The 138979-nt window shown below is 39.7% G+C and overlaps 4 protein-coding genes and 1 pseudogene across 14 annotated transcripts in view; 2 read left to right on the top strand and 3 right to left on the bottom strand.

Annotated features, from left to right (window-relative positions):
- Positions 1–23587: 23587 nt before the first annotated feature.
- LOC124278880 (monocarboxylate transporter 3-like) lies at positions 23588–27865 on the bottom strand. 4 transcript variants are annotated; one of them, XR_006899206.1, is made up of 7 exons: positions 27575–27865; positions 27230–27373; positions 26471–26713; positions 25972–26056; positions 25316–25441; positions 24776–24860; positions 23588–23938 (listed from the first exon to the last, which is right to left on the bottom strand). XR_006899206.1 is itself a non-coding variant. In XM_046714661.1 (6 exons), the coding sequence occupies exons 3-6, from the start codon at positions 26531–26533 to the stop codon at positions 23745–23747; spliced, it is 468 nt and encodes a 155-aa protein (XP_046570617.1). In that variant the 5' UTR covers positions 26534–26713; positions 27230–27373; positions 27575–27865; the 3' UTR covers positions 23588–23744. The 4 variants fall into 4 exon arrangements, 2 of the variants coding, with proteins under 2 accessions (XP_046570617.1, XP_046570616.1); XR_006899207.1 differs by lacking the exon at positions 24776–24860 and having other exon boundaries at positions 25316–25493; XM_046714661.1 differs by lacking the exon at positions 24776–24860.
- A 16223-nt stretch (positions 27866–44088) lies between these two features.
- LOC124278904 (monocarboxylate transporter 4-like) lies at positions 44089–47781 on the bottom strand. Its single transcript, XM_046714713.1, has 4 exons — positions 47572–47781; positions 46680–47084; positions 44721–44846; positions 44089–44423 (listed from the first exon to the last, which is right to left on the bottom strand). Exons 1-4 carry the CDS (start codon positions 47693–47695, stop codon positions 44206–44208), a joined length of 873 nt encoding a protein of 290 aa, XP_046570669.1. The 5' UTR covers positions 47696–47781; the 3' UTR covers positions 44089–44205.
- A 9319-nt stretch (positions 47782–57100) lies between these two features.
- LOC124278903 lies at positions 57101–90884 on the bottom strand (annotated as a pseudogene).
- A 4585-nt stretch (positions 90885–95469) lies between these two features.
- Positions 95470–120734, top strand: LOC124278905 (excitatory amino acid transporter-like). Of its 7 annotated transcripts, XM_046714719.1 has the most exons (16): positions 95470–95579; positions 96257–96484; positions 107060–107259; positions 109391–109465; positions 109713–109835; positions 110127–110205; positions 110816–110858; positions 111754–111877; positions 112746–112872; positions 113054–113287; positions 113999–114193; positions 116753–116887; positions 117238–119452; positions 119517–119740; positions 119805–119932; positions 120122–120734. In XM_046714719.1, the coding sequence occupies exons 3-13, from the start codon at positions 107064–107066 to the stop codon at positions 117383–117385; spliced, it is 1479 nt and encodes a 492-aa protein (XP_046570675.1). In that variant the 5' UTR covers positions 95470–95579; positions 96257–96484; positions 107060–107063; the 3' UTR covers positions 117386–119452; positions 119517–119740; positions 119805–119932; positions 120122–120734. The 7 variants fall into 7 exon arrangements, with proteins under 7 accessions (XP_046570675.1, XP_046570670.1, XP_046570672.1 ...); XM_046714714.1 differs by having other exon boundaries at positions 117238–119740; XM_046714716.1 differs by having other exon boundaries at positions 117238–119740; positions 120154–120734.
- A 10758-nt stretch (positions 120735–131492) lies between these two features.
- Positions 131493–138979, top strand: part of LOC124278907 — a 39427-nt gene continuing 31940 nt past the window's right edge. The window contains exons 1-2 of one of the 2 annotated variants that reach the window (XM_046714721.1): positions 131493–131804; positions 138446–138591. In XM_046714721.1, coding sequence (XP_046570677.1) covers positions 138536–138591 — 56 coding nt within the window. In that variant the 5' untranslated portion in view covers positions 131493–131804; positions 138446–138535. Of the gene's footprint in view, positions 131805–138213; positions 138349–138445; positions 138592–138979 lie in introns of those variants that run through there. The other variant, XM_046714722.1, reaches the window with a different exon arrangement.

Raw genomic sequence — 138979 nt, forward strand, 5'->3', positions numbered from 1 at the left:
AACGTTGTTGTATTATTAAGGTATCAGGAAACGACCCTGTACCAACCCTTGATGGGGTTCGTCTCTTTAATGGACGTAGAGCTAAGACCCGCTTTTACGCCACGTTAATCTAAGTATTATCGGCTTTAAGTACATTAATCGAAGGTTAAATGAAACCCAATTAAAATATATTATGGGATTGAGCTATATCCCTGAATTAGTACCAGAACACTAGTTGGAAATTATATCGTAATAGTATTATAGAAATGTCTTGGCTTCACCCCAACACTACGCTTAACGATCTAGGGACACGGAGAGATTTGATAAGCCTGGTCATAAAAACACCTCATACGTCCTATTATTTAACAACGGTGTGTACATACGGCAGGACCTGGCAGTCTTTAAAGAACCTAAATGGGTGATCAACGTGACCACCACCGCACCTTATATATCTCACTAGACAAAGATGGTTATGTCTCTGAAATTAGGAACAACGGTACCTTGCTCACGTCTTTCATTCCAACTGAAAGGATGATAGTTTCTAACTCTGAATATTGGCCTAAAGGGACACCCTGTTAATTTCAGCCAGGAAGTCTCAGTTAATAGCCACCCACCACCATCATTCCATAATAGGGGTTAGGGGTATGGAAACAAACTCCACACACTCATCGTAGAAGTCGGTTACAAGGATAAGTTTGATTTGGATGACCTTGACCCATCCCCAAACTTGGAACTTTTACCTGGTGTAACAATACGTTGGGGGTAACGACCCCTTAACATCAGGTTTTATCTTGCATATTCGTGATACGATTTGGGGACTCCCAACAGGGATTACTACCCCATAATAAACTGCAATGATGTTGAGATAGACCAAAAGTTACCTATTGACCCTTCCATTATCTACACATATGAGAATCTAAGTTTTATAAGCCTCAGGTACGTTGGCCAACTATTAAATGAAACCCAATTAAAATATCTTTGTAATATATATTATAGGATGGGACTGTATCCAGGCATAGATGAAGTAGCAAGACCCTGGAAACCGTGAAAGGCGGGTTTAAGCAGAGACAATTATGTGATGTAAGGCGCCAACTAGAACAAGATCGTGATAAGCGGAAAGCACTGTGTAAGAAGTACCATAGAGCTTTCAACATCGTGGATGGGGCCGATACTACCCTGATGGCAACTAGCATGGGACTAGGGGTGGCAGGTGTTGGGTTGCTGACTTAACCATCGTGGTAAAGCACCCATAGTGTTGGGGTATTGAAATAACGGCTGGGGTGTCAGGGTTGGCTGGATTGGTATTTAAGTTTGTTTCTCGCAGACTGCAACGTAAGGCATTGAAGCATGATGAGATCAGAGTTCTGGCTGAAGCAAAGCTTAACACAATAGATGATCATATTTCCACGGCACTCACTGATAACAAAATCTCGGAGGAGGAGTTTTCGTTTAGTCCTGGTGAACAGTTAGTATTTTGTCAAGTCACCATGGGCAGCAATGCAGGCTTCAATGCGGCGGGGCATACTACTGATCAAAGAAGTTAGAAAGTCGTGGTCCATGCTGTCCCAATATCGGACCACCTCTTCTTTCATTTCAGCAATATTTGTCAGATTTTTCTTATTGACACTTTCCTTCATAAGTCCCAAAACATTTTCTATTGGATTTAGGTCAGGGCTATAGCTTGGCCAATCTAATAATATCATATTTTGGGTCCGAAACCAGACCTGTGAATGCTTTGAACGATGTTTTAGGTCGTTGTCCTGATGGAAAATCCAAACATTTCCATAGAACACGTGAGCAGATGAAGTAAATGTCCCTCGAGAATATCTGTGTACCGCTCACTATTCATATTCCCTTCAAATAGACAGAGGAGCGTTGCCCCTAACACAGATATGCCACCCCACACGTTAACTTTCGGACTGTACTTTGGGCGCTGATACAAAGGTTTTTCAGTTTGTTTGGTCCAGAATTTCAGTGTATTAGGAAACAGCCACACAGAACTTTCATCTGAGAAAATCACATTGTCCCAGTTAAAATTTCTATGCTGTAAGCACCAGTTCAACCTTCGCTCCTTTTGTTCAGGTTTCATGATCGGTGATGGAATTCCTCGACTTTTCTGCCAACCCATTGCATGCAGCGCAGTTCTATTTGTCTCCTTACAGACAGCCACAGTTCCTCTATCAATCATATCCAGCCTTAAGTTTTCTAAACTCCTTCGTTTGCTTTTTAGAAACAAGAATACCAAGCCGCCTCCTGTCACCGACAGTCAATTTTCTGGGCCTACCTGCGCCTCCCTGGTGCTCAGTGCCATATCCATTTGCAATATTTTTCAAAACACGATAAACAGTGGACGAAGGGATGCCTGTTCTATTTGAAATCACTTAAGCTGATCTGATGTCCTTGTTATAATACTCTAAAATCAACTTCCTCTTCTCTAAATCATCCATACTGAGGATCACTGAAAATGTCGTCTGCTAGCAAGTAAACAAAGCGGGATAACTCTTCACAAACTAATGAAAAAGAATTGACGGAGTTGTCTCTCTTGAATGAATCCAAGCACTTGATAGCTGGTCAAAGTTGTTTAAACTAGAAATCCAATTAAACATATTCCTAAAATTCTCAATAGTTTCTGGTCATACTATATAACTACACTCGACCATGGGTCCGGTCTTCATTACGCAAACGTTTATGCGACGTTATACACCAGTTTCAGTTTGTCGTGACGACGCATATTTTAATGAACAGTGTTTTGTTGTAATGCTGCGAAAGGTTGATGAGTCCAGCTTGTCCTGGTCGTAGCCGGTTTCTACCGGGCTATCTCAAGATATGTACATGTTAATAAGGAAGGTGTAACTAAAAGAAAGATAGTTGGCAGGGGATAAGCTGGTCTCTGTTGTTTTCCGAACAGGTATCGAAATCGCGTTTGGCAAGACCCATGTCAGGTTGTAAGGGCTTTCAATCTCCCCTGGTCGCTCTTATTTAAGTACAGTTAGCTGTTGAGAGAGGGACACTGAAACACTGTGTACCGGCAGAATGCTGCCTGGCTTACGTTTTCCTTCTTATTAATGTATGTATTTTGATATAATATCCTGAAAGACTTGTTACTCATGGTAAAGTCAATTTTTTTCATCGACTGGTGTATTTGTAATAATATACTAAACTGTGCCGTTTATTACATACACACACACAATGGTCTACTTTACCTTTGAATCACTGGTAAGATGTTACTCGTTATGTTGTATGTATTTAAAGCATCGAGATGTGTTCTTTTTGTTAGAAACTTTAGAAAAAGGGTACTGAGCAAGACACTCCTTTTTCACCGAAATGGACGATCCTCTAGTTGAATTGTCACAGCAGAATAACAGCTGTATGAATGATACTGTCTTGAACTGATTTATATTTGGATTTTTACATATGTTTCTAGCAAACTTAAGTCTTGAACATAATCATTATATTGAATTGAATATCATTATTGTTTCTGTGCTCTCTACTGTTCCACTGTACGATGCGTGGGTACGTAAGTTCCAAAATTTTCAAAATAAATTTTATACTTACTAAATATTTTTAAACGTAGTATTTGTGTTTAAACCTACCACGCTATTTAATCGTAGGATATATGTTATTTTAAATTATGGCGAAATTTTCCTACAATCGCCAGCGGCTGAAGGGACGGTGTAAATCCAACTAGGGTCCATGCAGGTAGCAAAGGTACTGTAAGTCCCCATGGTCCCTAGTATGGTGATCTACCTTCCGTTGTTGGCGATCTATAGCCTGTTTTTATATTGTATCGTCCTCCATAGTTACCCTGTTTTAGATTTAATTACTTGTTTTAAATATATATTTGTGATAGTCAAGTTGTTTTACTTTCCTTCGTTAACAGCTTGTTATAATCTACCTTTACTTATTATCAATCTATAACTTGATTTAGTCACGATATGGCTGAAATATTGACAAAGTGACTTTAAATTTTAACTCATCCACTAGTTATTTTACTGTCCTTCGTTGACAGGTTTTATTATGAATTCATAACTTTTTACAGTCACGATATGGCTGAAATGTTGCCGATGTGACTATAAATCTTAACTCACTCACTCAGTCACTGTACGATACGCGAAGACACAGCCTGTCGCTCGGAACACCTCATGATAATGTTTCTTTATGATAAGAAATATATATTTTCTCTGTCATTTTCATCTGATATGCGACACTCTGCTTGGCTGGACGTAAGGGATTTCTGTGTGAATAAGGTCAATAGCTTAATCAATTTCATTTAACCGGTCGTCAGTTCTTCCTATGGGAGTGGCAAAATGGGCCGCCAACATATTTTGAGCCACACGATCACTCACATTGTGTTTTGTTTTTTAAACAATTTACTAATTTCCAAAAGGTGAGATGTTTCGTATCCGTGCATTATTCAATGCAAAGTTCTTGAATACACGATTCCTGCTTTCAGGCAGTAACAGAAGGTTTATTAAAATACTTGTCTTCGCAATCTAACAATGTTACACAAGGTAATCACGCAAGTTGTCGTTTTACTTTTCAGTACATTTATTTCTGTATTCGTATTTGTATGCACTTTAAATGAGTTATGCTTAGTTTCAAAATGAATATGCGTATTTCAAACAATTGCAAATACGCAACTTATCTGGAGGTTAAAGTGTCAAAAGTGAAAAAGTACAGCTTCATCCCAAGAACAGGATTGGAAATGTCAAGAGTGCTCCCAGAACAGTATTTGTCTTGAAGAATAAATAAACATAATCACATGGTACACTCACAGATGACATGTAACGTTGTCGCTTCATTACTCAATGTTACGGTTCAACATGATTTCCCGCAACGTTCCCACAACGTTGTGTGTTTGTTGCGAAGTACCATCAGAGGAAGCTGTTACACAGAACACAGAACGACACCAAACAGTTTCCTTGCGCCTAAACGAATCAAGCAAATTTGCACCAGACACGGAGTAAACACAGAGATAAATCTCGCAGATCACATAGCACCAAACAGGGGTATCGTCGAGCAGTTTACAAACCTCCAGGTCGGCAGTCGCCGTACTCAGGAACTAATCCTTCGTCAGTTTAGTACTTAGATTTATCTGCACTGAAACCCTTGTTATCAACACCGACAACCCCTGTTGCTAGCGCACGAGCAGTGCGAGATGCCTTTTTCCTTTGCCAATAAGAAACCATAACCAGCATTGTTGTTACGAGAAAGGCAGTTCCAGCGCTGTAGAAAATTATGTCCTTCCAAAGTATCGTTGCAAGGTAACCTGAAAAATATCAAACAAATCAGACCAATATCATATGAAGTGTCGTTCTTCAGTTACCATAGCCATGGATAGACTCAGTCTCTGACACATATGGTGTCATAGCTCATCTTTATGTCATCCTTAGTTTGTCTGGACTCGAGCTTAGAGAGAGTGCAGTAATCCAGCAGAATATTCTTGAAGGCTGCGTTGTACAACACTTAATAACTAATATAACTCATTTGGTGAGACAGTTTACAAGGATCTATTAATTAAAACTTACTTTGAATTGGTGGTCCGGCCAATGCCCCAAATCCTTGACACACCATGTTCATACCAAAAGTTTTTGATAGATTTTCAAGACCAAACAGCTCCACAATCACAACTGACAAAACGCCCATCCAACCTCCTGAAATATGAAAGCAAAGTAATTACATCAGATGATTGAATTGAGAACTTTGGCAAAAAGCTTGTTAAACGTTCATCGGTACTGACTTTCTTATAATCTGTTGGAAGCCATCTCACCTATAGCCAGTCCATTTACAGCGCTGTTGATGTGGTGGGTTGTGGGACCATCACAGACTGGTACGATCATGTTCGAGATACCACACATGCAGGACGAAAACAACAATATGTAGCTTGTTCCATTCTTATTCACCATGGCAATTGCACAGAATAAAACACGCCCAAATATGCTGCCATATCCAGAAGATGACACAATGAGCGCAGCGTCCGATGACGTCATGCTGAATGATGTTGTAAGGTAGTCAGGAAGAAAGGTTGCAAAAGTGTAGTAGCTAAAGCCAAAGGTAACTTGAGCAATGGAGAAAGCAAATGATCCCGGTAACCGGTATATTTTGAAACAGTTGAACATAATCTCCCTCAAGGAGACCTTTGGACAATGAACATCTCCTGAAAAGAAATTTAAAAAAATTAGATTGGTTTGTTGGGTTAGTTTTCAGCAATATTTCAGACATATGGCGGCGGTCTGTAAATAATCGAGACAAAACAAGACAATCCATTTTAATTTACGATTGAAAAAAATGGGAGATATATAGGAGTCTATCAATGCTGAAATGATAATGACGGTTTTGGAAGTGCATCACCACTGGAGTCAATCAATGTTGAAATGATAATGATTGTTTTGAGAGTGCATCACCACTTGAGTCAATCAATGTTGAAAGATAATGATTGTTTTGAGGGTGCATCACCACTTGAGTCAATCAATGTTGAAATGATAATGATTGTTTTGAGAGTGCATCACCACTGGAGTCAATGTTGAAATGATAATGATTGTTTTGAGAGTGCATCACCACTGGAGTCAATCAATGTTGAAATGATAATGATTGTTTTGAGGGTGCATCACCACTTGAGTCAATCAATGTTGAAATGATAATGATTGTTTTGAGAGTGCATCACCACAGGAGTCAATCAATGTTGAAAGATAATGATTGTTTTGAGAGTGCATCACCACTTGAGTCAATCAATGTTGAAATGACAATGATTGTTTTGGGAGTGCATCACCACTTGAACTTTCTGATGACTATAGTTGTTTGTACAGTAATCCCTCTTGAAAGATGACTGGCGTATAACGTGTGCACGAATTGTATTTGAAACAAAACCAAACAAAAAACGGCTTGAAACAAACACTAACAATCGCGTGATGCTGGATGATTATCAAAACTAATGGTCTACAATGAGTTATCGACCTTCTTGAAAGCCGTCAAAATCAAGAATGGCACCCCATGCACGTGTATGAGGCTAGGGCGTTGTGCACGTACATCACATGCATTGCATCACATGTTTAGGGGTGGTGCCAAAGAGAAATGGTGGTACGTTATTAAGATGCATGTCTGTGAAAAGTTTGTTAATGTTTATACTTCCTATGCAATTTGAAGTTCAGGTTCCCCTACTGTTTTTGAATAGTATATTTACAGTGTTCTGACTTTGACTCCTTCTTAGCAATTGACCTTAGCCTCACGCTTTCGCTCTCAGTTGGGTGTGCTTATGATGATACTGATAAAACTGGCAATGTTTTACATAATTGCAAAGGAATTGACATATTGCGGTGTCACCTCTCAGGTTCCTCGCAGGTATCAAGAGAGCACATGGTAGGAAATGCATCGTCAGAGCACCATTGATGAGATATGTACCCCTCCATCCCATATTCTCGGCAACAGCAGCAGAGAGTGGCGGCCAAGTCAGCATTCCCACAGCTATTCCTGTTACTGCTATTCCAACGGCTACTGGCCGCCATTTTGAAAACTGTCTGTTGACGTGCACCATACCGGCGGTGTAGGCGATGGACACACCAATTCCTGTCAGGAAATAAGTGCTCGGTATACTTATATGTTGACTTGATTTGTCTGACAGCAATTCACTTCACAGTCAACACCTTGCTTCAACAATGATGCAGTATTATGGATACAAGACTTGGCATTCACCATTGCAACTTGAACTGCAACATTAACTTAGAGACCCACTAAGCATGAGCTTACGCATATTTAACGAAGATTATACAAATCACAATGGGACATTTACTGAATATATTCAAACTTTATTTCCACAAACTTGAAAAGTCACATTTCTTTAAATGTACAAAAGCAAAATAAACCCATGTTATTCAATGCAGTAGTAGGAGCAGATAATGTTATTTCTTACACACCCGTTTATGAGAAACCAATGTAAGAAAACTGGTATCAAACATGTGTGAAACCGATTTCCAAGCCTATGATTGGCTACTCCGTGGTAATGACAGAGGGTCAGATTACGACGGACTAATGTCCTGCTTAGAATTCATTGATAAGTTACTCTTGCTTCAATCGAACGCCGAAATGTTACAGATGCCAAACTCTTTATACCAACCTGTTATTTTCGCGATTGTATGGTAAACAGGTATTAGAATAGATAACAACATGAAACTTTTGTTTCTAATTCCCTATCGTTAGTCATGAATCTATGCCTTCAGCAATCCGTGATACCTGTGTAACAATAATGTGCATATAGCCGTTAGAGACAAAGGGCATGGTTCCCTTTGAACTTACAGAATGTACTTTACTAGTGATACGCGAAAAGATTCATGTATTGCCTTGCAAAAAATACCTGACACAATAACATCAAATGTAAACGTTTACTCATGCGTAGATCCTCTATGAACAAAGACATACAAACAATCTTCCGATGACGACAGTTGTAGCAACAGGCGACACAGGAGAATTCCCTAAAAGATTACAACGATGTCACTCAATAATGTTATGCTTGCAAAATGTAACATCATCTACATATTCGTCGCAATATCGTCGTTTTAGATCGTGTTTAATCAAATTTCTTTGATCGTATCTAGTTTAAAATAGTGAAGAAATAGTGAACGGTTTTAAAGTTGTGCTGCAGAATAGAGCACTACCACCAAATTCAGTCGAAGTCGAACTTGTTGATATGGAAACGCAAAAAATATTTTATTCAGAGATCCAAAACTAGCCAAAGGCACCAGTACACCATCATATCTATCTGTGTGCCAAGTTTGGTGAAGAAATAGTGAACGGTGTTCAAGTTCTGCTCCGGAAAAGACGAATGTGCACGGACGGACGACGGACGAAGCGCATTGCAAAACGCGTTGCGGGGGGATAAAAAGTCGTGGACACAACTGGTATATCCAAACAATAACTTAAAACAATAAATAGTTTCACGAGATAACCGTAAGGCCAATTACATGAAAGTATTTTCATAGCAGCTTTGTCACAAAGCCATCATCATATAACGGGAGGTCAAGTTACACGTTTTTACATACCTGGAAGAATGCCGAGGGTAAAATACAGCACGTATATGTTGTTCATCTGACTGCCGATGGCATAACCGATTGCAGTAAGTACTCCTCCAATTACAGTGGTGAGGCGACTCCCGAGAGTATCGACGCATAATGTTCCAAGAATACCTGGAAAACATGAGCGAACATTCCTTTGTATGAATGGTGCAGTTTAGAATGAGGATAGGTGCATGTACGTACGATAAAATTTAAATCTCCAGTAACTGAATATATCAATAAACATGATTTATCAATGCACGGCAATGCATTTATACTTATCGTACAGGCAAAACCGGTACATCCACCCATGAGAGATCCTATCCAAGACAGTTCCCACTCCGTGGTGCCAAGAGGTTCCTTCATGTATGTGTACATTACTCCGTAAGAGTTTGCGAGTCCACCAGCGAACACATTAGCAATAAAACAACTGATAACTGACCCAATTTGCCAATATCTTTCGTTTTGTTTCCCCATTGATTTCTCAGATGATCTGTTGGGAGGCCCCTCCTCAATACTGTTGTCATGATAAATGCCGTTGATATTTTCATTGTTGCATCCAGAGACGCTTCCACTTTCAGCATCAACATGTTTGATGCCATAGTTCTCATGTATGTGGTTACCATCTACAGTGAGTGGCATCGTGTGAATTCAAGCTTATAACAGATAATATTTGCTATCTTGCACACAGCAGCACCCAAACTGCAGACTATCCAAAGCTCACCATTTTTATATCCAATCTTCCGCTGACCAGGCACGTACAACGACTACATCAACTGGATCAAACTGGAGTTTCCTTGCAATGCTGAATTCTTGTCACGGTCTCTAACGGTTCTTCACAAAGGGTTTAAGTATTTGAATAAGGTAGTCTTTCTTTATAAAAACTGTTTTCCTAAGATAAATACAAAGTGTCAATACATTTCAGATTTGAAACTATTTTGTACAGTATTATCATACTTTCTGTATTTTCCGGTTATAATAACAAACAATGAATGGGGATACTTGGAAATAACATAAAATATAGAAAAAAGGATTGTAAGCAAAAATGTGTTTACGTGTGTTATTATGTCACTATTTGTGAAACATTCATTTAAACGAGCTTTCTATGTAAGAACATCCGAATGGCGAATTTTGTAAATCTGTTCCAGTCCTCTGGAAGCGCCTCACCTAGTTCAGCCAACGTCGTCGGCGGTCCATGATGTTGACACGCCTCATGATGTTATAGACGTGTCCAATCTGAAAAAGGTTTGGACTCAATGCAAGGCAATTGGAGGTGATCATGAGCATTGACGATGCGACCACAACAAAAAAATGTCCGCATTTTGTCCCCAAAGTTCTGGACAGTGATCATCAAAATAAAAGTTTGATGTACATAGTTGTTTCCTATAAATTGGTAGTGTATAACAGTTAACTGAGATTATTGGTGGCTGTGGCGTAGACAGGGTTGACGTATTGTAAAATTATTGTCTTCCCGAGAGGGTACCTTATGACCATTTTTGAGAAAAGAAATTTTTCATCAACGACTCTTTGGCTGAACCATAGATTGGTTATGATCCATAAACAATTTTTTGAAAAAGGGACGGAGGCGGACTTATATAGAGCATGTATTTTGACTAAACTATGTATTTTTATCTCACACAAAATGATCAACATGGATCAGGTAACCACATTCAATCAGAACGAGAAGCATGACCTAAGTGAAAAGACGAATACATGGTATCTACAAGTTTCACAAGAGTATCACTTATGTTCCTTTGAAAACAATGCTTCAATTTAGATTCTTTTGGTACAAAATTACAGATACATGGCGAAAAGACCTAGGCCAGCTCAGAACGAATGTTACTATTTGTTCTGGCATATCATTTAAAGCTCCTTTCCCACACACTTGGCAAAACGTGCCTTGATGAGGCAAGAATAAAGCTTGAAAGTAAGTGTGCTTCTCGACTCGCCCGTTCCATTAGCACAAAGGTGAGAGAGTGAGTGAGTTAAAATGTATCGTCACATCGAGAACAATTAATTTTATACTGAGTAATTAATGGTAAATTGTAAAAAGATGTCAACGAAGGACAGTAAAATAACTAGATTATCACAGATTCGAAGTTAAAACTAGCAATTAAATCTAAAACAGTTGAACTATAGATGACAATACAAGGTAAAAACAGGCTATATATTTGCCAACAACTGAAGGTAGATCACCATACTAGGGACCATGGGGACTTTTGCTTCCTGCATGGACCCCAGCTTGATTTACACCATCCCTTCAGCTATTAGCAATTTTAGATAATCTAGCCACAAAACGAACATATATTCTACGATTAAAAAAGGGGAGAGTTTAAATTTACGTTGAATGTTTTGGGACTTATGTTTCCTAAGGTGAGAGAAGCTGTACCATGCAACAGGCAGGATCAACTCAAATACATCATAAAACAGGGAAGTATATGTTTTCAAACAGTTTAGAAACGAACGTAAAGAATCAATGATTTTAGCTAGGTATATTTTCACATATCATTTACACGTGGAAAAGAAGTTTCGCAACACCGTTTAATCCCATAAAGGCATTTATATTCATATTATAATTTGTTTCTTTTGTATGATTATTTTGACCCGTCGGGCGCACCATACATGATAAAAGGCGAGCATCATGTGCAATACGTGTTACCGTCATTGAGCAAATACCAAGTTTCAGTAAACTGTTCTTACAGCAGGGTAGCTTTGAACTTAAATTGATTTCGTTGTTGCTTAGTAAATACGGGGCCTCCTCAGATGACAAAGATGGCAAGTTATTAGTATGCGGAATGCTGGCATGTCACAGAGGGCGATTGCAACATTATTATAGGATATTTATATAGCGCACATATCCACGCACTAGTGCATGCTCAAGGCGCTGGTATTTTTCCCTCGATCATTGGATGTCAATCTCAACGGCACATCGCATTATCAATCTAAACTCCCTGGGGAGTATACAACTCTTGCAGCCACTAGGCGCACCGAGTTATTGTGGCTTTCTCATCCTAACGAGATACCCATTCACAGCTGGGTGGACTGGGACACATAGTCACAGTACTTTGTCCATGTTCACTGCACGTTGCTGTACCCGCAACTAGGTGTTTGCACGTATTCATGTGGCCACCATCTGGTCAAATACCAACGGATTCGTGGGTTCTTTTAAGTGCACAGGGTTGTGTACTGTACACTAGGGCCTGTGACAACACTGAAAGAGTCTGCACACAAAGTTGACTCCAAGGTTTTTACACAGCATAGCAAGGTAGCATAGCTATCTTGGCCCGTCAGGGGTCCAGGTCTTAATTCCATAGAGCATGTTTGGGACATTATAGGTCTCAAAATACTCCAGAGAGATCATTCTGTACAAAATCCTGATGTATTGGAACAAGCCCTTCATTATCCATCAAGAATGGAACGCAATACCACAAAGTCAAATTCAATCAAGGAGAACGTTAGGGATGTTAATGCAGTTTGCGGATATTGTAATCGGTTATTTATACTTATATGTTTACTTTAGGATTGTATGCCAGAATCTCGCAGTTGTTAAGGTTAATGAGAACCCGTTTTAAAAAACACAAAAATACTTAAAAACATGAACGTAATGCTTGTATCAAAGCAAATTATACCACGTCCCCCCTCAGAAAATCAGGCACATCGTTTATCAATGAGACCAAAGTCAACCATGTCTGATGTATTCCAACATTTATAAGACCTACTTATGCATACAAATAGACCAGTTTTCAACGCAATTCAAAAGTGTGAAGTAAGTACACGTCTATTTGTATCATGATGAAGTATCGTTTTATTTTGCCACTAGTGAATCTTTCCCTAAGCAGGTGGAAGTTTATGCGTGTTTATTCAGGGGGTCAACCATCAGGCGTGAGGACGCATTTGTTTTAAACAGTATTTCTATTTTAATGCTATGAAATCTTGATGTATTCCGCTCGATCTAGTCAAAACCAGTCTTTTCAGGTTTGTATCAGTATCTTCTCATTATTTCCTGTCAGTATGAAAGGCATAACGGACTAGGAATTAGTATTCATATACCTAGATTTAAGCTTTCTTTAAAGCTGGACATGCATTACTCCAGATTTTGGCAAATTGGCTATGAACATGGTGTTATAGAAATGGATATAGGGTGGTCATATTACACATGCGTCTAACAAACAACTGATGAATGGTACATGTTTGGTTTAGCTTAGTTGGAAACACACCACTAAATGATTTAGATATAAGTTTCTGCTCATTTAAGCTATCAGGGTTTAGGGTTTTGAATACTATCACTATTCATTGTAAGTTATAACAGGCCTGTCTCCATGCTTGAATACAGAGAAGTGTTTGAACCTGCTAAGACTTGGCAAGCACCTTAGAAAGAATTCAGGTCGTAAATGTCATGGCATGTAAGGGTAAACGTCACCATCACTGAGGCTGAATGCTGACCACCGAATGATACAGAACCACTGGACCAACAACTTTTGTTAGTATTCTTGTACTTGAAGATATTAATAATATATTGCAACTTTCGTTAGTCACTTTTTTTGTTAACAATTCTATTCCTAATCAATATTGAATTACACCATCTCTCTGGCTACTGGCGATTGTCAGATAGTTAGGACAAATAGTTAAACTTAACAAGATGCTACAATTATGATCTCCGCATTTAACTTTCAACGAAGTCTTACTCGTAAACCGGATTGGTTTCAGAGAAGGAATATATTTTATCGCTATATTGTAGAAAACAAATAAGGTTTTGCCCAGTGATGACATGCGTTTACGCACTTGGGGTGTCCCACGACTTTTGTGTTAGATCTCGGATGAAAAATATAATCAGTATATACTCACTGTATGTTTCGATTGAGCATGAATATTTTAATATTATATATTTCAGATATTATATATTTTAATATAGATTTTGATTCAGATGTGATAACCGTGATATGGTTCTGATGGCGCTTGCAACTGCGACACCATCCTTAGATCCATCTGTAAGTATAGACCGGCAAGTATTTACTTCAAAATATATACTATTCTTCTTGTTGATACATCAGTTGACTAGTTTAACATTTCTTTAGATTTCTTAATGAAAAATATCTCTGTGACTTTACCAGTTGCCATTGAGAAGAGGAACGAATTCTGATGGGAAAATGTGATTGAGGTCAATCTTTGCTGGAGAAATTTCAGGATATATTCTTACTTCAAGAGGTGGAATAATTGATTGTTTTTCATGATACAAATATAACTGAAAATAACTTAAGCTGGATTACATGTGCTTGAATAAAGTTTTATGATGCATTGTAGATATAGTACATGTATTATGCGACGTTGTTTAGGGATGGGTCATCAGCCTTCATGTACAGAATATTAATTGGATACGTTATAAAGACGCCAGGGCCTTATGCTTTAATTATGAAGGGTATCCAATAATGCTTGATTACTTTTACAGGCTCCACCGTGGAGCTGTATGTTTCATGGATACATAATGCTAAAAGTTTAATATGAAATTGTTTATCAATAAAAGTATTTCGTAGTCCTCTGCAATTCCACTGATATGTAATTTCACCTGAGCATGGAGGCTCGGCGCATGTGTACTTGAGATTTCGGATGTTCATCTGGTAGCTGATTTTGTCTCTGGGTAGATCTCGAGTAAAAATTGTTCTCTGCCAATGATAAACTGGTCACCCGTGGTCCAAGAGATTGAAGTTTGAGACTGAAGAGGCACCAGAGCGAGGTGAAATTGGGTTTAATGTCGTACTTGAGAATATTTCGCTCATATGACGACGTGCATGCGTGTGTATGTGCATGCGCGGTTGCTTGTACGAGCCCAGACGTAAGCCGGGTTTATAGTGCTAGCCCACTGAGATACCATGCCGCAGTTAAGCAGGAATACCCTACTCAGACACATTATACTGACTCCGAGCCGACCAGTCCTTGTTATACCCATTAATGCCGAGCGCCAGGCAAGGACCAACAAGTACCATATTTCAACGTCTTTTGGTATGAACGGTCTCGGATCGAACCTGCACTCTTCCGATCTCCGATCGGACCCAAATTTGGCAGGAAATAGAGTGGGTGAGTGAGTTAAAATTTTACGTACAAGGGCAATATTTCAGCCATACCGTGACGAGTGCAGGAAATAGAGACAGTACTGATTTTGCAGTACCGATTTTGACAACTGAATTGGGGTAGGAGACTGCAACTGAAAGCATTTGCTCGTAGAAGTTGGGGATTGAATTTGGACCACATATTCCCCGTTCTCATTTGTGCAGTCTGAATTCCCAAGAGTTTCCCAGTGCAACATAAGACGCTTGCCTTGTAAGTTAAAGTTTTGACACACAAGTAGGAGAGAGTTTGATGCTTAAGCAACATACTTTGATAACCTTTGTAGGCTTTCGAATATTTATAAGATAAAACGTGTACAGTTTTGTATGAATTCTGATAATATGTTAATCTTGAATACCTGGTTGAACTTAGTGTCCGGTTTACTGGAGACACAAACGGGGTGTTATGACACTGCTGTTACACTCATGCCGTCTCCGATCACGTTCGGAAAGAATGGAACCAGAACGAAGCATGTAATATTTGTAACATATTCAAGGGCATGTTGAATGTTTTTTTCAAATACCTAAACGATTCTATCTTAGATTATTGCCACCCAGAGATTGTGGCCACGAATCTGCAATCTAACTTGTTCCATCTTCATCACAGACTACAATGCATTAAATGTCACATCTTTAATCACAAAACAAACTATTTACAAAGTCGATATAAATTAAGATCACATTTCAAGCAGATTCAATATGACATTGTTAAACACTAACAAGCAGCTGAAATAGGCACAGTCCTGTACCATCTGGTTATGCCTCCATGCACTGTGTAAGTATACTAATACTACTGTTTAGCAAATTCTAAATATCACCCATAATAGGAAATATGAAAACGTTACCTAGTCCCAAGATATACATGTATGTAACACTGAGGATAGAAAAGCCAAAACAAGTATCAATATACTTGTCATGTTGCTTCAAAATAGTCTATTCTCTTCTAGCATGTCCTGATTATATAGAGAATTACAAAATGTGCACACAAATGGGAATTAGAAATTGAAAAATAAGCCTTGTTCTGGACAGGCAATTTAATGGGCAACTCCCAAATACACAAGATGCTTCCTGACCACTGATCTATGAAAGACATTACAACCCATCCATCAAATGGCACTGCCGAGGACCAAGGTGCAGTCAATACACGGAGAGGAGCATTATATGGGATAGAAGATACAGGAAAGGAGTTAATGAGTTGAAGAGAGCAAGAGACCACGAGGCAAACGTCACTGGCTGCACTCAGTGGAAAGGTCCTGAGTGAGAGCCAGATCCAGAGCCATTAACATGAGATTTAACTACTAACATATCAGTACACTGTAATGACATCAAAATCAGCTTATGAAGGACTGCGAGATATACCCCTGTTATCAATTCAGAACATGGAGGTGTTTTCGGGTATGATTAATTTTCCTCCAGTATCATTTCATGGTCCTCAGAAATGGTGCTGACATGCACAAGAACCCAACCTTGCTCCCTTCATTTAAAGAACAGTACGGTTTTTAAAAACACCTCGTTTATTTGTGTTGAGGTGTGTAATTGGGCGGAAGTTTTCTTTTGTGTTCAGTCTGAAGACCTTTTGGGGGGGAGTACAGTATGTCCTTTGCATAACCATGGAACCTTCCGTTGTGTTCAGGGGGCGGTGGGGTAGCCTAATGGTTAAAGCGTTGGCTCGTCATGCCGAAGCCCCGGGTTCGAATCCCCACATGGGCACAATGTGTGAAGCCCATTTCTGGTGTTCCCCGCCGTGATGTTGCTGGAATATTGCTAAAAGCGGCGTAAAACCAAACTCAGTCAGTCAGTCCGTTGTGTTTTAGGTCAGGTTAACCCATTCGTGGATAAACCCGTTTCCAATACGAACATGGAATACAATCAGGCATTAGATGCAACAATAGGTTCGATAACCATTTTCAGGCCATCGGAGACAATCAGGTACATTATTGAATTGCATTGATCAGCTAAAAAAGGAAAAGTTTACTGAACGAGATAAAAAATGTATATTTTTAAAAATCACTTAAGTAGCCCCAGATTCTGAAAGGGAATCACTTAGAAATATATTAGCTTGCATGGCAATGGAGTGTTCAGAAGAAATATTATTTGGAGGCCAAGAACACAGACATCGATTTGCAATAATTTTAGAGCTGCTTATGCAGAAAGGTAAAGGAACCTCTATGGAAAGGAACTTCACAGTGACAAGCACTTAGTTCATGTGCATCAAGCTGCCATTCACGAAGATTTTGCTCCGTCAGATTAGCAAACATGGGCATGACTCAGACCAAATGTTTCAGCTTGTTTGATACTCACACTCAGGAAGTGTCATTTTAATATGTAGAAGCGACAATTTTCGTATACCTATATTTCTATCTGGATAACAACAACGCCCAACTGGGGCAACTGTAGCCAGGGCTGTAGAAATAGACGAGCAATTAATCATCCTGATGTCACACAACGTTATATGATGGTGGACTGGTATATGTATACGTCTTATACATCAATAGAAGGATGTTGAAGAGCGTCGCGAAACGTTCAAACACACATTGATGCCTTGTCAGGACCCTCCTTATAGAGTCGCATGACTGTATCCATTCAGCGTACTTCATCCAGATATCAGATCAAACCACGGCATCGGCAGTGTCTGTGTTGAAACCACTGTTGTCAACACCTACAACGTCCTGATGGTCTGCCTTTCTTGTGTTTGTACAGAACACCATTTGTTTCCTCATCAGCACAGACAGCATCAACATCATCGTCACGATGAACGACCCCCCGGCAAGGTAGAATGGGGTAGCCTTGTCATATATCGTTGATAGGTAACCTATAACAGTTAAATTCATTGCAATTTGTTAAGATGTTTTCAAAGAAACATTCATCGCGTACGTTTACAGCTACGACATGTTTCAATCACAATGGTGAGAACATTAAGATTAAGAACGCTGTGTTTCTTATTAATCAACACAGTACATTTCAGTATAACATCTAAATATACAAAATTTCTGTGGAAGTCACAAAGGGTGGTTTTGCATGCCGTTGTACGTGACGATGTATGTACTAGATCATAAACGGGTCGCTTCTTGTTTGCGATTAGATATTTCCTCAGAGTAATCTAATCGGGGAGAGAGAGAGACATTACATTGCATTTTACACTGACCCAGTCTGATTCGTCGTTTCTGAGTATGTTCCTATCATTATAGTTCATTACAAACCATCACGCAGTTCTTTTCTGTCTTACTTTGTATCGGTGATCCTCCAAATGCCCCAAATCCTATGCACATCATAAAAATGCCAAATGTATTTGACAAATTGTGAAGTCCGAACAGTTGAACTAACACAAGAGTAAGGACACCAAAAAAGCCACCTGAAATGCCAATTCAACACTTTTACAAAATAGTATTAGTCGGAGAAGTTAGTCGTCAGACAAAAGACAAAAGTAAATCATTGTAGTCAGTATAGTTCCAAATTACATTTCGATGTTCTGAATTAAAGGTACATAAAATAAAATAAAAATAAAGTGCATTTTCAAAACCTTACCTATGCCAAGTCCATAAATCGCCCCGGTTATGTAAAACGCAGTGGCATTGTCACAAAGCGGAATTAAGAGGTTGGTGACACCCATCCCACAGATGGAAAGAAGAAATATGTAGTATGCTGCCTTTTCAGTTGCCATGGAAATGCCGGCAAATATAATACGACCAACCATGCTGCCATAGCCGGGGGCGGTCACGATGAAAGCAGCTTGTGATGGCGTCAGTCGGGACATTGTGGAAGTGAGGTATCCAGGAACGAAGGTGTTGAATGTGTAGTAGCTAAATCCGAGGGTGATGTGAGCGATCGAGGCTGTGATTGTTCCTGGAATCCTGAATATCTCGAGACAGTTGACCATCGTCTGACGCAGCGAGACAGTTTGCTCATGAGAAGAACCTTAAAGAATGGCAAAGGACATTTTGAAAATATTTCTAAATATGATACAAAAACACCAATGATTCCCTCTTTTGAAATGAGCTGAGACTGAATTAAAATATATTACTGTATGATATACTTACTTGTTCTGGCCTTTGGAGTAATCAGCATAGCGCAAGGTATAAAGTGTAGTGTCAGTGCACCATTGATCAGACATGCACCCCGCCAACCAGTCGTGTCCGCAGTAACATCTGATAACGGTGGCCACATCAACATTCCAACGGCTAACCCAGTTACAGATATTCCAACGGCTACAGGTCTCCATTTTGAGAACTGTTTGGTGACATGTATCATGGTTGCTGTATAAGCCAAGCAAGCACCAGTACCTGAGGTAAACAATACCAAACATGATATGTTTCCTTTACAAAGATGCCACTTACATAATTTAAGTATAGTTGGATAAGTATTGATTTTATAGAAACCTATTCTATTTGTCCAATACGTAGTAATCAAGTTCCATGTGTAATGTTTTTGAAACATTACTAGGCTTTCACCACATAAAAATATGTGTACTTGATTAAAATGTTCTGTATGTCCTATTCGTATTCAAAGTCAGTAAATTATTTTCTCAAATTACTTATCATTTGACAAAGGCTCATAAACATATGCAATTGTAGGATAATATATTAAATTTTCCCGTCAAGTAGGGATGATGTTAATATGAAACCTTCCTAGGAATTACTAGCCTTTAGTATTTACCCACATAAACTCAATACGAACTGATGCAGTACAGACCTGGAAACACACCAAGTGCGAAGTACAACACGTTCAGGTCGTTCACCTGGCTGCCGATGATAAAGCCAGCGACAGCCAGCAAACCTCCAAACAACGTGGTCCAGCGACCCCCGAGGCGATCCACACAAACCACCCCAAGTAAAGCTGGAATAAAAATAATCTGAGTTCATTATTATTGGTACATACCTCTGTTTTCAGTTGTGATGGAATGGATGATCAAATGTCCAGTTTTTACATTTGTAACAACATATTTAGTTTTAAAATTTTAAAAAGAATCAAGACCTAAAGCAGATCGACATTCTGATTTGCTAGTCTGTTGTTGGCTTTTACTTCTACTTCAATATATTCTGGTATCTATTTCTACTGCATATCAATAGATTGTAATTAGTGCCGTGTGTGCAACTAAAACATTATACCGACATAAAAATGGGTAAATCTTTATGTTTTGATCCACATAATAATGTTTGAGTTGGCCTAAGAAGTAATGCTTGAATGCCTTGAAACAAACTTGCTGTAACTGACAGTTTCTTCAGGAATTACTTAACTTTTACAACTATATCTTCAGAAACCTGAACGCTTACATGCAATCCCACAAAATCCGCCGTAGAGAGATCCTATCCAAGTCACCTCCTCCTCTGAGACGCCAAGAGAGTCCTTCATGTATGTATACATTACTCCATACGAAGTTGCCAGACCGCCATAAAACATGTTGGCAACGAAACAGCTCACCACCGACCCAATCTGCCAGTATGTACTTGTGGTAACTCGAGGGGTTTCATCAGGAGAGCTAGCCACAGAGATGCTGTCTTTAGTTGCTTGCCTGTGATGAAGTCTTCCAACATTGTCACCATCTGGACGACGACTGGGACACTTCTCGACTCGACATGTCCCCATCCTGAAGTCACCAGGAACATCCAACACATCGCCGGAAAGCATTATAACAAGCTGAAACACACAGCAACGCTGCTAATGAGAACACCTACTGGAAAGCAGCAGGGTGAATGTGATGTGATGATGTAGCCTCTCTCGTTCACCCAGTGTGGAAAATATGTGTCATCCATGAGAAGTCATACCCTAATAATGTAATGCCGAGACAAATTACACCTATTTATTCTGGCTCTGTCCAGACTTGTGCTACGTGAGCTGGAGGTACTGTCCTCATGTGGGGCAAAAACACTAGGCAGCTGGACTTGTTTCACTGTGAGTTCCTTTGGTGTTTTTGAGCAAGACTAGCTGTGTGTAACATTATACTTAAAAAATATCAATGTATTTATGATAGCATAACATGAAACTAATATTGACCTAAATGATGGTACCCTAAGACAGTCTCAATCTGTTGACGAAAGCAATGTATTTTATAACAGAGTATTTACGGTAAGTTCGCAGTATCATTACACAAATAATGTTCCACGAAATTAATTAACTGACAACTGAGTAGAATATGTTCAGAGAAGCACCCACGACAATCCTATGCATAGTACCCCGTGCCTATTCCGTTAACTACGACCGTTGTTCAGTAAAAAAAATACATACGTAGAGCATTTTCGGTACCCCGCAGAGAGTGTTTACATGAGAAACATAACATTTTACTTAGGTAAAGCAGGTACACATTTTGGTTACTTTGGTGACTACGGTAATGTGACTCAACGGCGATACTGCTATTGAAATTTCCAGTATATAAGGATTCATGCTATAACATATATAAGAGAGAATACAGTACTATTTTTACTTAAACAATACGGACAACGTGAAAAACAAGAACACATTGATGCGAAACATCAACACAGTGGCAACAGATTAGCATCTCTTCATTTAAACAGCAAACAAATAAATTTTACCTCAAAATATTATTAACAGTGGCATGTTAAGAACAGAAATGGGTAGTACTGGGTTCAGTTCATCTACGGAAACTCAATGGTGCTACTTGTGATAACATAAATGTAACCTTGTTACTGAAAACCATTGTTATTTCAGTTATTCATTCATATATAATTTTTAGAAATTTAGAAATTTGTTTACGTCACGTAGATTATATTTTAGCTAATTCAAGTTCGTGTAAGAAACTCAAATTTTCGAAAAAAATCCGGTTGCTCTTATGATTTTCTGGTTGATGCGATTATAATCTAGTCATTAAAATATTTCCTTGGGATTTCAATTACCAAATAACGATTTCTTTTTTGTTAGATAAATTAGTTTGTTATTACTTCTCGTGTATACATTTTTATTTCAAATACTCGAAATTTTGATCTTTTGTTGTTGCTTCGATTATTTTTCGTTGCTTTGAATTTGTTTCGTAAGTTCTAATATTTTCTCAAGATGTTCAGTTTTTAATTAAAACTTGAAGAAACAAGTAAATAGTCGATGTAATAAGAAACTAATCTAGGTTTCTAAAAAAACAGCCCATAAAACAATTGAGATCACGAAAATATTATCGGAGTGACGAGAACGATTTAGAGCTTCAGTTGTTTCGTGACATCAACACACACTTAGATTATTTAATAATATAAGTACAAGTGATGTGTAAGGTAACAAATGCAGGTACCATCCAATCACTTGAGGCCTGGGATGCTGCGTCAATGCTTGGATGTACTCCTCGGATAATCTGAACCGATAATTCGTTTCAGTGATTTCTTGCAGATCGTTATGATTGTTCTTACTACCATCTTATGAAAATATTTGTGGGTTTTAAAAGTTCTCCTCTCAACATGATGAAAACAAGATGTTCCGATTTCCACCAAAAAAAACGGTTTGATATGACATATGGTAGTATGTTTAGTATTGTGTAGTATTAGTTCGATATATAAATCCTGGGAGCGGGTTGTCAGTAACTGTGTTGATGTCACCCTATGACAGTTGATGTCACCCTATGACAGTTGATGTCACCCTATGACAGCTGTGTAGACTGATGCGCAGAAGGTCAATCACTGTGAAGGTCCGGGGTAGAATTGATCTTCAGTAATCCATGCTTGTCGTAAGAGGCGATTAACGGGATCGGGTTGTCAAGCTCGCTGACTTGGTTGACACATGTCATCGTATCGCAATTGCGTAGATCGATGCTCATGCTGTTGATCACTGGATTGTCTGGTCCAGACTCGATTATTTACAGACCACCGTCATATTTGGAATATATATAACACCGTTGGAATTTTGCTGAGTCCGGCGTTAAACAACAACCCAACCCAATCGCTGTATTGTTTGGTCCAGATTTTACAACAAACAATATATACACTCGTCGTTTATGACTCGTTAGCCTTTTGTGTGTCTCCAAATCTGATTACAGTGAACGTGTCTTCAAAATGGCTCTGTTACGTCCATGTCACAGCACATGTTATATGAACAGCAAATTATTCTAATGAAGATTTGAGTATACAATATGGAATAATGTTTAGCATAGCCTGTTTACACTGGACAAATAGTAGTTCTTCGCTCTCTGGAATAATAATGTATAAATCACTGCAGGTGTGGAGAGAAGGTTGTTGTAGTCGTCCAAACCATCTTGAGTGAGGGAGTGAGTATGTGAGTGCGATTTTACGCCGTTTTCTAGCAATATCACTGCGGGGGACACCAGAAATGGGCTTCACACATTGTGCATGTGGGGAATCGAACCCGGGTCTTCGGCGTGACGAGCGAACGCCTTATCCACTAGGCTACCCCATCGCCCGTCTTCATTGTTTGTGAAGAGTTACGTCTCTTGTCTGCCTCACTTAGCACAGGTAATGAAACGTGTTACGTGGCATTAGAAATCTATTATCAGATATTACGACAATGCATATGTCTGAGAAAAGTGGTTTATTCACATTTACATGTACAATCATTAACCGCGAAGATTGATGTTCTTCCTATAATCGTTTGTGGTTTGTTCATTTGTTATCCACTGATATGGAAACACGGCCGTAATTCAAACGACATGCCAGGTATACCTCAGTGGATGTCATACAGGACTGTCGATGGAATCTAGTTCCACTGCCTGGTTGGTTACTCCCGTAACGGCGGGGTCGTCTCTGTGTCGGGATCCACGTTGTCGTCTGAGCAGGAAGGGAAGGACGACCAGGATACTACTGATGAATGAAGCTCCGGTGATGTAGAAGATGACCTCCTTGTGACCAAACACATCGGCCAGGTAACCTGAATGAAACAAACTGATATTGACAGGACAAGAGTCTGAGCATCCTGCACGAGAACACATTCTGGATTGTTTCTAAGCCCCAGTAAGTATTGTCAAGTTGATTAACCAGATGCATCAAGCTGGTAAGGAATAGAGCTATGGGCATGGCAGACCACCTGTATATGTAGTCACAGGTTTGTGGGTCATCACAGACAGATACTTGAAACATTGCTAAAATATAATATACTACTGAAAAACATAAAATATACTCCTAAAAATCAGAACAAATCCCATATGTTTAGACCCTCTACTAATGACACATGTACCAAGTTCTATTGAAAGAGTGATCAATGCCTGGAGTGGAGAAGGTCGGTGACTCGATACTCGACCACCGTATACCAAAAGACGTTAAGATATGGGACTGAATACATCCGTTTCTGGCACCATGTATACGTATTTATTGGATGAAACATTAATGGAGTAGACGGATAGACAGTAATCGTGATCTTTTTTCATGTCACCTCGTTCCACTTAACCCCTTTGAGCCAACACTGAGAAAAGAATATAATTTCAAGTTTCAAAGGGGTCGAAATGCCAAGGTAAAATTCGGGCTGAGTAATTGCCATAAATGGGTTTGTAGAAATAGCTACACATGGCAGCTTATTTGAATCCGGATTCGGACCTTGTGAACAAATCAGGGTTTCTTCGTTGGTAGAAACAAGCATGTGAAGCTTCAGCTTGTTTGCTGCAGTGCTTCTCGGAAGACGATGCTTGTGACACAGACGGACGACAAACTGGCCCCGGCATTAGCTCGCCTTCCCTAAGTACATACATCTCCGTCCACGTATAGTATCTACCTTCCACATGAAAGTATTCTTCCATATCCACAAATAGCTCAATTGAGGTCGATGGACGGAGATGGGAATTTTAACCTTGGCTACTCTGCAAAAGGAGTGTGCACATAATCAGCAAGGGAGGCTACTCTGCAAAAGGAGCGTGCACATGGTCAACACGTTAGGCTACTCTAGTTCTAACACTGGGTGGTGCGTTAAGTTTTCTGACATTTGAAACAAATTAAATCATGGCCTCACTTTATTGACTGTGTTTGAACTCGATATAATAATATCATCTAAAAATGTTACCGCTGACATTGTATGAATATCAAACAAAGATTATTGTTCTTTTGGAAGTGATAAAATAGATATGCTTTGTCATCATATGTAGGGATCCATGTTTTAACAAAGTGTAAACGTCTTAAGGCCTGATTAAGCTTTTCTGGTACATTAAGTTGATATACTATGATGAGACTGAATCACAGTTGAAAACTGACTCATTCATTCACTTAATCCCTCAAAGATTTAAAGTTTAAGATACGACATTGAGATACAAGTACTTACTCTGCAATGGCGGGCCGCACAGTGATCCAATACCTTGCATCAGCAACTGGCCTCCAAGGAACTTAGGAAGATTCTCAAGGCCGAACAATCTGACCAACATGGGACACCATACCACAGAGAAGCCTCCTAAATCGAGGACAGTCATAGAATAATGAACAAACATTGTTCATAGGTACATCTGAAATGCAATTGTGCTTAGATAATTGGAAACCGATGTTACAAGGACTTTTACTCAATAATAATAAGTTACATCTAAAATATATAGAACAATTTCTTTGTATAAACAGCTTCATATAAAGCAATGGAAAGAAAACTTCTGATAGCGTGACCGAAACTCACCGCAGGCCAATCCATAAAATCCTCCAGTAATGTAGAAGTCGTTCATATTCTGACATAGTGCCACTATAATATTTATCAACCCACAAGCAGTCGTAGCTGTAATGGATATATGGAGTGGAAAATTTTGATTGAGCATAGCTACTACGCTGAAAAGACATCTGCCAAATATATTTCCCGCTCCAGAAATGGAGACAATCAGCGCAACTTCTGATGACGTATGGCCCGGAAGTGACGTCATCACATAGTCCGGGATGAATGTGGGGAAAGACATTATACCAAGTCCTAAGAAAAAGTAAGAGAGGCAGAAGGTGTTGTACCCAGGAACTTTAGTTGTAACCTGTTCTCTGAATCGTTTCCATAGAGACCCCTTTTGAACCTTGCGGCTGTCCCAGGTAACCGGAACTGCAATATGACATTGAAATTACATGGGTGTCGTTTCGTGTGTAATGTTATAAGCAAAGCAATACAAATCTGGCCCGGGAAGACCACTGACTATAAACATTTTGAGGAGGTGACCCACACAAGCGAGTCACGAGGACACGACATCTGACACGTCACACAGCTTGACCTACTGATATGATTTTAGTTTCCTCTTAGAGCTATGGCAGACCCTATTCAGAGGCGGAACCAGAGGGGGGTGCGCAACCCCCTTCCCCGAAAGAAATTCCCTGAGGAGCATTTCCCCCTAACTTTGGTCTTCATGATTTATGTGCACCCCTTTTCTCCAAAATCCTGGATCCGCCCCTGCTTTTGTAAATACATCTATGGAATCCTATGTAAAGAGCACTAACAGGAATGATAGAGAGAATCGCCTACCTTTCGTGAGATTGGGTTTGATCCACAGCGCACATGGAAGCATGTGTAACACCAATGCACCATTAATAAGAAGAGCGCCCCGCCAGTGAAACGTGTCAGCTAGACTGGACATCAATTGCGGCCATACAAGACCAGCAACTGCCCCTCCAATGGTTGCACCACCGGCAGCAAGTGGCCGCCATCTTGAAAACAACCGGTTAAGATGAACGGTGGAGGAGATGAAAACGAGCGATGAACCTACGCCTAGTGACAAAACAAAACAATTGACTGAAAAGAAATAATATTTCCATGCTCATTGAAATGTGACTAAATCTATCTTGACAGTAGAATTATGCAAAGTCCTAATATTCTATATGTATGGGTTTTTACAAAAAAGAAGTGCGTTATGGCTGAAATACTGCCAACGTGATGATACATTTTAACTCACTCACTCAAAGAGAAGGGGATCACAAAGTATAAAGTCTGTAATGTAATGACCAGTACGATGAGCGTTTCACAGTCTGTGTTTCACTGCTCTATCGCAGCTCTACTATGCACCACCTATCAAAACACGTCAAGTTTGAAATTTCCCATGTAACACTTTCCCAGATCTCCCGTTATTGTCCTTCCAAACTGATATCTCTTACAATTCTGGAAATTTGGAGTTATTTCCGAGTATCCCTAACTCTTTTCAAGAGTATGTATGTGTATTTCTGATGAAGAGTTACGTTGTGGTTAATCATTTTTCTTAAATCTATAAAGCTACTTTCAAAAACAAACCTGGCAAAACTCCAAGTGTTAGATAAAGGACATAAATACTACTTGTCTGACTGCTGACTATCACAGAGGAGGCAAGTACAAGGCCTCCAAGCAGGTGGGTATAACGACTACCCACTCTCTCCACTAACACTGACGTCAGCACAGCTGAAACAAGCAACACATACATTATTCTACTGTAAAATAGATAGCAAGCCTTTTAAAAATACAGTTGAGCAACGAAGGCTGAAAATATTTAATATTTACTTTGTACATGAATGTGCAACCGATACATTTTATGTTATTTCAGTATCAAAGATTTATATGTAAACGTATCAAAGTGTGAGCACATATTACAGGCAGGCTTACACGTGAGACCATAGAAGCCACTCATGAGAGAGCCGATCCACGCCAGCTGGTACTCGGTCACCTCGAGGGGCTCCCTCATATAGGTGTAGAGGACACCGTAGGTCTCTGTAAACGAGTTAAAAATCATAATGGACATGAAACAACTGATGAAAGCTACAGTTTTCCAGTATCGATCATGATCGCGTTTTGTATGTTCCATTACGTTGTCCGAGCGGGATAGATGTTCAATGGCCATTGTCTTTGTGTTTGGTGTCATCACTACTGTTGCCCGGCACCTTACAGCAGACAACGCACGTCAGTCGTCAAGTTCTCAGTCGTGAGAATGAATCTGTTGTATTAACAGTGTTGCTATTTTATAGCTGTAAAACGGGGTTGTGTCCAGCCCACTCTGGTCGTAACCGGTATTTTCAGATTTCCCCCCACTAACGTGCATGACTTTCAATGTAAAGGGCGTTACTAATTGGAAAATGTTATTCGTAGAAATTGTTAGTCAGTAGAAACACGTCACTAGAAAAAATGCTGACGTTCACTTACACTAATGTAGCGAAACTATTTGGTAGTCCAAACTGAACCAACGCCTATACATTTCATATAGAAAGGAAAGATTTGCCACTGTGGCAACAGCAATGCTCCGTTCTCTATCCAAATGCTTGTTCGAGAGGTTCGGGCTTCTTTTTTATCTTTTTTTGTATGTAATGAAAGCGCATGTGTGTGTGTGTGTGCGTGCGTGCGTATGTGTGTGAATAAGGAGGATGCTTCACGAGACAGCTGGAATATTGCTGAGTGCGACGTAAAAGAAAACTCACTCACTCGAGTCAGCTGTCTCCACTTACACACTACAACTGTGGTTATACGCTTGACACATGTCACCATTATCCCAATTGTGTAGATCGATGCACATGATGTTGGTCACTGGATTGTCTTGTCCAGAACCGATTATTTACAGACCGCTGCTATATAGCTTGAATATTGCTGAAAAAAACCCCAACTTCAATCCCGTTCTCAGATGAGGAATAATTGTTTTTGCTACGTTCTGCAAGCGATACTCTTAATGGAATATTCAGTTTAACTCACAAAATTCAGACAAAAATACCGGCAAGAACCTTGTCTGAGTGTTCTACAACCACAGGCCTATGACGAATAACAATTTAGACAAACAGAAGGGACACAAAACAGCACTCCACCAGGAATAACCCTACAACGAATTTTTTTCATCTTTAGCAGAAGCAGTTGATTGTCAGGCGGAAAAGTGTGTGTGAATGTAAGTGAGTGTTTGTGTGTGTGTGTGTGTGTGTGTGCGTGCGCGCGCGTGTGTGTGCGGGAAAGCGCTCGTGCGTGCGTGTGTTTGTGTGTGTGTAGTGATACAGATGTGTTGGTAGACTAACGGTTAGTCTCTGACTTTACATGATTTTCATAGAATCAAATAATTCCTATTAAATTGAAAATTAGCCCCAGTGAGATGGGAGATGTTAAGCAAGTCTAGACGTGCTTCTCATCCAGTATAAGAATAATTCTGGACAACTCATCATGGCCGACTCGATCCAGTGCCACAATAACACACGTCACGCTCAGGGTAGATAGATGTTGGCGTCAAGTGGAGCTACTTTAACACAGTGTTTGTAGGTAGGAAATTAAGAATATGCCAAACAGCTCTGGCCTTCATACATTATACAAAGTCAGTTTAATCTCTCCACTCTCTTTAATCGTAGAATATGGGTCATTTTAATGTATGGCCTGATTTGTCTGAATTGCTAACAGCTGAAGGGAAGGTGTAAATCCAGCTGGTGTCCATGCAAGAAGCAAATGTACTGTAAGTCCCCATGGTCTTTTTTTAGTATCGTGATTTACCTTCAGGTGTTGGCAATCTATGGTCTGTTTTCATATTGTATTGTACACTTTCATAATATCGTTTTATGATAACATGCTAGTTTTACTTTAATATATGTGATACACTGGTGGTTTTACTGTTCTTCGTCAAAACAGACTTTTTAATTCTAATTGTATTGAACTATAATATAATATGGCTGAAATATTGCCGTTGTGACGATATATATTAACTCACACACTCACTCACTTATACAGTTATAACCCAGCTAACACAAAACGTTTCTAAAACGTTTTCTAGTGATTTTTCATGGAAATGTTTCATGAAAACGTTTTTTTGAACGTTATTTTGAAACGTTATAAAAACGTTTCGAGTAACGTTGTTAAAACGTTATCAAGAAACAAAATGCCAACTTCTACACACCAACGTTTTAGAAACGTTATTGAAACATTGGCGAAGGTTTCCCAAAAGTTTGATTGAAACCTAATTACAACGTTATAAGATCGTTAGTGGAACATTTTGAGGTTAAATATTCCTGATAACAATGTCTCCGTCCACTACAGGAATGTACATTAACTTGAAAATAATAGTCATGAAATAACACCTGTACAAAAATATTTGTGAGAAAACTCGAAAAGTGTTGTGAACATTTTGTCAAGTGGAATAGTATGTCATGTGTTTCATTAATATCATTTATTTTTGTACTGTACTATTTACTACAGATCCAACATTGTATTGTAAATATAATCCCCGTTTACTGCTGTGCGTTTAAGTTTTCCGCTTGGACAGCTCGCTATCTCTTGTATGGTGTCAGCTTACAAGAATGTTCCCAGATACTTTGTCAGGTCAGAGCAGGAACCCGTGCATTCAAAATCGGACTCAGTACATAGCAGGCGGGAAGTTCCATCACATTGCTGGATGTAGAAGACGGTACATTTTACTTTAGTGACAAGAAGACAGGTTTCTAACAGGAAGTATGTATATTCACATTATTGTTCTTCAGTCAAATTCTATATCTTGCCTTGGGAACGTTCATCCTTTGTAACTGTACGTATTCCTGTGATGTTTTCTGAACATATGTGTGATAGCTTGTGGCATAAAATCTTTGTGACGTAGTGTTAGAATGAGTGTTTACTACATGAGCATCAATGTTCACATGATCAAAATCAATACTACAAGCAAAATGAGACAGTCTGTTTATATATGTTTGCAGAGTGGTAAATTAATAAATGCACATTCATATCCAATATATGTCACAGTGTATCTGAGTTTGTGATATCAATTAAATTACAAAGAAACGTCGACTTTTAACTTAACTATAATAGTACCATTTATTAAATGACTAAAGTGTAGACATGTGTTCAAATATAGGAATTTTCTCTGTTTCTACTGCCCCGTATCCAATCTGCCGACACAGATTTGTTCACGTAGACACTCTTGCTTATCAGCGATGTACAGGAAATCAGGGGGTTATATTACATTCGAGTCGGTGACTCCAGCTCGTTATTTTATAGCAAACAATACGTCACTTCCCTAACAACCAGACCATGATTCCTCACAACAAATGTCAGTCCCCTCATAAGTAAATATAGTATGCGACTTTTAAACAAGAAATGAAGATGAGTCATGAAGAAATACTTTTAAATAAAAGTTCATCCTGCCATTAAAAGGCAACTTATCATTTATAACTTGGGCCAAATGTAAGAAATACACAATATTCAGTTCCGTAAAACTATTGTGAGTAACAACTTCCTTATGTAAATGATCCCCGTATTTTGGGAAAGTATCATACAATATAATCAGATGAAATCACTTGCACAGTTTGACAAATTGTTTTTATTTGGTTGGTAATAAATTCCTATTGCATATGATTAATGGTCTACTGAGGTTGATTGATCTGTATCTATTTTGTAAGTTTGCGATAAACACAGGTGGGAATTTGTACTCTTCAACATAGTTTCATGACACAGAAACATTTATTTAGCAGTAATTTAGCATCATCAAGAGTGAAGTGACAGTAAATATTCATAGATTTTCTTTGTGTTTTTTTTCAGAAGCCAACACAGACGCAAGAAAAGCCCGATGACAATGATGACTGATTATTTTCCATATGTATTGACGAAATGAAGAATTCTTTAAAACATATCATTGTTTTGTTTTAATTTTCACTAATAATAACGGATGACATGATTAACAAATAATTTACTTACGTGTATGTATTTATTGGACGGGATTCAAAACACTTGGTGTTGGTAAACTAGCCTTGCAACGATATCAGAAGATGATATCGTTACTGAAGATTCAACCCCAACGTTTCTGAAACGTTTTAAAAACCCCATGGAAAAACGTTTTCAAAACGTATTCAAAACGTTTTTAGAAGGTTTCTAATGTTTCTCGCCAACGTTTCGTCAAAACGTTTCTGAAACGTAAAAAAACTCCACAAAATTAGGTTTTAAATACGTTTTTTTGTACGTTTTTAAAACCATACGGAAACGTTTGTTTTCTAAACGTTTTCACAACGTTTCTGTGTTAGCTGGAAAAGTTCAACCTTTTCCCCAAGTACATAATATATGTAATTACGCAAAGCCAGGATGTATACCCTCGAAATATAAACATTATTCTGACGTCAGTTCCCTATATGAGTATATCTCTCGTGTAATTATGATAGAGCTGGTATCCCAGAGTCTACAGAGTAAATTAAGGGGTCCAGGATGAGGGGGAAAGAATAGATATTCTCAGTTCCTGATATTAAGACATGGTGAGATCGATTACTGTGTGTGCTGGCTATTACGTGAGAGACTCTGAGAGTTTGGGTTCGAATCCAGGATCCCTCAAACCAAAACTTTGATTGTTAGTCTGTATAATACGGAGAAACTGTAATCCCAAATAAAACATCGTTTCTAATAAATATTCACATAATGGTGTTTATTGTTCTTCTGATTATCATTTAAATGAATACTCGATAAATGCCTTTGTTTAACCATGGATGAAAACATGCCCTACAGTGTCTGTGTTGACAGAGGTGAAGGAACGATTATTCCTCCTTGTTGCCCGAATCATCTTGATGACACAAACATCACTTGATGGTGTACAGAGACAGTCTCGGCAGTCGACCCAGTAATAGAATCTGACACGCCGTGTGGCAGACTAACCCGTTCTTCCATGTCCTAGTCATGTACAGCGATTCGAGAAACCCAGGTCACAGAGTAGGAAATGAAACTTTCATAGCGTCATTCCAGAATACTGGCTCCGAATCCCAACTCTATGACTTCCTATTCAAGGAACGTTCTGGAGGATATATGGTGTGATCTAGTTTACTCCGTATGAGTATACTGTAACAGCTAAATATGGATTTCATGCTTTGTTTCGTTCAGTGGTATTATTAATACTTATGACCAAATGGTCAAACAATATGTATGGTCTAAAAAATTCATCTGGTATTTCAGATTGGAATTAGAATTAAAAATAACCTTGGTGGCAATTTTGCCTGGTCAAAGAGCTCCCATGATCAGTCAAAACAATGATTTACTTAAGGAAACACGATAGACATTCTGAATGTCATTCTTCATTCACTTTATTCTACACACACTCAAAATTACATTATATGTCTATCACAACACAGAACAACACATTGAACACCCCCACAAGATCATTGTGGCTCATCCGCTAGTCCATGAGTATTATGTGTACACGGCGACACACTGTCGGCGATGAATATCGACCAAAGACCCAACACATGTTGACTGCTTGTAATCCGACTCGTGTATCAACATGTACTTCTTCCAGATATCAGATCAAACCACGGCATCGGCAGTGTCTGTGCTGAAACCACTGTTGTCAACACCTACAACGTCCTGATGGTCTGCCTTCCTTGTGTTAGTACAGAACACCATTTGTTTCCTCACCAGCATAGACAGCATCAACATCATCGTCACGATGAACGACCCCCCGGCAAGGTAGAATGGGGTAGCCTTGTCATATATCGTTGATAGGTAACCTGTAATGGTTACATTCGTTGTTATTTGTTCGTTTTATTTATTGTTCGCAACAGTTACTTAAACATTCATCGTGTTAATAAATGTTTAGCGGGGAATGACTGCTACGAATTCAACGGGTTTACACTTCAGGAATATTTCAGTTTACATAAGTTTCGTTGTTTTAACAATCCTATGAGCAGCAGGGCAGTATTCGAAACTGGTGCAGACAAAAAGGGTGATTAGTTATTCAGTTAAATTTTGACTGCAGGCTGCTTAGGACCTATTCAAACATGTAATCCAGCAGGAGTTGAATGGAAGTAAACATACAACTTTTCTTCTCACTTTGACCTGAGTTATAATCTCACACACTGGTAACTATGTATGTAACTGATCAGAAAAAGTCATTTCTAATTTGTGTTGTCACCTTGTCCTTGGTGTCACCTGATATAGAAGTGTCATTGTTTCGCCTTGAGCTAGTCTACTTCACAATTCATCATTTTCCATAGGTTTGGGTATGTATCTGTCACTTAAGTTACAAAGGCCAATGTGAAGTATGTAACTTTCCTTTTAAGTCTTACTTTGTATCGGTGAACCGCCAAATGCACCAAGCCCTAAGAACATCATAAACATGCCAAATGCTTTTGACAAATTCTGAAGTCCGAACAGTTGAACAAAGACAAGTGGGAAGACACCAGAAAAGCCACCTGAAATGCGAATATGACACTTTAATAAAATGATATTTGCCAAGAATTTGATGAATTTTTTTTACGAGAATCGGTACAGTCAAATGCAATCATTTTCTGAACATTTAAATGATGATTCCAGACACATAATAAAAGAAGATTGTCGGAACATCTCACCTAAGGCTAGTCCATATACTGCCCCGTTTACGTAGAACGCCTCAGCATGTGTACACAGTGGAATTAGGAGGTTGGTGAGGCCCATTACACAGATTGAAGAAAGAAATATATATTTTGCTGCCCTCTCAGTCGCCATGGAAACGCCAGAAAATATAACACGACCAGCCATGCTGCCATATCCCGGGGTTGTCACGACGAGAGCAGCTTGTGAGGTTGTCAGTTTGAACATAGAAGTTGTAACATATTCAGGAATGAAGGTGGAGAATGTGTAGTAGCTGAATCCGAGGGTGAAGTGAGCGATGGAGACAGTTACAGCTCCTGGAATCCTGAATATCTGGAAGCAGTTGACCAATGTCTGACTTAGGGAGAGGCTGGAGCCATTGGAGGATTCTGGAAAGAAAAACGATTGATTGTCTGAGGAAAATGAAATGTGAATATGTTCAAACGCATGGATATATCATATTTTTTACCAAACCCAATTTCACTTCCAAATATTATTTACTTGACTGAACCGCAGTATGTATGTCATTTTAACTTATGGCCCGACTTGTCTACAATCGCTAACATCTGAAGGGATGGTGTAAATCCAAGTAGGGTCCATGCAGGTAGCAGAGGCACTAAAGTCCTCATGGTCCCTAGTCTGGAGATCTACCTTCAGTTGTTGGCGATCTATATCACATATTTTATATTGTATTGTCTTCTTTAATTACACTGTTTTAGTTTTACATACTAGTTTTATATTCATATCTGTGATACTCTAGTATTTTCACTGCCAATCGTCGACAGGTTTTCATAATTATTGTATATATTGTTTTCGTCACGGTATGGCTGAGATATTGCCGATGTGACGTTAAATATCAACTCAGTCACTATTTACTTGACTGACAGTAAACATTACTACAAACATGCTGATATTCTCACCGATGGCGTTGCATGGTGTTATCCACATGGCACACGGTATGAAGTGGAGTATCAGTGCTCCATTGATGAGAAAGGTTCCCTGCCACCCCAGCCTGTCAGCAACGAGGGAACACATGGGTGGCCATATAAGCATCCCCACAGATAACCCGGTAATGGAAACACCAACGGCTAAAGGCCGCCACTTGGTAAATTGCGTGTTGACATTCACCATGGTTGCTGTGTAACCAAGGCAAATACCCATCCCTGGAAGAGAACCATACACATTAATCGAATAATGAAGACATGCATTAAACAATATTCTCAGAGTAACATCTTGATGGGGATGGGGATGAGGCATTAACCGCACAAGAGAAGATTGACTGAGGTTAGTTTTACGTCGCACTCAGCAATAGTACAGCTATAGAGTCTGGACCAGACAATCTAGTGATCAACAGCATGAGCATCGATCTACGCAATTGGGATACGATGTCATGTGTCAACAAAGTCGGCGAGCCTGACCACCCGATCCCGTTAGTCGCCTCTTACTGGGTTACTGAAGATCAATTCTAACCAGGATCTTCACGGGTCCACAAGAGAAGAACTGCGAGCATTAGAGGATGTCATGACATAAACAATTCAACGTTGAGCAGACATTTAAGCGGTGTTAACTCATGACGTTAATGTGACGTTACTTCCGAAATTAGATGCATAAATAAAGCGTGAACCTTGTGACGTCAGACATTCCTTGACATTTCAGAACTAAAATCACATCTCGATCTCGACACAAGGGTCATTGCGCTAAACCAAATGGCCTTGAACTTGGGTCTCCTAGAAGAAGCTCAGTACGCAACCCTATCGCAGATGTCTGATGCTAGGTTACCTACCCGGCAGAACTCCAAGTGTGAGGTACAGAACATATAGGTTGTGCATCTGACTGCCGATGATGAAGCCAGTTGTGGCCAACACACCTCCCAACAAAGTGGTGCGTCGAGCTCCGAGACTCTCCAGACACAGCATCCCTACAACCGCTGCAAGTGTCAAGTACAGGTTTGTTATTTCTCTATATAACACAGTGAGTTTATTAAAATAATAATGTAAATTGTAACAGTACTGCCATTGCCATTACATTTTGTTTACGAATATGCTTACATGCAATCCCAATAAACCCGCTCATGAGCGATCCTATCCAGGAAAGTTCCTCCTCCGTAACACCAAGGGGCTCCTTCATGTAGGTGTACATTATACCGTTACAGTTAGGGATGCCGCCAACAAACAAGTTGACAATGAAACCACTGACTACGGACATAATCTGATAGTATTTTGTCCTCCCGCGTTTTCCTGCACCATTGGCACCATTGGCATCACAACTGCTTCCGTTCTTCGAATGGAGATTATTACTAACGTCGGTCTCAAGCTTGTTTATCTGGCAGTCAGATCCTTCCCCATTCATTTTGTTATTAAAAACACTTTCTTCATCCTGTATTTTGTTGGTAAAACTAAAGTGCTTGCTGTCATGAACACGCTCTTCAACTATTTCACTAAGATAGCCAGCACTGCTTTCTTGGCACATCTCGGGGTTCATTCTCAATACACCAGTGAGATTGGTCACCTCTATGTTTGGCATCGTATCAGTTTTAACTGAACCAACTTAAGACTAGATGTTGTCTCACTGGAAGGCAGGAGTCGCTAGGAACAACCTAGATGTGTACCACACAGTCTATGTAGCCAGGCATGCAGCGAGGGTGTCTTCATCTGTCGGGAGTCTTGCCAAGGGTTGTCTTCAGCCAACAATACGAAAAACAGGGTAGAGGTCGTCATTTTATATTGTTTTGGGAAAAGTAAGACATGCCCAGACATACATTACCTACACAATAATCTGCTTAAAATTATTTTAGGCTGGGCTGACTGGTAAATTCCGGTTTCGTTCTGAAATATCTACTCTGACCTTTCCTACGTACGTGACAGTTAACTTGGTTTGACAGTTTTGCCTCTTCCCGGTATTTTGCACAGTGAAGTAGCCAATCAGAATTGCTAAAGATTGGGGGATGGGTGGTTGCTATTTAACACCAAAGGCAATAAAGCTATATAAAGCTATATACAATCGACTCAACTGCCAGATTCATAAACTCATAAAAGATTCATCAGTGGTAACCCTTCAGTGTTGTCGTGAGTGAGTGGTATTAGCAATATTCCAGCAAAGTCTTAACGTGGCACACCAGAAATGAACTTCACACCATTGTACCAATGTGAGGAATCGAACTCGGGTCTCCGGCAAGAAGAACGAAAGCTTTAACAACTAGGCTACCCAACTGGGCCTTTAGTGTTGGTTATGAATAAGACAGAATACACTACGAGAGTCGATAGATTGCTTTGATTTCTTACTGTAGTTTCATAAGTGAGACGGGAAAATATATGTGATATATGGCATAATGACCCTTATAAATAGGTTATTATGCCATATATTACGTATATTTTCCCCTCTCAGGTGATTTTGTTTTGGTTTAGTCTCAGTAAAATATGTTACATGTACCATTTGGTTTTCAGAGCATATACAACAATATTATTTTTTTCATACTAATCATAAGTTCATCTTCTATGAAGATGTGCATTTATATATATGAAAACAGAATCGATGTTGCGACAGTACTTCCTATCATGTATTTTCTGAACAACAATGTCAAGAAAATAATACTGTTAATTTAATACTATTAAAACAGTTCATAAACTGTAGTGCTCATATGGTAATTAGGAATGTTATACTCCAATGTGCAGCACGTGAACATGTGACCCATAATTTCTTGGGTATTGTGTGATTTTTTGCATGTGCATTCCAGAATGCCAGGATATGATCGTCTGTTTGGACCAAAAGTTTAAACTTGGCAGTGGATTCCGGTGGTGTTTTATCAAAGCTCATATGTATATGCAGAATTTCCTCAGAGTAAGATTGGGGGCTGTGTATGAGTATTTCTATGATAAGTCAGGAACGATATTAAAACCAAAATACATATATTTTATGACAAAGTTGACAGTTCATATTCATTTTGATTAAGCTTTGCTTGCTTTACTATTATCTTAATAACGTTTAGTGTGTATGATCCAAAAGTGAGCGACTTAAGTTAACGACAATTATTGCAAGCAAGAAATGTGACGAGGCTGTAAGGATATCTGGGGCACCATGTCAAAGGGCGCATACAGACTTAACGTTATTGTACGTGATAGTGACGTGACACATGGCAAGTTATCCGTGATATTCACGTGAACAACAACCCCCAACCCCCCTTCTAGAAGTGTAAGTATCTCTCTGTGTCCGTATTTAAATATGGTTATTGATACTTTGGCGTTTCTGGTACCAGCTGCTTTATGTACAGTAGAATAATTGACATCGACAGGAATAATGGTCCTAAGAGATCAGCAATTGCACCCTTAGCTATAATGCGTGCGGCGCGTGCAAACTATCGGATGTGGAAATGGTGCTGATTTTTACATAAACTGGATAGCACAGGATGTTTGTCATCAAGGCTTAGATACTTTGATTTATCTAGTTGACAAGCAATGCTTTGATTTATCTAGTTGATGAACAATGCTTTGATGTATCTGGTTGATGGGCAATGCTTTGCTATACCTAGCTGATGAACAATGCTTTGATGTATCTGGTTGATGTACAATGCTTTGACTTATCTATTTGATTAGCAATGCTTTGATTGATCTAGCTCATGAACAAGGCTTTGATTTATCTAGTTGATGAGCAATGCTTCAGTTTATCTAGATGATTAGCAATGCTTTGATTTATCTAGTTCATGAGCAATGCTTTGATATATACTGAGTCAAAAAAAGAAACTTCACAAAATGTAATTTGAAAAATAATGAATAATTTTTCTCTGATGATACATATATGTATCCGAAATGGGATCCCTATCTTTCGACTCTAGAAAAACGTTAGCAAAACCCACTCAAACCCATCCATTCGTCGTGCAAATGACGTTAGTGCCAAATCAGGTTTTGCACGTGCAGTCGATCACGTGATCTTCACATCGAAGTTTTCTTCATATGCACGTGTTTGCATTGGCCTCAAGAATTGAAAAACCACTTTTAAACCACAGTTCTAACGGTACTTGAAATGCCACGATTGTCAAATGTGCAACGTGAACGTGCCGTTGGCATGTTGCAAGCGGGAAGATCAGTAATTGACGTCGCAAGAGCAATGGGATGCAGCCGTCGTACTGTGTATGACTTGCGAGGTCGTCTACAACAAACTGGCACCACTTCTGATCGCCCAAGGTCGGGTCGTCCACGTGTGACGTCACGAGCAGAAGACCGTCAAATCGTCCTACGTCACCTACGTGACAGATTTCTGCCGGCTACACGAACCAGGGCTGAGATGTTTAGAGGTCGACTGTCCTCACAGACCATTCGAAATCGGTTGCCGGCTGCCAATCTCCATTCTCGACGTCCATATCGTGGGCCAATATTGACGCCGTTTCATCAACGTCAACGTCTGCTGTGGGCCCAACGTCACCTCCGATGGACCCAGAGAGACTGGAAACGAGTCGTCTTTAGCGATGAATCCAGGTTTACCCTCAGATTCGCGGACGGCAGGCATAGAGTCTGGAGACGACGTCGTGAACGGTATGCCCAATGTTGTGTACAGGAAGTCGACAGATTTGGGGGCGGAAGTTGCATGGTGTGGGGTGCTTTCTGTGGGAACAACCGTTCCCGACTTCTGGTCATCCGTGGAAACCTCACAGCTGCTGCTTACCGCGACCAGGTGCTCACCCCTGAACTCGTTCCTTTCATGGCGGCTCATGGCCCAGGTCTACAGTTCCAGCATGATAATGCTCGGCCGCATACCGCGATGTTGACACGAAATTTCCTTCAAAACGCTGGAATCGACGTCATGGACTGGCCATCGAGGTCCCCTGACCTTAATCCAATAGAGAACGTTTGGGATGCACTTGGGAGAAGGCTTCGTGGTCTGAGGAACCAACCTCAGAATTTGCAGGAACTTGGCGCTGCCTTGCAAGAGCAATGGCGCAGAATCCCCAACCACGTGTTCACAAGCATTAGGCAGTCGATGAGAAGACGGTGTTTGGCAGTGGTGAATGCGCGGGGCGGCCATACACGATATTGAACTGAGAAATTTCGCATTTTTATTCTTGTGACTTGACATTCTGTATACCCTTGTTTTGGAACGGCGGTGTAGCCTAATGGAACTGATTATGGCACTGTCAGTGTATCGAGTACATCACACAGATCTCAGCAATGAAATAATAACAATTTAACCATCTTACCATCTCTTGTTCTTTTATAGTGCCCTGAAGAAAGAATGTGAAGTTTCTTTTTTGACTCAGTATATTTAGTTGATAAGCAATGCTTTGATTTATCTAGCTGATAAACAATGCTTTAATTTTTCTATTTCAGCAATGTTTTGATATATCTAGTTGATAAACAATGCTTTGATGTATCTGGTTGATGAGCAATGCTTTGATATATCTAGCTGATAAACAATGCTTTAATTGATCTATTTCAGCAATGTTTTGATTTTTGTCTAGTTGATGAACAATGCTTTGATTTATCTAGTTGAACAATGCTTTGATTGATCTAGTTGGTGAGCAATGCTTTGATTTATCTAACTGATGAGCAATGCTTTGATTTATCTAGCTGATGAGCAATGCTTTGATATATCTAGTTGATAGACAATGCTTTGATTTATCTAGCTGGTGAGCAATGCTTTGATTTATCTAGCTGATGAGCAATGCTTTGATTTATCTAGTTGATAAACAATGCTTTGATTTATCTGGTTGATAAGCAGCGTTTGATTTATCTAGTTGATGAGCAATGCTTCAGTTTATGTAGTTGATTAGCAATGCTTTGATTTATCTAGTTCATGAGCAATGTTTTGATTTATCTAGTCGGTGAGCAATTCTTTAACGTATCTAGTTCATAAGCAATGCTTTGATATATCTAGTTGACAAGCAGTGCTTTGGTTTATCTAGTTGACAGGCAGTGCTTTGAATTATCTAGTTGATTATCAATGCTTTAATTTATGTAGATGATGAGCAATGTTTTAATTCATCTTGTTGATAAGCAGTACTATAATTAATCAAGTCCATAAGCAATGCTTTGATTTATCTAATTGATGAATGCTTTAATTAAATTTCAACTGTTACAAATAAAGTCCATAAAGTATATGGTACGAATCTTTAGTTGTAAATTGTCAGCATGTAAATTTACTAGCTTAAGAATTCATATTATTCATGACAACTGTTAGACAAGTTGATGTGATATTTATGGGATGATTGCAAACTTGAGGTATGTAAACGCTCTGATCACGGTTGATGGATGGTTGGAGTCAACTGTGGATAGCTTCTTGGAGTGTTTGACGTATTTGAGGATGGTAGTGAGGGCTTTGGTGCTGTGGTTGTCAGGGATATGGTCTGATGGAGCTGACACTGAACTGGGACGTTCTGTAATTGGCCAACTCATCAAATATTCTTATCAGTTGTAATCCTGTTGCTATTGAACAATACATTACCGGAGTCGATAGATGCCTCATGGTTCCTGTATTTACCTGCTGTCTAGTTCAGTGTAAATCTACATTTACAGACATACCACGCTGTGTGCACCAGCCATGAAGGTACAGTACTGTAATACTGACGGTCTTCAGCTTGTCACGAGCGGAGAACCAGATAATATTACCTATTTCTAGAACACTGGTACAGCAGTCCGACCACCGCAAGTCAATGCTAGCTCAGGTAGTCATGACTTGATATGGCTGTTTCTTTCAATCATGTAAGAACAGTTATATTTGATTTAATTTATACGACTTCTAGTGACTGGGAATGGGTCCAGTGTATTATCGTAACACAAAAAAGAATGAATACTCTGGATAAACGATTATGTCACACAAGTCGTGTCCAGGTCTTGCTGTGGGATTAATATGATATTTTAACTTCCAAAACTGTCATCAAATATTTAAAATAAAACGCTCATGTTAATGAATGATCAAATCAAAGACTGATGCCAGGCAATCAATATTCCAGTGAATGACCTTCAATAATTGTGAATATAAGTATTAAGATTTCACAGCCCTGGGTTCAAGCCAGCCATTGCTACTGTACACAGTCCTATCTAAGGATCATGTTGTATGTCTTACACGCTACACATTGTTTACTAATTGTTCCATTAATGATCATCGTTGTTGTAGGAGAAATATACTTGTCCTGTCTACAGTGTACTACGACATTTCGCTTTCATCGCCCGTATCTTTGGAATGCACTAGACCAAAGTGAAAGTACCATGAGTAATCTCATACATATTTTATGTTTTTTCTTGTGTGTTGAATATGTCTTTCTTTCATAAAGTTTATGTTAAGATATGTAAAAGAGTATGATACCCATAGAAAAGTTTAAATCAGCCATCAGCTGACCACCCGATTGCGAAGATCGACAGGACTGGATATTATTATGACATGCCGTTTACTTCCCCAGTTTAATTCCCCTAAAGGATTATCTTATCTTAGCTGATGTCTCTATCCCCCAGCCCGACCCCAACCACTGTCTGCGACACCCGTCCTGGTTTTGCTTTTGATAAGACTAATTTCAATATGGGCATTTAAAAAGTGTCCTTTGTAACACAATATCATCGCACACTAATTTGCATAAAGCCATGGTCTGTTCCAAATACGTCGCTTTGGTCTTAGAAAAGAACCGCATTGCTCATTTCTGCACTAACCTCTCCTCAGTAAAGTCCATTTATTACGTTTCCTATCTCCCTACCACTGAGACTGTAGTTAGGCCGAGAGTTTACCAGATATTTCACACTTTCACATATCAACTACATAAATTGTAGATATATATGTGAACAAAATTATTTTTTCTATTTCCGACAGTACTTCAGCTGTGTTGATTGGAGTGGTTGTGTAGTTGAGACACATAGAGATTTTATGAGCCCTTCGTGTGTGCAGCACAGCAAAGGCTGTGGAAACCAGACGATAGCAGATTTTGTGCCACCCTCGTTTCCACATTCACTGAAAGCTCTGTACAAATAAGACGTAGTCTCACAAAATGGTCAACCTTACATTTTCTTCGGTTTCAATAACTATTTTAAATCGTGATTAATTTCGAGGTAGTATAAACTATACAAAATCACAATCACCAGCCCAAACATTCTTATAACCTTAAATGCTTGGCCGATAATATATCACCTGCTGCCGTCTGCTTAATTCTCAGCTTTCGACTTTCATAAATCAAAGTGTGACCTTAATTATTAGCTCTTCGTAGTATATTCTGACTAATATTACAAAATAACCCATGAAGATCCGCGTTAGAACTGGTCTCCAGTAATCCATGCTTGTCGTAAAAGGCGGCTAACAGGATCGGGTGGTCAGGCTCGCTGACTTGGTTGACACATGTCAGTTGCGCAGGTCGATGATCATTCCGTTGATAACTGGATTGTCTGGTCCAGACTCGATTATTTACAGACCGCCTCCATATAGCTGGAATATTGCTGAGTGCGGCGTTAAACAACAAACGAACGATACAAGTGTCCCCAACCCGTGGCCTACACAGATCACTGGCAGATTGTAGGAAGCGAACATGAATATCTCCACGTTAACTATCAACTTGGTGAAGCTAATAAGTACATTTTTATGCGCTAAACTCCATTCCCTGGGTGAAATTTTCATAGCGCTAACAGAGGACAAAGCTAACAAAGCTACGGGGGGCCAAGTCATAGAGGTTGTGTAGACAGGCTCCAGCAGGTGGTCTATGATCGATGTCTATGGGTTCGAATCCAGTGTTTATCCCGATAATGATCTTTAGTTTGTCAGCACCAAACCCCTGCTGACTGGCTGCATCAATGTGTTGATGAGGTCTCCCTCCTGCTTTAAACTGCCACTCAGCGATACGACTAAAACACTGTTAACACCAGGATAAAATAACTCATAACTCTGCATAGTTAACATACATGAAATATTTTAAATGGAGTCTTATTAAACTAAGACGTAACGACATGAGCTAGAAATTGTAGGTTGTTGTAGGTAATTGACAGGTAACGGATCAACTGGGGATATCAGGTCAGCTGCCGACATCGGGTCTCTGTAGATCCGAGATCTGCGGCCTGGTTTGATATTCCTGTCACTCGGATATCATCGGTCTTCCTCGGACGTCGTCGTGACACTAGTTGTTTCTTCACCAGGAACGGGACAACTACCAGGATGCTACTGATGAAGAAAACCCCAGTGGTATAAAAGATCCAATCTTTCAGTGCCATCACATCTGCAACATAACCTGGAAGAGGAAATACAGATGACCACTTGAGTGTGTGACAGATACCATTTATCTTACAGCCAGTTGGTTTTGAAACGGTTGCTGGGTTCTACCCTAAACAAAATGATATGCGTAACTTATGTGCACTTACGTATGTTAGTGGTTTGCATTAAAAGTTTCCGATTGATGTGATAGGTAATGCATCTTTTCTGAGACATATTATTCAGTGTTTGCACAGTAAGCAAGCTGACATTTACATATCATCAGATTGCAAGAATGTTGTTACCACTTGGTCAGGAATAATCTGTTTCCACTTACTTTGAAATGGCGGTCCACAAATTGCCCCGATCCCCTGCATCAGCAATACACATCCTAGGAGTTTGGGCAGATTTTCCAGGTCGAACACAATAATCAACATGGGACACCAGACTACAGATGTTCCACCTGTAAGAATACATTCCTTAGAACATGTTTGAACATCTTAAACTATGTGAAATGAACTCATACAGAGAACTACAGATATGTCTAAGTCTCCCGTCTTTAAGGGTTAGATATCCGACATATACATATGAGCATAAGAACTACCTGAATCTAACGGAAGTTGTAAAACACTTGGCCCAAATAGGCGATTGGGATGCACATTCAAAGCACGTGTTCACACAACATTTTACATTTGTACATTTGGGTATCAGTTCCTTTGTTGCAGTATGTGCAGTTTTGACATGGCAGGGCGTAGACTTTCAGAAAATACACAATGGCAAGTTACTGGCAAGCAGCCTGAAATGTCACACGGTGCTTGAACTTGTGAGGAAGCAAGCTGACACGGTTGAAGTGATGGATTGTCCATGACCTGGAAGACAGAGCAAGACCAATGACCGTGATGGACGAATCCTGATTCATCTGGCAAGTCCGACCCTCCACCCATGCCATCAGAAGGACGTTACGTAGTGCTGGACTGAAGGTATGTCGTACGATCGGATGTGCATTGCACACAGAGAGTGAGTGAGTGAGTTTAGTTTTACGCCGCACTCAGCAATATTCAAGCTATATGGCGTCGGTCTGTAAATAATCGAGTCTGGACCAGACAATCCAGTTATCAACAGCATGAGCATCGATCTGCGCAAATTGGAAACCGATGACAGGTGTCAACTAAGTCAGCGATCCTGATCACCCGATCCCGTTAGTCGCCTCTTACGAGAAGCATGGGTTACTGAAGACCAGTATTCTAACCCGGATCTTCACGGGTATGCACAGAGAGAGGCACAGTTAAGGCGTGGTACAGAAAGCCCAACTTCAGAACCTGACGTAAGGTTCATTGGTCTCATTAGTCTTTTTAAACGTTACCGACGGCCGTTGTCGCGTATGGAGACGTCGTAACGAGGCAGGAGATGATCCATGCCACTGAACTGTTTGTTCAGTGACAGTGTGGGGTTGCGTTTCGTATGACTGGACGTTGGATCTTATTGCAGTACCTTGGACACTCAGCGGTCGTCGTTATCAACGGTTAGTACTGGATACCATCGTCGTGCCACATTCTGATAACCATCACCTTTCCTGTCGTCCGATATCCACGGATGACAACGTTTGATACAGTTCTCGAGTCGTCATCACTCATTTGCAGAAAAACGACATGGAAACATTAGCATGGCCCACAAAGGGCCTCGAGATGGATCTAATCGAACATCCTATGAGCTATATGGACGAGGGTTCGAGCTGGAGATCCTCCTGTTCAACATCTACATGAACTGACGCAGGAACTTCATGAGGAACTGCTGAAAATTCCACGCTTGAGAAGGGGACAGACAGATGCTATCCCTGCGAGTTGTGCCTACACCATCTACTGTGGCGGTCACCAGTGGTGCTTCATACAATCAGAACAATCATTATTCGAGAGTAATTGAGTGAGTATCTTCCGCATCAGGAATTTTGCAGGTGTTCTCGACGAGCATTATTCGAGAATTATGTGACAATCAGATTTGTGGCGAAGTTATGGTGACCATACTTTCAGGCATTGTTGATGTTCACGTTTTTGTGCATTCTTCTCAGATTGCAAGTAAATTCTTACAAATCTCAATTTCAGTTAAGTTTTAGTTTTAATCAGAGTACAATATGTTACAGTTATCATGCTATTACTCGGAATTTTGGTTTTCAAAGCATTTACAATAACATTTCATTTTTCGTTCTCATCATATAAAAGTGAGTTATGTTTGATTGATGGTGTATAGTGGAGAGAAGAACATGCGATATATTTAGATGACATGTTAATATTTAACTCACCGTATGCTGTTCCATAGAACACTGCTGTAACATAGAAGTCGGCCATGTTTTGACATAAGACCACTGCAAAACACGTTAACCCAGACAGACTTGTAAGGATCAAATGTAAATAGAGAGCAGATTTTGGGCTCAGCATGCACAACACACTGAACAAGGCTCTGCCGAAAATATTCCCCGCTCCAATAAGGGAGACAACCAGTGCAACTTCTGAAGCGGTCTGACCAGGAAGTGACGTCATCACATACTCCGGAATGAATGTTGGGAAAGAAACTACGCCAAGTCCAATGAGTAGGTAGGAGAGGCAGAAACTCATGAAGCCCGGAACTTTGACTATGTGTAGCTGTTCTCTGAATTTCCGCCATAGAGATACCGCGAGTTGCTTGTAGCTGTCACTCCTGGTCCAATCTGCAATTTGATATAAATCCGTAAATGCATAGCAACAATCCAACCCTGCGTACAGGACAGTGATGAAGTAATATTGTTGAAACAACGCTATAGAACGTTATAAGTTTTAAAACAGTTCATAATTTCATACCATGGTCTTGTCTTGATAGCACTCCAAATGTTGGATGCTTATAAATATAAACTGTGTCCTGTGGTTATCTAATGGTTGGTTGGTGTTTAACGCCACACTCAGCAATAGTCCAGCTATATGTCGGCGTTACATATGTTATATTTAGGAAAACACTTTCTCAGTAAAGTACACATTCTAGTTCTTTTGGTGATTGAGTTCCATCCGGGATTCGAACCCACACACTTAGAGTTAAGCACCTAATCGCCATCACACAACGTCAGCGGTCTGTAAATAATCGAGTCTGGACAAGACAATCTAGTTATCAGTGGTTATCAACTAGTTCTGTTGTGTTACTTGAAATGACGTAGAATAACATACCATTCTTGCCAGGTGGTTTAGGTGAGAATTTGATGAGCAGTGCACACGGCAGCATGTGTAAAAACAGGGCACCGTTTATCAGTAGTGCACCTCGCCATCCAAACACATCGGCCAGACCGGACATGAGCGGCGGCCAAGTCAGACTGCCCACTGCCCCTCCAATACTTGCTACACCTAAAGCAAGCGGTCTCCATCGTGAAAATTGTCCGCTGAGATGGATCATGCTGGCGACATACGTGAGGGATGAACCAATTCCTGATGGTAAAACAGAAGTCTGGTTAGATATGTGTGGTAGCGAGGGGATTACATAAATCAGAGTATGTGGAAGGAATGTACTTAGAAGTGTATACAGTATGCACGATATGCGGCTCTCTCATTGGACAAGAGGACGGGGTCGAAACTAATAAGTGTAATAGCGGCACATGGAGGCGTTCGTACGTGTTCCATGAGACTGTATACTTGAAATGATGCATACTACTCGCGAACAAAACAAAGGCATGATCAAAACATCCAAATTGTCGACACTGTGTCTAGTGAGAGAGTGATTTTTCACAGCAAGTTATACATTTACTTCAAAATCGGTACGACATATCTATATTACCACCTATCAATGATCGGTCAATTGATCTACGATAACTAACATCTGCAATTGCCATGAGAACTTTGAAAATGTCCCCCGTCACAATTACCTCGTCAGTCAGTTTGACGTTCTATACTTAATGTTAGGTTGACTTACTGAGGCAGGTAACATTCTTCAATGTGTAACTTCGTGGATTCTTTAATATCATGGGTAATTCAATATCTCAAACTATACACTATACACTATGTAATGATTGTTTGTAAACACGATATGGGTAATTCAATATCTCCAACTATACACTATACACTATGTAATGATTGTTTGTAAACACGATATGGGTAATTCAATATCTCCAACTATACACTATACACTATGTAATGATTGTTTGTAAACACGATATGGGTAATTCAATATCTCAAACTATACACTATACTCTATGTAATGATTGTTTGTAAACACGATATGGGTAATTCAATATCTCAAACTATACACTATGCACTATATAATTCTTGTTTGTAAACACGATATGGAAATTCAATATCTCAAACTATACACTATGCACTATATAATGATTGTTTGTAAACACGATATGGGTAATTCAATATCTCTAACTATACACTATGCACTATATAATGATTGTTTGTAAACACGATATGGGTAATTCAATATCTCCAACTATACACTATACTCTATGTAATGATTGTTTGTAAACACGATATGGGTAATTCAATATCTCCAACTATACACTATACTCTATGTAATGATTGTTTGTAAACACGATATGGGTAATTCAATATCTCAAACTATACACTATACTCTATGTAATGATTGTTTGTAAACACGATATGGGTAATTCAATATCTCAAACTATACACTATGTAATGATTGTTTGTAAACTAAATCTTCCAACAAACCTGCCAGGATTCCGACTGATAGGTAGAGAATGTAAATATCACTTGTCTGACTGCTGGCTATCATAGAGAAGGCAAGTATAATGCCTCCAAGGAGGTGCGTATAACGACAGCCGACTCTCTCCACTAACACTGACGTCAGCACAGCTGAAACAACATTCATTAATGATAACATTTATAGAGATTATTACACGAGCAAGTGTGTCATACGACTTATACGAAACGAGTGTGAAATTTTGTATTGCCCGAGCGAGAGTGAGGACAATAGATAATTTTGCACGAGTTTCATATAAGTCATATGACACACTTGCTCGAGTGTAATAGTTTCTTTATTATCCATTTTATTCATGTACATTTGTGCAGTAAAACACGGTAAGCAAGTGTGACGGCCCTCTTCATTGACGTCACGTTCAATTGTCTAATGACATCACAGACGTCGAAATACTGAAACAATGGTTGCTAGGCAAAAGTTATATGTGCACATGCGCACATATGATATATATGACTCTGGCAATGTTTCACCATGTGGGTAATAAACTTTAAGACAGTACTCTTTATACATCCTAACTGGTATTTCTTTCACACTGTGAAGGTGTTTTCGATACAAAACAGGGACAGTAAAAGTCAACCATCGCTCCTTGAATGCCACAAATTTAATATAAAGAAAGAATTGATAATTTTTCCCCTGAGACAGCCACCCCGTCAGGTTCATCGCAAGAGATGAGCTTGCAACTCCTGTGCTCACCCAGTACAGTGATGAAATGGTGTGACGTGACCGTGCAGCTGGAGGCACCTTCACGTCCCTCCCTTCAGTTGACTGCAGCCAGTAACCCCACAGACGTCACACAACCCCCACAGTCCAGACCTGCCGTTGAGTTAGGTCTGGTAAGACAGTAACAAATGATGATCAGCGGTTTCTCTTGCTCAAATATCGGCGACGATCAGTCCTTAACGCTCCACTCGGCCGAGGTCGTCTCCATGGCCGGAACTTTCAGTGCATGTCCAGAGTTCTTCATAGAAAGAATTGGTTTCACAAGATATTCACCGATGTTGCTCTCTTTACTGACCGCAGAGTAACAACAAACCAGCGCCCACCAGCTCATCTGAAGATCCACATACCAGCTCATCTGAAGATCCACATACCAGCTCATCTGAAGATCCACATACCAGCTCATCAGGAGATCCACATACCAGCTCATCAGGAGATCCACATAGCAAGTCATCTAAAGACGCACATGCTGTTCTAAGGAATATTACGAAACAATGAATTGCTCGTCAGCAACCCATTTTTGTCGTAAGGCGACTAACGAGACCAGGTGGTCTGGCTCGCGGACTTGTTTAAAGCATGCATCGTATCCCAATTGCCTAGACCGATGTTCATGATGTAAATATCTGGATTATCTGGTCCAGACTCGATTATATAAAGCCCGTCGTCATATACCTGGAATATTGTTGAATGAATTGTTACAAACAAGCATACCTACAAATCAAACAATCTATTGTATATTTGAAAAAAACCCAACAACTTACAAGCTATCCCGAAGAAGCCATTCATGAGAGATCCGATCCAAGACAGCTGGTACTCGGTCACAGCCAGGGAATCCTTGATATAGATGTAGAGCACACCGTAGGAGGACACCATTGCATTGTTATACATAATAGACATAAAGCAGCTGATGACAGAGACAGTCTGCCAGTAACGGTCATGTCCTCCCTGGTGTCCAGCATCGTCCACAGACTTGATGCGTTCTCTATGTCCCTTGCGCGATGTGTAATCATCAGCGCCATCTGTAATCTTGCTGTTAACTCTGTCCTCATCCATGTCATAGGAACCAGCATGGAGTGTAATACCAGGCGACGTGGGCGATTTCCAAACAACATCATCGCCTACTGCAATGCAATTATTAGGCTCCACCTTCTCTAAAAAACTTGTATGTTTCACAACATACTCGTCTTCTGGAAGGACACGGGAAGCTGGTGCACTATCGAGTACTTGTATCGCTGGCAGCATGGTGCTAGTTTGAAATTACTAATTGTTATACAGGGCTGAGATAGTCCATATGAATTAGTATTTTCAAAAATCGACACAAGTCTAATATGTTAGGTATTAAGTGTTAGCTATTTAGCACGGGGCATGCTCTTGTTTTGGCCTGTGACCCTCCAGGAGTGGCCATGCATTTGTTTACAGCAACAGGTGTATCAGGATATTGCACCAGACCAGGTAGATCTGCCTGGAACTGGTTTCATTCGTCATATCTCATTTGCACATGTGACTACCAATGATAACAGTGGCATAAACAGTTTGTAACTTTTATTCATAATGATTTACCAACACTCTGTTGTAATTAAATGAGGTGCAACGTCTTAGTATGTAGAGTTGGAGAATATTCACCGGAACGGCAAAAAGAACCTTAACAAAGAAACTAACAATGTGTTCAGATAAAATGTCATTAAGTAATGAAGTGTGTGTCAAAAGAAGTTGTACTTCTTAGTTTCATACGTTAAATTGTAGAAGTTAGTACAGAGAGACTATTATATATTGCATATGTTTACTCTAAAACTAACAGCGAAACATTCGCACAATACACAAATTGCCGATGGATATGAAAACATTTTATCTCTCACTATCAATAAATGTTCTTCAACACTTATTCGCAGTATGTCAAGCATATTAAAAATGCATTCACCATACAAGTCGTCACTCAATAACTGTATTCGTATACAGATTGGGTTTATGTTTATAAAATTTGTTGGTTTTCCAATCCTTTTCGTAAAAGAATTGTTCTTGAATTTTTTCCATTGTTGTGGCTAGTTTCTGGGACTGAGAATATTTATGGTTTTGCCTGACGCGAAATTCTTCCTGAGTCACATTATTTCCTTGTCTTTAAGCAAACAGGTCACTCTGTCAGCGAGTTACCTTTGCATTTATTTCTGCATTTACATAACACCACACAGTGACACGGCTTACATAAGGTAGAGCAGTAAACTAAAACTAAAGTAGTAGTTTTTAAAAAATGGCGACGTTTATCAAAAAACGAGAAATGGTTGTATAAGGGTAAAGAACTAGAATGCACCAGTACGTACAACTGTTTGGGAATGTTCTTCAGTAATGGTTTATCTTGGACAGCACATGTTAATTACGCTTGCTTGCAAGCACAAAAGGTTATGATAGTTATCTTTAAACAATTAAATGTACTTGAGACAAAAATATAAGTTCATACCGAAATATTGGGTTTGACTTATTACAACGCTATCGAAAGCGTTCAATTGAAAGCATGTAAAATATTTCTTGGTGTTAAATCCAATACGATGAATACAATGGTGTATGGAGAATGTGGTAAATATCTTATGCACATATTTACAAATATCAGAGCTATAAAATACTGGTTAAAATTATTGAAGATGCCCTCTTACAGGTTACCAAAGAAATGTTACAGTATGACGATCTTATTCGATAAAAATGGACGCACAAATTGAGTTTCTTCTGTTAGAAAGTTTCTATTCTCAAAGGTTTTTGGTTTTGTGTGGAACGATCAGTATGTTGACTAAAGTTTATTCTAGAACTAGGAAGAAGATAAAAAGATATCTATTTGCAAGTATGGTTTGGAAAAATATCACTTTCCAGTAAATGCTTGTATTATAACATGTTGAAAATTTACTTTTGAAGCCGAAATTTATCTTTCATGTCTAAACGTGAAAAAGTATAGGATAGCGTTAAGCAGATTGTGATGTTCGTCACATGACCTATCAATCGAAAGTGGAAGATTTAAAAATGTCAAAGAGCTTGTCCATGTTTGCTTACTATGCCATGTTGTTTAGAACAGAATATATCTCAGAACACAATGTAACCTACAGTTGATTATTTTCTCTTCTTCGTGTATATTACATGTGCATGTAAATATTGTTCTGTAAATGTATTGTACTACAGGCCTGTGGCCTTTCAGTACCGGAAAAATACAGAGTAGAACATAAGGTAAAAGATACATTGTTTTTGCAGCAAAAGTGTTAAATATCACGCCAAGGTGACTTCTTACCTTAGCATGCACTTTTTGAGCACTTATATGAATAATTCTGATTACAACAGACCTTTCTGAGAAAAGAATTTGCCATTTTTTGCGTAGGATTCATGGTGTTGGGTGCAATCGGTCTGAACCAGAGAGTTAGCCCCAGAATCTCGGTCCAGGACGGGGAAATGGCGTGACAGCTGTTCCCTATATTGACCACGTCATAAAACCCCACGTTGTACCACATTTTGGACGTCACAAAAATCACATCTTCCAGCAAGACAACGCTCGTTCCCACACTGCCAGAGTAACATTGGACTTCCTAAGACGACATGACATCCAAACCCTACAATGGCCTGCACTCAGTCCGGATTTAAGTCAAGTAGAACACCTTTGGGATGAGATTCAAAGAAGGCTGAATGACCTCCAGCCAAGGCCGACAACTGTGGCTGGACTCGATCAGGCATTTCGCAGAGTATGGACCTAAGCGCCTGTGGCCTTCATCAAACGGCTAATTCATTCCATGTACAGACGATGCAACGCCGTCATCGCTGTACATGGAGACTACACACGAAACTGACTTTGAGGTATCCTAATGATTTTTGTTTGTGTGAACTCTAACTGTGATTCCTGAAAATATGTTAACCACAATTGTCAAGTCTGAACTCAATCCTCGGTTTTGATTGGTAATTAGAGCGAATTAAAGTGTGTGCATTAAGAAACCTCTATCGGTGTGGTGTTTCTTTTGTGGTTCAGTATGTTTCTATCAGGTCTTGAGAATTATGCAAGGGGACATTTCATACTGCATAAAACCAGTCCATCAAATTTACAAATATTAAAGATTTCAAACACCAACATCTGTGATGATCTCAGCAGGTGTTTCCGCCACATAGGCGCTTTGTGGTTTCCCTTGCCGTGACATACGACACCTCAGGTCTTCCTCTCACTTAACCTTGAAAATACTAGTTTTGTTGATGAAAACGACCTTTTCATTAGGCCAATCCAAACGGAGAGTCTTATATACTGCATCATATTTAACCTTGGAGATGTTGATGAGGTATGCAATGTATCTAGACTTGCAGTCTTAGTGAGCTTACCTATTTCCAGACAGATGCTAAATCATCCGTTATTGCTTTCATTGGGGTCGACATGCATAATTTGTGCCAACACTGGAATCGTCAAACGTATTTCAGGCAAAATGCGTAAACTCAGAGTAACAAAACGAAGAAATATCTTTTCACGACATGAGAGCCATGGAATAGCGGCGCATGCAACAATTTGGATGTCTGTGGGTGTCTTTGAGCATAACACCCACACGTGTGGTTTTTATATTTATACACTACACAATGATTGTGTAAGTATCAGACAGATTCACATACAACGCATCTGTCCAACCGTAAATAACGCCTACACAATGCAAATCCCTGTAAATTGTTTACGCACCCTGTAAGTATCTTGTAAGCATGAGTTTGTGTGAGTTTAGTTTACGGCGCACTCGGCAATATTCCAGCTGTATGGTGGTTGTAAGCATGAATGGCGCAAACAGTAAACTGTATACAGATAAGTTGCAGCTCTGATATTTGTACAGATATCTGATGGCATTCAAAAGAACATTTCGGCGAAGCTCGAGTTTTCCAGCCTCGTCCAAAACTTGTGTAATGGTTCAACGGCGTAAGCTTATGTGAGATCATTTTTCGAGATCAAGCGCAACCCTCTGTGCAATTACAGGGTCTCATCTGCAGCGGGATAATGCCCGGCCTGGGTTCTACCAGTGTCGGGAACATGTTTCTTTCAACATCTCATAATACACTATATATATGTTCCCCTGCAGTGCTCTCAGTCCAGAAACTTGGAGACCTGATTCAACTACTGCGTGTAGACTACAGACTGTAGTAGGATAGCCGTGTACAGCCCCGTCGACCTGGACCCCACACCGTAACAACAACATGCAGATGTACGTGATCCATACTTTGTCTACACTCATGAGGTGCCGGCAGTACATAAAGCTAAGGCTGGGCACACAACATGTTAACTTCTCACACCGACACTTTCGATACACGGATTCTTTCTTTGCAGTACAGCTTCATCTGCTTAGGTCCGATAAGATTTGAGTTGTGGCGACATTTTGGTTTTCAAACACAAACACACGACACTGTGCTATTTGGGAAGATCCCGTGGATCTTATCCTGAACACATAAACATCATAACTCACACTGATATTGTCATAAATACAGGCTGAGGAAAAGTGAAATCTGTCTGAAGAACAAAAAACTTTATTGACAGAGCTGATCCATGACAATAACAGTTACAAAAATATATTGCGTGTAAAGTTATAGGTGAAGTAAAATATACATCTACATACATGATTCATATATAGACCAACAAAGCTGCATATGTACTCTATATGTGCTCAGAAATGATTGTCTCTTGGACAGTAGTAACAGGTATAGGTTACACCCTGTGGGTCCACATGAACTCAAGTTTAACAATAAAAGATTAGAACACTAAGCATATTCTATTTTTTATAACTTCACTATATAATCTATGAACTTCCTATGTAAACTATATATTATACACCCTTGAGGTATTTCTGTTCCTTGAAACTGAAAGCAAGTATATTATATGTATCTATACAGGTTTTATCTATTAATCACGTAAATCACAACCATCCACTGTGTTTGAAATACCAACAGACTGACATGAGATGTCGGAAACCATAGTTTAAGCTGAGGTAGATTTGCACAAGACCGTCCGTGTTGCTGTTCATTGCCCTAAGGGACCGTTCATAGATTATGGCTGGGGAGAGAGAGAGAGAGAGAGAGAGGGGTGTGTGTGTGTGTGATGATGTCCCCACGCATCCCAAGGCGGGATAGGTCTGCCGAAATGCCAGCAGGCGAAGGCGACCTCCAAAGCATATAACTGAAGAAGTAGGGGTGATGATGATTTTTATGGAGAAGCATGTACAATGTGAATGGCCCCCATAAAATTCATGTACTAAGTAATCGAACATCCCCCTGCATGTCATGTATAAAATCAATTATCCCCCCAGTACATGTGTACTAGATTGATGACCCCTGTTCTCCCCCAACAAAATGTGTGACCCTCCTTAAAATCATCATCCCCTTACCACCCACAAATGATGAACGGTCCCTAATGCCTTGTCTCCATGATTATAGAAAATCTTTTCTACATTTAATGTGTTATTTTACCACCGTGTGATAGTGATGTTTACCATCAAATGAAATGCTTTCTTCAGAAACACTTCTGTAGTCTGTAGCAGTTAGCTGAACTGACCAGTACAAGAAACCATACCAACTGTGGAAGAAGTGTTAATTTACTGGACAGAGTTCTCTGCCTTGTACTACGTAGTTACAACAGAAACTAGGGAATAATTCAGCAAAATAATCCAAGGCTCCACTGTAACAACTTGCCTTGCCCAGCATGATCACCCGATTTATCACCAAAAAACACTCCTGGAATAACCTTGATCATTCAACTAGAGCACCATCCCTTCACCTTGCTAACAAGGATGAGTCAGCAGAAGCCTTCCAGGATGATTCCCATTCTTTGTGATAGACCAGTCACATCACATGTGGAGTAGGGAAAGCTCATGGTGGGCATACTGGACCTGTGTGACATTCTAAAGGATTAAAGGGAATTTCTAGTGCAGATTTCAGTCTTGACGTTCATCTGATGTCACTGAACAACAGCAATTGTAGGAGACAGTATCTATTTCTTCATAATACCTACCTTGGATTTCAGCAGATGTACTACCTATTCCCCTCGCCTAAGCTCCACTGTTCAGTTAGTCCTTGCATTGAATTTCATTTTACATTCAAACCTTGCACAATATTCATGCAATAAAATGCCCCAAGACCTGTAACAGTTCACGAGTCAACATAAGTATTGATGATATTCAATTGTAGGAGACAATATCTATTTCTTCATCATAACCTTGCATTTCAGCAGATGTACTGCAACCTATTCCCCTCGCCTAAGCTCCACTGTTCAGTTAGTCCTTGCATTGAATTTCATTTTACATTCAAACCTTGCACAATATTCATGCAATAAAATCCCCCAAGACCTGTAACAGTTCACGAGTGACAACATACGTATTCATGATATGAGCAGCAATTGTAGGAGACAATATCTATTTCTTCATAATACCTACCTTGGATTTCAGCAGATGTACTACCTATTCCCCTCGCCTAAGCTCCACTGTTCAGTTAGTCCTTGCATTAGAAATGCACCACACTAAAATGCACCGACAATGCTCAGATATCACGGGTACATTTCAGTGTGACAGGGATATTTCGTATTATGGGTAGTGTCTTTCTAATGTTGTTCAGTATGTAATAAGGTTTCTGATTTGATTAAATAGTGTCATGGGACTGTAGTTCACCTGATGTCAACAGTTAATATTTTCAGTAATCAGTAGCTGCTTTCACCATTTATATCCATATACCTTCTTCAAGGATATGAGGATTATCTGATCAATATTAACTAGATTTCATCTTTTTTTCCTAATGTTTTGAAACATTGGTCAGTTTTATAGATAAACTATGTGCAATGCTGAACAATGAAAAAATACAATGCAATGCTGAACAATGTCAAAATACAATGTATATATTTGTTATATAACATAAGTTACAGCATCTCTGAAAGCATCAAAGACATTAGCATTAAATGTGCTCATCACATACTCATTTCAATATGTGCTCATCACATACTTCTTTCAATATACAAAACAAAGGTACACAAGCTGGTTGCAGATTTCTATTTGTTCAAGCTTATAGTTTCACAAAACTTTGGTCATGCTTGCTGGACATGTCTTCAATCACCTGGATTTGGTATGAAACAATGTGTTTTTTCTTTGTAAGACAGGGTACATCTAATATATATCTATGCTCTGTAGACAAGATAGCTTGAATTGCCCAAGATCACTGCAACACAGGCACCTGAAACTCCGACAATGCCAGGTCAAAGCAAGGCTTACAAGTTGGTGAAATCTGAAACTTACAACCAAGACATTTAATGAACCTTTTGCTCATTTGGACAGCCATTAATCAACACTTGGTTGACCAAGTTGAGAGATAAAAATACATGACATTAATTGGACAGATTCAGGGTTGCATTTTGTTTGATTTATAGGACTTAAATATAGTTGAAACATATTATTGCTTACGGTGCAGTACCATGGTCCACCCACTGAAAGTATGTTCCACTCTACTGATCGTATAGAGCATGTGGGTCTTGGCCATCAGGATAAATAATATTACTGTCAACACCAACGCAATAGTGACAAGTTACTTTCGATAAAACATTCTGATGCTGAAATAACTGGGGTGTTGGACTCATAATCCAAGAGAGATCTGGCCAAAGATTGTGATTTGTCTGTCCTACAAGGATCAATCAGATTCAAGTAAAAAGAGGTCTGGCCAAAGAGTTAGATCTGTCCATAAGGATCAATCAGATTCCACTAAAAAGAGTTCTGGCCAAAGATTTTGATTTGTCCTACAAGGATCAATCAGATTCCAGTAAAAGAGTTCTGGCGAAGATTTTGATTTGTCCTACAAGGATCAATCAGTTTCCAGTAAAAGAGTTCTGGCCAAAGATTTTGATTTGTCCTATAAGGATCAATCAGTTTCCAGTCCTTGACCTCACTGATTGTGTGTTGTCACAGTCTGGTCCACACTCAAGGACTTTCAGGCAGCTGTGAACATGTGTAATATTGCCTACACTGGCTTAAACAACAGTCTTTCACCAAATAATGATAACACCTATTATGACAAGATCATTGTATACTTGTCCTAAACATTCACCAGCCACAAAACATACACTTAACATACAGGTGCAGGTACAACTTTGGTGGTTAGATTGACTCTAACATTCTTACAAATACCATATTCAAAACATTGAAAGTGGCACATAAATATGGTCAACTTAGTCCTCTCTATCATTCCAAAGACTGATACAAACTGATACAGTGGGGGCTGATACTGTAGAGGTCCAAACCTGGTTACTGCTGGGGGAACATGTCCCACAAATTACCTACTTAATCAGGTCACATTCATAGCCATTGCACACGTTTCATGGCAAGAACACTCATCATAGCTAGTCATACACGTTTTATTACTTTCGTGACCAAAACTAAATTTGGGCAAAAAAAACAATGCCTGTCTGATTCGTGAGGATTTACCACCATTACAGAGCATTTTCTGTCTGCTCATGTGTTACATTACTGTGTCCAAACTGCAGGTTAGTCATAAAAACTTCATTAAAAACAAGAATTATTTCAGTTATTCAAAATGTTCAGATCAGTGCTCATTTCTGACACTCAACAATGTATGCAAAGCTGTTTTTGTGGCAATAACAGTTAAAACAACAGTAAAACATATCTATATCGTTGTTATCTGTATCAAGATCCAGCTTATAGTAACACAACCGTTGACTGTCACTCACCACTGGGCCCATAGCTTTAGGCCAGGACTTCTAACAGCTTTGCGTTAAATCGGATTACAGAGCATGGGATTTCAGCACTTTCACCAGAATATTTAAAAAAAATTGGCAAATGTTATGACTTTATTCTCTTGGTAAACAACTAAATGTATCTTGAAAAATATATATTAAAATAAATGACACTGTTTTCAGTGAAAAAACTTTCAATTAATATAACAAACAACAAGTACATCATTTCAATGTATAATGAAACAAATATATATCTAAAACTTGTTAAAAGAGAATGTATCCCTCCATAACAACTTTTTCATACTTTGTAACAATATGACAAAATACAATAAGTAATTTAAATATTACCATAGTCGTACAAACACACATCAATGATAAAGGTAAATCCTCTATCCTAGGATTACAGCTAAAACAAGATAATCTCATGGTCTGGTAACATCATGATCCAGGCACTATATCATTAACCAGCTTCACAACATACAGTCTGAATAACAATCAGCCACACAACATACAACTGAAGAACAATCAGCCACACAACATACAGTCTGAACAGCAATCAGCTACAAAATATACAGTCTGAACAGCAATCAGCTACAAAACATACAGTCTGAACAACAATCAGCTACAAAACATACAGTCTGAACAACAATCAGCTACAAAACATACAGACTGAACAACAATCAGCTACAAAACATACAGACTGAACAGCAATCAGCTACAAAACATACAGACTGAACAGCAATCAGCTACAAAACATACAGACTGAACAGCAATCAGCTACAAAACATACAGACTGAATAACAACAAAAACAACATAAAGAAATCTCAAACTACAAGAGATTGGATCCTCAAATAACCCCTAGAGCATATAACATAATCCCTGTGTTGTGAACTAAAATATATTTTTCCAGTAAGATTTTGCCGTATACTGACAACATATCTTGTCTATGTCAAGGACAAACACTTGTCATGTAAACTGACCTCATATCTTGTCCATGTCAAAGACAAACACTTGTCATGTAAACTGACCTCATATTTTGTCCATGTCAAGGACAAACACTTGTCATGTAAACTGACCTCATATCTTGTCCATGTCAAGGACAAACACTTGTCATGAAAACTGACCTCATATCTTGTCCATGTCAAGGACAAACACTTGTCATGTAAACTGACCTCAAATTTTGTTGATGTTATACATGCTTTCCTCTGCATGTATTTCTTGCAATTAATTATCCTTCAAATGTTAAAACTTAAAAAAATGTAGAAAAATGGATCAACTCCAGTGTCTTCGAATACTGACATACTGACCCATGGCCAGTTCACAAAGTAAGTTGATCCTTCTCTGTGAACCTTTATTTAACTTGTCGACAAGTCAATGAGTGTATCTGCTTCTGGAATATACAAACCCAGCACATTTTTTCAACAATAGCAAAGCCATTACAAACTGAAGTCTAAACAATCTGTAGACATAACATATGAATAGCAAAACAATTCCTGGTGAAATGGTGTCAGTCTTTAGGTCCAGATCTAGAATGCCACGGCAAGTTCTCAATTTCCTCTCAAGTTTACAGCTGCTGTAGACAAACCCTCACTCCCAAGGACATCCCTGGTGGACAGTATGATTCCTTACTCCTCATCTTGTTTACAGCCTGACTTCCAGCATGCTATGTTGTAGTGTCCCTGTGTTTCTGCCTTTGTTTCTCGAGGCGTCTGACCAGAGGCCAGCACAGCAGGAGAACCCCACTGATGAGGCAGCAGGAGCCACAGATGTAGATAACGATGTCATACTTACCAGTCATGTCCTTTATCAAACCTGCAAATGTCAAACCACATAGTCTTAGTTATTGTTGTTCATATTTTAAATAATGTCAATATTTTGTTTCAAATATAACACAATCACAGGTGATTTTAACCCAACAAAATTTGTCCTGTAGTAACCTACTTGAAAACATTTGTTCTGCAAGGACATATCAAGCTAGGACTACCCTACAGGGACATATCAAGCTAGGACTACCCTACAGGGACATATCAAGCTAGGACTACCCTACAGGGAAATATCAAATTAGGACTACCCTACAGGGAAAGATCAAGCTAGGGCTACCCTATAGGGAAAGATCAAGCTAGGACTACCCTACAGGGACATATCAAGCTAGGACTACCCTACAGGGACATATCAAGCTAGGACTACCCTACAGGGAAATATCAAGCTAGGACTACCCTACAGGGAAATATCAAGCTAGGACTACCCTACAGGGAAATATCAAGCTAGGACTACCCTACAGGGAAATATCAAGCTAGGACTACCCTACAGGGAAATATCAAGCTAGGACTACCCTACAGGGAAATATCAAGCTAGGGACTACCCTACAGGGACATATCAAGCTAGGACTACCCTACAGGGAAATATCAAGCTAGGACTACCCTACAGGGAAATATCAAGCTAGGACTACCCTACAGGGACATATCAAGCTAGGACTACCCTACAGGGAAATATCAAGCTAGGACTACCCTACAGGGAAATATCAAGCTAGGGCTACCCTACAGGGAAATATCAAGCTAGGACTACCCTACAGGGAAATATCAAGCTAGGACTACCCTACAGGGAAATATCAAGCTAGGACTACCCTACAGGGACATATCAAGCTAGGACTACCCTACAGGGACATATCAAGCTAGGACTACCCTACAGGGAAATATCAAGCTAGGACTACCCTACAGGGAAATATCAAATTAGGACTACCCTACAGGGAAATATCAAGCTAGGGCTACCCTACAGGGACATATCAAGCTAGGACAACCCTACAGGAAATATCAAGCCAGGACTACCCTACAGGGAAATATCAAGACTAGGACTACCCTACAGGAAATATCAAGCTAGGACTACCCTACAGGAAATATCAAGCTAGGACTACCCTACAGGACATACAATATCAAGCTAGGACTACCCTACAGGAAATATCAAGCTAGGACTACCCTACAGGGAAATATCAAGCTAGGACTACCCTACAGGGAAATATCAAGCTAGGACTACCCTACAGGGGAAATATCAATATCAACCCTACAGGGAAATATCAAGCTAGGACTACCCTACAGGGACATATCAAGCTAGGACTACCCCTACAGGGACATATCAAGCTAGGACTACCCTACAGGGAAATATATCACAGGGAAATATCAAGCTAGGACTACCCTACAGGGAAATATACAGGAAATATAAAGCTAGGACTACCCTACAGGGAAATATCAAGCTAGGACTACCCTACAGGGAAATATCAAGCTAGGACTACCCTACAGGGAAATATCAAAGCCAGGACTACCCTACAGGGAAATATCAAGCTAGGACTACCCCTACAGGGAAATATCAAGCTAGGACTACCCTACAGGGACATATCAAGCTAGGACTACCCTACAGGGAAATATCAAGCTAGGACTACCCTACAGGGAAATATCAAGCTAGGACTACCCTACAGGGAAATATCAAGCCAGGACTACCCTACAGGAAATATCAAGCTACCCTACAGGGAAATATCAAGCTAGGACTACCCTACAGGAAATATCAGGCTAGGACTACCCTACAGGGACATATCAAGTTAGGACTACCCTACAGGGACATATCAAGTTAGGACTACCCTACAGGGAAATATCAAGCTAGGACTACCCTACAGGGAAATATCAAATTAGGACTACCCTACAGGAAATATCAAGCTAGGACTACCCTACAGGGAAATATCAAGCTAGGGCTACAGGGACATATCAAGCTACAGGACATATCAAGCTAGGACTACCCTACAGGGAAATATCAAGCTAGGACTACCCTACAGGGAAATATCAAGCTAGGACTACCCTACAGGGAAATATCAAGCTAGGACTACCCTACAGGGGACATATCAGCAAGCTAGGACTACCCTACAGGGAATATCAAGCTAGGACTACCCTACAGGACATATCAAGCTGACCCCTACAGGGGACATATCAAGCCAGGATCACCCTACAGGGGACATATCAAGCTATGGGTGCCCTACAGGGACATATCAAGCTATGACTGCCCTACAGGGGACATATCAAGCTGGGACTACCCCTACAGGGAAATATCAAGCTAGGACTACCCTGGGTGGGACATATCAAGCTAGGACTACCCTACAGGGACATATCAAGCTAGGACTACCCTACAGGGACATATCAAGCTATGGGTACCCTACAGGACTACCTATAGGGACATATCAAGCTATGGACTACCCTACAGGGACATATCAAGCCAGGACTACCCTACAGGGACATATCAAGCTAGGACTACCCTACAGGGACATATCAAGCTAGGACTACCCTACAGGGACATATCAAGCCAGGACTACCCTACAGGGACATATCAAGCTAGGACTACCCTACAGGGACATATCAAGCTAGGACTACCCTACAGGGACATATCAAGCTACTACTACCCTACAGGGACATATCAAGCTATGGGTGCCCTAAAGGGGACATATCAAGCTATGGGTGCCCTAAAGGGGACATATCAAGCAATGGCTGTCCTGACCTACCTAGCAATGGCTGTCCTGACCTACCTAGCAATGGCTGTCCTGACCTACCTAGCAATGGCTGTCCTGTGGCAGCTCCAATGCCCTGCACCAGCAAGACGACACCCAGAACACGTGACATCTCCTTCAAGCCCACAAGGTCTATCAGGACCACAGCTATCATGCCCACATATCCTCCACCGAAAAATCCATACAAAGCAGAATGAACTGCAATCCAGGCAAATGTGTCAGCAAAGATAAACATCCCGTGTTTACTCCCAGAAGTATCAGACAAATACCTTTCATCTTGTATCTCTGGACTATATTCAAATCTCCCAGAAAGCCAAAGAGGACACGTCCAGCCAAGTCACACAGACCACAAATAGACACCAACATCGCCTTGTTGTACTTTGTTATGCCTTTGGTTAAAGCATAGGATGGTAGAAACAACACAAAATTAAAATGTCCCAAAAATGCGAAGAAACTCACAATTACATAAAGGACACAAACATAGTTTTTGAGAACAGAAAAATCAAACATTTTTCTAAGTACTGAAGCAACATTTTTGGAAACTTTTGTTTGTTCTTTGTAGATACGGCTGGCATTATGCTCTGTCGTCATGTCTTCCAGACTTGTGACAGAGCCGAGGTATATACTCCCAGTACTCGCCATCACTGCATGCACGTCACTGTACTCCTCTTCACTCAGGTTTTCTACACCAGCCTCTCCATTGCTTGTGACCATTTTAGTCTTTTCGTGAACATCACAATTCTGTAATTTCCCAATTTCAATTGTATCAACAAATTTGTCTTCATCACTCTGTGAATCATTCTGGTAGAAAGAAACTGGGCGGAAGAGAGATGAAAACAGCGTCACATGAAAGTAGAGTCCGCTGATCAACAGCACAGTGCCACCTAGTGAGTAGGTTTCCAGGAAGAACTGTATGACTGGGGGAAGTACAAACTGGCCAATGCTTGACCCAGAAAGTGCCAGGCCATTGGCCAATGATCGCCGTTTCTTGAAGTACTGCCCCAGTAGAATCAAGCCATTCCCGTAGATGGCAGCATTTCCCAGTCCTGCAAGAAGCACAGAGCCTGACGAGTACAACAAACAGCTGGTACTGGCATTACCCAGCAGAACTACATTACATACTGATATATGGGGCGGTGGGGTAGCCTAGTGGTTAAGGTGTTCGCCCGTCACGCTGAAGACCTAGGTTCGATTCCCCACATGGGCACATTGTGTGAAGCCAATTTCTGGTGTTCCCCGGCATGATATTGCTGGAATATTGCTAAAAGCAGCGTAAAACCCAACTAACTCATTCACTCACTACATACAGATATTACACATTAGAATCTTCTACATCCTCTGATACAGGCCTGCAATGTAGTGCAGACATGAACTCAAGTACATTCAACTGAATTGATAAATATGAAAAACTATAACACATATAATCAGACATTGTAAACAGTCCTGTTATTTACCATGGCAGTGTTTTGTGAAAGGAACCCCAGTATTACTCCCATTGTCATGACTATCCCTTGTATTGAGGATGGGGCACCTGCAGACTCACCAAAGCCGACACCAAACAACACAATGACAAACACCATGTTCACCAGCAGACTGCTCAACGCCATCATAACAAGGGCCACAACTCCGCTGACCATGATGACTCGACGGGCTGTGAACTGCTCCCCAAGCAGGAGGCTGATAGGTGCTGTAAGAAACCAAGGGGTTAGTGGTGTACACTACCAAACTTTATTATACATAATTGTGAAGAAGGAATCAGTGAGACACTTTTGTTCACAACTGGTTGATCACAAGGATTTTAACCTCCCAAGAATATGTACTGGCCCAGTCACTCAAGACTGGACTGGGCTTGTTTTCCCAAGTTTTCCATGTACTGTACCAGGTAATATTTCCAGAAATCTTCCAAGGAGCACAAGGTCACCCTTTTTCAAAAACAGGTGATTGTGCTGCATCATCTTATATTAATCAAGGAGGTCATATAGCATATTCCTGATAGATCATTATAAGTTACAACCTTTTGGACAATGGTAAATAAACACAATATTTGTGTCTTTATCCCCTATTAATTAAAACTTACATTAAACAAGTGTTTGCCACTAACATGGCAATGTCCCCCGCCACTAAAGAAGGATGAAGTATAACATATCTACTAGTTTCTATCTTTTGGTCACATAGAAAATAACCTTTTGTGTCCTGTAGTTTTTAGTCATGGTCACTTCTCAGAATCTTCTTCTAACTCTGAAGATATTTCAAGAATATAGTAGATTGAATGTATAGATGCAGATGCACATATCCACTGTCAGTATCAGTGTGTACTAGGATGGGATGGGTTAAAGTTTCGACCCGCGGGTACCCCACCCCTATCACCCTACCCTACCCTGGTGCCTGTTATGTTAATGCCTGACATCGAATTCGTAAGAAATGGCAATATATTCTTCAGCTTGGAGGCTAAATTTGTGTGCAATGTTTTCTGAGATATCGCTTTTACATAAGTTTGAAAAGTGGTCAAAGTGTCATGGTGACCTTGAAGATAACGGACGCTGTTGAATAGATAGTCCCCCATTCCGCGCTGCAGCGGGGAACAAAAATCAAAAAAGGAAATTTGGAAATGTGATCTTGTTCACTACCCAAGCTACTCTTATAAGTGTTTGTATTACCAGCCAAAGCATAGATGATGCCTGTGACACTTATTACCATGGTAGCAACAGCCATGGGAACTTGAAAGTGGATGTGGAACTCCTCCAGGAGAATCCCGATGGACTTGGCCGTGCCCACCATGAAGAACAGGTTCATGAAGTGACCTGCAACACAACACACACATATAATCTGGGACTGAAACCCTCGCCATAGACTTCAGGCATGACTATGGGATGTAACGTTTCACAGTAAACTGTGGTACCTTACAAACCTGGGCCCGATTCCACAAAGCAATTGTAGCACTACGACAGTAAATCTGTGTTAAAGTATGGGAGTTACGATCCCCTTAGAGCTATGACTGTTTCGTGGAACGGGGGCCTGGACTGCCATGTACCTGAATCTGACTCAGAGAACAAGTTTGCTATTTGTGTATTATAAGTCTAACTTAGTAGTAGAGTGAACAAACTCATTACAGGTCAAAGTGTCATGGTGACAAAACATGTTCCTAGTACTTCAGACTGCTGCAAATGACATTGGTCATCAACTGCCCATGGGATGGTTTCCATAGAAACAAAGAGATGAAGCTGAACTAATCAGGCTGTTCAGGAGCATTTTAGTTATATACTGCTCAAAAACAGAAGAACTCCAGACTTGTTCATATGATGAATCTGCCTTGACTGGTAGTATTGCAACACAAAGCCTTCAAATTGTGAGAGTACCTTAACTTGTTGGAGTAAGTAGTACATAAGGCAGCACACACACATAAAACATACCTATCACTATAGCCCAGGCCCAGCCTCTGTCCACGGGCAGTTTGCTGGGGGAACCCGCCATGGCTTATGGCTTGACAGTGTTGCTTGCCGGTGAAAGAGAAAATGTGCCTGGAAAAACAAGAACAAATTTCAACAAAGTTAACCTGGAAAAAATAGTAAGTGTCAAGTGTCACTCAAATATTAAACTTATGGCAAAGGAATAATAAACTATGAATTTGCAGGTATTACTGAGCAATTTATATTGTGCTAAGTCAGCCAAACGTCTAAATTGTAATTTTAAAGTCTTTAACATGATTAACACCCAGAGAACTGAAGTTTATTATCATTTGCCATTATCATTGTGTATCATTCACAGTATTATCAGTGTTCTCATCCACATTATTATTCCCTCGGCATGTAATGCGGGGGGATATAGTCGATGCGCCTCGTCCGTCCGTAATCATTTTGTTTCCAGAGCATAACTAAAAAATATTCAATATTTGTCATCAAAAATTGGTATACATATCAAACAGAACCTAAAGTGGTGCCTTTTGCTATTTACAGATTTTTGCCATTTTTATTTTTCTCGGTTTCCAAGCAAACGTTTTGGACTTTGTCTCAAAGTGAGGGGTGGGCTTCGTTTCTGGAGCACAACTCAAAAACCTTTCAAATATCTTTCAACAAAACTTGGCAGATATATGAGGCAGATCTCAAAGTTGTGCCCTTTGCTATTTGCAGATTTTCAGCCATTTCATTTTTTCCTGTTTCCATGGAAATGATTCTGACTTAGTCTCAAAAGGGAATGGTGGGTTTCATTTCGAGAGCACAACTTGAAAACCTTTCAATATCTTTCAACAAAACACGGCAGATATATGAGACAGATCTCAGAGTTGTACCTTTTGCATTTTGCAGATTTTTAACAGTTCTATTTTTCCTGGTTTCCATGGAAACGATTCTGAGTTAGTCTCAAAAGGAAGGGGTGGGTTTTCGTTTCCGGATCACGACTCGAAAACCGCTCAATATTTTTCAACGAAACATGAACAATTACATGTATTGTTAGTAATTGTTAGTAAACTTTCCTCTGGTTGATGGCCTCAGGTTAGAATATCATTTAATAGCTCAAGGTGGTTACCTTGAGGTTTGACTTAGGCACATTTAAAGTCTAATGACAGTTAACCGGAAGTGACGTCATAGAACCGGAAGTGACGTCATCTAGGTTAGTTAGTATTGCATCATAGAGATTGTCTCTAGGGTCTGGAAGTGCGTTCATTAGACCGGAAGTGATGTCATCAAACAGGAAATGACGTCATAATTACCGGAAGTGACGTCATAAGTTTAAAGGTCACATGCAACGTAAAACACAACTTTGCAGATTCTGATACCTTTCGGTATGGACTTACCGAAACAAATCATCAAAAATGCAAATTCAACTTATAAAGTTGAAAAATAACGCGATGAAAAAAAATTCGCGAAATCGGAGTTCAAACGATTCAATAATTTTCCCCCGAAACTGGTTTCAACAGCTGGGCTGCGCTCATAGCGGTGACCGGACAAAATCCACCCAAAAATTGCCACCCCGGACAAAATCCACCTCTTCTTAACAAAAAAATGGACAAAATCCACCCTTCTCAAATTGCTATTGTTAAAAGTTTTAGTGTGTCCTGATCTTTGATCAAGTTGTTTTTCTCAAGCATTGCAAGCATTGTTTTGATAGCATTTACGTTTTCCTAATTGGCTGTTGTTCCTAGATGTTGTTTCAAACATTAAAGGTTTCTCCATTTGTCACATTTTGATCACTACTTAATCCTCTTTCATGTATCATTAAGTAGTCTCACACTTTGATCATTACGTAATCACCTTAAAGAATTAAGATGTTTTTGCAAGCCTGATTGGAGCCCTTTATACTCATTAAATTGACATACTTTTTAATGACTGATATGAATAAAATTCATTTCTGTGACTAAACATGTCATTAGGTGTTTTTTTCTTAGGGTGGAATTTATTAGGGGTGGATTTTGTCCGGGGTGGATTTTGTCCTAGGTTGCAATTTTAGGGTGGACTTTGTCCGGGTGGATTTTGTCCTGGATTCGCTCATAGCACGTGCACAGTGAAATAGGTTCGCGCCACTTGGAAGCGGGCTGTCCGGTGAATACTCAGTGAAGGCTTTGGTGTGAGCTATTTTCCTAATGTTCTGTTGATATCTCACAGGCGCGAGCTTTTTATATGTTATGACAGTAAATTAACTGTTCATATAATTTCATTTATCTATTTCACCACACGTTCTTCTTACCGAGTCACTTTCTAAGTTTGATACTTAAAAGCAATGCCATTATTTAGCGTTGACAGAATTTCTAACTGTGATATAGATATGTCGTTGTCACAGACAAAACTCAATGTCTTGTTTTATTGACACCTGTGTGTCTGCCTGCCTGCCTGCTAATGACAATATTCAATACACAACTGCGATCACTGACCACATGCAATTTGAACATAACACCTATCAGGCTATACACCATAAACAAAATGCATTGATTTATGGCCCAGGTTCGGTCTCTGTCACATTATGTAATTACACAGAGAGGCAGGTGTGATACTTGAACACATGACATGTTATGATGTCTGTTGATTGCAAAATGTTATACACAAAAAGTGAGCATGTATTTACAAAACCCAACATCTCTATATATACACACACAATGAGCCGTGAGGGCATCTGCAAATGAACCAGCCGTTACACTTGAGTGCACACCCACCCGCTCTGACTGGGTTCGGTATCCCGGCTGGTTCGTTTCGAGGGAAGTAAACCCAAGTACACAATATTGCACTTTTGATTTGCGATTGTACGCTTATAATTTTGTTTATATGTCTTTTCCTAACCAGCAATGTATAAGTGATAATTGTGTTTTAATTATGTTTGATTTTTTGGTTGCATGTGACCTAAGGAATATCAGGTTTAATGACACAATTCGGGACTCGGATAGAATCATGATATATTCATAGGAATCTAGCGTAATCCGGATTTATGGCGTCAGGAATTATATAATACTATTACAGATTAGGATTATCATGATATCTATCATATCAACCATACCTGTAGGAAGTTAGAAGACTCTCCATCTCTGGGAATGTATTCCCTCCACTGCTACTGACCAATCTGGAGATAAATTATTTATCTCTGACTAAGTCATAGTTATTCTTAGGAGGTTGAGTCATCAACTCTCAGTTAGTGGTATAGAGGGTAGTATCTTCCAAGGGTAACCCTCCTTCCTTACTTGGGATTCAGGCTACCATAATCCAGAGGGAATGTTTACGTCATAATTAGGAACAAGTACATGTATTGTTAGTAAATGTTAGTAAACTTACCTCTGGATTATGGGGAGTAGTTCCCACCCTGTGTCCTCCCCGTGAATTTATCCTTAGAAGATGTCATAGATGTGTTGTTTTTAGAAAAATTATGAACGTCAGGATCAAGGGAGATAACTCAGGGGTAGACTAGGTATACCACTAGGAATAGCTATGACTTAGTGTTAAAATTTCTTTTGATTTTCTGTATATATTCTGTGTATCCACAGGAATAAGGCTAGCATAATCCAGAGGGAATGTTTACGATATAATTTTGGTAGATATAACAAACAGACCCTAAAGTGGTGCCTTTTGCTTGCTATTTACAGATATATGTCATTTATATTTTTCTTGATTTCAATGGAAACGTGTTGGACTTTGTCTAAATATAATTAAGTTGTACATAAGTAACTGATGATTTGTTGTTTCAGATACGTGGGGGCCGGGAGGATTTGTCATCTTCTGATGACTCTTGTTATCAGTATTATCAGCCACATTATCATCAGTGTTATCATCAACATTATCATCAGTGTTATCAGCCACATTATCATCAGTGTTATCATCCACATTATCATCAGTGTTATCAGCCACATTATCATCAGTGTTATCAGCCACATCATCATCAGTCTTATCATCCACATTATCATCAGTCTTATCATCGACATTAGTATCAGTGCTATCATCCACATTATCATCAGTGTTATCAGCCACATTATCATTAGTGTTATCAGCCAAATTATCATGAGTGTTATCAGCCACATTATCATTAGTGTTACCATCAGTGTTATCATCCACATTATCATCAGTGTTATCATCCACATTATTATTATCAGTGTTATCATCCACATTATTATCAGTGTAATCATCCACATTATCAGTGTTATCATCCACATTATTATCAGTGTTATCATCCACATTATCATCAGTGTTATCACCCACATTATCATCAGTGTTATCATCCACATTATTATCAGTGTTATCATCCACATTATCATCAGCGTTATCACCCACATTATCATCAGTGTTATCATCCACATTATCATCAGTGTTATCATCCACATTATCATCAGTGTTATCATCCACATTATTATCAGTGTTATCATACACATTAACATCAGTGTTATCACCAGTGTTATCATCCACATTATCATGAGTGTTATCAGCCACATTTTCATGAGTGTTATCAGCCACATTATTATCAGTGTGTTCATCCACTTTATTATCAGTCTTATCATCCACATTATCATCAGTGTTATCATCCACATTATTATCAGTGTTATCATCCACATTAACATCAGTGTTATCATCCACATTATCATCAGTGTTATTATCCACATTATCATCAGTGCTATCAGCCACATTATCATCAGTGTTATCATCCACATTATTATCAGTGTTATACACATTATCACCAGTGTTATCATCCACAATATCATCAGTGTTATCATCCACATTATCATCAGTGTTATCATCCACATTATCATAAGTGTTATCATCCACATTATCATCAGTGTTATCATCCACATTATCATTAGTGTTATCAGCCACGTTTTCATGAGTGTTATCAGCCACATTATCATTAGTGTTATCATCAGTGTTATCATCACATTGTGATCAGTGTGTTCATCCACATTATTATCAGTGTTATCATCCACATTATCATCAGTGTTATCATCATCATTATTATCAGTGTTATCATACACATTAACATTAGTGTTATCATCAGTGTTATCATCCACATTATTATCAGTGTTATAATCCGCATTATCATCAGTGTTATCATCCACATTATTATTAGTGTTATCAGCCACGTTTTCATGAGTGTTATCAGCCACATTATCATTAGTGTTATCATCAGTGTTATCATCACATTGTGATCAGTGTGTTCATCCACATTATTATCAGTGTTATCATCCTCATTATTATCAGTGTTATCATACACATTAACATCAGTGTTATCATCAGTGTTATCATCCACATTATTATCAGTGTTATAATCCGCATTATCATCAGTGTTATCATCCACATTATTATCAGTGTTATCAGTATACATCAGTATATGGCCGGGTCCTCCACATCTTGCGGGGGTTCCTATCAATGACTGATTACAGTAGGGTATAGCAGAATGAAGATGACAGCCTTATCATATAGAAACATCAGTATATGGCCAGGTCCTCCACATCTTGCGGGGGTTCCTATCAATGACTGATTACAGTAGGGTATAGTAGAATGAAGATGACAGCCTTACCATATAGAAACATCAGTATATGGCTGGGTCCTCCACATCTTGCGGGGGTTCCTATCAATGACTGATTACAGTAGGGTATAGTAGAATGAAGATGACAGCCTTACCATATAGAAACATCAGTATATGGCCGGTCCTCCACATCTTGGCGGGGTTCCTATCAATGACTGATTACAGTAGGGATATAGCAGAATGAAGATATCTTGCATGGGGTTCCTATCAAGTGGACTTTGGCAATACCGCACTCTGTCTACATCAGCACAAAGTTTCAGTCCCGGCAGAAATGCACTTAATTATCATTTAGAAACATCAGTTAACATCGGCATCTGTCTACTCAGGATATCGGCATTGTTTTTCAGTCCCAACGAACAAGTTTATCTGTAAAAACCGGCACATGAAGGATGGCGCAACCCTTTGATGCAATTAGGTCCAAATGATGTAACAAAACAATTCGCGGTTACTCCCGAGATTAATCAGAAACGGGAAGTGTCAATCAGTTTCTTGTTAATTAGTAAGTGGTATGTGTCACTTGCATAGAGTAATTAATAGTGGGCAGTTTGACTGTAAAAACAAGCAAGTGTTTAGTTGTTTCGAGGGTATATAAGGTAAAATCGTATAATGTCAATAGTGTAATAGTCAGTATCGCCAAAATGTCTCGGCCGGCAAAACGTGCAAGCTGTGAATTGACCCTTCAACAAAAAGTGCAGCTGATAGAAGATTTTGATAAAACGCCCGACCCACAAAGAAAGCATTAGCACCAACATACGGAATCGGCAGACAGACTATGTCTGATATTTTGAAGAGACTAGATGATTACGTTATGAAGTTTGAAATTCATAAGGGAACTTGCAACCTGCCTAAACAGTCACTGTGTGATAACCGGCAATTTTATTTGGTCCCATATGTATTGACCAACGTATATGTGTCGAGAGAGAGAGAGAGAGAGAGAGAGAGATCGAGAGACAGAGAGAGAGAGAGAGAGAGAGAGAGAGTCAGTCACAGAGAGTCAGAGTCACAGAGAGAGTCAGAGAGAGGGAGGGAGAGAAGGAGAGACAGAAGGGAGATATTTATATAGACAAAACCGAGAAACAGGAACAAATGTCCCTGCAAACACTACAACCAACCTGTTACTTCCACGCTCATTCACAGCTCAATGTGTAACAACTTATGTAGTGGTTTCCTATTCCAAATATTCCGTGGACATGTTGTAAAGACTGCTGGCTAGGATCACCAGGTGGCTGCTAATGAAACACAACCTGACATGACATAGGGCTTAGATAACACACCAGTTGAACTGTAGCTTGGGAAACAATGTGGGTCATGTCATTCTGTCAGTCTGAACCAAACTCACTTCACCAGTCTCTATTTTATATGATAACTCCTTCGATATTTCAGCATTCATATAAAACACATAGTGTTCTGTTAACCAGGAGTTTCAACACATCTGGTGTAATGTACATGAAGATAGGTCTACAGTTGATGGACATTCTCTGCCAGTCGTCACCACAGATCTGTAACTATCTGACCATGCTCTGGCTAGTATTTGAAGTAGAAACAAAGTGCAGAACAAACTCGCTATAATGTCCTTTATGTATCAACATTTTCTCATAATATTCGATCGCATAATGTTAACATCCTGACAATAATTAGAAATAAACAAATATAACTTGAAAAGAAACTTACAAATTATTTACTTCTGCCGACATGTAGGCTGAATATTGCTGAGTGCGGTGTAAAACTAAACTCACTCACCCCAAAATTTGATTCATCAGAAAACACAGCGTTTGCTCGTCGACGATTAATCAGTAATGTGACACCAACGACGTCTTACAGTGACATGAAGGTCCGACAACCGTGGTATAACGTTTGGACGTGGGCATAAAGGTTCCATCTGGGGATTATGAGGTGAGGTGAGGTGAAATTGGGTTAACGTCGTGCTTGAGAATATTTCGCTCATATGACGATGCATGCGGGTGTATGTGTATGTGCGGCTGCTTGTACTAGCCCAGACTGAAGCTGGTTTTATAGTGCTAGCTCACTGAGATACCATGCCGCAGTGAAGCATGAATACCCCACTCAGACACATTATACTGACTCCGAGCCGACCAGTCCTTGTTGTACCCATTAATGCCGAGCGCCAGACAGGGACCAACAAGTACCATATTTTAACGTCTTTTGGTATGACGCGGTCGGGGATCGAACCCGCGACCTTCCGCTCTCCGGGCGGACGCTCTAATCACTACACCACGGAGGCGGTCAACTGGGGATTATGAGTCATCACACACTCCAACATTTGCAGCTTTGTGAAGCTTATCTTCAGAATGAGTGCGTGAGTTTGGTTTTACGCTGCACTCAGCAATACTCCAGCTAAATGTCGGGGGTCTGTAAATAATCAAGTCTGGACAAGACAATGCAGTGATCAACAGCATGAGCATCGAACTGCGTAATCGGGAACCGATGACATGTGTCAACCAAGTCAGCGAGCCTGACCACCAGATCCTGTTAGTCGCCTCTTACGACAAAATTGGATTGCTGAAGATCAATATTCTAACTCAGACCTTCACGGGTACTCATCTTCAGAATATTTAGAGGCACATAGTTTTGTAACACAGTCATACTGATGAAACGGTCTTTAGCGCCAATTTTCTCCCCTGGTCTATCGATATCGTGACTGTAATCTGTTAATTTCTGACTGTGAAACGTGCACACATATGCACATCATGCAAAAAGCATACATGGCATATCCCCTACTTTTAATAGCATATAATGGAAAACTGCCTTCAGCGTCAGTCACAAAATGATGGCTCAATTCTTTTGGATCAGTTGTTCTCAAACCAAGCAATTCGCAAAGGTGTGCAATTCTCAAATGGGTTTGCTTATGCCTAAAAATAGTTTATATCAATGTAATTTGACCATGTCAAATTATTAAACCAGCAAATCCAAGGATATCTCAGATCTATGATAATCCGTTAGTGTGAAAAGTGTGTTTGGAAGCCGAGTGGCCCATTCGGGAACACAGTGGCACTTAGTTGTGTCTCTTGTCACGATCACATCAACATTAATTCATGACTAACTGTCCCAACAAGATAAACATGTAACTTGTGAAAGTAGTACCATTATTCAGTATTTACAGACCGCTGTCCCATATATATGTCACACAATATTACCTCTCATGTACCACTTGCTTGACAACGACATTAGGATCTATGTCAAAATGTCACCTATATAGAAAAAAGAAGTTGTATATCCATAAAAATAGTCCTCATTCTTGATCTACCCAACTACTAGAATGCCAATCAAAGAAGTTGTACATGTAGTCAGTGAGGGCCAATCGTGTGCCATATTTAGACATGTGCTACAATGCTGTGGGCATCTCAAGATAGTGACTGAATACAGTGTACTTTTCTAGGCATTCTTGTTTGTATATGTGAGGAGCTGCTTATTGCCTCTCACTTCACATTACATCTCAAGTGACCAGAAGACCAGCCTTGTGTGTGAAGACCCTGCCATGCCCTAGTTACAGGCCCTGTTGTAGACTTGCACATGTCTCTCACGTTAAAATTCATAGTTTAAATGACAATACTGTCTGCTTCTACTGACTTGCCTGTTTGAAGGACAGAATGACTATACATCCATGGGCTAAGTCAGCATTGAGTACAGCCTTGGAGCAAGGCTAGTGTTGTTGCTGAGAGGTGAATATTACCATCACTGTCTCTATTGCTACAATCACTGCTCTTGCTGCCTCGGAATTTGTACTGCACCTATATTTTGTACTGCCATAGTGATACCTTTGTACTGAATTTGTAATGATTTATGAACTTAGTTCATTTTAGAATACAATTGTTAATTACACCTAGCTTTGTTTGTTGGTTTCATCCACAGTTCTGTTATGGACTGATTCACGGTTAACTATTTAGTTTCATGTTGGGAATCCACACGTAACAAATCATAGTATACTGGGACTCTACGCATTCAAATTACCAGTACATAGAAAAATTCAACTTTTTTTGAAAAAGTCATTTATTTCATTGGAATGTCATATCTTATCGTAGAAATATTTAAGTATTCATCTTTGCAGTAACTTCCGGAACATTTTGAAACTAGTATGATGCCTACCACCATTGCATATTGCACGAATCAAAACTTACTTCGTCACGAGTAATCCTGCGACAACTATTAGGTCATTTGCATATTTTCCATCTTAAAACTATAACAGGAAGTGACGTATTGTGCAACTTCAACCAGCACATGGCAGCAAATTGTATGACACGTTTTAAGGCGGTAAAAATTATTTTGTTACGTTATTGTTACCTTGTATCCAAATTAATGGAAGTTTCAGATGTTTTGGTTAAAAACATGATCATATTAGTAATCATAATTAATTCCTAAATATTTTTTTAATAATAAAACTATTTAGATTCGTTCCGTGTCTTAAGTAAACGTTTGACAGTGTCATTTGCTTAAGTATCGCGTGCCATAGTTAGAAACGATAATAACGCGATAATAGAGAGTTGCTTAAATTTCCGGGACAAACGAGGCAATCGGGATTGCTGCGATCATATTAAACGAGTTGTGATTATATGTGCCCCATTATTTGCAACAGAAATTAATGTTAAAGATCAGTCAACTGAAAATCTATATAAAATGCCAAATGTCAGTGGGCGTTCATAATCCTGATAGCGATAACATTAATTACTAGATAATAGAGGGCCCCATGATAAGTACTAACTTCTAAGCAACTAGTTGTATAAAGCCATAAAAGAAAAAATGTGTCCTTAACAGAAATCATGAGTGTTGTGTATACTGGTACTGTGATATACAATGTTGTATACAGGTATTGCTAGTTACAGTTATTGACAGTCATTGACAGCCACTGTACATACAGACCCCATTGCAAAGATGTCAAAGTCAACATGGTCAGGTGCCGTCAACCTGTGAAGACTGGGGTTACAACTGATCTTCAGTATCCCATGCTTTTCTTAAGGTGTGACTAACAGGATCAGGTGGCCTAATTGCGTAGATTGATGCTCATGCTATTGATCACTGGAATGTCTGATCCAGACTCATTCATCTCAATTATTTACAGACCATTGCCAAATAGCTGGAATATTGCTGAGTGAGGAATTAAAAACAACAAGAAGACAAAGTCATCAATATCCCCCGCAATGGCTAAATACTCTTCATGATTATGTCTACGAGTTATGTTTATGTCAAATATTAAGGTGTGTATATAGAAAAGTGGAAGGAGAGTATTAAAAGGTTCTTAAAGTTCTAATCCAGAAAGGAGCACTATCACCAATTTCAGTCTATGTCAAACTTGTTGCCATGGAAACGCCAAAAATATTTTATTCAGAAATCCCAAACTACCAAAAGGCACCAGTACACCACCAGATCTATGTATGTGCCAAGTTTGGCGAAGAAATAGTGAACGGTTTTAGAGTTCTGCTCCGGAAAAGAGCACAACCACCAATTTCAGGCTAAGTCAAACTTGTTGCCATGGAAACGCCAAAAATATTTTATTCAGAATTCCCAAACTACCAAAAGGCACCAGTACACCACCAGATCTATCTATGTGCCAAGTTTGGTGAAGAAATAGTGAACAGTTTTAGAGTTCTGCTCCGGAAAAGAGCACTACCACAATTTCAGGCTAAGTCAAACTTGTTGCGATGGAAACGTCAAAAATATTTTATTCAGAATTCCAAAACTACCAAAAGGCACCAGTACACCACCAGATCTATCTATGTGCCAAGTTTGGTGAAGAAATAGTGAACGGTTTTAGACTTCTGCTCCGGAAAAGACAAATGTGCACGGACGGACTGACGGATGCACGGACGGAGTCCATTTTAACCCACCCCCGCAAAACGCGTTGAGGGGGATAACAAGGGGAGATAACAATGTGAGAGAAATATAACATTATTTATTATAGGATATTTATATAGCGCACATGTTGTGACAACACTGAAAGAGTCTGCACACAAAGTTGACTCCAAGGTTTTTACACCCAGTCACAGGAGGGCTGATCCCAGCACTTCAAGCTTGCTGAATCACTAGTCTGATGCTTTAGACAGCTCGCCCACCATGCCCCAAATTGCTTCCTGAGATTACAGTAGTTTTGTCAATGAAACAAAGGGCAGCATCATTCTCATATGAATTTCTATGAAGATTTTGATTTAAAAAGATATAATAACAAACCTTGTTATATTTTTATTCTTTTCTAATATCCTGTACATTGGAAACTAAACATTGCCATAACTATTGTTTGAAACCTATACAGCAGTATAGCAGCAGTATAACTATACATATGTCCTTCTCTTTCATGTTGACCATTATAAGCTGGAACAAATGATCAGCCCGCCACCACTGCCTCACTTTGGACATCCATCATATGGTTTCTTATAAACCAGTCACAGTCATCGGTGAAATACAACAGAATCGTGGATCCAGTGTTTCAGGACATCACAACTGATATGTCATTGTTGTAGAAAAAAGATATACTGCCCACATAACAGTGTCACTGTGTGAATGTTAATGAAAGCAAGTTCAAGTCTAAATTGCATAGGTGTAATAATAACACATACAGCATGATGTCACTGTCAGGTTAAGTGGGGTAAACACATTTAGTGGGTTAGAGAAGGGAACTGATAAAAATCGCCTGTTGTCCTGTACCTGAGCATATTGTTACATTGTTTATGGAAATATAAGCACAATCTAATGTTTAAGCTGTAACCAGGTAACATCCTTAACGAGACCAATAACTTCCTCACATTACTAGTGGTGTTCCGATTAATTGAAATAATCGAAAATTGGTTGCACTTATCAAACAACCAAGCAATCAATCACAGTTTCTATTTATCGAACACAAACGATTATGTCACTACTGTTTTAGTGTTTGAAACATTTGACAATGGAACATATCTTAGAAGTTGTCAGGGCTGGAAAACATGTTTCATTCCTAGAAAACTCACTTCATTTACTGAAAAGTCATGACTGCATATTTCTTGAAGACTGCAGGAAGTTTATGTTTATGACATATTAGTCATCACTTTAAAGTAGCAAGTTGCATCATTTTACACTGAAAACTGAAAAATTATGCTAAGGCGTCAGCCAGACCAATTTTATTTCTTGTTTTACGGATTTCTGTCCTCAGAAAACCTACAGGAAAAGAAATCACCAGTCAAAGTAATATTCCTTTTAAGTACTAAAAGTATTTCACTTTTGGCAATTTATGAAGTGTATATGGGGCAAAAAACAATCTAAACAAAACTTTGTGTAAATTTACATTTTGGGCCAATAAAAACATTAGGACTTTATGTTTTGAGCAGGAGAAAAATCATTTTAATTTTGTTTTCGTATTCTTAAAAAAATACAACCGGAGGATCTGCAAAACAAGAAATAAATTTGGTCTGGCCTTACCAATTTTTTTTGCTGATATCACCTTGGTAGTGAATCAATCATCAATTGTGAGACTTCAACTAATCCCCAACACTACACATGACCTGCCTCCTGCTTCCAGGCATCCAGCCAGTGGGAGAAAGTCAGTGGAGGGGAACATTAGCCACTTTGATTACAGACTCATCTGGTTGCAACCAAGTGGCTGGGAATTTAATCTCCAGCAACATCTGTCTCCATTTATCATCACTGTGCCTTTAACTATTCATTTCTGTGAGTGTTGTGACAGCTCGGACAGCTTGATACCTGCGATGAAATAACACCTCTCAATGATTCCTACATATTCATGAGGCAATGTTATACTGACTACCCCTGACAGGGAGATAACAGATCCACATACACCTCCACATGTGTTAGAACATGCCCCTGGTGTATATACTGAGGGAAACAAATAAGGGAACACATGAAAACACAAGTGGTCCTCTATTCGTTGCACTGTGGGTGAAATCAGAGAAATAAACGATTACTGTAATGAAGTGTTCCCTTGTTTCCCTCAGTATATATTATTATATAAGGGTCCCCAGTGATAAACATATGAGTTGCCTGAACGAAGCAGAACTGCAGGAAGTACCTTGAAGTGCCATAACTATGTTTCATAGGACAAGCCTTGCAGAGATTTATTAGCAGCTGTTCACCAGATGGTCTGTTGACAAGTTATTGAAGCATACATTCATTTCTCACTCTAGTATATTCAAGACACATTAATCATACTCTATTACATTCACCTTCATTATGGTGATTTAATATAGATCAAATAATGTTATTGGACAACATATGTGCACTGAATAATGCCTATGTAGCATGGATCTTCATACAATGGTTAACATCAAGTCAGGCTGGTTCAGCTGCAGCATGTATACAGATGCATTGTTGAGTACATTCAGGCTAGTTCAGCTTCAGCATGTATACAGATCCACTGCTGAGTACAGTCAGGCTAGTTCAGCTTCAGCATGTATACAGATCCAATGCTGAGTACAGTCAGGCTAGTTCAGCTTCAGCATGTATACAGATCCACTGCTGAGTACAGCCAGGCTAGTTCAGCTGAAGCATGTATACAGATCAACTGCTGAGTACAGTCAGGCTAATTCAGCTTCAGCATGTACACAGATTCATTGCTGAGTACAGTCAGGCTAGTTCAGCTTCAGCCTGTATACAGATCAACTGCTGAGTACAGTCAGGCTAATTCAGCTTCAGCATGTATACAGATTCATTGCTGAGTACAGTCAGGCTAGTTCAGCTTCAGCCTGTATACAGATCCACTGCTGAGTACAGTCAGGCTAGTTCAGCTTCAGCATGTATACAGATCCACTGCTGTGTACAGTCAGGCTAGTTCAGCTGCAGCATGCATACAGATCCATTGCTGAGTATAGTCAGGCTAGTTCAGCTTCAGCATGTATACAGATCCATTGCTGAGTATAGTCAGGCTAGTTCAGCTGCAGCATGTATAGAAATCCATTGCTGAGTACAGTCAGGCTAGTTCAGCTTCAGCATGTATAGAAATCCATTGCTGAGTACAGCCAGGCTAGTTCAGCTTCAGCATGTATACAGATCCACTGCTGAGTACAGTCAGGCTAATTCAGCTTCAGCATGTATACAGATTCATTGCTGAGTACAGTCAGGCTAGTTCAGCTTCAGCATGTATAGAAATCCATTGCTGAGTACAGTCAGGCTAGTTCAGCTTTAGCATGTATACAGATCCACTGCTGAGTACAGTCAGGCTAGTTCAGCTTCAGCATGTATACAGATCCACTGCTGAGTACAGTCAGGCTAGTTCAGCTTCAGCATGTATACAGATCCACTGCTGAGTACAGTCAGGCTAGTTCAGCTTCAGCATGTATAGAAATCCATTGCTGAGTACAGTCAGGCTAGTTCAGCTTCAGCATGTATAGAAATCCATTGCTGAGTACAGTCAGGCTAGTTCAGCTTCAGCATGTATAGAAATCCATTGCTGAGTACAGTCAGGCTAGTTCAGCTTCAGCTTGTATACAGATCATTTGCTGAGTACAGTCAGGCTAGTTCAGCTGCAGCATATATACAGATCCACTGCTGAGTATAGTCAGGCTAGTTCAGCTTCAGCATGTATACAGATCCATTACTGAGTACAGTCAGGCTAGTTCAGCTTCAGCATGTATACAGATCCATTGCTGAGTACAGTCATGCTAGTTCAGCTTCAGCCTGTATACAGATCCATTGCTTAGCAGTATCCACAAACGTTTGTCCATTATTCAATTTGTTGAGATGATGCTAGTCAATAAGATGCAGAAACTTGTCAGATATCATTATTACCAGCAGGAATTGGGAAAGGCAGGGGCCATGGGCCATTTTGCACCTTAGAATGAAAAATGGCCCATTAAAATTTTGAAGTTTACTATTGATGGAAGGGCAATGGTCCATTCTAAATTAATAATCCTGAAAATGGCCCATTGTCAAAGTTCTCTATCCCCATCCCTGTACCAGTAAGACTAAGATTACAGGCAACAGATACCATTATGACTCCTAAAACAGAATGCACATACCAGTAATAATTACAATTTTTATGGGTAACAAATTCCTTTATTTTGCAAATTATCCATAAAATTTTGTCATCATTGTACTTACCAACTTTTAAAATGGTACTCAAAGAAGTTACATATACCAGTAGGTATTTAGATGGCTGGCTTTATACCACTGCAATAAAGGGAATGATAGAGTCTACAGTACTGGTCTACACAACACCGATTCATATAACACTCACAACAGTCTGTATATACTATCAATTTCCAAATTACAGGCAATATAACATACCCCCATGACCATTACAATACAGTTGACTGGCTCCATATTATTCTTAGTCAGAGGACAGACACTATCTACCAGTAGACGATTCAGATGGAAGTGACAACAAAGGGCTTGAAATAGCAGCATTGTGTTGAAGTCGTTCTTTACTATCACACAAAGTGTCCGTGTCCACACTATTCTTGCTGCAACAGCATGGGTCAGTCAGGCCAAGTGTACAGTTTGATATGGTTGAGGGACCTGTCACAACTGTTACAGTACAGCACAGTCTAAGTAAACTTAGGCTCAGTATTATTCGTTACACTGCTATACTGAGTCTAATAAAACCTAGTAGAAGGTCACGTCAGCTAACCTTTGAGCGACCTATGACCGTCCAATCAAACGTGAGATGGCCAAACGGATTTAACCAATCAGACAACGACTACTTGTTAGGGTTCGGTGGGACTTACAAAACAGTTTTTGAATTTTCTCCCTGGTTGCTGATACTGATCTATCAACAAACGAAAATCTGCATAAAACACAGATATTTGACCTGCAGTATATACGCTTATGGCTTTCTAATAACATGGTTACTATTTGCTTATATTTTCGAAAGATGACATCCTTGAATATTGACAAAAACACTATTTTCAGCGACCAGTTACTCATTTCATGTATCACTCGGAAGCAATCGTGCGCAAAATAGCATTTGTAATCGGTCGAGTATTTGAGGTAAAGGTTCAAACGGTCTGTGCGAATGTTAACTTTCGCGATTTGGTAAGTTGTGTTCTGATTGGTCAGTCCAAAAGGTTAGCTGACGCGACCTTCTACAAGGTTTTGTTAGACTCACTATAGCAGTGTAACGAGTAATACTGAGCCTAAGTTTACTTAGACTGAATACAGTACCTCTCATAATGAAGGGCATCAGCAGCTATCAACACGTATGAAAACAACCTGTAGTTATTTACCTTTCATTATCGCTCAAGAAACACACAGTCTGAATGTGTGTTGGTAAAAGATAAGTAAAAGTGTCATATTGATTACAGCAATTAATGGAACTTAGAGCAGCCTATCTTAACCATGTTACTTGAACTACAAAAGTTATATTTTTCCAGTCAGATATTGTGTTATATATAGTGGTTTGGGAAAAACGTCAGTGGTGGTTTCAGTAAAACATGTCAATATTTTATATACGGTACATATTCCATTGATTCCCAAAAATTGAAACACTGAAAATTGAAAAGCTGCTCATATTTTAAAAGCAACATGTAAAAACAACCATTTACTTTTACTCTCAATATACATAAATTGTTTTAAATACTATATTCAAAATGTACCTAAATATCTTCAAAACACATCAACTTTTAATGAGGTGCCACAGGTGCATGTCTGTAAAGAAAGGGAGGGAACTTTACACCTGTTTCTTTCACTATTCTTCATCAAAAACTTTCTTTACATTTTACATACATATCTACCTTCTCCTAGATTACTAACTTCTCAACAGTTTGAGCATGTTGAGAAAATGAAGAGAAACATTTGAAAAAATCAGAAACATCTAGCCAATGATCAGTGCTTTTCAGTTTCATATTTCATACTTACAAGCAACACAGGACTCAGGCATCAAATAAACATTACTACAAACTCCAGATATATGGGTGAGTGAGTGAGTATGGTTTTACGCCGATTTAAGCAATATTCCAGCAATTTCATGGCGGGGGACACTAGAATGGGCTTCACACATTGTACCCACATGGGGAATCAAGCCTGGGTCTTAAGTCTTTAACCACTATGCTACTCCAACACCCCTTCCAGAGAGATGGGAATTCGTTCTTAAATCCAATCCAATCCAATTCTAAATTACCTGTCAGCCCAAAACCAGATGCTGCCCAGTGCTTGCCTTGTACAGGTAAAACTATGAGTTAATTACTGGTGCCTCACAGGTGATACAGAATCATGTGAACACTCATACATGTGACAGATGGTGTTAAATGCCAGACTGTTACACATTACCAAAGCATCCTACTGTGAATAATACAAAACATTAATATTGCACGTTATGACACAATAAGCATGATCAGGCCACAGCACATCAGTTATTAACATATCTCCATTAATATATCTCAATTAAAATAGAATAGCTAAACATTGAAATATTTATTTTTTTACAATAAAATTTTCAAACAACAACAATGACAAATGTGTTAACGTGTTCTCCTGTTTCATGTATTAAGTACTAGGTACTGAGTCATAAGGCACACTAGCTCGCCAGCAATATGATCACATTTTTGTGTAAATTTTGGTAAGGGGACACTAAATAATAGCAGCATAGTATGGAAGATTGACTGACTTGATTATAAAATCAAAGATATCTTGAAATGTCTTTATCAGCTGATGAGGCAGGGACCAAAACGTGGTAAAAGTACAATGTAGGGGCACTGTCTTTATCAGCTGATGACAGACAACAAGTACGTCAGGCCTTAACTAAGGTGTGAATGCATGTGCTACAAAGAAATGGGAAGAAAAAGAGAAGTTGTTATCAGTGAAAATGAGAAGAAAATATGAGGATCATGTAATGATGTTCTAAAGGCCTAGTCATGACTTCATGTAAACAGTAATGCTGGCTCGTTTCTAAACTTTGTACTGCTTTACAATCAATCAGCTGTTTTTTCTTTACGTGTACAAGTATACACGAAATCCTACTTACAGACACAGAGAATACCACACACTGAAATACAAATTCTATGAAACAAGTGAATATTTCTTTTATCTGATGATTTAAAGCAATTCACAGATACAGGCTCAAACTTTCTGCCATATGAAACAACCACCTTCTCCTGACATGTTTGTTCCGCTTCAGTCCGGTCTGTTTATTAAATGTAATTCTCAGTGAAGCATGATGTCCATAGATTACTGCCTGATTATACCAGAACAAACTGCCATAGCCTGGCCATGTTTCATGGCGTGACAGTCACATTAAACTCCTAAATTGGCTCAGAAAACAAACTGGTGGGTTAATTTATCATTTGGTTACGTGATAATAACTTTAAGAAATTCAACACACTGTAACCTAGTGTCACTACACACAGAGTACAGGTATTCCTGGAAGTGGAATGTTCATCAATATAGCTGTCATGGTTTATGTTAATTACAACAGGTATACCCAGTGTTATGTTTTACAGGTTAACTTGAGTGTTATACACACAGGTATACTTAGTGTTAAGTGCAACACATACTAGTGTTAACAACACATACCCAGTGTTAAGACATACTATGCAAGTACACAGGTATAGTGTTAAGACATACAGGTATTACCTAGAGTTAACACACACAGGTATACCCAGTGTTAAGACATACAGGTATTACCTAGAGTTAACACACACAGGCATGGCAGTGTTAAGACATACAGGTAAACCTAGTGTTAATTAACATGTAATACCCAGTGTTAAGACATGATGTACATAGATTACTGCCTGATTATACCAGAACAAACTGTATTAACTAGAGCCACACACAGGTATACCCAGTGTTAAGACATACAGGTATAAACTCCTAAACACACACAGGTAAAACAAAGTGTTAAGACATAATTTAACTAGAGTTTTGCAACATGATAACAACTTTAGAGGAAGAGCCAAGTAGCAACACAGAGAAATAACCTAGTGTTAACACACACAGGTATACCCAGTGTTAACACATACAGGTATAACCTAGAGTTAACACACACAGGTATACTTAGTGTTAACACATACAGGTATAACCTAGTGTTAACAAACACAGGTATACCCAGTGTTAAGACATACAGGTATTACCTAGAGTTAACACACACAGGTATACCCAGTGTTAAGACATACAGGTATTAACTAGAGTTAACACACACAGGTATACCCAGTGTTAAGACATACAGGTATTACCTAGAGTTAACACACACAGGTATACCCAGTGTTAAGACATACAGGTATTAACTAGAGTTAACACACACAGGTATACTTAGTGTTAAGACATACAGGTATTACCTAGCATTAACACACAGGTATACTTAGTGTTAAGACATACAGGTATTACCTAGCGTTAACACACACAGGTATACCCAGTGTTAAGACATACAGGTATTAACTAGAGTTAACACACACAGGTATACCCAGTGTTAAGACATACAGGTATTACCTAGAGTTAACACACACAGGTATACCCAGTGTTAAGACATACAGGTATTAACTAGAGTTAACACACACAGGTATACCCAGTGTTAAGACATACAGGTATTAACTAGAGTTAACACACACAGGTATACCCAGTGTTAAGACATACAGGTATTACCTAGCATTAACACACACAGGTATACCCAGTGTTAAGACATACAGGTATTACCTAGAGTTAACACACACAGGTATACCCAGTGTTAAGACATACAGGTATTACCTAGAGTTAACACACACAGGTATACCCAGTGTTAAGACATACAGGTATTACCTAGAGTTAACACACACAGGTATACCCAGTGTTAAGACATACAGGTGTTATACAGGTATTAACTAGAGTTAACACACACAGGTATACCCAGTGTTAAGACATACAGGTATTACCTAGAGTTAACACACACAGGTATACCCAGTGTTAAGACATACAGGTATTACCTAGAGTTAACACACACAGGTATACCCAGTGTTAAGACATACAGGTATAACCTAGTGTTAACACACACAGGTATACCCAGTGTTAAGACATACAGGTATAACATAGTGTTAACACACAGTCAGGTATACCCAGTGTTAATACATACAGGGATTACCTAGCGTTAACATAAACAGGTCTAACCCAGTGTTAACACACACAGGTATAACCCAGTGTTAACACACCCAAGTATAACCTAGTGTTAACATTAGGTTTCACCGAGTGCTATCGATTCATTATGGGCATACATAGTTTCACAGACACACGGAAATTATCTGTCTGGTGCCCAATGGCACCATTAAAGAGATTGTATTTCTGTCCCTGTATATTTCACAAGTTGTTGGTTAATATCCATATGCAGTGAACGTTGCAATATACATACACACAAGCTGTCACAGCAAGATGACTTTAAACAGGGTCATAACATTAGTAATTACTATGTAATATTAATAATGAAATTTGTAACTTACTGATGCTGCGGCTGACCAGCCGTGGAATATCGGCCTCTAAACGTGTTAAGATAATCTTTTAAATCCCTGGCTTATCTATATGCCTTTAAACAAACTGTACAAACATATAGTCCCACTTTGCAGGTGTGTCCCGGTTTAGTATGTCAACTTTAGAGGACTGTCGTGGGTCACGTTGACAAGGACAACCTTAAACTACTGCCTAGCTTGCAACAAGAAGCAATATCCATGTGATGTGACAGGTGTCATGTTGACATGTTGCTACTAGCTCGGGGACACACAATGGCTTTTTTGTTACCAGCTGATGTTTCAGTCGGTTGTGGTTTATGGGTCTATAATAAAATCATGTGTGTAAGCGAAACCAGTTGTCTTAATTGTTCACTATTGTGACATTCCTAGGTGAGGTGAAATTGGGTTTAACGTCGTACATGAGAATATTTCGCTCATATGACGACGTGCATGCGTGTATGTGTATGTGCAGCTGCTTGTACTAGCCCAGACTTAAGCTGGTTTTATAGTGCTAGCTCACTGAGATAACCACTACACCACGGAGGTGGTCGACATTCCTAGGGAGTGAAGTCATGAGCTTTTCATGATCTGTTTGATGCTGAAGTTTAAAATAGTCATCTTTGTGTATGTACAATCAATGCACATCTCATTTTGCAATCATTATCAGTGCCAGAATAAATCAGTTAATCATTTAAAACTAACCCAAATTGCTAATCGGCTGGTAATATTTAGTCTTAATGAAAAAAACCAAGAAAAAACAACATCACTTCAATATCAAATCTAATCCAGGGTTTTAGTTGCAAATGTGCGTCCAGTACAATATTCAATGTTCCAACAACACGTACATCTATAATTTTGGTAAGTGTTTTGTTCTTTCTTTGAGAGCAATTCTAAGATTCTAATTCTAATTACTTTGATGATAGTTCCAAGGCACCGACAGTACTTTATCAGACGACAATGTACACTTTTTTTCCCCCTCGTAATTGAACGTACCCTTGGTAACCTACATCACGATGCCTAACGCAAGCGACCTCGTGCTTTAACTATGATAGTTCAGCGCGAAAATGTGTTTTATTACACTTTACATGGTGGTAGAGTGAACAGTATTTCTTAATTACATGCATCATTTCATCCATCAGTCTACATGATCAATAGGAAAGTCCATATGTTTACGGAAGTGACCTCACGAACTAAGCTCACTCGTGTTCCGGTAGGCAGAAAGCAACAATGGCTGACGATAACAATGAAAACCGGCGTAGCGTAAAAAGCAAACAATGATCGGATTATGTAGTTAATCCTCTCAATGCTACCGTCGAACCCATTCGACAGGAGAGCAGCATAATGACATCCCCAAATAAAACTTGCAATAATTATTCAACAAGTCGGATTTACATGTCATTTGAATTATGTATGGAATGAATTAATTCTCAGGTTTCTAAATATATAATCTTCAATTAGTTTATGTAGCTTAAAACGAAACGACCGCGAACTAAAAACTTGTTCGCCAATATTCTCAGTACACACCCGCAAATAACGGCCATTTTACTTCAGGCACATCACGTCGAGTGGTACCCTGTCTAATATTTTCTTCATAATGAAATATTTTTTTTATTAATTTGATCAGTATTTTTGTTCTTTGGTCAAGAGAAAACACCGAAGTTTCCCATTTCCTAAAAATTAGTAACTTTCGGTTTAATTATTTATAAACAAAAACATTCTCAATGTTACATCACCGATTGGACGAATAGGAACGATCATGGCAACGGTGGTAAACAAACAACTCCACATGCATCGTGATACCGAAAAAAATGTGCCATCCTTTTGATAGATCCAACTGTTTTCGTTGGAATTAATTACATGGTCTTATTAGGTAAATGGAATTGTCTTTGTAACAAAATTTATCGAGTTTATAATGATTTTGTTGGATAAACCTTCCCACACAGACATTGTTGACGGCCGTGGGTGACGCGTAAGGCACTCATGGAGGTAAAATAGGCAAGAGTTGGAAAACGACCATTGATACATTTTCTAAGTTGATTCAAATTATTCATTTCAGGATATGAAGAAAATATCAAAACATACAGTTCTCTACACTGTTACTTCACAGGGCTCTCATATTGCCAGCAAGGGCCCATAAAACTAATAATTGGTAAAACATAGACTGAAATGTTCAACAATTTCATTTTTTTCATATTCACTATGTTCTAAATCAAACCTGCAGTTGTCAGTTACAGAAAGGACAAGGGAATGAGCTGACGCTAGGCTCTGAGATAAACAATGAAGTATTTATAGTATCATACCTTGCACAGGCTCCCTGTCACTAGTGTCAGACCACGTCTTGTGCTGGACTGTCCACGTATATTAATCCGTCTTCTATCATGTCTATGACTGACCCTTCACAAATTCGTCGTCCCAAGTATTGGTCAGGAATAATTCGATGTGTCGTTCTGACAGTCCACTAAAACAAGAAAACTGAAACTAATGGGGTTCGCCGGTATATTTTGCACACTAACAACAGTAAACTCCCTCTCATGCCACCGGGCCCACTCAACTGTAGAGTGACCTGATGCTGACCGGTGTGCCTGGTGAATGGATGGGTGACTGAATCAAGGAACTGCATGAAGGTCAATAAGGATCAGTGATTAGATCTTCAAGCCAGATATGTATCTTTTTAAACATGGAAATGTTAATCCTACATGGTCTACAATATTATTGATCATTCGTTCAACTCACCTCAAACTTGTGACAGCGTTACACGATATGTGGACACATAGTAACATACAGTAGAGATCTACACTGGCCTCTCAAGCATCGCGTGTTAATATGCCAAGGGAGAGCACTCTAATTTAGATTACAAGTCGATGGCCATAGTATGTCGAGAATTTGTTCACTTCAGTATCAAATGTAGACTAACAATTAGTCTCTGAAATGAACATATTTTACTGAAAAAAGTTCATAGTAAAAAAAAAATATATATAATGAAAAGGAGCCCTGAGACTTTCTTCATTTTCAGAAGCTGAGGAAATCTAGACTTGCCACATTTTCTAGACTTGTGTGGGCTTTCTTGGATAGATCTATATTTGCTTCAGGGTCTGTACGACAGACTATATCAAATGCTGTCATACCACGTACATCATAGTTCATTCACAACCACACCACCATAACACAGTGTACTGCGTTATATTCGTTTTGTGTGGAATGTTCCCCTGAAGTGGATTCGGGTAGTAACCGGATCGGGTGGTCTGGCTCGCTGACTTGGTTGACACATGTCATCGTATCCCAGTTGTGTAGAACGATGCTCGTGCTGTTGATGAGCCCAGACTCGATTATTTAAAGGCCGCCTCCATATAGCTGGAATATATTGCTGAGTGCGGCGTTAAACAACAAGCAAACAAACAATGGAGTAGGTTCTTCTCAAATGACCCATTACATGAATAGCGTCTCCGAAATTTCCCTAGAATCCAGTTTAACATTAGACGTCCACATTGTTGCCGTTGTTCACTGGTGGGTTGACATTGACGCGACTGACACAAGAGAAGAGTTTGGAATGGCTTCAAAGGCGGATCACGGAGTTGTAATAGTGTGTGCACAATATAAACATGTCTTACACATTATTTGTTGTACATCAAAGTATTGATATAACCAGGGATAATCTACAACGTTATATAGTCTCCCTGATATATAACTCATTTGAGTGTCATATACCCTCACCGCAAACCTGACGCAAAGGTTGCGGGCAGACAATCTGACAGATGATCGGTATCAGAATGATACAGCTGATTACATATATATAATTGCAACAACCCTTAATGAATAAATTAAAATTAGGAATCCAGGGCAATGACATAGCTAGACTACCCGGAACCCTATATACTGAAGGTATATTGTGCAATACCTAATGATAATTAACGAACAAAAGACTTAATTAGAAAAAAGATTGCATTCAATCCACATGACTCCAAAATATTGAACCTGAAGATATCATGTATATGATGTAAATTTCACGTGCAGTTTCTGGACTTTCAACTGATTTTTTTAATACAACTAGATTATATATTAATGCTTAAACTGAACAAAACATGCAGTTGTTTTGTACATATACAGATATAGCTAAACCTTGTTATAAGATAAATTTTAGTTGAGAACATTATGTACAGATGCTACAATTTTGAACAAAGAAACGTTTTTAAAAAACATGAAACAAATTGGTCAAACGTAGCAGGAAAAATAATAGTTTATACGATATTGGAGATTACATAGATGGAGTCATTTTACATTCAGAAAGCAGGAAATTGCCTCTGAGAGCATCTAAACTTTAAAAATTCCTGGGGGAGCATGCCGGACCCCACTAATTTGTTCCGTTGCCTCTTCGCGGCCTCGAACGTGAGTAGTGTAGTAAAGTTAAGTAAAATATTACTTGTTACTGGTTCGGATCTAAGTGGAACACCCTTGCCTTTCCCTGGTAAAGACGCCGCCTGAGACCTTTCTTCCACAAGCTGACACACCTAACAGAACTTTATACTGAGCTCCCAGCTCCATTCAAAACTAACCATATGTTCCGGTGCTCTAGGCGACATTTTACATGCTCTTCTTAAGGCTGTCAGACTTAAAGATTCATAACAGCACTAAGTACAAATATATTGTCTGAAGCTTTCGGCCTCATTGCTTTCAACAAGCACACGATGTCGGATGAGTATGGCTTGTTTTTCAGTCCCTGAACCACACTATTTCCCTTCTCACACAGCCCCATGCAAGCCCTGACTGAAGCAAGTCGAGATTTTCCTCAGGTCTCCCAGCTCACTCGTCCGGCCCCTTATCAGCATGAATGGAGCTATTTGCTTTTATCAAAATTTTATTTTTTTAGAGACTAAACGTTGGTCTAGGTTCAGCAGTACATTTTCAAATTCAGTAACAACAAACATAGCAGTTACAATAATGTACTGCTAAAGTAGTTGGTGAGATTTGGCTTACCACCACGGTGTGTGTGTGTGTGTGTGTGTGTGTGTGTGTGTGTGTGTGTGTGTGTGTGTGTGTGTGTGTGTGTGTGTGTGTGTGTGTGTGTGTGTGTGTGTGTGTGTGTGTGTGTGTGTGTGTGTGTGTGTGTGTGTGTGTGTGTGTGTGTTTAGATTATCAACGTTTATATATAACTGTGATGTTTGTGTCTCCTAGGCCATGTGACCAGATGCTGTTATTAGATCTCTGGAGCGACGAAATGTCTTTTATTGTAATTCAGCAAGTGAAACAGCAATAAACTATATTTTTTCTTCGTCATCACCTTCTTCTTCTTCTTCTTCTTCTTGGCGTTGGCTCGTCACGCCGAAGACCCGGGTTCGAATCCCCACATGGGTACAATGTGTGAAGCCCATTTCTGGTGTCCCCCCGCCGTGATGTTGCTGGAATATTGCTAAAAGCGGCGTAAAACCAAACTCAGTCAGTCAGTCAGTTTTCTGTGTCAGTCAGCTGGCCAACAACTCAATCACAGGCTGTGCGACCATGCAGTGTCTCACAACAAACAACATGACTAATCAGATACAGAAGAAATAAAGGTTTTCGCCAGGGAATAAAGTATCCCTGTATGTGTCTACGTTGAGGAGCTGTCATTTCCAGCTAGATTCAACTTGCATACTCTGGAGTACTGTATCCGAGGTACTTGGGCTCCGTTGAACTGGACACCTGTACAAATATGGCGTGATTAAGCATCTGCCAGGCCGAAATGTTCGATCGATTGACGGGAGATCTCCCATTTGTTAAAGTGGAGAGATTGGTTATGTGTACATACGACTACCCCCAACGCAACAAGTGGGATGTCCCTACTGGATTGCTCTTCTGAAAACAGCTTGCCCGAAACTGATCAAAATCTAAGCAGCTTTTGTTGATAACAAAACTTCACATGTTCCTGCGAATACATGTTTGCTCAAGTTCTCGGTTATGTCCTCAGTAGCTTGATAATAAATAATGGACAAAGCGCCTGTATCCATCCTCCAAGCGCCACGATACTTACTGAGGTTAACCCTGCTGTCAAGATGCCAGAATGTCAACAGTCAAATGACTGCTGGGTAACATAGGTAATTTTGGACAAACTCACTTGCCTTGTGTGAGACCACATGTGTCACGTGTGCTTTGTTTTGGGGCAGGACTCCAAAACTACCAAACTGCCAAACACGGTCACTCATCCTAGAACTTTGTTACCTGTACTCTGTGCACACAAAACCACACACCACCACCACCATCATCATCATCATCAGCAGCAGCAGCATCACCACCACCATCACCACCAGGAGCAACAGCAGCATCAGCTGCATCAGCTGCATCAGCTGCTTGAGGTTGAAATCTCTTGTAATAATCATACAATGGTATTTGTTTCCAGATGCAGTTGTCATGGACTGCTGCTTTCATCACGCACACGTGCACGTCCTGAGAGTGAAATCACCGAGGTGTTGGCCTCTCTGTACATGAACTCTCGATGAACTGTTGGTAAACTATCAGTGAATCATTTGTGAGATATGTACCTAATCGAACGTTGTGAGATCAATGATTTATTACAATGTCTTTACAAAACATACGGCAATTGAATCTATGTTATTAATTTCACAATTGATTCTCAGTGTCTATTTATTTTCTATTGATATCACAGTAAATACGATATAGCCTACTGTGTAGTTCTGTTATTATCTCCCTGGGTTGTTCAGTCAACTACCTACAGTTACAGCCCAGCTGTTGCCTTGAGCGATCGTTAGGGGGTCGTTACTTTGAAGTTGCTACAAAACTGTAGTAGAGATGTCCCAGTGTTGTTTCTCAGCGCCGGTGACAACATTCCCACAACCATCTCTCAACATTTATTGGCATCTAAATTATAACAAAAATGCTATTCTGATCTACGTTAAGAATTCATAGATGCGAAGCACCGTCAAGGGACGCAACTCTGCACAGCGCGATAAGTTGCTCCCCGAACGCTCACATGATTTATCACGATGGGTTTTTTAGGTGATAGCAAGAACTTACAAGAGATCGATAGAGTCTTAATCTTGTTATTGAACGATATGTGGAGAGTGTAAAGTCTAACGGAAAGCATCTAGTTTTCTGTCTCCTTCAGCCATTAGTACCTGGTATAAACAGTAACTCACCAACACTGACAGACAGACAGACAGACAGACAGAGACGCACATACAGACTTGGTAAGTGGCGTGTGATAAATTAAACACGTACAGATCGCCCGAAACGTATTTTTACCATGTAGCCATATATGGGACACTAACATTTTAAAATATGGACTTCAGTTTATTTTTAAAACAATACAATCAAATAAAGATCGATGGATAAGTATGGCACTGTGGTAACATCGGTGTATACATATGTCAGAAACATTCGCTGGAGTCTGTAATATCTCCCGTCATAAAATCTAGTTTCTTTATAACACCGTGACTTTTAATTCTAACCCAAGAGCGGATAGCGCAGTTGTGATGTAAAGAAAACTACCCCTGAAACTGGAACCGTTTTTATAACATAAGAAGGGAGCGCGTGTTTTTAGACAGTAATTAATGTCGTTGAAGTTACCCTCTCTATGTGTAAGTTTATATTTCTTTGGTCTTACCCGTTGCTAAACTGAAAAAACAAACAAACTAACCGATCAAAATAATAAAAAAATAGATAAATAATAAAATTGAGGGAAATGTACCAAATAGTAGGAAACAATAGAAATGCACACAAACAAAAAAGGGACATAATTTGGTAAAACACGTGTGATTGTTCACATGAATATACTCGCAAAATGCATTACTCACATGAATCATGACAAGGCAGAAACGATTGTAATATTACGCCATTCATATCTGTACTGTTTAAACTCTTCCAGAAAAACCTGCAATTTTCCTCCCCAAATCTGCCTCGTCATGCGCTCTCACAAACGCATTCACCGCTAAGGCGGGCACCCGGATGTAAACACTGATTTAAGCGACTGAACAGAGCGGCACAACTCGATACGCAAGCCGTCGCTGTGTCGTCACAGACGCTGTTACCTGTAGCAGTCACATCGATACAACAGTTGGCAGATAGTGGACATCTTCTAGGCGGGGGAAAACTAGTGAGTGTATTTCATGTATGGACTGTTATCATTTTCTTATTGCTTAAAACTGTCTTTAATAATGTCACATTTAGATAAGTGTATAGTGGTAGAGACGGATAACTAATGTATATTAAAATTATAATTCTAAGTTAATGTTACGTACGATGTTAATTAGCTCAGCGCGTGTACCATGTGTATCTGTATACCCAAAGTATTTCATTTTACGCTAGGCCATAATCCTTACACTAAATACAGCTTAGTGTGATTATGGAATACCAGCACTACACATACTGATATAGCTGTACGGACTACACTTCCATGGCTGTAGAGTACAATATGATGGTGACAACACAGATGACGCAATCACCCCCCGACTGTGAGCAATTGTAACCCAACAAATGTAGACGTTGTTTTACGTGCATGAAGACGGATATACAGGAGTGGGAAAATGGGAAGGGTGAGATGGCGAAATGAGTTAATCTGTATTTAAAACTGCAGAACCTGTACAGCGACCTGCATGTGTGTGTGTGTGTGTGTGTGTGTGTGTGTGTATGTGTATGTGTGTGTGTTTGTTCGTGTATGTGTGTGTACGCGTGTTTGTGTTTCTGTGTACTTTCATGCATGTATGTGGTTTGTGTGTGTGCATACACGTGTGTTTGAATTTGTGCATGTGTTTGTATGTGCACGTGTTGCTTGTGTTTGTGCTTGTGTGTCTGCTTGCATGTACCAGTTGGTATGAACGCCAGTTCTGTGGTCTGAACCCAGTGAGTTACCATACCGCCCCATACTGACTCCAAGCCGGACAGTGCTTGTTTTATCTAGGCTCGGTGATATTTTGATGTCTTTTGACAGTATGACGCAGACGGGATTCGAACCCAGTATCTATATGAAACACATAATAGAACACCGGGTGTCTGGAAACTGTTTGCCTCTCTGTCCTTACCGCTGTAGGAACACTTGAAAATGGATATATACTGTTGGTTTTAACAGACCCTCAAGTCACTCAGATACTTTTCAAGTGAAACTTGTGAGACGGTACTACACGTTTTAAATAACGACCCCAAGTGTATCTATATTAAGTTGAGATCTGTCTCTCGTTACACTTCGATTGATTAATCTGAATACCGACCTGAATAACTTGGTTACCGAGAGCATCGCAGCTGTCAACTCAGGAAAGTGCATTATAACTAGGCCCAGGTTTTTACGTACAAATATCCTTATCAACGTTCATATGAGTGTATTTATTTCTTTTCATTGCATAAAACACACTATCACATCGTGCAATATAGAGTGTGTTGCCCGTTGTGTGTGTCTAGTGATTTGGGCGCTGGAGGCAGCAGTTCCTGCCCCAATCTCCCCATTGGTTTTGTGTGTGTGTGTGTTAGTGTGTGTGAGTGAGTGTGTGTTTGTGTGTGTTGGGTGGGGAGTGTGTGTATTCGGGTGTGTGTGTGTGTGTGTGTGTGTGTGTGTGTGTGTGTGTGTGTGTGTGTGTGTGTGTGTGTGTGTGTGTGTGTGTGTGTGTGTGTGTGTGTGTGTGTGTGTGTGTGTGTGTGACTAAAACTGCCTTACATCTATGTCAAAGTCATGGGAGCAGAGACTTAGTTAGTAGCCAGCAACCATCGCTTTGTCGCACAGAACCTTGAACTTGTTAAAGCAAACTTTTTTGACCAAATGGAGTACCAACTTGTCCACGTTATTTACTACTACAGTTTACATTATGAAAGTAGGTGTATTATAATCAGTCTATTTCAAGTCTATTTACCGTTACATTAGTTAAGCCTATGTAGTGTTTTCGTTGTCCTATATTTGAGTAATGGTCCCACTATATAAATTATAGGACAAACTTGGCAAATACTCATAAAGTAAACATTAACAGGTTTCCAACTAGCAAACATGGGTATTGATACAGGACTGGGGGTCAAGCAGGGACACCTGCCGTGCCCCCTCAGGCGTGATGGTAGGGGTCTCAGACAGAAGCCTTGTCTCACGCACAGCTCGCTCCGACATCCCAGCTAGCACTATAGGCAACAAACACCGAATAACTACGTTGACTCTTGGTGTCACTGGGAGTAATGGTCCTTTAAGTGTGTGTGTGTGTGTGTGTGTGTGTGTGTGTGTGTGTGTGTGTGTGTGTGTGTGTGTGTGTGTGTGTGTGTGTGTGTGTGTGTGTGTGTGTGTGTGTGTGTGTGTGTGTGTGTGTTTTCACTGTGTATTTTCATTGTTTGATCATTTTAACATAGTTTATTAATTTGCATAAATGAGATTTGCCCTGAGCACATTCCATTTCTTCTTCAACCTGTTACTTCCGCATATTCTGGGGACGAACGGCAACTTGTGGTCTGAAGAGATCGCCTGCCTTTGGATAATGTACACGTTTCACATCGGTTAATGTCATTGCGAGACTCTTAAGTACAAAACGTATTATAAAGTGGAATTAGGAGATAAACATACTGTGTTGGAAAATCAGAGGTGTATAACGATAATTTCGTTTTTTGTTTTTAAATTTAGAGCTATTATAATTTCATCACATAGTTCTGATTTTCCAACACAGTATGTTTATCTCCATTCTACCGTAACTGTGTTATTAAGATTAAAAAGAATACATACTGTGTTGGAAAATCAGAGGTATATAACGTGATTATATACCTCTGAATGACTTTAATTAACCAATCACAATCCAGTATTTACTGAAGTCATGGTAGAATTCAATTTAGACATTGAATATATCGATAATTAAAGGCACAGATGGGTTCAAAGTATTATGTCAGCAGGTTGTTGTAATGTTCGGTATATTTTGTGAACATTTAATTGAAATGCACACGTCAAACACCTTGATTAGAGTAAATAAGAAAGAAACTATACATCTGTGTTACTACTCCCAACCCAACTTTATACACGGAGCCATATTGTGAGGACCTCCTTTGGTTGTGATGTCATTAAAAGCATTTATTGAGGTATTGACAGATAATTTTTGTCATTTACAAGTACTTTGGTGAGTTAATTTTTAATAACTGCACGATAATAAAGAAAGTAGGTTCAAACTGATGGTAGTTTCACTTCAAATAATTTCCTAGCTATAGTTACGAGAAACAATTTCGCTGTTTAACTTTAACGTGTTTTTTCTAGTATTTGTTTAAATTTGTGATACAACTACCCCAAACACAGTACTCCTTGGCATGAAAGCATGAAAAGAACATTTGACAGACTGTCAATCGTTTTTCGAATATCTGTGCTTCTCTGTATATTTTAATGTTGATATTCGGATTTTGTTTGAGCAAACACCCCGAACGAAACGCCTGCATTTGAAAGGCTCTGTTATGCTGTGTATCAAGGTCTTGATGACATTCAAGAGTCGGTCATGTAGAGTGTTCTGGTTGTGAATGCCTACAGAGAACCTGTGTTTACCATTATAACAAGGACCTGTGTTTACCATTATAACAAGGACCTGTGTTTACCATTATAACAAGGACCTGTGTTTACCATTATAACAAGGACCTGTGTTTACTATTATAACAAGGACCTGTGTTTACCATTATAACAAGGACCTGTGTTTACTATTATAACAAGGACCTGTGTTTACCATATAACAAGGACCTGTATTTACCACATAACAAGGACCTGTGTTTACCACATAACAAGGACCTGTGTTTACCATTATAACAAGGACCTGTGTTTACTATTATAACAAGGACCTGTGTTTACCATATAACAAGGACCTGTGTTTACCATATAACATAATTAATGGACTACTATCACAAAATGTAACTGTTACGTCATCCACAAGACCTGATGTCAATACATATAACACGCTACCACCCGACACGAAAGCTTTGTTCGGAAGTAAATATTGATTCTGCTGACGACATCCACATGCTGCACTGAAAAGCCTTGAAAAACTGTCGACTGCCGGTCGCAGATGATGCAAGCGCTGGCAACCAACTTGTCCGACCCCAAACTGCTCTATCAGCTCTTTTAATGTTAAGCCATCCACAACGCCGACAAACGCAATACTTCATATGTATTTGTAGTCGTATTTTCCCCGTAAAACGTGTGGGTTATAATTCCCTTATAATAGCATCTCACTTATATCAGATCTGGGAAGGAATCATTGGAGATAGGTAATAGAATCGGAAGAGAACTGATCATGAAGCAGGACAAAATGTGCTTAGTTCAATGCTGGGAGGACATCGTTATACAACTAGACAGTTAGATGTTTGTGAGATAACAGAGCTACTACTACTAACTAAAGATATATTCATAAACGGTTGACCCTGTGAGACAGCGTGGTATGCACTCCCTATTTCATCCAGGTTACACTTGCATGTCCTTTCCGCGGGAGGGGTAAGGGTCCATCGTCAAACCTCAGACTGAAGACGATGAGAACACGTTTATCCATTTATCTTTATAATTCTCGGTGAAAACTATAAGTATGACTCCAGATTGAACTCAGTTTTAAATATTTTTATATGGTACATTTAAAGACATATTAATGTCATACACCCATGGTTTAAAAACCTGTAATTCCCAACAGGCTTGGCCTAATCTTTCTGAAGGAAAATACCCACTCGTTACTCAAACATTTCTACACTATATAGCCATTAATGTTTATACATATTTTCATGATATATTAATGTATACATAATACGACTGCGCCAGGTACTGACGTGCCCTGCAACCAGCCATACGTGTAGAAGTCGAACACGTAGAAGTTAGCTATATAACCTACATTTTGATGGGCCTACTTATACAGTTGCAGTGTTGTCATCGCTCCTTACCTGAATCATGAAAGAAATGAATAAGTAGATTTCTCGGATATTTCACTCATCGTGTCAGTTTAACCGACTTCAAAATAGGGCTATGAAGTCGAACAGGTTATGTTTATTATCTTGTTCATTATCTGTTTATGTCTACCTAAACGCACCAAGAGTGTATGGTAATGGCGCTGATGTGCGCCGATGGGAACATTGCTGCAATGAATTTGCTATTAATTGGTGATGGAGTCATGAACCTACTTTGAATAGCCTGTAAAACCCTTGCCTTATGCATATGAAATCACCTGTGTCTTTATGAATTACTCTCAAACAGTGCTTGTGTTCATGATCAGTGGAAGGTGACAATATGTTGCCCTGTTCTATAGTCCGTTTGACTCAAAGGCGGACCGATGAATTGCAATCTAACTCGAAAACTAATAAACATATAATACTCAATGAAACGCTGATCATAATCAAAACATCAGACGGACAGTACCTGTGTCACACAACAGGGACCACCTGAACAAACATAACAGCACACGATATACATCAAAATCATTTGGGTCACTGATGCGTCAAGTTTAGAAATGTCCTCCACAAATTTGATTTAAACATATTTATTCAAGAGCATGGATTGGGTACAAATTATTCCAACTTTGTGAAACCCTCTCCTATTTACAGTGCTTACATGCAAAAGTGAAACAAACTATATGTACAGGGATAGAAAGATATACACAAAATGAGAATAAGACATTTATAATAAAGTGATACATTGAATTATTGAATTATTTAGATCATAAATACACATATCTACCAGTAGACATTTTGAAAGCTATATAATGGCCCTACATAAACCTGACCAAACAATGTCTCGACAAGAGTCCCGTGACGATGTTTGACATCTTAGAGGAAAGAGCATGCTCGAGTGTACCTCAAAGGTTGTGTTATGTACATACCATAGGCTTAACTGCTCCACATAGGTTGTGTTATGTACATACCATAGGCTTAACTGCTCCACATAGGTTGTGTTATGTACATACCATAGGCTTAACTGCTCCACATAGGTTGTGTTATGTACATACCATAGGCTTAACTGCTCCACATAGGTTGTGTTATGTACATACCATAGGCTTAACTGCTCCACATAGGTTGTGTTATGTACATACCATAGGCTTAACTGCTCCACATAGGTTGTGTTATGTACATACCATAGGCTTAACTGCTCCACAAAGGTTGTGTTATGTACATACCATAGGCTTAACTGCTCCACATAGGTTGTGTTATGTACATACCATAGGCTTAACTGCTCCACATAGGTTGTGTTATGTACATACCATAGGCTTAACTGCTCCACAAAGGTTTGTGTTATGTACATACCATAGGCTTAACTGCTCCACATAGGTTGTGTTATGTACATACCATAGGCTTAACTGCTCCACAAAGGTTGTGTTATGTACATACCATAGGCTTAACTGCTCCACATTGTGTTATGTACATACCATAGGCTTAACTGCTCCACAAAGGTTGTGTTATGTACATACCATAGGCTTAACTGCTCCACAAAGGTTGTGTTATGTACATACCATAGGCTTAACTGCTCCACAAAGGTTGTGTTATGTACATACCATAGGCTTAACTGCTCCACATAGGTTGTGTTATGTACATACCATAGGCTTAACTGCTCCACATAGGTTGTGTTATGTACATACCATAGGCTTAACTGCTCCACATAGGTTGTGTTATGTACATACCATAGGCTTAACTGCTCCACATAGGTTGTGTTATGTACATACCATAGGCTTAACTGCTCCACATAGGTTGTGTTATGTACATACCATAGGCTTAACTGCTCCACAAAGGTTGTGTTATGTACATACCATAGGCTTAACTGCTCCACAAAGGTTGTGTTATGTACATACCATAGGCTTAACTGCTCCACAAAGGTTGTGTTATGTACATACCATAGGCTTAACTGCTCCACAAAGGTTGTGTTATGTACATACCATAGGCTTAACTGCTCCACATAGGTTGTGTTATGTACATACCATAGGCTTAACTGCTCCACATAGGTTGTGTTATGTACATACCATAGGCTTAACTGCTCCACATAGGTTGTGTTATGTACATACCATAGGCTTAACTGCTCCACAAAGGTTGTGTTATGTACATACCATAGGCTTAACTGCTCCACAAAGGTTGTGTTATGTACATACCATAGGCTTAACTGCTCCACATAGGTTGTGTTATGTACATACCATGGGCTTAACTGCTCCACATAGGTTGTGTTATGTACATACCATAGGCTTAACTGCTCCACATAGGTTGTGTTATGTACATACCATAGGCTTAACTGCTCCACATAGGTTGTGTTATGTACATACCATAGGCTTAACTGCTCCACATAGGTTGTGTTATGTACATACCATGGGCTTAACTGCTCCACATAGGTTGTGTTATGTACATACCATAGGCTTAACTGCTCCACATAGGTTGTGTTATGTACATACCATAGGCTTAACTGCTCCACATAGGTTGTGTTATGTACATACCATAGGCTTAACTGCTCCACATAGGTTGTGTTATGTACATACCATAGGCTTAACTGCTCCACATACAGCCAACATTGACTATTAAAACATTGAAGTCACCTCATGTGGCATGCAGTCTTGTAGAGGGTATATCATCCCTCTGAATCGTTAAGCATAGATCAAGTGTACAAGTATATACAGCAGTTCCATTGGTATCTTTGTCCCAAGTAAGTGGGTAGAAGGGGCTTGGCAGACCATATCACATTGATATTCATGAAGCGGAACTCCATACGAATCAGCAAACAGTGGAAAGCAACCGGTGCCCATGGCAGATGTACTATCCTGAAATCTTATGTTGTCTTGGAAGAAGTCCAGTATTTGTTTTCTTGCACATTTTACACCGATTGTCAATTAATTATTGACTTGATTGTCAACAAGGTAACATACAGGCAATTAATAAGATGCATCTACACGGTATAGAGTATAGAGTATGCCACCTATATCTTCCACGGGTAAACGGTGTACTAAATGTCACACGTGTATAAAATATACTATCTAAAGGTTACACGTGTATACTATATACTAATGTCACACGTGTTTAAAGTATACTATCTATATGTTACACATGTATACTATATACTAATGTCACACGTGTTTAAAGTATACTATCTATATGTTACACATGTATACTATATACTAATGTCACACGTGTTTAAAGTATACTATCTATATGTTACACATGTATACTATATACTAATGTCACATGGATATAGAGTATATTATCTATATGTTACACACATATACTATATACTAATGTCACACTTGTATAAAGTATACTATCTATATGTTACTCATGTATACTATATACTAATGTCACACGTGTATAAAGTATACTATCTATGTGTTACACATGTATACTATATACTAATGTCACACGTGTATAAAGTATACTATCTATATGTTACACATGTATACTATATACTAATGTCACACACGTGTATAAAGTATATTATCTATATGTTACACGTGTATACTATATACTAATGTCACATGGGTATAGAGTATGCTATCTATATGTTACACGTGTATACTATATACTAATGTCACATGGGTATAGAGTATACTATCTATATGTTACACGTGTATACTATATAGTAATGTCACATGGGTATAGAGTATATGTTGTTTTAAGGCATTTAGAAGCTGGACGAACATGACGTTTTATGGATTACAGCATCTTTTTATTCTTTATACGACGTTTCTGAGCTACTTATTGCTCCTTCATCAGGTGCATGCTGAGGCGGTGCACAGAGTGAATATATATAAACAGAACATATTTACACAACGCAATGTATAGTGTCTATACCTTACCCGCGTGTACAGTACTGGCAAACTGAATTCGTGAAAATATTGTGACATTATATACTCATGCCAATAATGGTTGTCCCCCCCTCCCCACCCCAACCCCACACACCACACACCCCCACCCTACACCCCCTCTCGAATTAAAAAAATTGAAGGGGGTGACAACCATTATTGGCATGAGTATATATGAGGACAACCTTGATTAAAAACGTCCTTATCAACCTACACAAGATAACGTCCCAATTGTTAACTTTGCAATTCACCAAGACAGCACAAAACGTGGCGATATTGAAATTTTCTGCAGCTTCGGATCTAAACATGGTGAAAATATTTGTCAAGTGGCGAAAACATGGTCAACATACACTGGAACATTAGAACCTGAGTGCATGATCTCGTTTTATGATACTGTGATCTAATACGCTTGGAACAATATACATGGAGTCCCACAGTGAGAGTTTAATGAAGAGCAGGGGTTGCCGTATCTAACACTGTTAGAGAATAGTTGTGTACACGTGTGCGAAAAACTCATGTTATTAAGTAAGTTAGTGAATGTAAAATGTGTCTATTGTATTCTGCTCGTCACTAATCAACGCAGAACTCTGTTAAGACTCTGGTGTGTCCATTATAGGTTGCATTCCTCCCGGCCATGGTGTATAATAGATCCAGCACATAATGTAGATGTATGAACCCCTACTCCGATAAAACAGAACTTAGAAATGGCTGAACTCGACATACTTCAGTTTCTGTTCGATGTCCATGTCTGCCAAAATTAGGGTGGTTGAGAAGGAGCACTATCATACATAGCAGCTGTTGCTCAGTCCTAGTCAGCAAGTAAGGTCACAGATATTGGGATGGAATGAACCTGTTGACATCATCATGGAACCACCTTGAAGTTTGGCCGAATACTTCCCATGTTAGGTAAAGACGAGTCATTGTGCGACTGAATGAGATGGGGTGAGATGGGGTTTATGGTCGCGTACTTAAGTCTTGTGCTCAAAGCGACTGACGTACTACAACCTCTCTTTATTATCGCTCTCAATTTAGTTCTTTACACATCTCCTCTCAATTAACTAAACCACTTTCTCTTCCTAATTTCGGCTTTTATTTATTTTTTATTATTATGTTTCTAAACGTTTTTATTCTAAATTCAAGGTAGGTTAACGCCCCTTCATTTACATTTGTTTGGGTATGGTGGTTTACCCCTTATTACAAACATATTAATTATTATACTAGCTCCCACCTACCCCGTTGGCGACATTGGCTATAGCCAGAAGCCGACGTTAAACTTGAAATCATCATCACCATCGACTGACGTGCAGGCGTGTCTGTTAGGTGTGTACAGAGCCTTTAAACCTCTCCTGGTTTGTCGCGGCCGGGGATTAAAGCCCAGACTTTCAGTTCTCTGATGATGACACGATCTATCGTCTTGGCCACTGCTAAAGCGGAGACTATATACTATGTGAGACCACTCACTCTGACACAGAGGTCAATGTGTATCACTTACCAAACTGTATGTGTTCTGAAATAGATGTCATCGTGTTTGATAAGCTGCTGTTCTGATTTCACATTCTAATCATTCTTCGCGTAAACTATCGGTAATCGATGTTTAATCGATGATAATCGACGCAACGTTTCTTGTGTGAAATGATGTGTTAATGTTGAGGTGTGGAATTAGATAACTGTTAATGATGTAACAGTTTGTATTTAGCTGAGGTAAATCCCATCCACACTAGGTTTGTCCTCACCCTCTCCATACTGTTCTGCGCTTTACATACACACAGGAAATACAAGAAGCGATAGGAATGGAAATCTACCAATGAAATGCATAATGGGTATTTTTAACAGGAGGTTCTGTAAATAGAATTGAGCGTGACATATGTTGGTAAGACCCGAAATTCACGTGGAAGGGGGCACTAAATGCTTACCCCTACAATGTTTTAACTTTTTAGAACGATGGAACGACAAAATCTAACAGCGGACCCCATGATTAAAGAACCCAGCAAGAAAGGTTCCCTTCTGTTCAAAGTGAAATCCTTTTTGCGAAGGGACGCTCTGCTTCTTCTGACAGTTGCTGGGATTATAGTTGGGTTTGCAGTCGGATTCGGTGTCAGAGAACTGCATCCATCCAAGGACGCCCTCATGTGGATAGGTAAGTTGACATCAAGTCAGTTGCTAAAGGTTGTGTTGGCGTCCTGTAGTGAGGCCCTCAGCTGGACGCCCCTTCCTCACATAGCGTCCATCACAAGATTGTGTTAGTTGAGCATATGCCAACTGTTTAACCTAAATCATAAACACATTTCCATTTGATCTTTAACAGCCGATGATCATAGTAAAAACCACCTCAAAAGGATCCCGCGATCAAACAAATATACATTCTGTAACCAAAATCTGATAATTATTCTGCACACAGTTTTGCACACTTTAAAGCTTAGTTTTGCACCTGTTGACTTATGACTATCATTATTGTAAACATACAGACATAGACGTTCGGTAGTCAGTTATACCAACGTCAACTTCTCTTCTAAACAAACTAAATATGCGTTTACAAGTTCTAAATCAGCTCTTGACGAACTTGTTTTACAATATATTCGACGTGGAAATGTGATTTTCGACATGTTTTGGGGTACCGAGTCGGCATTACTAACACCTAACGGCAGAATCACGGAATGCGGCATGAGAACTGAAATCTATCAAAAGTACCTAATTGTTTTTAGATGTTTTCAAAGTTTACCCAAATCTCGACTGCCTCTTTAACATTCATCAGCAGTTGGGCGTGTCCCTCTTAACATAAGCCCACTCCTGACAGGTCACATAATCCTCAAGAGTTTTCTATGGATGTCAGTTATCACCTCCTTACGTGGCGGGATCGAACGTGTGTACATAGACGCTGATCACTGACCTTGACCCACGCTATGTAGTGGCGCGTGGTCCTGTGCACAGAGCTCAGGTCACGAATCAGTTGAAGTTAAGCAACGTCGAGCTCGGACAATCCTTGGATGGGTGACCGTGTTTGGCAGCTTTACTCCTGAGAGTTTCTAGGACTTCAGTCCTGCCCCACAACGAAGCACATGTGATACATGTGGTCTCACCTTAGGCAAGTGAGTTTGTGCAAATTGCCTCTGTTCACCCAGCAGAAAATGGGTACCCGGTTGGATAAAGTCATGTGACTAATACCTTCTAGCGCCTAACAGGCAGCTTGGGTTATCCGGGGTAATAAGAATCAGATGTTAAGACGTATACCACGAAATATCACGCAGATACACACCGTGTATACGTAGATATATACTACACAGACATAACTCGCTGATATACCCTCCTGATATACCTCTCAGGTATACCACGCAAACATACCACTCAGATATACGCCGCAAACATACCATGCTGATATATACCACTGGGATATACCACAGAGATATACCAGGCTGATATACAACTCATATATACCACGCCGATATACCACTCGGATATACCGCACAAACATACCACAGAGATATACCAGGCTGATATACAACTCATATATACCACGCCAATATATCACTCGGATATACCGCACAAACACACCACAGAGATATACCAGGCTGATATACAACTCATATATACCACGCCAATATACCACTCGGATATACCGCACAAACATACTACAGAGATATACCAGGCTGATATACAACTCATATATACCACGCCAATATACCACTCGGATATACCGCACAAACATACCACAGAGATATAACAGGCTAATATATCTAACAGTAGCTGTGGTCATCAGTGTCCACTACCTTTTTTGCCCTTTATAAATATGACAATATCAGTAGTATCTAAATGGATATAATCTTCATGTTGGGTGGGTTGTTTTGGTTTGTTAGTTGTTTAATGCCACCATCCGCAGTATTCCAGCTATATGGCGGCTGTCCGTAAATAATCGAGTCTGGACCAGACAATCCAGTGATCAATGGCATGAGCATCGATCTAAGCAATTGGGATACAATGACATGTGTCAAAAAAGTCAGCCAGCCTGCCCACCCGATTCCGTTAGTCGCCTCTGACGACAAGTATGGGTTGCTGAAGATTAATTCTAGCCCGGCTCTTCAAATGCCATTGTGTAAGGCAGCCCACATTGATAGAAGGGAGCGTTTAAACCAAGTGCACCACCTACATATACCAAACAAAATGAAACTTTTTATAGTTTCCTCGAGACAAATTGTCTCTGAAAACATTTAGCGCTGTTTAAGTCGGTCCATAAGGGTATTTATTTTGTTTACAGTGTTAAATTCTTATTTCAGGTATGCCAGGAGAGCTGTTTCTACGCATGCTCAGAATGATGATTCTTCCGTTGATTGTCTGCAGCGTTATTTCAGGTAAAATACTAAACTCTTTCAAACTGGCATCTCGGGGGTCATGTCAATCATTGTATTTCAATCCCTACATGGGCACAATGTGTGAAGCCCAGTTCTGGTGTCCCCCGCCGTGATATTGATGGAATATTGCTAAAATCGGTGAAAAACGTCCCTCACTCATTTCAGTCATTGTACGAAGACTAATGCTTATGAACGTGAATAATTTTATGTTCATAAATAAGGTCATTTTCTACTCCTTGTCACACAGGAACTGCATCTCTGGATCCGAAGTCCAATGGGAAAGTTAGTGTCGTAGCTTTCGTCTTCATCGTAGCAACAAACAGTCTGGTCTGTATAGAGGCGATTGCTCTACATTTCATCATTAAACCAGGTAAATTCTAAAATCACGCTTCGTGTAAGATGTAATTGGATAAGATAAACAATAAAATTAATATACAATACATAAATATATAAATGAATAAATAGTTTTCAATTGTACATGTATGTCTTATTAAAATCAATGGCTGAATGTACATAGACTTTTTGATACAGAGAAGCTAAGTGGATGATTGTGTTTCTTAATATTTGTTGAACCTGCAGAGACCAAGATAAATGGTTTTATACGTCATGCAGCTGTTGTAATGATGACGTATATAATTGTGCTGCTGTATTGTTCTGACAGGGTCTGAGCAGTTGAGTGTTGATGAAAGTGTCACTCGAGAGATAATGGAAACTCAGGATATATTCGCCGACATGCTCAGGTAAGTTGCAAGGACGCACTTCGTTGGCGTCTCTTTTTGGTTGAAGTTAGGCATTGTAGGACGACCCAGGACATCATGTTTGCGTCCTGTGTTCGCTCGCTCACATCCTTCATTGTCCTCCCCTCTTTCTTGTTCACACAATGAACTCCTTCCACCCCGACTCAATCAATGGAAGCTGTGGTGAACCACAGAACGTATCTACCAGTTTAGTTCCGGTTGGAAACACACCACGGTTCATTAATACATGTACACACAGAGAATATAGAATATACTTAGTTTCCTTTCACGTGAACAGAAATAGGATGTCACGACCATCGAAGTATCAGTGTGCCGCAGAACATGCTTTTCCAGTTCTTATCTAGTAGATATGTGCACGCTGACATCGACCATGCTGCTTGTTATTTATTCGTAGTTCCCTCTTTTCATCATATCGTCGTTTTAATAGCACCTGCCATTTCCTTCGGGTTGGTTCAAGTTCAAAGTTACCTGAATGTGAAAATACATTAACACATGTGAAGGTCGTGTGTTGAGTTCATATAGTTCCATTTCTAACTGATCTTTCGTGTTTGTGTAATACAGTTCTGTGTATGCTCCTTGTGTCCTGTTGCAGGAACATTGTGCCGGACAACGTGGTGGAAGCGACATTCAGACAGGTGGGTTGTGTTTCCAGTGATCATTCTGATAAGGATTTTACACGCACACAACTGTCGGACGTGAAGTATGCTTTTCACCAATTACATGCACAAATGAATCAATCAGTTTGCAAAAGGAATTACAGTCATAAAACATTCTCCTCAGTTGTACTTTCCCACTGACAGCGATTATCAGTGGGTGGAGTCTCTGGGTGATATGGTCGACTCTCGTCTGTTGTATGTTGAAGCAATGCTCTGTGTTTCCAGGCGGGTCGGGTTCTGACATTAAACACTGTACACTGGGTCTAGACACTTTCCAGGAAGTAAATCATTTACTGTATTTAAGAGAACATTTACCCCGAAGTTGCATCTGTACTTTTTTCAGAATAGTCATAAGTATAGCACCAGTATGTTTTGTAGCTATGTTGAGCTCAATAAAGGAGATGGTTTTGCAATAAGTGAATTGTAATGTGCATGTGCGCACACGTATTTACCACGAATAGTAATGGGTGATGTGCTCTTGTGTGTCTGTGGGGGATGAAAAGGAAAACACAGGATGTCCTGACATCACACAGATGATGCACAGCAAGTCACGAGTGATACAGTAATGTTCTACTGTCAGGGCATTGACTTGATCATTGCAAAAGTTCTTTTATTATTTCGTAGGTACTTTTTGAAATACCTGTGATAAAAACCGATACCTCGCGGATACTCGTGTAATAATCTTTGTGCATATATTACTGAATTGGGAAGGAACGACGTTATGGTATCGAATATGAAGGACACGGAAAGTCTATTGCATGCCGTACATCAATGCTAGTTATGACATAGAGCTGTTTCATGTTTAATAGGGCGCTACACATTTAGAATCTGCTGTGCATGCACATTATGTCGTGTGTTCCATGTGTTGACACAGGCCCAGACACAGTACGCGTCCTCGGTGACGGACGTAGCGAGGAATAACACCAACGCCACTGTCGTAGATGTCGTCACACACGTCACCAAGTCCCTGGGCAAGTCGGACAGTGTTAACGTGCTAGGTGAGACACGCTGAGACCTGGCGGGTGGAGTGATGTTGCCTGGGGCTATCATGGGGTGCATGCAGCTAGTTTGTGTCAAGCTAAATGCTAGAGTGCTTATCTCAAATCGCACTACCTGAACCCTGCGTGGAGTCTACAATAATGAGGCGGACATAAAATATACACTTTTATCAAATAATAAATTGTGATCGTTTAGGAACACAACTATATATTTTACATGATTTGATGCAAGATATATTTATAAGTGATTGTTTCACTACTGACTGACATGAAATATGACGGTATAAATACTCGTATACTTCAAACGAAAATAAAATAATTTTTTTCATTCAACAAATATTTTCAGGATGTGACAATAAACATGTATTCAGTGAGATTAATTGAATGATAATGTTGCATTAAAATGTTCTTTCTGTTTGCACCCGTGAAGATCCGGGTTAGAATTGATCTTCAGCAATCCATGCTTGTCAGGTTCGCTGACTTGGTTGACGCATGTCATCGTATCCCAATTGCGTAATCGATGCTTATGCTGTTATGCTGATCACTGGATTGTCTGGTCCAGACTCGATTAATTACAGTCCGCCGCCATATAGCTGGAACATTGCTGAGTGCGGCGTAAAACTAAACACATTCACTCTTTCTGTTTGTCCCTTTGCTGCCAGCGCCATCTTTATCCTTGAGTTAAAGCAGGTAGCTCCAATCATTCGGCCGAGGTTTCACGAATAATGATAGTGGATCGATTTCAGATCTGGTTCATGTAACTGGGAGAATGAAAGTAAACTAATTACATAAAACTTATTGCTACTGATCTTTGAATATTTTCAGTCTTGTATCTCCTTCTAAGACATGTGTATATGACTTTCTACAGGTCTGATCACAGCTTGCACCATCATCGGCATGGCCGCCAGCGCGCTGAAGGACAAAACCGAGATCTTCCTCAAGTTCTTCTCAGCTGCCACGGAAATCGTTCTTCTGATCCTCAGAAAATTCTTTTGGTAAATACGCGATATGTCCTAGGAAGGCATTAAACCTAAAACAATCTCTCGGTATTCCAAACTGTTCAGCGGTCTAATTAAAAGTCAACGACTTCAAACACCGTTTCAATGTAGTATATACCTAGTTTATAATCATCATCATCATCATCATCATCATGTCTGCGATCTTTCTGTCGTCTAGGGTAGCACCTCTGGGTATAGGGAGCCTCATCGCAGTGTCGGTGGCTGGAGTGAGCAACATCACGGGCACCTTCTCACAGCTGGGGATGTTTGTCGTTGCTGTTACAGTTGGCATTCTGTTTCATTCCTTCATTGTCCTGCCCGCCATCCTGTTTGCACTTACAAGAAGAAATCCCTATGCCTACCTTCTGACAATCATTCGACCCTGTCTCATCGGCTTCGCCTCCACAAGCACGTGAGTGTCGGATTTAGTTAAGACTCCCAGTTGGGATGCCGGGGAAGATGATGTCTCCAGCATCCATGCCGAGAGATGATCAGATAGTCAGCCCAGTGAGCTAGTTATTCGGTATAGTGCTCCACTGAAGTCAGTGTTCATAATTCAGCCCATAGTCAGTCTGAACCAGGTTCTGTTATTTACAGGATGCCATGACACACATGAACGATGACAAACAATTGTTTTACACATTGAAAACAACCAATTTCGATTGAAAAGAACCATATTTTTGTGACGTAAAATGCTGTATGTTTCTGTCAGCAATGTGCAATTGGTGACTATGACCAGTATTCGACAGTCTACTCCATTAGCTTTTATCGTTTCAACAACGTCCGCCCTGCCCATGTGCGAAGTCAACACGAGTTGCCTCCCTTACCCTGTTAGAAATTGCTCTGATGAAATTTTGTCGGGCCGAAAGAGCATTTCAGATTCAGGCAGAACGATATCCCTGTAAATTAATGCTGTATATAAAAAAATAGATACACAAATAAAGAACTTTAACAGCTATTACTTTGCTTCCAGTTCACTGCTGGACAGTCATGCTCTGTTATCTAGCTATTGTTAATACGTGACACACATGTACATATATTGCTGAACCAGAACCAGACTGCCATCGTTGAATGTCTTGTATATGAAGCCTAGTCTATTTACGTCTATTTGTTTGTTTTCTAGAGCTGTGGCCATTCCTGAGATGCTAGAATCATGTGAAGTAAAAAACGGTATCGATTCCCGAGTGAGTCGCTTTGTAATTCCATTCAGCGTCACGCTGAACGCCGATGGCAGCGCCCTCTACATTACGTCAGCAGCGTTATTTATAGCCAACCTAAGTGGTGTGGAGGTCACATCCGGCGTCGTGGCAATGATAGGGTGAGTATCACTGTCCTTGGTAAAGACAACAGTTAAATATTCTGTTATTACATGAATTCTATGGGATTGGCTTCAACCTGGATCCCAGCTGGTTTATGACATTTAAACATCTATTAGGAAATATTAAGTGTCATTTCTTTTGTTTTAAAACAGTGTCAACCGCATAAAATTCCTATAACGGCGTATGGGGCACGGATAGTCAGTACAGATTTGTAGCCCTTTGGTGTGACAGGATCCTGTTGTTGTGAATCGGAGAATCCATGACTCGTCATGACTGTGATTCTTAGTTTGTGAACACAATGCCTGTGCTCATGGACAGGGCAAATGACAGGGCAGAGTCACTGCTGTCTCTCCTGTCAGATGTTGTCAATACTGCATTATGAGTAAAATGCCGTTATTCAATCCTGTTTGTGTAATGTTAACAAAACATAACTCTCTCCCTAACCCGGTGATCTCTTCCATATGTTAGCGAAATATCAGTACCTGTTGCATGTTTCAGTGTGATAACGTCTGTATCAATCCGTCTTCCACGTTTCAGTGTGATAACGTCTGTATCAATCCGTCTTCCATGTTTCAGTGTGATAACGTCTGTATCAATCCGTCTTCCACGATTCAGTGTGATAACTTCTGTATCAATCCGTCTTCCATGTTTCAGTGTGATAACGTCTGTATCAATCCGTCTTCCACGATTCAGTGTGATAGCGTCTGTATCAGTCCGTCTTCCATGTTTCAGTGTGATAACGTCTGTATCAATCCGTCTTCCATGTTTCAGTGTGATAGCGTCTGTATCAATCCGTCTTCCATGTTTCAGTGTGATAGCGTCTGTATCAATCCGTCTTCCATGTTTCAGTGTGATAACTTCTGTATCAGACCGTCTTCCATGTTTCAGTGTGATAACGTCTGTATCAATCCGTCTACCATGTTTCAGTGTGATAGCGTCTGTATCAATCCGTCTTCCACGATTCAGTGTGATAACTTCTTTATCAATCCGTCTTCCCTGTTCAGTGTGATAGCGTCTGTATCAATCCGTCTTCCATGTTTCAGTGTGATAACTTCTGTATCAGTCCGTCTTCCATGTTTCAGTGTGATAACTTCTGTATCAGTCCTTCTTCCCTGTTCAGTGTGATAGCGTCTGTATCAGTCCGTCTTCCATGTTTCAGTGTGATAACTTCTGTATCAGTCCGTCTTCCATGTTTCAGTGTGATAACGTCTGTATCAATCCGTCTTCCATGTTTCAGTGTGATAGCGTCTGTATCAATCCGTCTTCCACGATTCAGTGTGATAACTTCTTTATCAATCCGTCTTCCATGTTTCAGTGTGATAACGTCTGTATCAGTCCTTCTTCCCTGTTCAGTGTGATAACTTCTTTATCAATCCGTCTTCCATGTTTCAGTGTGATAACGTCTGTATCAATCCGTCTTCCATGTTTCAGTGTGATAGCGTCTGTATCAATCCGTCTTCCATGTTTCAGTGTGATAGCGTCTGTATCAATCCGTCTTCCATGTTTCAGTGTGATAACTTCTGTATCAGTCCGTCTTCCATGTTTCAGTGTGATAACGTCTGTATCAATCCGTCTACCATATTTCAGTGTGATAGCGTCTGTATCAATCCGTCTTCCACGATTCACTGTGATAACTTCTTTATCAATCCGTCTTCCCTGTTCAGTGTGATAGCGTCTGTATCAATCCGTCTTCCATGTTTCAGTGTGATAACTTCTGTATCAGTCCGTCTTCCATGTTTCAGTGTGATAACTTCTGTATCAGTCCGTCTTCCCTGTTCAGTGTGATAGCGTCTGTATCAGTCCGTCTTCCATGTTTCAGTGTGATAACTTCTGTATCAGTCCGTCTTCCATGTTTCAGTGTGATAACGTCTGTATCAATCCGTCTTCCATGTTTCAGTGTGATAGCGTCTGTATCAATCCGTCTTCCACGATTCAGTGTGATAACGTCTGTATCAGTCCTTCTTCCCTGTTCAGTGTGATAACTTCTTTATCAATCCGTCTTCCATGTTTCAGTGTGATAACGTCTGTATCAGTCCGTCTTCCATGTTTCAGTGTGATAATGTCTGTATCAGTCCGTCTTCCATGTTTCAGTGTGCCTGTATCAGTCCGCCCTCCATCATTCAGTGTATCAGTCCGTCTACCCTGTTCAGTGTGATTACGTCTCTATCAGTCCGTCTTCCCTGTTCAGTGTGATAACGTCTGTATCAATCCGTCTTCCATGTTTCAGTGTGATAACGTCTGTATCAGTCCGTCTTCCATGTTTCAGTGTGATAATGTCTGTATCAGTCCTTTTCCATGACTCAGTGTGTCTGTATCAGTCCACCCTCCATCATTCAGTGTATCAGTCGGTCTTCCCTGTTCAGTGTGATAACGTTTGTATCAGTCCGCCCTCCATCATTCAGTGTATCAGTCCGTCTTACCTGTTCAGTGTGATAACGTCTGTATCAGTCCGCCCTCCATCATTCAGTGTATCAGTCCGTCTACCATGTTTCAGTGTGATAATGTCTGTGCCAGTCCCTCTTTCATGCTGTTGATGTCCTTTTTTCGCCATGTTTCAGTGTGTTAACAGCTGTAGCAGCAATGGCAATCCCATCCGTCCCAAGTTCCAGCATCGTTACTTTAGTCATCATACTGACGTCCGCCAACATACCTGTTGATCACATCGCTCTTTTGTTTGCAGTCGAGTGGTTCTTGTAAGTCAGCACCTTTACATACATAGCAACTGACACGATGTAATGAAATGCGGTGCAAATACCCAATAAAGTACCCAATGCAAAACGGTGCGTGATAACGATTAATAAATTGGGTGACAGGTGAATAAACCAGCTCCATGTGCCCATTTAATGTATAAACATAACACACACCTTAAGTAATCCACCCGAATAGATTGTGCAAAATGGTGTAAGCCCGTTTACAATGCACTCTGTTGTATCTAGTGTATCCTATGACAGCAGGACACAATGGGACAGAAATCTGAGGATACGTCTCGCTTGAATTCCAACGTTTCTGAAGATAAACAAGCTTTCTTTCCTTTTGATTTCAGGGACCGCATTCGTACACCAACCAACATTGTAAGTCATACTTTCAACGCGGCTGTTACCTACAGGTTCTGCAAAGCCGACCTCCGAGCTCTGGATGAAGCCAGGACGAAAGAGGAGGAAGCAGAGATGACGTCAATTTCTCCTGCATGAACAAATGACAATGATTGATGACACACGTGTACATGAACTCCACAGCATGGAAGGAATACTTACATAGACTTGTGAATACATTAGCATATTTCTGGAAACTTACGTATTCAAACTGTTCACTCTGGATCTGGTTCAGTGGGCGAACAGAATCTGACATCCAGGAATGTTTGTGCAATGACATTACGCTGTATTAAGGAGAAGAAAACTGAATATACCAACCACTCTTAGTACTCGCCTTGTTATAGATACTAATCTGGTGACCTAGGAACCTCTATTCACCACATGTAGGTATCCTTATATACCTGGTCAGTTGCTGACGCTGTATTTAATTGTCAGGTATTGGTCAGAAGTGTTGATATGGGTACGTCAAATAGTCGTATAAAATGCGGACCCGTGATGATATGGGCTTGGATCTGCCTTCAGCAACCCAGGTAACTAAAGGCTCGTGTGTTCAGCCTCGCTGATGCTCATGGTTGAAGTCAGTGTTGTTGGTCCAGACTCCTTACAGACCGCCGTCGTATACATGCAGTTAGAAACTGCTGAGTGCAAAACAAAACTTAAATACGCTTCCTCTATTGATCGAACATTAGTATGTCAGGTGTATTTATATCGTGATTGTCTAGTCAAAACAAATACACTGTTGGCCAAAGCAAAGAAAACACCGATGTGTAAACACCGATGTTTCATGGTGGCTAAACATGAAACACATATGAAATGGTTATTGGATGGCGATGTATTTGATTCGGGGATGATAGTTATGTTTGGAGCCTAAGTTTACCGTACTGCGTAGAATGTATTCCACCTGTTAACGTTTGTGATGTTCAGTGCCGAACAGTTTGCCGGTGATACGTTCTTTTCTCCGTCAGTTTACTCAGTAATTATTTAACCCAAACTCTTGCTTCATATTCCTTTGTATTTCTGGTGGCGTCGACACAAGCGATTATTATATCTGACCATTTCAGTTTCAAAAGCGAATTGAACTTTTAACAAAATGAAATTATGATAAAAACATGCTTTCGGTAATCATGTTTTTGTTAAATAGATCAAAAGCAGCAAACTAAGGTACATATATGTGGTGACGTTATTCCTAGAAACAATAAATCACCTCCAGTATGTTCATACAATGGGGTTTGACAACGGTGGTGGTGTTACGCTATGTCCACTGTCAAATCTAGTTCGATACAACGATGGTTAACTGTACATAAATATTTCACGCTGAACTTTCATGTGTGTTCAATATGTTTCAATTCATATTAATAATGTGTTTATCAAAATGTGATGACTAAAGATAAAAAACCTCCTAGTTTGTGTATGTAGGAAGGAGGAATGTGCCAGATGTCATCTGAGCAGAAGGGCTATAATACCCCCTGTGGTATGGTTTCGAAAGAAGGTACCAGATTGACCTTTTACTATATTCACTTTGTCTATACCGTTGGTGTAGGCCGTCGGGCATGGCACATTATCCACTATAGTATACAGCTCAGTTTAAAACAGCAGGACACACCCAGATCATTAGAACCTACGCTTTTAACTAGCATTGTATATATATTTCATTTCCTTTTCATAGTACTATATTTGTCTTCGCTCGCTGCTTACTTCCTCTGAAAGTATATTTGTATGTTTAGAGTTGACGGGGAAAAGATTTAACACTCAATAGAAGGCTATAAGCCGCTCTTCGCTATACGCTCAGTTTGCTTGAGACATACTAAGCTCCATCCGTATCAGTTTGTGGGTATAATTTGTACATTAAAATGGAAGATAAAAAATATTTACGTGTCATTTGGGACATAGAACGCTTAAATAGGATCCATCTCATCTCTTGTACAACTTAAACAAGGTCCAGGTCATGTGTTGTCTAACTTAAACAGGGTCTATGTCATGTCGTGTACAACTTAAACATGATTCATGTCATGTCTTGTACAACTTAAACAGGGTCCATGTCATGTCTTGTACAACTTAAACAGGGTCTAGGTCATGTCTTGTACAACTTAAACAGGGTCTATGTCATGTCTTGTACAACTTAAACAGGGTCTAGGTCATGTCTTGTACAACTTAAACAGGGTCTATGTCATGTCGTGTACAACTTAAACAGGATTCATGTCATGTCGTGTACAACTTAAACAGGGTCCAGGTCATGTCTTGTACAACTTAAACGGGGTCCATGTCATGTCTTGTACAACTTAAACAGGGTCTAGGTCATGTCTTGTACAACTTAAACAGGATTCATGTCATGTCTTGTACAACTTGAACTGGGTCTAGGTCATGTCCTGTACAACTTAAACAGTGTCCATGTCATGTCTTGTACAACTTAAACAGGGTCCATGTCATGTCTTGTACAACTTAAACAGGGTCCAGGTCATGTGTTGTCTAACTTAAACAGGGTCTATGTCATATCATGTACAACTTAAACAGGGTCCAGGTCATGTCGTGTACAACTTAAACAGGGTCTAGGTCATGTCTTGTACAACTTGAACAGGGTCAAGGTCATGTCTTGTACAACTTAAACAGGGTCCATGTCATGTCTTGTACAACTTAAACAGGGTCTAGGTCATGTCTTGTACAAACAAACAGGGTTCATGTCATGTCTTGTACAACAAACAGGGTCTAGGTCATGTCCTGTACAACATAAACAGTGTCCATGTCATGTCTTGTACAACTTAAACAGGGTCCAGGTCATGTGTTGTCTAACTTAAACAGGGTCTATGTCATATCATGTACAACTTAAACAGGGTCCAGGTCATGTCTTGTACAACTTGAACAGGGTCCAGGTCATGTCTTGTACAACTTAAACAGGGTCAAGGTCATGTCTTGTACAACTTAAACAGGGTCCATGTCATGTCTTGTACAACTTAAACAGGGTCCACGCTTTGTCTTGTACAATTTGAACAGGGTCTATGTCATGTCCTGTATAACTGAAGCGGGATCTCGGGTTAATTCAGCTGACAGCCTGAGCACGTATGACGTCATGCATCATTTTGTCAGTTAGCTTGTAATGCTATAATGTTCGAGTTTCACAAAGGACACTTATGGAAATATTGTCATTGTCAAACTATGGGCACAGGTGGTGTTCAAGACGTGTGTCAGAAAATAGACTTGGTTGCACTTGATTTGGTTGAGCAATCGTTTTCATCACTACATTTTTATAGCAGTACTCATACATGTGGGGAATCGAATCATAATTGGAGTTCAGCTTGCTGGTGCTATGGTGGATACGACGGGCCGAGCCCCGGGTAATACTGTACATGAATTGTAATATGTCTCTATAAATGTATTGTTTTGTCCATATTTGAATCAAAATGTATATTCAACAGCGAATTCAATAAAAGCTATGACTACATATCAATCATGATGATCATTTTTTGCGTATTTCTCACACAGGCCCACCAGGGCATTTAGTGTTTGGTCGAAAGAGGGGTGATCTGACCGAAAGATATAGCAACCTGAGGGGACCGTTAGGGCTGCTTAATTATATTTTGTATGAATATAAAAGTTAAAAAACTAACACGACTTTGACAAGAGGGTGACTTCCAACAGTCGGCTGTTCCACTTCATGTCGGACATTTCAGCAGGTTCAGGCGTTGGTGTCCACATTTCACTACTTTGGGGGGTAAAATATGTTGTGCTCTTTCCACAAAGGATTTCAAAGGAGGTAATGCTACTCCTGGTCAAAATTTGTTACGACATTCAATGCCTTGGTAAAGCTTTCAAAAAGGTTTCACGTGAAAAGTGAAGGACATTTTCAGTGATCTGACACATTGGCAACAAACAACAATTCCTTATTGTAGCATGTATTCCCGTGCTAATCAGGCGGTTGCAACACAGGCATCTAACGTCTTAAAATACAGAAGATAAAAAAGCCTACGAGTAAATACATCAAAGAGAGCTACTACCACCACCACCGACACCCCACGAGACCCATTTACATCATTACATGGGACAGCACTACATCACCACCGACACCCCACGAGACCCAATTACATCACTACATTGGACACCACTACATCACCACCAACACCCCACCAGACCCATTTACATCACAACATGGGACACCACTACACCACCACCAACACCTCACCAGACCCAATTACATCACTACATGGGACAGCACTACGTCACCACCGACACCCCACGAGACCCATTTACATCACAACATGGGACAGCACTACACAAACACCCCCAACCCCCCAACTCCTCACGAGACCCAACTACATCACTACATGGGACACCACTACATCACCACCGACACCCCGCGAGACCAAATTACATCACTACATTGCACACCACTACATCACCACCGACACCTCACGAGACCCATTTACATCATTACACGGGACACCACTACATCACCACCGACACCTCACGAGACCCAACTACATCACTACATGGGACAGCACTACGTCACCACCGACACACCACGAGACCCATTTACATCACTACATGGGACAGCACTACATCACCACCGACACCCCACGAGACCCGTTTACCTCACTACATGGGACAGCACTACATCACCACCGAAACCCCACGAGACCCAATTACATCACTACATTGGACACCACTACATCACCACCGACACCTCACGAGACCCAATTACATCATTACATGGGACAGCACTACATCACCACCGACACCTCACGAGACCCAACTACATCACTACATGGGACACTACTACATCACCACCGAAACCCCACGAGACCCAATTACATCATTACATTGGACAGCACTACATCACCACCGACACCTCACGAGACCCAATTACATCACTATATGGGACAGCACTACATCACAACCGAAACACCACGAGACCCATTTACCTCACTACATGGGACAGAACTACATCACCACCGAAACCCACGAGACCCAATTACATCACTACATTGGACACAACTACATCACCACCGACACCCCACGAGACCCAATTACATCACTACATGGGACACTACTACATCGCCGGCGACACCCGACGAGACGCTTTTACATCACATGGGACAGCACTACGTAACCACCGACACCTCACGAGACCAAATTACATCACTACATGGGACAGCATTACATCACCACCGACACCCCACGAGACCAAATTACATCACTTCATGGGACGGCACTACGTCACCACCGACACCCCACGAGACCCAATTATATTACTACATGGGACAGCACTACATCACCACCGACACCCCACGAGACCCAATTACATCACTTCATGGGACGGCACTACGTCACCACCGACACCCCACGAGACCCAATTATATTACTACATGGCACAGCACTACATCACCACCGACACCCCACGAGACCCAATTACACCAATACATGGGACACCACCACCGACACCCCACGAGACCCACTTACACCACTACATGGGACACCACCACCGACACCCCACGAGACCCAATTACATCACTACATGGGACAGCAGTACATCACCACCGACACTAAACAAGAAACCGCTGCTCTCTATGAGACCAACCATCACCACTACACTGGACAAGACAACCACAGCTAACCTCACCGCCACTCTCTACGAGATCAACCATCACCACTACACTGGACAAGACAACCACAGCTAACCTCACCGCCGCTCTCTACGAGATCAACCATCACCACTACACTGAACAAGACAACCACAGCTAACCTCACCGCCACTCTCTACGAGATCAACCATCACCACTACACTGAACAAGACAACCACAGCTAACCTCACCGCCACTCTCTACGAGATCAACCATCACCACTACACTGGACAAGACAACCACAGCTAACCTCACCGCCACTCTCTACGAGACCAACCATCACCACTACACTGAACAAGACAAGACAACCACAGCTAACCTCACCGCCACTCTCTACGAGATCAACCATCACCACTACACTGGACAAGACAACCACAGCTAACCTCACCAACCACTCTCTACGAGGATCAACCATCACCACACCGCCACTCTCTACGGGACAGAGACAACCAACCACAGCTAACCTCACCGCCACTCTCTACGAGACCAACCATCACCACTACACTGAACAAGACAACCACAGCTAACCTCACTGCCACTCTCTACGAGATCAACCATCACCACTACACTGGACAAGACAACCACAGCTAACCTCACCGCCACTCTCTACGAGATCAACCATCACCACTACACGGGACAAGACAACCACAGCTAACCTCACCGCCACTCTCTACGAGACCAGCCATCACCACTACACTACGCCAGGACAAGACAACCACAGCTAACCTCACCGCCACTCTCTACGCAGGACCAACCATCACCACTACACTGGACAAGACAACCACAGCTAACCTCACCACCACTCTCTACGAGATCAACCATCACCACTACACTGGACAAGACAGCCACAGCTAACCTCACCGCCACTCTCTCTACACGAGATCAGCCATCACCACTATACTGGACAAGACAACCACAGCTTAACCTCACCGCCACTCTCTACGAGACCAACCATCACCACTACACTGAACAAGACAACCACAGCTAACCTCACCGCCTTCCTTTCCTTCCCTGTCTTCCATTCCATATGTCCATATTTATGTCTCTACCATTCTTCGTCTTCCTGTCTGTTCCATTCCATGCTATCCACTGTACATCCTTGTCTGTGTCCGTTATCCTCCACTGTTTCTTCCGTTATTTCCTCCATCCACATGTTTATTTCTCTTTTCACAATTTATCTTTCCTCTCTTCCTGTCTGTCCTCCTGTCGTCCATTCCATCCTCCTCCATTCCATCTCCACCAGTCCTTGTGTCTATGCCATTTGGTCCCTCCTCATTCCGGCCACCATATCATTTCTGTCCTTCTTTCCTTCTCGTTTCCTTTTATTCCACTATTCATGTATTCCTGTCTATATTTATATTATCCATGCCTCTTGTGCCACTCACTGTATTTTTATCCATTGTCCATTCTTCTTCCATCCATATTTCCATTCCTCCATTCCATATTATGTCCATCCTCCTGTGTCTTCCATTCCTTCCTCCACCTCCAGTCCATGTGCTCCTTCCACTTTTCATCCATTGTCCATGCATCCATTGTCCATTCATTGATCCATACTTCCTGTGTCGTTCCTCCTCCATCCTTGTGTCTGTGTGTATCCTTTTCCTCCGTGTTGTATTTCTCCATGTGTGTGTGTCCATTCTTATTATCTGTGTGTCCTTCCCATTCCATGTTGCATGTATTGCCTCCATCCATATTATCCTGTGTCCATTCTCATGTGTGCTTCCATTCCATATTTATTTTCCATCCATTATCTTTGTCTTCCATTCCGAGTTGTCTGTTATTTTCCTTGTGTGTGTGGGTCTTCCGGTGTCTGTGTGTCCATTCTGTGTCCTGTCCGTGTGTCCTTCCTCACATATGTCCATGTGCAGTGTATTTCCATTCCTTCCTGTGTCTGTGTGTCCTTCCATTTTATTCATCCATTTATCCATTGCATCCATATCCTGTGTCCGTCCAGTATCATGTGTGTGCTTCACTTGTACTCGTGTGCTTCTCATCCATTGTATGTGTGTTCCATTCTCATGTGCTCGTCCTTCCTCCGTGTGCTCGTGTGTGTTGGCTCATTTCCATTCCATTGTTCTCGTGTGTGTGTCTGTCCTTGTGTCCTGTGTGTTCCCATGTCTTGTGTTGTCCTTCCATTCTGTGTGCCATTCCTGTGTGTGTCTTGTGTGTGTGTGTGTGTGTGTGTGCTCGTGTGTGCTTCCTTGTGTGTCGTGTGTCCTTCCATGTGTCATGTGTGTGTCTCGTGTGTCTGTCAGTGTGTGTTTCCATGTGCTCGTGTGTCCCATTCCTTGTGTTGTCTCCATGTCGTGTTTCCATTGTGTCTGTGTGTCCTTGTCGTGTCAGTGTGTTGTGTCTTCCATTCCATATCGTGTGTGCTCGTGTGTGTCCATGTTTCCTGTTCATCCATCCATTATCGTGGTATGTGTTTCCCATTCATACATTATCGTGGTATGTTTCCGTTCATATATACATTATCATGTTTCCCATTCATAAGCATTATCGTGGTATGTTTCCCGTTCATACATTATCATGGTGTGTTTCCCCCATTATCATCCTGTTTCATTATCGTGGTATGTTTCCCGTTCATACATTATCGTGGTATGTTTCCCATTCATACATTATCGTGGTATGTTTCCCGTTCATACATTATCGTGGTGCTTGCCCCATTCATACATTATCGTGGTATGTTTCCCATTCATACATTATCGTGGTATGCTTCCGTGTTCATACATTATCGTGGTATGCTTCCGTTCGTACATACATTATCGTGGTATGTTTCCCGTTCATACATTATCGTGGTATGCTTCCATTCATACATTATCGTGGTATGCTTCCCATTCATACATTATCGTGGTATGCTTCCCATTCATACATTATCGTGGTATGCTTCCCATTCATACATTATCGTGGTATGCTTCCCGTTCATACATTATCGTGGTATGCTTCCATCCATACATTATCGTGGTATGCTTCCCATTTCCATACATTATCGTGGTATGTGGTATACATTATTTGGTATGTTTCCGTTCCATACATTATCATGGTATGCTTTCATACCATCATGGTACCATTATCATGGTATGCTTCCGTCATTCATACCTTATCGTGGTATGTATGCTTCCGTTCATACATTATCGTGGTATGCTTCATTGATGTTGGCTCCATACATTATCATGGTATGTTTCCATCCATACATTATCATGGTATGCATTTCCGTCCATACATTATCATGGTATGCTTCTCGTCCATACATTATCGTCTAATGGTATGCTTCCATGGTATGCTTCTCGTCATACATTATCATGGTATCCATCGTCCATACATTATCGTGGTATGCTTCCCATCCATACATTATCGTGGTATGTTCCCGTTCCCATCCATACATTATCGTGGTATGCTTCCCATTCATACATTATCGTGGTATGCTTCCCATTCATACATTATCGTGGTATGCTTCCCGTCCATACATTATCGTGGTATGTTTCCCATTCATACATTATCGTGGTATGCTTCCCATTCATACATTATCGTGGTATGCTTCCCGTTTATACATTATCGTGGTATGCTTCCCATTCATACATTATCGTGGTATGCTTCCCATTCATACATTATCGTGGTATGCTTCCCATCCATACATTATCATGGTATGCTTCGTGGTCCATACATTATCATTATGGTATGCTTCCCATTCATACATTATCGTGGTATGCTTCCCATCCATACATTATCGTGGTATGCTTCCATCCATACATTATCGTGGTATGCTTCCCGTACATACATTATCGTGGTATGCTTCCCATTCATACATTATCGTGGTATGCTTCCCATCCATACATTATCGTGGTATGCTTCCCATCCATACATTATCGTGGTATGCTTCCCATCAATACATTATCGTGGTATGCTTCCCATCCATACATTATCGTGGTATGTTTCCCGTCCATACATTATCGTGGTACATACCATCATTGGTATGCTTCCCATCCATACATTATCGTGGTATGTTTCCCATTCATACATTATCGTGGTATGCTTCCCGTCCATACATTATCGTGGTATGCTTCCCGTTCATACATTATCGTGGTATGTTTCCCATTCATACATTATCGTGGTATGCTTCCCGTCCATACATTATCGTGGTATGCTTCCCGTTCATACATTATCGTGGTATGTTTCCCATCCATACATTATCGTGGTATGCTTCCCATCCATACATTATCGTGGTATGCTTCCCATTCATACATTATCGTGGTATGCTTCCCGTTCATACATTATCGTGGTATGTTTCCCGTTCATACATTATCGTGGTATGTTTCCCGTTCATACATTATCGTGGTATGTTTCCCGTTCATACATTATCGTGGTATGTTTCCCATCCATACATTATCGTGGTATGTTTCTTCATACATTATCGCTTCCCGTTCACATTATCGTGGTATGCTTCCCATCATACATTATCGTGGTATGCTTCCCGTCCATACATTATCGTGGTATGCTTCCCATCCATACATTATCGTGGTATGTTTCCCGTTCATACATTATCGTGGTATGTTTCCCTTCCATACATTATCGTGGTATGCTTCCCGTCCATACATTATCGTGGTATGCTTCCCATCCATACATTATCGTGGTATGCTTCCCGTACATACATTATCGTGGTATGTTTCCCATTCATACATTATCGTGGTATGTTTCCCGTCCATACATTATCGTGGTATGTTTCCCGTTCATACATTATCGTGGTATGCTTCCCATCCATACATTATCGTGGTATGCTTCCCATCCATACATTATCGTGGTATGCTTCCCGTCCATACATTATCGTGGTATGCTTCCCGTTCATACATTATCGTGGTATGCTTCCCATTCATACATTATCGTGGTATGTTTCCCGTTCATACATTATCGTGGTATGTTTCCCCCATCGTGGTATGTTTCCCATTCATACATTATCGTGGTATGCTTCCCGTTCATACATTATCGTGGTATGCTTCCCATTCATACATTATCGTGGTATGTTTCCCGTTCATACATTATCGTGGTATGCTTCCCGTTCATACATTATCGTGGTATGTTTCCCATTCATACATTATCGTGGTATGCTTCCCATTCATACATTATCGTGGTATGCTTCCCGTTCATACATTATCGTGGTATGCTTCCCGTTCATACATTATCGTGGTATGTTTCCGTTCATACATTATCGTGGTATGCTTCCCTTCCATACATTATCGTGGTATGTTTCCCGTTCATACATTATCGTGGTATGTTTCCCATTCATACATTATCGTGGTATGTTTCCCGTTCATACATTATCGTGGTATGCTTCCCGTTCATACATTATCGTGGTATGTTTCCCGTTCATACATTATCGTGGTATGCTTCCCATTCATACATTATCGTGGTATGTTTCCCGTTCATACATTATTGTGGTTTGTCACATGACATGTATGTATGTGCATGTCATGTGACCTCATTTCCTCACGTGTGTATAATTACACCAGGGGCAAATGTGCATGTGGTCTGAAGCAAGTGCAAAGGTAAATTTACATATTTGCAAATGTGTACGGTTTGTAAATATTGTTATGTGAACGCTTGCATAATGCAAACAGATTGTTGCACAATTGTTACACATCATAGGAAACTATCTAGACACTCATTTTATAAAGTACTTCACGTCTAATACTTGTCATATAAGCAAAGAGGCATTCCATGTTGAAGTTCATTAACAGACATGAATTTCCAGACATGTGTCTAAGCTTGCTATACATACCTGACTTATGCAAACTATGTTATTTCATGTGAATGCGTAGTAACATGTTCACATACACACGAATTTGCCAAACTTAGTCATGACAGCAAATATAACCGAGTACCGGAGTGGAGCCTTTGTCATTCTTCAGTCAGACAACGTAAATGTTTGCACAGTGAATAATGACACAACTGACGACGACACAGGGTTTCCTGTGATCAACGTCGGAATGATGGACTCGAGAGTTGATTCTTTATGTCCGTGTTTAATGACGCGGGGATCGCTTGAAAACATATCCAGTAGCTTCTGAAAAAAAGCTTCCAGTGAGGCAAGTGTGATGTCATCAAACGAGACCTCGGCCCACGATAAGCCAACATCTCTACACATGAGGTATCGCATTGCTTTACCACATAAAGAGGTGCCTTTATTTGTAAGGCAAGGTCACACTGTACTAACCGTTAAGGTTGACGAAACTGACATGTCAGTGTTTAGGTAAATATCTGTGTGAGAAATACCCGTGCTAAATGCTCCTGATAAAGACTAGATAACAATCTTAAGTCTCGATGTATAAAAGGTCATCCACCACGTAGTCCGTCAGACAGATCAACATACAATAGAGGCATGGATCACACCAAACTGGCTTCAACTGCGGGTATCACTTGGTTGAGATCAAGCTATATGTCGTAATGGATATTGCTGTAATGAAACTACACCAGAATTCTCTACAGACCACTGTGACGTCATCAGTTACTAGGGACGCCCAAATCGAACACCACCAGTAATCTCTACCCTTGAAGCTGTAATTGTTACACTCAGGACACTAGTTTACTCTTTACACACTGACAAAGTTTGAAGAATGAAGAGAGATGAAAAATATAATTCTACTTCACTTGGTATCCTGCGTGTAAACGCTCGACAACAATCCCTATCTGGATATTATCCCTTATTGCATATAATATGTTCTATACTGTTATTCTTTGACACACCAACAATAGAAAGCCTTTTGAACAAGTACGACACCTGTTTCCACCTAATATTGTTGGCCTCAATACCTAGTTTGGTATGCACTGAGAGAGGTTTTTTTATCAGGCAAGGCTACATAACGGCATCTGTGATGGAGTAGTTCTGAGGCTAACCACGAAGAACTGCCTTGCTGGAGCAATTTTTCAACGTAATCTTCTCCTATGTCCATACACTTCGGCCAGCGGTGCTCTTGGTGGTGTAAACGGATCTCCACAGCAGAAAAGACGTAATACCCATTTATGACAATTAGGAAGGTTAGGAAGAGATGGAAATCTGACAGTTCCGAATAAGATAAATAGGGTGGTCAGCGAGTCGAAATCCTGGTCAAGCATTGCCACCAAGGCTACAAAAACCTTGAATATTGTCACTCCGTATCTTAAGCAGATTTGCTTTTACAATTACTGGGATGTAAAAGCCGAAGAAACCGAAGCCATCGTGTTACAAGCTGATGGAGCAGACTTCTTCGTCGGAGGAAACGTTAGTTGTTTCGGCTGCTTTGACAGCCGTTTTGTCTGAGGCTTATAGTGGAGGACTCAAAACACAAAGGATACAAAATCTTGGTCTGCTTGGTGATTCTCACAACAGAAGATGACCCTTGAGTGGTTGTGGTCAGTCATCGGAAGCCATGGAACCCGACCTGCTTAAGTCATTGTCATGCCCAGGTCATTTTCCAGAATGTTCTAAACTCTCTCATGACAGATGCCTACAGTGCCGGCCATGTGATAAGTCATCGATCATCCATAATCACTTGTACCAATATTTCTCTTCTTGAAGGTGGATCTGAGTCGGTGCAAACAGCGGCAAAGGTTATAGTAACATCCCACAAAGATGTCTGTTGGATCTCTCTCTGTTAGAAACAGTTCATGACGACGCTATAATCATTTTGTCTGTTGTCATCAACAGGGATATACTTCGTCATTTTGATGCTTGCATGAGGTGTTACCTTGTGTAATGCTTTCAATCGCAGCCTGCAAATATGGAAAGCAGAACACTTGATACCTGTAATTTCTTAAATTTAATTTCTGTACTGTACATATACTCTTTAGCCACCCATCGCATGTTAAATGTTGCATGTTCTCCAGATGTTAGAAAGACAGTTCTGGGTGGAGATTTTAGATATCATAAATACTAGACATAAACACATTGTGGACCCACAGCAGTGTCAGAAAAAGCCCCGTCACAAGTTAAGATCCAGAGCCAGGAAGTCACGCCATGCTGTGTGTACCTGTGCCTTGATCCAGGTGTCCATAACATACAAAGGCCCTCTCATGTAGCTGTCCAAACACTTCAACTGACGTATTCGTGTATGTTCACAGCAGTTTGATCAAGACTGAATTGAACAAATACTGCGCTGTTTAATACACCACTGTTTAATTTACCAACGGCAGTCTAACGAAAGAACCGAAATGTGTAAAGGGCTCCGTTTGCCTGTCATCATAACCTGAGTATTGCATAGTTGAAACGTTTTAAGGGACTGTTTGCTGTAAACATAACTAAAACCCCACGAAATCTATTAAAATATAACCTGTTCGTAACACAATCTATTTATTATATTGATATCATTAAGGCCATAATGCATGTTGTTTGGAAATATTTAATTTACTTTTCTGACATTTTAGGAAGTTTAATCAATAATATAATTATTTATTCACTCAAATATGCCTTATTGAAATTAACCAGTGGATTATTTTAGTTGTTATTATTTGTTATTTTGATTGTATAAGAAGTGATAAAATGAGCATCTGTACACGGATATAACAAACATTATGACACAAAGCTAACATACCTACTGTGGGGATTACCACATACACCAGTAGTGAGACTGACAGTCTAACAGGTACACGCATGTTGTTAGCATGTCCACTTTCAATTCGAACAAGCTAGAGGCTTGACTTTCAAGCTGTATCTTTTGAATAACAAAGACACGTTAAACATAAGATATTCTCTAACCATCAGTTACAACAGGAGCAAACAGCACTGCGTTCCAGTTGATCGAGCAGCCTGCAGAAAGGGATCCGTGTAGATTACTGAGATAGAGCGTCTCAGTCAGGAGACATAGTCAGCTACATTGTGCTTGCACAACAAGGCTAGTTATACAGACATGGCAAGGGGCACTACTGCACTGGAACAGGTATGTGTATCATGATAACATGTCTAGTTCAATACTGTTGAATTATATTTGGCCACCAATATGAAGAACCCGCCCAAAACAAGTTATACAGAATTCCACTTTCGTGAATATCACATGAAAACAGAAGTTGGAGAGAAATTTTATCCGTATGAGTGTGTTAATGTGAGACCACCTAAGTACTATTAGATATTATGTAATTCTGCTGATTTGTACCCCATGTCCCAACGTTTGTGCCCTACAAGGGGACATATGATTAATTCCCAAAGGTTTGACACAAAAGTAACTGTCGCCATGACTCAGAAACACACAACTCAAAACATAATCTCATATTTCTTACATGGCTGGAGGTGAACTATTTATGATCTCCCAGAATGTGTTATATTTCATACTAGTTAAGAATAACCCAATGCAGCGTCACTGAATATTTGCATTCCAATTTGAAAATTCTATTTAATATATGATTATTTTCATTTACAATTAGATATGTACATAAATGTGAAAGCAACAGAACGTCAGACGGATGGTTTTCATTATAACTGTTACATTCACTGTATATATATACAAACCAAGCTACTCTGGTTTACCTTGGTAAGAAGTTTCAAGAGATGTACATATACATCTACCCAGATTATAATGACCCTGATTATAGCGCTAAACTGGTTATAACACCCAAGATTGCCAGAACGTATTTCAGTCCATTCAAATTCCCTGACTACAATGCCACGCTGGTTGTAACGCCATGCCATCTCAGAACGTATGTTGCCATTCCCCCTGGCTACAATGCCACACTGGTTGTACCGCCACGCCATCTCAGAACGTATGTTCTCATTCCCTGGCTACAAAGTCAACTTCCTTTTGTCAAATAGTCAACTTCAGCAATCCATCTGCTGTGCTTAGGTGATTAACAATAGATATTTTAGTTAAATGAATTGTTTCATCTTTCCTTAAACAAAGTAAGGATTAAACCTTTGTATCTGTGTTACTGATAAAGTCGTATGTTTTATGAATGAAGGCCTCTCTCCTATACACTCTTGGCATTGTAAAAAACCGTACATGAATGATTATCCTCGTGCTTAGTGTTACTTTTATGTTTAGTATAAATTAGGTAGTATTTAAAGTAAAAACAGATTGTTCATGGTAATGATTCCATCCCCTGCATGAACGACCCCACATTACAGAACATATTTCCATTAATCCTTCAATCCAGTCTACCTCGTAAGATCACTTGATTTTACTGTCGTGATGACATTATAAAAATACAGTTACAGATACAGATACAGTTACAGATACAGATACAAATACAGTTACAGATACAGATACAGATACAGATATAGTTACTGATACAGTTACAGATACAGTTACAGTTACAGATACAGATACAGTTACAGATACATCTACAGCTACAGATATAGTTACAGTTACAGATAGAGATACAGTTACAGATGCAGATACAGATACAGTTACAGTTACATATACATATACAGATACAGATACAGATACAGCTACAGACACAGTTACAGATACAGTTACAGATACAGTTACAGATACAGTTACAGATACAGATACAGATACAGTTACAGATACAGATACAGTTACAGATACAGATACAGTTAGTTTTACAGATGCAGATACAGATACAGTTACATACACAGTTACAGATACTGTTACGGTTACATATTCAGTTACAGTGACAGTTACAAATACAGACAGTTACATATACAGTTACAGTTACAGATACAGTTACAGACACAGATACAGTTACAGACAGATACAGATATAGTTACGGTTACATATACATTTACAGATACAGTTACAGTTACAGATACACTTGCAGTTACAGTTACAGATACAGATATAGTTACAGTTACAGATACAGATACAGATACAGTTACAGATACATATTCAAGTACAGTTACGGTTACAGATACAGTTACAGATACAGTTACAGTTACAGATACAGTTACAGATATAGATACAGTTACAGATTCAGTTACAGATACAGATACAGTTACAGATACGGTTACAGATACAGATACAGATACAGATATAGTTACAGTTACAGATACAGATACAGATACAGTTACAGATACATATTCAAGTACAGTTACGGTTACAGATACAGATACAGGTACAGTTACAGATACAGTTACAGATACAGATACAGATACAGTTACAGATATAGATACAGTTACAGATTCAGTTACAGATACAGATACAGTTACAGATACGGTTACAGATACAGATACAGTTACTTATACAGTTACAGATAGATACAGTTACAGATACAGATACAATTGCAGATACAGATGCAGATACAGATACAGTTACAGTTACAGATACAGATACAGATACAGATATAGATACAGTTACAGATTCAGTTACAGTTACAGATACAGATACAGGTACACTTACAGATACAGTTACAGTTACAGTTACAGATACAGTTATAGATACAAATACAGTTACAGGTACAGATACAGATACAGTTACAGATTCAGTTACAGTTACAGTTACAGATACAGATACAGATACAGATACAGATACAGATACAGATACAGATACAGATACAGGTACACAGATATAGTTACAGATACAGTTACAGAGACAGTTATAGATACAGTTACAGATAGATACAGTTACAGATACAGATACAGATACAGTTACAGATACAGTTATAGATACAGATACAGTTACAGGCACAGATATAGATACAGTTACAGATTCAGTTACAGTTACAGTTACAGATACAGATACAGGTACACTTACAGATACAGTTACAGTTACAGATACAGTTACAGATACAGATACAGTTACAGATACAGTTATAGATACAAATACAGTTACAGGTACAGATATAGATACAGTTACAGATTCAGTTACAGTTACAGTTACAGTTACAGATGCAGTTACAGTTACAGATACAGTTACAGATACAGATACAGTTACAGATACAGTTATAGATACAGATACAGTTACAGGCACAGATATAGATACAGTTACAGATTCAGTTACAGTTACAGTTACAGATACAGATACAGTTACAGATACAGTTACAGATACAGTTACAGTTACAGTTACAGATACAGTTACAGATACAGATACAGTTACAGATACAGTTATAGATACAAATACAGTTACAGGTACAGATATAGATACAGTTACAGATTCAGTTACAGTTACAGATACAGATACAGGTACAGTTACAGGTACTGATACAGATACAGATACAGATACAGATACAGATATAGTTACAGATACAGATACAGTTAGAGATACAGTTTCAGTTACAGATACAGATACAGATACAGTTACAGGCACAGATACAGTTACAGATACAGTTATAGATACAGATATAGTTACAGTTACAGTTACAGTTACAGATACAGATACAGTTACTGACTGACTGACTGACTGAGTTTAATTTTACGCCGCTTTTTAGCAATATTCCAGCAATATCACGGCGGGGGACACCAGAAATGGGCTTAACACATTGTGCCCATGAGATACAGTTACAGATACAGATACAGATACAGATACAGATACAGTTACAGTTACAGATACAGATACAGTTACAGTTACAGTTACAGATAGATATAGTTACAGATACAGATACAGTTATAGATACAGATACAGTTACAGGCACAGATATAGATACAGTTACAGATTCAGTTACAGTTACAGATACAGGTACAGTTACAGATACAGGTACAGTTACAGATACAGTTACAGATACAGATACAGTTACAGATACAGTTATAGATACAGATACAGTTACAGTTACAGATATAGATACAGTTACAGATTCAGTTACAGTTACAGATACAGATACAGGTATAGTTACAGATACAGATACAGATACAGTTACAGATACAGATGCAGATACAGATACAGATACAGATACAGTTACATGCACAGTTACAGATACTGTTACGGTTACATATTCAGTTACAGTGACAGTTACAGATACAGACACAGTTACATATACAGTTACAGTTACAGACACAGTTACAGACACAGATACAGTTACAGACACAGATACAGATATAGTTACAGTTACAGATACAGATACAGTTACAGATACATATTCAAGTACAGTTACGGTTGCAGAATACAGTTACAGTTACAGTTACAGATACAGTTACAGTTACAGATACAGTTACAGATACAGATACAGTTATAGATACAGTTATAGATACAGATACAGTTACAGGTACAAATATAGATACAGTTACAGATTCAGTTACAGATACAGATACAGGTACAGTTACAGCTACAGATATAGTTACAGTTTCAGATACAGTTACTGATACAGTTACAGATGCAGATACAGATACAGATACAGATTCAGTTACAGTTACAGATACAGACAGAGATATAGTTACAGATACAGATACAAATACAGATACAGTTACAGATACAGATACAGATACAGTTAGAGATACAGATTCAGTTACAGATACAGATACAGATACAAACACAGATACAGAAACAGTTACAGACACAGATACAGTTACAGATACAGTTACAGATGCAGATACAGTTACAGATACAGTTGTAGATACAGATGCAGTTACAGGTACAGATACAGTTACAGATACAGATACAGGTAGAGTTACAGCTACAGATATAGTTACAGTTTCAGATACAGTTACTGATACAGTTACAGATACAGATACAGATACAGATTCAGTTACAGTTACAGATACAGATACAGATATAGTTACAGACACAGATACAGTTACTGATACAGATACAGTTACAGATACAGATACTTTTACAGATACTTTTACAGATACTTTTACAGATACAGATACAGTTACAGATACTTTTACAGATACTTTTACAGTTACAGTTACAGATACAGATACAGTTACAGATACAGATACTTTTACAGATACTTTTACAGATACAGATACAGATACAGTTACAGATACAGTTACAGATACAGATACAGATACAGTTCCAGATACAGTTCCAGATACAGATACAGTTACAGTTACAGTTACAGTTCCAGATACAGATACAGTTACAGTTACCGATGCAGTTACAGTTACAGTTACAGTTACAGATACTTTTACAGTTACAGTTACAGATACAGATACAGTTACAGATACAGATACTTTTACAGATACTTTTACAGTTACAGTTACAGTTACAGTTACAGATACAGTTACAGATACTTTTACAGTTACAGTTACAGATACAGATACAGTTACAGATACAGATAATTTTACAGATACTTTTACAGATTACAGATACAGTTACAGATACAGTTACAGATACAGATACAGTTACAGTTACAGTTACAGTTACAGATACAGATACAGATACAGATACAGATACAGATACAGATACAGATACAGTTACAGTTACAGTTACAGATACAGATACAGATACAGTTACAGTTACCGATGCAGTTACAGATACAGTTACAGATACAGATACTTTTACAGATACTTTTACAGTTACAGATACTTTTACAGATACTTTTACAGTTACAGTTACAGATACAGATACAGTTACAGATACAGATACTTTTACAGATACTTTTACAGATACAGATACAGTTACAGATACAGTTACAGATACAGATACAGTTACAGATACAGATACAGATACAGATACAGTTACAGTTACAGTTACAGTTCCAGATAAAGATACAGATACAGTTCCAGATACAGATACAGTTACAGTTACAGTTACAGTTCCAGATACAGATACAGTTACAGTTACCGATGCAGTTACAAAGGTTCAGTAGAAATTATCGAAGTGAAAGCAAATTTATTCTGTAGCCTATTGAGAAATGAGAAATGTTGTACTTCGTAGATAACCTGTATGAGATAAACATGCCGATATATTCCTTTATGAAGCCGAGTCGATATATCAGCTTTTCGTAGACATGTGGTATAACACTATAGCGCTTCATAAATACATGCTCATGTTCTAACCGTAATTGTTAAATGTATTCCGCTTTCAGCAAGGATTACTTATGATGGCTGTCTGATACTGCCTCTACTCTAAACAAGCTGCTGTTCCCCTTTCTCAGAAATTAGTTAGATAACCTAAGACATTTCTGCTTAAAGTTATCTGTAAATGGACATTAAAACATATTTAACTGTGTTTGTATACAAACAAAGGTGTGTTGCATAAGTTTTAGTCCATGTCTATATATAAATATTATTAAAACTTATCATGCATGCTTATTATAAACTTGCTTCGTAGGTTTCTCGGTACAATCATTGATTTTTGTTCAAGCGCATCCTGGGTATCAACAAGCATGGGTATTCGCAACGAAATGATTTATTCATGCCCTTATGCTAGGCGTGTCCTTGGCTCTGCCAATCTAAAACTGCGTACACGCACTGCTGCCTCTTCACCAGGAAGCAGAGACCATAATACCGAGAAGTCATCTCGTCACTTCATTCCACCCGCTTATAAGGGCATGCCAAACATACTCTCGTTCAGTACACTATGCTTCATACCACATGGTGACCTATGATACCATGCAGCTTACCAACTAAAAAGAGAAGGAAGACATTTGCATGTATGACAATACAGAAAGTTTGAATAGTATTATGTCTTTGTGTGAATCTGAAAATAGATTTCAACTGTGTGCTGTATGTCGCATATCTCTACTTCAGTGTCATACAACTTCCTGGTCCCAGAGCATCCACTGCATCTAGAGTTACTCCTACCTACCACACCACACGTGTTGGCTGAATACCTTCACAATGGATGGACGGTCGAAGCCTACCCGCAAACCCTCCATGGAACCCTACTACACAGGGTACGTATCACCTTCAGGACAATACGTAGAATTCGTGGAATAACTTGTAAATTCATGGATACATACTGTAAAGAATCACTCGATTTTTATACGTTTCTGATTAAATAGTTTGTTTGTTTGTTTGTTGTGCAACGCCACCCTCAGCAATATTCCAGCAATATTGCGGCGGTCTGTAAATAATCGATTCTTGACCAGACAATCCAGTGATCTACAGCATGAACATCTACGCAGTTGTGATACGATGTCATGTGTCAACCAAGTCAGCGAACCTGACCACCCGATCCCGTTCTTCGCCTCGTAGGACAAGCATGGGTTGCTGAAGGATACTAACCCAGACCTTCACGGGTTCTGACTGAATATCTTGACACTTTAATAATCCATCCTAAAA

This window comes from Haliotis rubra, unplaced genomic scaffold (assembly GCF_003918875.1).
Source record: "Haliotis rubra isolate DU_JTF1 unplaced genomic scaffold, ASM391887v1 Scf243, whole genome shotgun sequence".
In the NCBI taxonomy this organism is placed as follows: Eukaryota; Metazoa; Mollusca; class Gastropoda; order Lepetellida; family Haliotidae; genus Haliotis; species Haliotis rubra.

Coding starts and splice junctions, on each gene's coding strand:
- LOC124278880 (XM_046714660.1), bottom strand. CDS start 25,892: ATGACGTCACTTCCGGGCCATACGTCATCAGAAGTTGCGCTGATTGTC. Junction 25,442..25,654: donor ATTTTATGGATTGGCCTGCG/GTGAGTTTCGGT, acceptor TCCTCGATTTAG/GAGGCTTCTCTGTGGTATGG. Junction 23,939..25,315: donor GTGCGGCCCGCCATTGCAGA/GTAAGTACTTGT, acceptor TGTTTCATTCAG/GTTACCTGGCCGATGTGTTT.
- LOC124278904 (XM_046714713.1), bottom strand. CDS start 47,695: ATGTCCGGTCTGGCCGATGTGTTTGGATGGCGAGGTGCACTACTGATA. Junction 47,085..47,571: donor TAAACCACCTGGCAAGAATG/GTATGTTATTCT, acceptor ATCAAATTGCAG/ATTGGACCAGGAGTGACAGC. Junction 44,847..46,679: donor GTTCTATGGAACAGCATACG/GTGAGTTAAATA, acceptor GTATTCTTACAG/GTGGAACATCTGTAGTCTGG.
- LOC124278905 (XM_046714714.1), top strand. CDS start 107,064: ATGGAACGACAAAATCTAACAGCGGACCCCATGATTAAAGAACCCAGC. Junction 109,836..110,126: donor ACATTTCATCATTAAACCAG/GTAAATTCTAAA, acceptor TTGTTCTGACAG/GGTCTGAGCAGTTGAGTGTT. Junction 110,859..111,753: donor TGGAAGCGACATTCAGACAG/GTGGGTTGTGTT, acceptor GTGTTGACACAG/GCCCAGACACAGTACGCGTC.